At 40.3% G+C, this 119,776-nt stretch overlaps 1 protein-coding gene across 9 annotated transcripts; it reads left to right on the forward strand.

The window, feature by feature from the left end:
* Positions 1-886: 886 nt before the first annotated feature.
* KIF21A (kinesin family member 21A) lies at positions 887-103,411 on the forward strand. Of its 9 annotated transcripts, XM_049813923.1 has the most exons (37): positions 887-1,279; positions 33,411-33,633; positions 35,000-35,182; positions 38,397-38,546; positions 39,247-39,381; positions 42,661-42,828; positions 44,318-44,433; positions 47,923-48,118; positions 48,934-49,123; positions 49,844-49,907; positions 50,706-50,909; positions 54,386-54,424; positions 56,867-56,951; positions 57,123-57,240; positions 66,661-66,849; positions 67,791-67,990; positions 68,952-69,059; positions 69,548-69,616; positions 69,724-69,935; positions 70,595-70,748; positions 71,133-71,333; positions 72,656-72,757; positions 74,628-74,793; positions 75,309-75,329; positions 79,371-79,431; positions 79,652-79,706; positions 81,054-81,271; positions 85,283-85,393; positions 85,957-86,085; positions 87,676-87,714; positions 89,724-89,860; positions 92,373-92,553; positions 92,936-93,100; positions 93,766-93,883; positions 96,687-96,857; positions 99,858-100,057; positions 102,118-103,411. In XM_049813923.1, the coding sequence occupies exons 1-37, from the start codon at positions 1,236-1,238 to the stop codon at positions 102,209-102,211; spliced, it is 5,016 nt and encodes a 1,671-aa protein (XP_049669880.1). In that variant the 5' UTR covers positions 887-1,235; the 3' UTR covers positions 102,212-103,411. The 9 variants fall into 9 exon arrangements, with proteins under 9 accessions (XP_049669880.1, XP_049669883.1, XP_049669887.1 ...); XM_049813926.1 differs by lacking the exon at positions 87,676-87,714; XM_049813930.1 differs by lacking the exon at positions 85,957-86,085.
* Positions 103,412-119,776: the final 16,365 nt, after the last annotated feature.

Raw genomic sequence — 119,776 nt, forward strand, 5'->3', positions numbered from 1 at the left:
GCTAGGGCAAACAAATCTGCTGAGTAGGGCCAGAAAAATGGGAGAACTGTGCTCCTGCAGGCATGAGAGTCGTGACGGCTGCACAGGGCCAGGGGAGGAACGAGGAGGAAGGAGGACATCACGTTCCCGCTCAGGAGAGGGAAACAGGTGGAAGAGCAAAAAAGCAGCCCTGACAGGGGGTTAAGCTCCACTTTCCCAGCAGGGAGGCCTCGAGACCTGCGTGCAGAGCCCTCGCGTGTGGCTGTGCATGTGCGCGTGCAAGAGCCGTGCACGTTGATAGCACGAGTGGAGAACTGGGGTGAGGGGGATGAGCTGTGCTTGTGGAGCACTGCGTGCAGGCGTGCAAGTGCCATACACGGGTACGTGTGGGGGAAGAGGCACGCGTGAGCCGGGCGCCACACGGATGGCATCGTGTGCGCCCACAGCTGCCAGCGGGTGGGCGCGCGTGGGGCTGCACGCGAGTGCACGCGCGAGGAGAGCTGTGCACAGAGTGTCTGCGCTCGCACGCGTGTGTGGAAAAGCGCATGCGAGGAGGCGGGCGTGCAAGAGGTGAGCGTGCGAAGGGCTACGTGTGAGGAGCGTGTGCCCAAACAACAGCGGGGGTGCGTGTGCGGAGGGGCAGGTGTGTGAGGGGCAGGTGTGTGTGTGTGGAGAGGACGGGTGTGTGTGTGCGGAGAGGAGGGGTGCGTGTGTGTGTGTGTGTGTGTGTGGAGAGGAGGGGTGTGTGTGTGCGTGAAGAGCTGTGCCGGCGTGCGCCCGTGCGTGAGGAGAGGCCCGTGAGGCGGCCGCCGTGCCCGCGCCGGCGGCGGTGGCGGTGGCTGCCCGGGGCGGGGCCTGCTGACGCATTGCGGCTGGAGCGGGCGCGGGGCGGCCGCCGGGGCGGAGGAGCCGGACCCCGCAGGGGCGGAGGGGCCGGTGCCCGGGGCCCGTCCCTCCGCCCGCCGGCGGGCTGACTGACAGCGCTCCCCGCCCAGGGACTGGAAGGGCCGGAGCGGGGCGGGGAGGAGGCGGAGGAGGAGCGGCGCTGAACCGCCCCGCGCTGCTGCGGCTCCTACCTATTCATTCAGGCACCTAAAATGGCTGGAGAGAGGAGGTGGCGGAGCAGGAGGAGGCGGTGGTGAGGGGGGAGCCGCAGCGGTGCCCCCACCGCCTCCCCGGCGGGCCCCTCTTCGGCCCGGCAGCGCCCCCCGCTCCCGGCGAGGCTCGCGGCCGCCCCTCGCCTGCTCCCCGGCACCATGTCGGCCGGCCAGGACGAGAGCTCGGTGCGGGTGGCGGTCAGGTAAGCGGCGGCGCCGCCCCTCCCGCGGGGCCCGGGGGGCCGGACGGCGGCGGCGGCGGGGCGGGGGGGGGGGGGAGGGAGCGAGCGAGCGAGCGCTCCCCGCGGGCCCTCACGCCGCGGGTGACGGCGGCCGGCCGTGCCCGCGAGCCCCGTGTCGTGGGCCCGCCGCGCGGAGCGGCCGCGGGAGGTGCGCGGGAGCGGGGCGTGCGAGCTCCCCGCCCGCGGGACGCGGCATCGCTGCGCGGGGACGGCAGCGAGGGACATCTTCCCCGCGGAAAGAGCGGATCACCTCGGCTCCTGCTGAGCCTCTTTTTCCTCGGAGCGGGTGGAAATAGCCGAAGGCACGGTGGGGGGAAACCCCGAACCCAACATTCCGAGGTCTTTCCCGGTCGTTTCTCTCTAATTCTCAGCAGTGACCCTAAAAATATTCCACCCAATTATAGCCCGGTGCTGCAAGCGCTTACTCATGGGAGTAAAGCAGCCCCTAGACTGTAGCGATGCTGTTTGCATCACGGAGATTTGCGAGAGTGGATCCTGACAGACTGATATTTTTAGAAGGATAAAGGCTTTTATCCCACGGAGGCTGTGTCTGACCTTACGTACCGGGAGGGATGGACTTCCATGAGGCTGCTCGCAGTAAATAGGAATAGGTATATGTAGAAGTCGTAATGGGAGTGGAGCTTAAATCGTTTTAAAACATCAGCTAATTCAAATTACTTTTTTATCAGAGATGAAAATCTGTTGTTCATCAGTGAACTCTTGGCTCTTCTTGGTTTTCTACGTGAAGATATTATTTTATTGTTTGAAGAACTTCCAGATTAGCCCACGGATGTCTTTATATAATTCAAACATGAGGAAAAAAAAAAATATATATGCGCGTGTGTATGTATATATATATGCATATATATATCTATATGCATGTCAATATTTGAGTTTTGAATGTGATGCTGAATGACGATTTATTAATTTCCTTTAAAGAAGTTGCTTTATATTATCTGCTGACATACTTGGAGTACTATGCTACAAGAAAGCAGACTTTAGGGGAAGGTCTGTATCTACCAGTGGGTCCTTGGAACCACTACATACATCTCACCTTGGTAGATAATTCAAGAGTTGTGCAGGAAGACAAAGAGGGTGGATCGTTTTTTCTCTGAAGGGCGTAGGAATAAGAGATGTTACTGCATGCTGTTGTTGGTATGTGCGTGTGGGGGGAACGGTTCAATAACATTTTCAGTAAACAGAGAAACACCGCCCCTGCATGATAACATGGGGTGTATGCTGCAGTTGTTCATTAAAGTCTGCTTGCCGATTGCAGTAACGTTTTCTAAGGGGAGAGATGCTTTTGTGAGTGTTGTTATCTGTTGAAGCATTTTTCACTTGAAGTACAGGGAGGTATTATTCCAAAGCATAATTGGCTGTACTTTTAAAAAGAAAAATCTGAGATAGGTGTGATCCTAAAAATAGGGTGTGTTACAGGTTTACAGACTGCTCTGTCATTTGAAGAAAATATTAAATATGTTCTGGGCCAAACAAAACAGTGATGTAGAAGTTCATTTACAAATACAGAGGTTTGTTGCAGCTAGGAATTAAATAAAACCTACTGGTGCAAATATGTTTATAGTTGTAGGTGTGTGATAAATAGATTAGAAACAATATATGGCAAGGAATTTGCAAAAGTGAATTAAAATCACCCAGCAGTAGCTCTTGAAAACAAACCCCTAATGTTACAAGGCATATGTCTGTACTATAATAGTCTAACGTCTTATGTCTGAGTGCAGTTCACTAGTAATGAAGAACTGCGTCTTTCTTCCTTTTGGCAGATTAACTATTCACGTACAAAACTTCTTCCTCTCTGCTTAGCAATCATGAACAAAAGCATGCACATTTTTTTTTTTTTTTCCCACCAGTAGCTCTTTGTAGTTGGTTTTCTATTATTTCTGGTTGTGTGTTTTGCACAGTCCTATAATTCAACTGGTCTTGCAACTCTCTGTCTATCAGCACCATGCTGTACCGTGCATTATGAATATTACATTCTGCTTCCTTGTTCGTTTTGTTCTTCAGTTCTTTTTGGGAACTTGAACTTAGTTCAGTGACGATCTCCACTGTTCTGATGAATTAGTCCTTGTTTTTGTATGTACGTTTCCTGAACAAGGCTTGCTCTACAGTAGTCCCAGCTTTTAGTTTGCAACCCCCGTGGTAGTAATTGAAGTAAGATACTGCAAAGGCACATTGCACTGAACTTGCTGCCAAGCTGAATTTGCTTAAACTTTAAACATACCTTATAGAATAGACATCACTGAAATTGTTTAGCAAATTGTTTTTCCAGACCCTGGTTATCTCACTTAATTGTATACAACAGGATTCAAAAATACTTCATTCTTTCCAATTAGCATCACCTTTAAGCTATCATCTTGTATGCTAATTGCTCCCCATTTTCTTCAGTGTAATAATGGGTTTGTGAATGGTGAGCTAAATACTCTGGTTTGCTGAAGCATGAAAGCTGAAAATATTCTGGCAGGTAAACCAGTAACTAGTGTTAAATTCCCCAATTAAGAAAAAAATTCTTTCTCTCTTGTCATCTACCACTGAAAGACTGGTGGACTTAAGGTTTTGATGATCGTTTGGGACTTCAACAAAGAGCTTTGCTCTCTGTGGGACTGTGTACAGTGTCTGTTTTCAGATAACTATCATGGGGCCTCTCTGATTTTATCTAATCAGTTGGCTGTTTTTTTCTTTTAAATGTGAAAAGCTATCCTTTTTGTATATCTGAAATTGCTGTCTTGCTTTTGTAAATGTCTTTTCAGCATATGAAAACTAACTTTTGACAGGAAGGATATTAAATGGCATAAATGTCATAGGCAACTGTTTCTGGAACCAACTCCACAAAAGGATGTAGACTATAGTTCCTAATTCTTGTGTGTCTTGCCACTTCAGTAGTGTCCACAGCCAAAATACAGTGTGTAGGCTTCCGGCATGTTGAGTAGATGAATTTCTCACCTAAGATTGAGGTCCTCAACAGCCATCAGTCTCTGTCGGTATTGCATTTTAGAGAGTCATTGTATGAGCTATCCAGGGACTGGAGGGGGTCACTGCAATCAGTGCCCATAACCATTAGGTCAGAGTTATGTTTACTTTTACCAACCAGACCTGTGTCATAGGAATTGAAGTTGCTCTAACAGGACAGTTAGGAGTTAGTGCCTATCCTCACTCCATATGGCTTGGAGCTGTAGGGTTAGGATGCCCTAGCAGTGATGATCTAAGAAGACAAGAAAGCTGGGCTTTGGTCCTTTGCGTTTTTGGATACATGCTGAACAAGGGAACTCTTGGAGAGCAATAATGTTTGGATAGAGCTCACCAGAAGATTTGCATGGAGGACTACTATCTGATGAAGTATGGAAGGATGTCTGTTATTTGGATCCAGTTACAGAGAAGACATAACAATGTAGAACATTGAAGTAAACTTCTAATAGTCCTCCAAAGGAGGAAGATGGCCTTGATTCAATCTGAGTTCAGTGGAGGCCCCAGACATATAGATGATAAGCTTCAGTGTTGATTTGTAGTACTGCCTTTTAAGATGCTGTGTGAAAACAGAAGAAATAATGAAGAACAATGTGGAAAGCTGACCAGTAGTCAAGAGAAGTAAGATGGTCACTCAGACATGCTTGGGTGACACGTCAGGTGGAGTAGACAATAATAAGACATGAAGTGCCAGTTGGTGAAGCTAAAGGAAGTTGGGCTTTGGCATTGGGCACGTTGTCATTGTGAAAGATGGAGCCCAGCTGAAACTGTGTTAATGGGCAGAAAACAAAGAATCAGGGGAGAAATGAGTTAGGGGGTGGTGTTTTATAATCATGTATGTTTAACATCAGTGAGCAGTGAAGAGCAGGGCTATGAAAGTTTCCACTTTTCATCATCTTCAGTATGTTTGTATATGTGTGCCTTCTTCCCTACTTTGGCAAAGAGTACCTTATGCTACTGCTTCATCTGCTGTGATTGACATCTGCTCTGTGTTTCATCCCTCAAGCAAAGAAGGGGACTGTTGCTACCTTCCTCCTTGTGTGTGTAGAGAGGCTGTGGGATCTGGCCACCCACCTCTTCCCCGAATCATCTAAAAAGTTTCCTTCTGGTACCCACCCTGGCTGTCTGTAATACATTGTGACACTGCTTCACAAAGGGGAAATGTTGATGTTTGCCAAGTATGGAAATTATGTGTGCAAAATGCAATGGATCTACTGGGAAACTTTTCTAATAACAGTAGGAGTAATAAGTGTAGCTGATGAATTAAAACCACCCAGCTTCTGTTTGTGGTATTCCAAAAGGGAGATGAAGTACTTGAGAAAAATGTATTGGTTACTAATTCAGTTTAGGGACAGAGATTTTTGCAACTTATCAAGCTGCTTGTGGCATGAAATCAGGATACAGTGTTCACTTTTGATATGGCAAATGGAATATGTTCATCCCTTGTAACCCTAGCCTTCCACTGCAAAAGTTTATTATGGGAACACTGGATTTCTTTTCATACCCCCCATTCTTGAACTATGTGACCAGTTGGACTTTGGCTTTTTTTTCCTCCTTTGCTAGTTCCTGTGTGGTTTTTTTCTTTCCATACAGAATCTGCTGTTTGTTGTTGTCATGCCTCCCTCTACATTTTCATCTTTTGCATTCCCCTTTTCCAGCATTTTTTTCTAATAGCTTTTACATGGAAGTTGTTCTCTGTGCTAGATCCAGCTACTGTTAAATACACTAGGAAAGAAGCAGCTGAGTGGAAGGAACCTGTCTTTTTTTGATAGGTGTGTTTTGAAGCACTTTGATGGCTGTTGAAATTGATTTTCTTTCTTGGGCTGCTGTTCTGCAAACACTTACAGCAGTGTTTAAGCTTCCTACAATGAATAGATCCTCAAATGTCAGATGAATGGTCATGTATGCTGTGGTATATATCATAAGTTCTGGAGGGCAGAGGTACTTATTTCACACTTCCCATGCAGTGCTAAGCATTCTCATAAATCATTCTGTAACTAGATAAGCAACAGCAATAGAGTACAGTACTATTCATTGGCTTCTTAAAATGAACCAATGTTTTCCTTTTGTTAGACAATAGTTATTACCCATCTGTAATCATGTGAAGCTGTGAAAGTGTTTTGGGGAAAATGTCTCAAAGTAACTGTATTAATGAAGTTCAGCAGTCTTATCAGTAAGCAAGTATGCCTCACCAAAGGAAAAAAAAAAAAATGTTCAGCAGTATTAAATAGTAATTTTGGGGGGACATGTTAGGTGTTGGGAAACACCTCTTTTCGAAAGAGAGTCTGTTAGTGGAAAGCTACAAAAGTGATCTTGTTTTTTGAAAGCTCATGTTGCATATCTTTTGTTAGTTTTGATGTTTCTCTTTCCTTCCTGACTTAAACAAACGTTCCCTTGTCCTTCACTGAAACTTTACTCTACCTCATCCATATGTTTTGCATTTTAGCTGAAAAAAAAAAGACACACCATCTGCTGCTGAATTAATTCAGGTTTTATCATATCTGACTTGATCATCTGTAACTGATATTGCTTGGGGCAGGCTGAAATCTGTGATCTTGCTTTCTAGGAAATAAACTTCCGTTTCCACCACTCGTGTGATGTAAACACAAAGTCATTCTTTGATGGAGGGGAAAGAAATCCTAGTCTGACATTTCCCTTGATGTCCCTCACTAAAAGATGGATATGTCTTGAACTTAAGAAGAGGAAAAAGCAATGAGTGGTGTGCATAAGTGCTCTGTTCATGCTTGAGCATGAGTTATATTTCTAACTTGGTATTTCCCAAAATTTGTAGAAGACTTGGGAGTTTACTTCACATTGAAAATCCATTTAGTTAGTCAACAATTTCCATTTAACGGTGTTTTCTTTACTACTTATGCTCTATGGAGAGTTAGGAATTATATTGTTGGCCTAGACATTCCTTTATTACTGAACTCAAGGCTTCACATTTTCAGTTTTTCTGTGTGACTTCTGTAAGTTCTTCTATAATAGTTGAATGGCCCTTGTGCTTAGGATCAAGGGAGCCTTTCTCCCTCTGCTTTCCCTTTATTTGCTTTAAGTGTTTTATAGATCACCCTTGCTGCCCACTCAGAGATGGCTTCTGGAATTCTTGCTTTCATGTTCTGTTGCCTGATTACTGCTGGGGAAATAAAGCCATTTTAAGTACATTTTTTTTCTGTTAAACTAAAAGATTCAGTATCCTGCCGTATCTGTGGCTGCTGGAGCAGAGGATTTTTTGTTATGCTAATATTATTCCTACGTAAAATACTTGCAAGAAGTTAAAAGTATCATTTGAATGGGTGAACAAGAAAGTTTAATTAGAAATCAAACCAGATCTGAACAAGTCCAGCAAGAGTAACTACATAAGCTGTGCCTTTTTCTTGTGCTCTCTTTCTCTTCTCTAAAATTGTTTTAAATCTTCGTTCATTTTCTTCCCATGCTTTCTCCTTTTTTCCCATTCTCCATGTTTATTTCCACTTTTCCCTGGTGAAACTTTTCTGGAATAAATGTGTGTCCTCCAGTGTAACTAAAGGGAGAAATGCAGCCCAATATTTCAAACATGTTCTCTCGTTTGATGTGCTTACCATAGCAACAAGATGCAAATGAAGAACAGTGAAAGGATTTTAAGGTCAGCATCACAGTGATGCATAAACAAGGTCTATTCAGTATATATTTAAAAATGTGAAAACCTGCTGATTCAGAGCTAACAATTGATTAGCATAAAACATTTCCTGGATAGACTCTGTATGGGAATAAGGAGTGAGGAGGGGGTACCATCTGGTCCTTTATTTTTGTTAATATCATCAACAGATTTGGTAAAGTCGGCCACTGCTGGAATAATTCATTTTAGTTTAAAGAACTTACCCTTTAAGCATCTTTAGGTCTTTAAGTCCACCTAACAAAAATGAATGATGTATCCCTTGAGTCTGTTTACTGTGGAGTTTCAACACAAAAAGCTGAGGGCAACAAAACCTTAGTAAAAGGTTATGATATTATTGTTGTACTATACACAGCAATTTATATGCATTCAAGTTGAATAGTGCATTTCCATTGTTGGATTTAAAAATGGATTAAAGAATTTGCTGTCTAGGTACTTTTTGGTGTCTTGCTGGTGGTTCTTGCATTCATGCTGTTACAGGAACTCTGCATATTTCAGTTGGTTAGTAAATACCTAACTCTTTGCAGGATGTGTTAGATTTAATGTAGTTTTTCCATACTCGGTCTTAAGTACTCCAGGTTTCTTGAAATGCTTTCTGTTGTATACTGTAGCTTTGAAGGACACTTATTTTCCCTTTCATTTATGTTCAACATAATTGATCCTTTAAAACCATGAGTAAAACATGATTCTCAAGGGGGATAAGAGTTAAAGGACTGTAGCATGCTATAGCATGATGGTTCAACTACCACAGCTGAACACATGGAAGATTATAGCTAATAGGACTGGACAGAGAATGTTTCTCTTTTATGAGACATCTCAGTGGAAGAGTTTGATCAGTCTTGTCTGTTTACCTGGTCTAATCTCATTTGGAGTCTTGAACAAAGGCCTTCCACATCTTGGGTCAATGCTCCAACCACTTGATTATTTTCTTTGTTTAATCCTGTGTATTTTTTCATTATTTTCATTGACTATTTTTTTCTTCCCATTTCTAACCACGTGAGTTGTCTTTTGCTTAATACTGCCAAAACAAAGTTAAGGGGGCATCTAAAGCTGAAAATCTATATAGCTGTGGAGTATTAATGTTCATCAAGGGACTATATTGAAATATGTGACTTGTTAGCAATGTTGATTAAAAGGTTATGGAAGTCATCAGTAGTAGTTTAAAACATAAAAGAAAGAGTATCCTCTAGAGAGATATTGCAAATAATGAGATATACTCTTGCATAATTCTGGGGTTGCTAGCAAGACTGCTAAGAAATGTCCCATGTACAGTATAACCCTTAGTATTATATAGAAAGTAAGAACCCAGATAAGCCACTTTCTTTGAAGCATTTTGTACCATGTTGCCCGTGAGACTGCATCATCTTGGAGTATCATGATAGAAAGGTAGACTGACTTAAAGATGTCTGTTTATATAACTTATTCAAAATATTGAAAATGAAGAAGTTACTTAGCTTTGTTTTTCAAAGCCAATTGTTCTTAGCATTCATGTTGTTGGACATTTCTTCCCTTTAATATGGGCCTAATTTGGAGATGAGTCCTAATACCTTTTGTGTCACTCTAAGTACCTCATTATCTAAAGATCTTGAAGCTGCTAATCTGTCACTCAATAATATTGATTAAATATATTTGCCAACTGCAGCAGTGCCTCTGTCTTAGTCTGAGCTTGGTTGTGTCCTAGGACAGAATCTCTATGTCCCCATCTCCACCCCTATGAGGATATGAGAGGGCTATGAGTGTAGGTAGTGAGTCTTTTGTCTTTTTTAATATTGTTTTCCTGCTTTTTCCCTCCCTGTGCTTGACTGGTACTTTGTGTATTGTCATATCAGGATTATGTCATAAGCTCCTCAGGCCAAAGATGTAGCTTCAAAGTATAGTAAACACTTAGTGTGATATAAATAATAAATGTTGTAGTATCATGAGAAAAGCAACTGCTACTAAAACACCTCAGCTAGTCATTACCTTCTATGAAAAGTGTTACAATTAAAAATTCTGTTTTGTTAAAGCATATATATGGCTTTGTTTCCCCTTCCCCCTATCATTTTTTTTTCCTCTTCACACAGAAACAAAAAATTAAGCCTGTACCAGACACTTTGATCTGTAGGAAATAGCTGACTACTTTTTTTTTTTTTTTTTAACCTGCTAAGCAAACCATACATTGCTTCAGTTTTCACTCTACATAAGTTGTGCAGGTAAGTTTTATTTCACTCCTTGGTCTCAAGTGCATTCCTTTTGAAGTCTGGTCTTTAATTTTATGTACATACTAAATCATTATTTTTAGGCTCTGCCTCTATAATGTGATGCCTTTGATTTTTTTTTTTTTTTTAAGTGTCTTATCTATTCACATTACTTTGCAGACTAGAGGTATTGGTACCATCTAAACATCTCCTGTATTTTCTCTTTCTAGTTACAATTTTATCATGTGTGTGAATAACTGGTATATTTGGGAAAGGTTGGTTTTGTTTTATGAGCAAACTGCTTGAAATGCATTAAAGACCAGAAAAATATTTTCATGTTGGGTTAAGGGGGAGTAAATATATGAATATATATTTTCTAGATATGATAGAAAAGGTAAGGATTCTACTTCTAACAGTGTTTGAAGAGGTAGTAGGTCAGAGAGAAGGCCACCTGCTCAATCTATATCACTTGGAGTGTGGCTTATTCTTCTGTCTAACCTAATCAGCTGCCCCGTCACTCAGGAACAATAAAATTGCAATTTTGATCTTTGCTAGAAGAACTTCAAGTTCAGCAAAAGTGGATTGGTGTTCAGTGAGATCTAAAAATGAGATCTGAACTGGTATTGACAGGTAAATTATTTGACAATGAAACATCAGTATAATTAAATGTGCTTTTTTTGTTTTGTTGTTTTTCTTGTTTTGTTTTGTTTTGTTTGTTTTTTGTTGTTGTACTCCCAAAAGCTTCAGGGTTTTGTTTTGTGGGTGTCATTTGTTTGTTTTCTTTCTTTCTTTTTCTTCCCCACACATTCCCCAAAGTGATCTATGTTGGCTTGTCATCTAGTCAACCCACTGTCTTGGCTCTGCGTTTTTAAAGCATAGCTGTAGATATATTTCATTATCATTGTTAGCAAAGCTTTTGAGGAACAGATGGACTTCTCATTGTTCTCTAAATGTCAACGAGTAAAGCCTCGGTTGGCCCCAGAGAGGAAGAAACATTGTACCAACTGAGAGCTTCAGATGGAAGTGCTTTGTTCTGTGCTTGCAGCCCTGAAAGCAGGGCTGGCCCATGCCAGGCCAATGCTTTGATTTTTAACTCTCATGACTGCTGAATGCCGAGATGTTTCTTTGGGAAGAGAGGACTTGCATAAAACGGTGTTGGCCTACATCTTAGATGATACTTGACTGAACATAAAGGGCCAGTGCGCTCTTTGCTGCTACTGTAGGCAAGAATTCAAGTGATTATGAATAATATGTAAAAATTAAGCATGAAACAGTAGTGTTGTCTTGTAGCAAAAGAAGGAAATTAGTGTACATAGAAATTGGAGTTTTCATGTAAGGTGCAAAGTAATCCATACCCTTTGTTCAGTACTGCTGAAGTCTTAGCTGATATCTACTGTTAGGGTTTGGGTGCTGCATTTCAAGAAAAATGTGGACTAACTGTGGGAAATTGAAAAGAGAAGGGAAATGACTGTCTAGAAAACATGACCTGTTCCATAGTGTAGGTATGAGGAGTGAAGATTGCTAAGAGACATGTGTCACGACCCAGACTGGACAGACCAGGGAGTCGTGTTTAATTCAAAATTCCCTTGGGCTCACTTAAGGTGAAACGACACCAAACGGTCAGTTAAAGATTTTATTCATGACAGAAGCAAACTGAACCAGGGAGGCATGGTAGTACGTGGCAGGGTTTTCTCACAACAGGAATTGGCATAAGACTACCTCTGTAAACTGTGTAACCCAGGGTAAGCATATACATCAATTCAGGGAATAAGGAGATCCCTCCCGTCGAGTCGCGAGGTTCAGAGCAGACCCCCTTGCTTTCCAGACTCCTCCTCAGAGAAGGGCCCAGGGGCGGCTGGATCCACTCTTAATATCAGACTTGGTCAATGGTTTATGTCTTGAAACAGATGAGGTATAGGGATTGTGGAAAAGGAAAGAGAGAAGAAGACGACAAAGAGAGAAGAAGGAAGAGAGAAAGATTTCACCAGTCCTGGGTCCAGTGTTGGTTCAGTCAGCCGAGGGGTCTGGTTCCGGTGGGCTTTTGCACTGTGTCCTTTTATCATCCTTGCCCCTCCTTCGGGTGGGCACCCGAACTCATCAGTTTAATGAGCAGTTTGTGGGCTTTTGGGCTTGGGGGTGGTTTGTGGAGTAACTTCTCCTTCCCTGCAGACATGGCCATTGTTTGAACCTTGTATCAGAACAGGGAGCTGTGCACCCTCCAGCATGCCCTCCCCCTTCTGTTGCTGATGCGTGAGCTGATGGGCTTTTCACCTTGGTTCCTTGCTGTGCAGGGTTTGTCTTTGAGCAGAACTTGCCCCACAACAATGTTTGAGAAGTCTCGCAACATGTCTTGAAATGCATAGAGCCAAATACAAAGTATAAGGGAATAAATTGTTCTTCATGTTCAAGGTGAAGTGGATAAAAAAGTAATAGGCTTAAATTACAGTAAGAAAAGTAAATGGTAGGAAGAAATCATTTTTCTATTGTAAGGATGGATGTCCTGGAACAATTTGTCTGTGAAGATGTGGAATTGCCTGTATAGGAGACTTTTAAAAACAGTTAAGCTCATAACTGCCAGGAACATTTTGGATGTGGTTGGTATTAACCTTGGTCCGGAAAGGTAGAGTGGATGAATAAACTCTGACCTTTCCAGCTCTTTTCCATCCTAATTGTCTAATTCTGTGAAGCTGCATGTTGAGTGCCAGGACCTGAATTCAGCACAGTTGAATGATCCCATTCAGATGTCAGAATATGTTTACAGGCTTGTGACAATGTCCACATGAACAACAAAGCCTTACAGGTTTGGAAGGGTAAGCTTAGACTAATTCAAGTTTGAAGGGACCTCAGGACAGCATCTGATCCAACCTGCCACTCAAAGCAGGGTCAAAACTAAGTTCAGGAGAGGTTGCTCAAGGCTCTGTCAAGCTAGGTCTTGGAAAAACCTCTGAGGATGGACATTCCTCAGTCCCTCCGGGCAACTAATACTTGACTATTCTAATGGGTAAACTTTTCCTCCTTATGGCAAGTTGGGAAGTCTCTTGCTTTATGACCACTGCTTCTTGTCTTCCCAATGTGATCCTCAGTAAGGAGCTTGGGGCTGCTGTCTTGGTAATCTCTTCTGTATTGGAAGGGAGCAGGCAAGGCCTAAAAGTCAGGAAGATATTGAAGAGCTCTGTGCCTATGATCTGTTGGAAAGGGTGAGATATGGGGGACAGCTTCAGCAAAGGGGGTGCAGGCTCTTCTCCAGATGAGTTCTGAATATGATAGAGCAGATTCTTGAAGGGACTGACAGTCATCCAGTGGTGCTGGTGATACAGCTGCTACTAGGAGGTAATGTGTTGTAAGCATACACAGCGTGAAGTACCCGGAGCTCTTGTTTCCATGGTTTCTATATTCTTTCTGTTCTGAAGTCTATTCCTTCCCCCTTATCCAACCCTTCCCTACCTGTCTTGAAGACTATTTCATGGTAGATGCGATATTGCTGCTATGAAGGTATTTGGAGTGATTCAGTTATGGGTAACAATCTGCTTTCCTCTTCTCCCAGCAGGAATACCTGGCAGTCACCTTCTGCTTGCATTTCCTCTGCCACAGTTTGAGCTCACTTATTGTTTTAGCCAAGCTGACTAATCAGAATAATTAACCTCCAGCACTGTTTAATGTTTTTTTTTGCTTTTCAGATGTTCATGCTCTCTTCAGCCATCTCATAGAATAATCGTGTCTGTTTCCTTGTCATCCCCGCCCCATGACAGTTCATGTTTGAGTCTCTCAGTTTTTCTGGCTTGTTCAAACTATTTTCTGTAAGTCAAAGAAATGCAGATGATAGTCAGTGGTTTATCACATGAAGCACATGATAATCTTGTGAGTACAACTCAAAGCATCAGTTGCTTATCTTGGAACAGTTTCTTATGACTTTTCAGAAATGAATTATAATTTGTGTGTTACCAGTTTTTGTCGTCTATTGAAAAATGGATTTTAAAATTTTTATTTCTTTGGGTTTGTGCATATAATGTGTGTGGAGCACTGGGCAAAGTTAACATTCAGCTTGGTTTGTATTGTTGGACGTCTGCCTAGTATTTGTGTAAGAGTTGTCTGGATGAAGTTCAATCTGTTTAAAACAGAGGAGTGAATTGGTGGACTGAAGAAAGTGCTTTGAAGCTCATGATATCTGCATCACTTGAAGATATATGCTTTCTTTTTCTTGGATTGCAGCTAGGAAATGCTACCGACTTTCAAGTTTTATCACATATGTCAAGGAAATTTGACTAATTGTAGTCTAGCTGGACGACTGACTGGTTCTTTTGTGTGTGTATGCTGTAATTTATGCATGCATTTTTCATTTTAAGATTAAACTTCTTTTGGTCAAGGCTATATGTCTAACCAAGGATTATCCAGTGGGGCAGAACGCTTGTAATGGACTGCACTGTTTTAGTGAGAATTGCTCTCCCATTTTGCTGCCTCCTGGGTACAGAGGGGAATTGTGAGAGGTCCTTTCTTTTGCTCAGAAGTTACATGAAATGGCATTGTGTTACTTTTTTCATTCTGATAATGTAAACTAAACTGTAGGATCCTGACTGTTAGCCCATTTTCTATTCCAAATAGCAACAGTGCTACAATTTTAATTTTCTGTATTAATGCATTAAATGTTTAGCGATAGTAACTGTATTTCAAATACTAAATTTGTAAGCTTGTTTTTCTTGAGTCACTTTTGCTGTTTTCTGTAAGGCATAGGGTTTTTGGTTTGGTTCTTCCTTGTCAGCTAATAATGTATTGGCCACTTAGTTGTCTCTCATTTCTGTAAGATCTGTCTCCAGCTTCTGAACATCAGATCATTCAGAATGGCTCTGGGGGTAGCATTCAAATATTCAGAACAGTTTAATGCATGATTTTAAGTTATGTTGTAACCCAGGGTTTCAGGTATTAATGCATTCAACACATTATAAGACCTTTTCCCTCCAAGTCACTTTACAAGTAAAGTGCAATATATAAATTAGATTATTGAGGCTTATTTTCCTTATCTGTTTGTCCTTTGAAGCTGAAAGCTCCATCTCTGGAGATCTTAAAAGTAGATGAGGGAAACACCAGAAGGAAAACTGCTAGGTTAAAACAAAGACATGGATATATTAATATGTGAGTATTAGTGTTCGTTGATGTAAAGTGATACTGGATGCATAACTTACAAGGTACTGCTGGGAGAAATAGCTGAAAGAGATTTTTGTGTTTAAGTGGTCTGTCTCTCTGCTGCAGCCATTACCAGTGCTGGGAGTTCTCTGTTTATACTACTGCCTGTCAAGGTGGGTGATGCCGTATGCCCTATATATATACACCACTGTACCCACTTCTGTATGCCAGCATGAGAAAATGTCCAGCTAGGGCACGCTGGCCATCTTGCTTCCAAAGCTGGAAATACCTAAATAATCTGTGTGACTTGTTTTAGGGTTTTTTTCTTCAGTACAGGGCTAAGCTACAAAGTGTTGGACATCTGCTGCTGTTTATAACATCAGGTCTGGTGTTGGAATATCAATGACTCCATCGCGCTGGGGAGACTTCTATTGCTTATTGATCTAGGTACAGTTGGAGCACAGAGGTAGGGGATTTCTTCAGTTACTTTGGAAATAGCTGAAAAGTTTTGTTCCCACAGGAAATGGACTTTTAAAGCTCTCCCTTTCTTCTCCCACAGCTAGGTAGAAATGACAAGGAGGTGTAGAGACAGGGACTTTCCATTTTTATTGTGAAGTCTGAAAGGTTCAAGGACAGCGAGAGCTGTTTTCCTTCTAATCCACAAATCTCTCTGGATATCCTTATTATGTGCCATTACATATTGGAGTTGTTACAGTTCAGTGTGCCTGTGAATGATGCAAAAATCACAGGAGAGCTACAGATTGTACAAGGACCTCTCTCATGTGGGGTGTAGGGGTTTGTTTTTAAAAAAGGAAAACCAATTTTTTTTGGTCAGGTTTTTCTCACTTGAGTCCTGGTCTAGTTTGTTTACTTTAAATTATTATCTAAGGTAGGTGACAAAGGACTTCAAATACCAGATTTTACTGTTTTTAACCCCCCCCCCCACCATGGTTCCAACAAGAATTGTTAGAGGTACTGAAGCTAGCAGTTCCTGCTGTGACAGCAGGTTTTAGGTGGCGTGTCAATGCTGTACTATTTTCCAGCTGCTGAGTCTTTGTATTTCTCCATTTTTGCTGCCTTTGCAAGACCCCTCTGCCAACACTGCTGCTCTAGATTAGAGGACAACCTAAATGTGCTGCATTGCAATGGCTGCCTGGGAACACAGGGCTGAAGTCTTGTTACTCTAATCTGAAAACTGTTTGTGATATGTCCAGATTAGGATGATGATGGGTAGTATAGAAAAGAAAAGAGATTTTGTACATTTTTGATCCATTCTGACACTGATAAGATTATCTGACATATTGTGTAACACTAGTCAACTGGATTTGATTGAGAATCCAATTATGTGTTTAGTTAAAAACATGATTGTATGTGAAGTACAACCAGTCCTGACCTCAAACTACAAGAGGCAGGGAAATCATCTCCTTTCATTAGTTCCAGGTAATCCTGCTCCCTGTCCTGGATCTGTTGCTCACAGTTTCAATTTGTCTTGTTCCCATTCTTCAGCCACTGGTTCTTAATTCAGTGGTCTAGAAATGGTTAACTCTGGTAAGTATAGCTGGGAAATAAGCTATTTGTAGTTCCTTATGGGCCCTGCTAACTATTCATGTGATGAGGCTTACATAAGGGCTGCACTGCAGTTGCACTTATGATAGAGTTCCTGTCTAAACAAAAGTCAAGTGATAAGACATGGGCAAGCAAAGTCTATAGGTGAAACCAAGGGAGAAAACAAACTTTTCTGTTAAGATTTTAAGGTGGTACTGTCTGCTTAACTGTCATGTTTCTTTTTAAAAAAGAAAAACACCTGACAGTATTTTATTAAAAAAAACTTAAAAAAAATATTTTTTTAAGAACTGAAAGAGCCTTCATTGCTATCATTGTTCCTTGCTTTAGCATTTCTTCAGCTTCAGTGGTGAAATCAGTTAAATTAAAATTTTGTGTAGCATGAGTTAGCAAAATATTAAAATTTAAAACAGTGCAGAGACTTTTCTCTTTAGCTTTGACACTGAAATTGTAAAAGCAGACTGTGGAAGAATAAAAGTACCTGTTTTAGAGAAAACTGGAAATTCTAGAAAAAAAAATAGTATTGATCTACTAACACCCTTTTAAGACCTTGATTAATACTTCTGGGCAATTTCTGTAGAACACAAAAGCTTAGGAAGTTTTGTCTAAATATTCACGTTTTCTTTCTGAATATGTTACTTTAGCATATGCTGGAATAAACAGCCCTGTACCTCTTCTCCCCATCCCCCAAATGTTGTTTGTAGTGCTGGAAGAACTTATTTTAAGTGGAAACAAGGTTGGCTGAAACACTAGAGCTTTATTATTGCCGTATGATTTTTTTTGCCCTTTTTTTTTTTTGAGGTTTACTGTGAAAGCAGTGGTAGTATGTGGTTGAAGCTGAGTGCAGCAATGGAGTGAAAGTCATACGTGTGTATAGGTGTGGGAGGCAGCTGCCAGATTCATAGCAGTTGGTGAAGCAGGGTTTGTAGCTTGCGTTAGCACCTTCTGACTTCTTGGTGCTGTTGAGGAAACAGTCTGAAACAGCTTTAAAGTTATGGATTAATATGTAGATTTAATATGTAGATATATCTGTCTGTAGCTTCTAATAAATGTATGACCCTTTATGAAAGCTTTAAATAAGCCTTAGTGTAAGACCCTCCCTGGCCTTTAGGTGCTACCAGTGTGCTGTTCTGGCATTATTTTGTGTGAACTCATAGTTTTCTATTTCCCAGCAAAGTTTCTTGTTAGCTTAGATATTGATCCTGGAAAACCTTGTGTGCACCTTCCTTCATGCACTGTCCCATTAGGTCTCATTTAAGCCAAAGGAGCTTTTATCTTGTCTGATGTTAAGTGCTCGGAGGAATGAGATCACCAGTTTTGTGGCAGGGACCATAGCCATATCAGTTGGCTTTACTGTAGTCCTGATATGAAAACAGTTACTGTAAGCTTAAATTTCTAAGGCAATTTGAAACAGTTTATTTGATATAAGAATACTTGTTTTGAAAGCTTCTGTGCTGCCTCCAGAACATGAGGGACTATGAACTCTTATGCAGACAAACCATAAGTGATTTGCATTGATGATTTCTGAGAGCAGCTGGGAAATGCCTGATTTAGAAGTCTTATGTGCCAATACGAGCTGATTTAATTCAGTCAAGACAAAGAAATGGGTTTTGACCCTGAAGAAGCTTGTCAGGACAGACTTTTTTTTCTGTCCCCAAGGAGCTGCAGCCAAGTGTTCAGCAGACAGAAAGGATCCCAGGATCAGGTGTTGCTGCTTTGTGTGCACTGGAGCTGAGGGAGACTGGCAGAGCAGTGCCCACGCTAGCAGCTGTGCACAGAAGAGGAGGATTGTTCCTGAAATGGAGGCAGAGCCTCCCATGCCTGTAATCTAGAATTGAGAAAACTGCTTTTAATTTGTGTGAACTACCTTGCTGCATGCTTTATCTCTCTCTCTCTTTTTTTTTTTTTTTTTTTTTTTTAAAGTGACTTTGCATTGCTAGTTTTGGAGTTCTGGTTGGATTTGTAATCTAATCAGGGAACCTAAGCCCTAATGAAAAATTAAGCCTACAGCTAGAACATGAGGCAGAAAGTACTTAGCCTCACTGTTATGCCAGCATAGATATTAGTTGTTTAAAGCAGATACAAGTAGTAAGGAAGTAGCTAGTTCTTTCTAGATTTTATTCACAGTGTATATGTCATGAGTTAACTATGTAGTTGACTTGTGAACCTGTCAGTTTACATTGTGGTGCGTTACCAGGGTGCACTTATTTCATGGATGTGCTCTGTCCTGGAGCTAAAATTCTGCTGAAATGCTATTACCGGTATTACGTTTTTTAGTGGTAATTCCAAACTGTAGGCTTGCTAGTGCAGCAAGGTCTGCATGCTAGTAGCAATTAAACCAGGTGAATGGTTCTATTTCCATAACGATTTCCACACTGAATTTGCTCAGCCTAGCCAACAAGGACTTTCTACCTGCCTTAAGTGGAAGCTCAAATGTTAGAAAATCAGGCAGCCTTTTATATTTTATATTTATCAAAAGTCAAGAATATGAAATTAGCTCATACTTTCCTAATGAAGTAGCAGAGTATATTCTTTCACTGTTAGGTTAAATCTCCAGTGACGTGTTGGATATTATAGTCAATAAGTTATTGGATAGTTTTAACTGTTAATGGACAACTAGTAGAGGTAATAATGAAGCATCACATCTTTAACTTTAGTCAGATGATAAGCAACAGTTGATCAGTTTTTAAATGTTTTCTTCAACTTAAGACATTCTCTAATATGTGTCTCCATCTTTACATAGAGGATGTTCCTCTCTACTGGCAGTGGGGAAATTTAATATCCTAGTCAATATAGAAGAAGCCATAGTAGCTGCAGCTCTTTGCCTGATGTGGTTATCTTTGTCCAAATCAAACAAATAAGAAGTTGAAATATTCCAATTATTCATATATTTAGTAAAATATGACAATATTTAGAAAAAGTTTCTGGTTTATCAGCCAGAAAGTTATTTTCCATGCAGTATCCACATTTAGACACAGATCTTCATTTTAATCAAATTCCCAATTTTCTGCCAGAACTGTTTTGTTAAAAAAGCTTTTGATCATGCTGGTTTCTTGCCTTTCTTCAGGGTAATATATCGGAGTGTGTGCTACAAGTATTTTCTTCTGTGAGAACTGAAGGTGTATAAATGAACTGGATTTGTCTGAGAAGCTACTACCCTGCACTTAGTAGTCCCATGTATATTGTCTTGTAAGTCCTTCTGCACGTCATGTACTTTTCTCAGATTGGAGAAAAGGCTGAGTATGTGAAATGGCGGCTGGTCTGCCCTTGGTGCAGATGTTGCTGCAGTGGGGAGCTCTCTTCCTGCTAGCCTTGGGATGTGAATTTGTGTGTGGAAACTGGCTTTCCTGTGAAGTTCCAGGTTCTAGTGGATTTTTTGCACCGATGATGTTGAGCAAGGCCATGATTGTCTTCATAGCAGTACCAACTGCAAACTTGTTTCATTAGTCAGCTGTGACCAGTCCCTTTCTTTTCACTTCTCTTGTTACTTAAGCTCCAATTATTTCAGGTTTCCGTTGGTATTTACATATAAATGCTAAATATTCTTTCATTAACAGAAATATTTCATTCTCTTTTTCCTGCCCCCTCTCTACCATATCTGAAAATCAGCCTGCAGTTAACAGAACAAAAGATCATGATTATGGCCTGTAGTTAATCCAAGTTTTGCACCTGGTTGAAACTTCATGGGAATGCTGTTAGAATCAGTACTAAGGGGCTTGCAAGCATTTCAACTGTTGAGAGACTGGAGAATGGGAAGGTGGGGCCGGGGGAGTTTGGGGACTGTCAGTTTATATTTGCCTGAAATGCTTGCTTGCAACAAAAGAGCATCCAGCATCCTACTGAGCAATCAATTCAGAGCATGACTCAGTGTGGAAAAATGCTACCTACTGAATTTCTGGCATAGTTTCCTGAATTACCCTGACTTTCAGCTAACTTTTTAGAGGCCTTCTTTTAAAGCATCATCTGAAGCCAACAAAGAGCAGTGAGGTGGTCAAGTCTTCACAGGGCAGCTGAATACAGTGTCTCTGCATAGGAACAGGATGGAAGAATTCATGTCTAATTTTTTGATGCTGTTGCTGCTAATGTGGGTGTTTTTGCAGCCTTGCAAATAGGGTGAATAGACACGAAGGAAAGAATTAAAATTGGGAATTGACATTCAGACATATAAAAATGTGTAGCTGAACCAGAAGGACTGAAAAAGGTGGTTAATATTGCTCCTTTCTGCTTTGCAAGTTTTAAAACAGATAGTACTAAATAAAGCAAGTGGGTTATTTTCCCTTACTGCATAGTTAGGATTTACCAGCTCAGAGATTTCAGTCACTGCTCGAACAGTCTACCTTCTGTTTTGAAACAGAGCAACTTCTGTTCATTAGAAACAGTCAACAATAAATATGAAGAAATTTTCTGCAGTTTGCTTTGGAACTTGGTGGATCGGGTGTTATGGATACGCTTTTTTTACAAGGAGTGGCAGGAAAATCATACAGTGGTTTTTGTTCCAAGAATGTTGCACTGAAAATTAACAGAGTGAAGGCACTATTCAGAGCAGATTATTGAAACACTGGTTTTAGCTGTCTTGTCCCATTGTAAAGTGTTTGGCTGTTGTTATTTTAGTAGCATTAGCTAAGCAGTCATTTCAGTAATGATTAATGACAACTTGTAATTTTCTTTTAACTGACCTGATCCTCCTTTTTTCTTTTATTGTATTATTTAACTGTTACTTGGAAAGTGGCTTTGTAGCTTTAGTTATAACAAGTATGTCAGTAAATTTGTGTTTGTTTTGAGTTAAATGAAGTTGGTAAAATGTAATTCTTGGACCTGTGGCTCATAAGTGTAAAGCAACCAACTGCCCTCGTACTTGAGAATATAATATAGGGAAGATAAATTTTCTGTATAGAGGTAAAAGAAATGAAAACAATTTTCAGAGCTACAGTAGTCTTGGCATGAATGTGTAGTGACTTCTGGACTATAGCTCTAAGGGCTGGGAGAGTAAGTGTATGTGTGTGGGTAGGGGTGTGTGTGTGTATTTGAAAAGGAAAGGGAAATTGGGTAAAGGAGGCAATAATTAAGAGTTCTTTGCTGCAGACATAGGAAACCCTTTTAACTTTGTTTAAAAATAATAGAGTACCTCTTCTTAAAAATTAGGCTATTTTGAAGAAGTAGTGGACTTCTAGAATAGACATACATTTAACTGTTATGAGGAAGAAATTGGGTGAAGCCTGGTGTTTACATGAGGTTTTTTTTGGTCATCTGGATATCTTGCATTACATCAGTTTGTTTTCTCTCGTATTAAAAAAAATTATTTTCCTGTACTGAATAAACATTGTTTTGTTTGCTTATTTCTGAATATACTTGTGACAGTTACTCTTGATTTCCCTTAAAGTGCTGGTAACTTGGAATGTGAGGAAGTTCCTGAATGTATGTACTTATTCTTAAAATAGTGCATGAAATAATTTTCTTTTAAAGTTATTCCTTTAACTTTACAGGTAAAAAAGATTTCTTTGTGGGGGTGTGCAGAAGTAGTGTTAGAGCTGTGCAGGTAGAAGTGTTCAGCTTTTGAACCAGAAAGTCACTGTCAATTTTGTGTCTCTAATTGAAAATACTGTGTGGGTGTCGTTAGTTCATTCATTGGTGTACTGTGATGCTGTGGGCAATGTTTTTTGAAACCAGCTGTCTTGCAAAACTGTGTTTTTAGTGAAGTTTGACTCTGGTAGTTATACAGTAGTTACAAGTGTGCTTTATAAAGACTTGACACCATCCACATTTGTGTTGAGAGTGGTGTACTTTCTATGGGCTTGGTATGTTTGGATGTGTTAGGCTGATTGGGCCCTGGCTTACAAGAGGTATCCGAATTACCCCCAAATAGCTTAACTCTAAATGTGACCGAGTTTAGGTTTGCAGGTACTCAGACTGTGGCTTTGTGTGGGGGTGGTTTTTGTTGTGGGGTGTGTGGTGTGGGTTTTTTTGCTGTTGTTTTTTTTAAATTCCCTCCCCTTTTTCCCCTTATGCCTAAATAAATGTTGTTCTGTAGCTTGGTAAAGAAGCAGCGACTACAGTATTTTGGGGGGTTGGGTAGCCTATATTCACCACACTACTTTTGACAGTACTGTTTTCTTTCAACTGAATTCTTGCACTCTAAAATTTCTGGAAACAAAGTGTCTCTAAAATACTGGCAGCACTTGTTATCATGACTCATTACTAGGCTGCTGGGCTGTGCACTCTTCAACAAGCTTTCCTTAAATTCTCTTTTGATTAAGTTTTTTCATCTTAAGTTACATGTAATGACATTTGTTTAGCAGATTTAATCTCTGTTAAGCATTCAGTCATATAGCAGAAAGACACTACAGAAAGTGTATTCCTTTTCCTGATACTGCCCTAATTACTTAATTAATACTGGGCTCTTGTAAGCTTTACCAGTGGTGTGACTCAGCCACTCCTTATAGCTATGTGCTCCAGAGCAGGAATGATGAGAGCTTCTAACTTCAATGTTAAAGCTAAATTTTGGAGGAGAAAACCCCCTAATTTGCAAAAGAAATATAGGGTGCTGTGCTCTTTCTTTTGTATATAGAATTGCTTTCTTCATGAATCCTTATCCACAGGAAGATGCGCTTGATTGCCCAATTGGCCTCTTTGTATCCATGAGTGCAGCAGTTGCAGACACTGGTCTGGGGACACACCAAAAGACCTTGCTTTCCTCTTTCTTTTTGAATTTGTGACCTCTGTGTTCTTTAAGCAGTGTGACCATTGGGTGCTATTAGGATAAATTTTTCATAATAGTAATCTTTACTAGTCTTCAGTATTGTCAGTGCTAGTGATGTGAAACACCACCAATGAAATAAAGATGGTGTTTCATACTTCTATGCATGAGCTTAGCAGTCATAAAAGCTAAAATTTGTTTTTCAATAGAAACCTTAAACTTACAAGAAGCAAGTGCACTTATGTGAGAGAGACAGATTTAACATGCAGTTTAAGGCAGACCTTCTAACCTTGATTTGGTTTTTGGATATTGGGCTTGGTACATAAATATATCCAGAGCACAGCCATCAAATTGCAGGCTTCTAGCTGGTTGAACGCTCTGGGAAACTATGGTTTTGGTGACATGGAGCAGTCATCCAAACCCAGAGCCACAGATGGCTCAGCTTCCTTGTGGTAAATTCTTGAGTTACATATTTCCCTTGTTCCTTCATTTCCTATGTTGGCTGTGAAGGCCTTTCTTTGATTTCTGAAAGGCCTTTTGGAGGTGTTAGGTTTCCCAGACCACCTGGGAGAAGGACCTGCCCTTCATGCCTGAACCAGGTATTTGGGGTGTGCCTGCTGTTCTACTGACCGTGGGATGATGTCCAGAAGTGCAGTGTAAGCAGACTAACAAGCTGAAAGAGTACGTAGGGTTTTCTAAAAGACTAGAAGCTATTCCTCAAAATAAAAACTGAAATGAGATAGCACCTTCTGGATTTCCTTTTTACTCCTTTTTTTTAAAAGGTGAAAAAGATTCCCAGGGATTATATTTTCAGGGTTAATACTTACAGGAGGAGTAGCCTATGACTCGAGTATTTCAGGGTATGTCCATACGTTTGGTACCATGTGGTATCCAGACCTTGAGCTAATGCTGACCATGCTAGTAGCACAGCTGAGCACTGAGCTCCACTGTGCTGTAACAGCAGAGGTACTTAGGCTTCTTACTCTCTAAAATTACTTGTTCATGCTCCCTGATGAGGAGAGGCAGCCTCTCCAGGCTAGTTAGCTATGTGGGGATCAGGTGTCTGTAGTGCCTTTCAGCACTGGAGTTTGACCTATGACTGCTGGGACCAAGGTCTCTATTCTGCAACTGTATTGCATGATACGGAGGTGCCTGCATTCCTTTGTGGTATGAAATTAATTCTGAACTTTAGTTTTAGGAAGACCTAACTCATTGTTTCATTTATTGGTAATAAACCATAAATACTTCGGGTCTTAATTCACAAATTAAACTTTGCTGCATTTGCTTAGATCTCACTTTCTCTAAGATATTGTTATTATTTCTCTTCTAGCTTTCTGAGAGTCGTGAGACATATAACACTAAATGTTCATGAAAAAAACAAGACAAGTAGCACAGTAGAACAATTTAAAAAAAATCTGTTTGCCTTAGAAATGTCATTTCCAGTATCAGTTTAGTTTAATCAAATTGCACTTGGATTTGGAGGTGTTCCAGTTCTGTGCTTGGCAGGCACGTGGAAGCTTATGGTAGTGCTGCTTTTCCATCACAGCTGACCTTGTCTTGAACTAGAAATAATTAAGGCCTGTACAAATCCTGCAATACAGTCCCCTCTTCTCTCTCTCAAAAGTCAAATTGTTCTCAAAAGCTGTGGATTTCTTCTCTCACTAGAGAGCAAATTAGTCCAGGAGAAATCGCAGCAAGGAGGTTTGGATGAAAGCATTCATTCATGTTATAAGGAAAGATGTTGGAGGTCTACTAGATCTACTGGAGGGTCTTTTAGCCTTCTGTGGGAGGTGGGGATGGGGAAGGGAGCATGTGGGGCAGTAGGAGGTCTGTGAGGGCAGGCTTGGGCCTTTCTCCTTGCTGTGTTTTCTTTTCTTGGCAAAAGCACAGGACTGTGCCTGTCAGTGTGATGATGCCATCTGCATTGTACAGCCTGCTAGGCTGTTACAGAATTGCACAAGAATTAATCTGAAATCATACTGCTAAACTGTTTTCTGGCTAGCCATAGCGGCTGCCCAGAGATGCAGCTATTGTATGGTGCTTCAGGAACCAAATGAAAGCAGCAGCCTGCAAAACCCCCTCAGCCTGGCACTGCAAACGTAATCCCCAGCATGAACAGTTAATGGGTAGATAAGCTGATCAGACGCAAGCTGCTGAAAAGAGTAATTGTTTTATGAAATTAAATTTGTGTTTAAAAAAAAAAAAGAGCTGAAGAGGTAGAGGTTGAGCGTAGAGGAGAACTGGACAAATCTTGTTACTGCAATGGTATATTTCCTCAGTTTAATTTAATTCCAGTTTTCCATTTGCAGCCTTCTCATTACGTGCAAACTGGAAGTGACAGTCTGCAGCACTGAAACAAAGTATTCTGCTTGTATGTTTTTGAATAGGATTTTTTTTGTTTGCAGTAAAATAAGTTAGCTATTGAAAGTGAAATATCTCAGAGCCCATTTGGTAATGTAGTGGCTGATTTTGCTGGATGTTTTAAGCTAAGGGCTTAATGTTCATGTTTAACGGCTACACATGGATTGAAGTGATGCTAATACCTCTTTATCAGTATCTTAATAGGACTTTGGAGTAAAATCTGGACCACACAGATCCTGCTTTAGCTTCTGCCATGGTCCTTAATACATTTTTATGTCCAAGAGCTACCTGGGAAGTTTTATTCTCTGGTGTTGCCCAACTTGCATCGAGATACCTACTTGATGTGCCTGAAAGTTTCCTGGTGTCTAAAGGCAAGCACTGGTACACGTGCAAAACATCTGCCTCACTTGTGCTTGCCCGGGGAGCTGGTGTAAGTTTAGGCCAAGTAATGCCTGGACTCTGCCTAGCTTCTGTGGTCTCTGGGCACACACAACACCTGCTGGCAGCGCTGGGCTCAGTCTAGACCATGGCAGCCACGGCAACTTTAGAGAAACATTGATGGGAGCAGTGCCCAAATCTTGCGTAAGAGCGATTGAGTTACAGTCGCAGCAGGCTGGTGCTTGTTGCCCTGACTGGGTGACTGGCGTGTGCTCGTGCCTCTCGCAGGCGAAGCAGGTTCACGGGGTGGGAGCTGACCTGTGGCAGGGGGAAAGACTTGGCAATGTGCTCGGTGGCCAGTTGCCACAGCTTGGCTGCTGAGCAGCGTCTCGTGTAATTGCTATAACTTGTGTATCTGCAACTGAATGTCCTTTTTACATCTTAATACCAGTATGTATAATACTAGTGATTGGTATCATTAATATGAAATTGTACCGTGAACTAATACCACAGAATGCTAATGCTTAAGGCATCCAGAAACTGAGTTAGTGTTTCTGCAGAATTGGTGCTGTCAAAAAGGTACCCTGAATTTGTCTTTCACTTTGCTTTTTTTTTTTCTCATGAGAATGGCTTTTATTCCATTATTCATTCAGTCCTTGAAGTATTTTATGAAGGCTTGTTTCTTCTGCCATTGTAGGTACCTGAAACAAATGGATTTCACCCTGAAGGCCATCAAGGTCTGCTGATAGTACAGTGTATTTATGGCTTGCTTGGAGACAACTGCCTAGCTGGCACTTAAAGAAAAGCAGGAGACAAATGATCTGGACTTTACTGTAACAGTGTAGGGGGGTGTTTTGATGCTAACCTCGGGGAGAGATTGCTATGTGGTGTTTTTTGTAGGCATTGGGTTTGAATTTAATTTAACTTGGTTAATTCTGAAGTGGAGCTAAAAAAAAAATAAGCCATTGTGATATTTCTTCAGAAAGAGTTGGGCTGCAAGGTGAGGTATTGACTTGTAGTAATCTCACTTTTATTAATGAGAAGTTGGGGTTATGGGCATGTGTGTTTCTGGAGTTAAAAAGCAGGGTAAAAGCATACTAAAACTGTTCTCAGGCTTTTCATACTTGTTTCGCTGGCCACCTAAAACCTCTCTGGAAATGCTGAGAAGGATATTACAGAACTACATCTGTACTAAAGGTTACTGAATGGTAACTCAACAAATATGAGGTTTTTTTTACCTGTAGGTACCACAGACTGTGTTGCCACAGGCAGTGGAGGTGCAGGGGCCATTGTGCTGAGATACGCTGGCAATGGAAACTCTTAATGGGTGGTGGTTGCCGGCATGAGCCAGAAATCTTGTTCCTGTGTCCTTATTGCTGTGTTAATGAAAGGTAGGTGTTTGTCATATGCCAGCCTCTTTCATATTCTTAAACCTCATTGAGAGGTAAAGAGTTAATATACCAATCAGCTATTTCAGATGAATGCATTCAGATGAATGCATTCAGATGAATGCATTCAGATGAATGCATTCAGATGAATGCATTCAGATGCTATAGTTGTGGTCTCATTTGGAGGTGCTTATAATCATAGAAGCAAGCAAGCTTCCAATGTGTGCTAGCAAAAATACTGAAAAGTTTATGCAAGCAAAAGTATTAGGTGTCTGTGGGATGAAATCGTTCAGCTTTCTCTACTCCTTCCTTGTTTTGAAGGAGTATGTTTGATGGGAATGGTTTGATGAGTGTAAATGTAATGGAATAGAAGAGAGGGAATCATGATGCTGAGGTAGTGGCAGGAAGCTATTTTCTTTTTTCTGTTTTTGGAGAGCTTTTGTTTGTTTGTTTCCCAGTTTATATTGCCTCCTATGCTTCATTAAATATTTTATTAGGTGCTCTTGGATTTAGTATTTCATATACCCACGTGTGAAACTTAATTGTGTGAAATTTAATAGGCTTAGTATAGTAAGAGAGGAGTATTGGAGAGTCTTGGGTTTACAGGTTAACTTTGTTTCCTGCTCAGCACTGCACGTGGTTTGAGTGATGTTTGAATTTATGCTTTCCTGAGAAAGGTGAACACAGTCCTTTCCCCACAGCAAAATTTAATGAAAAAGAACTTTACATGGGACTTCATTGTCATGTTTTCTTCTTTCCAGCACTCAACTTCTGGCTAATTATTGCTACCTGAAAGATTAAATCTGTGATTTTTTTTTTTTCTTTCCATAAAACAAGAATAATTTGATGTTTTGCTCTTTATAGGTTACTTTTAGAAGTTCCTGTTTGCTTATTGCTATTCTGTACAGGTGCTGAGCAGGCTATATGGTAATTGTTGTGATAATTGCCCTTTGTTAGAGTAATATTTGCAATACTTTACATGGAGATGCAAAATAAAAAATTCACTAGTCTAATTTTGTTTGGTACATGAAAAGAGATTAAGGGATGGCTTGATCACAGATGTGTGGAGATTCCTGGGGAAAAATTAGGTAAAGGTGAGGCTCTTAAGTGAACAGAGATATAAAATTAAGTAGCTGAAAGGGGTGTGTGTGTGTGTGTGTGTGTGTATCTATCTATACCCTTATATATCCATATATATATATAAAAATAATATATACTTAAATCACTGGGAAAATTTTTCATCCCTAGAAATAAACTAAGGATATTTTTCAAAGGGATGATATTATGGTATCATCTAGTTTAAACAGGAATCAGTTCTGGGAAGTCTGTCTTGCATAACACAGGGTATTGACCCCATGATTGCTGTAGTCCCTGAACTGTATTATCTGAGTCTGTTCCAGCTGATAGTATTTTTAGCAGAGACATTGTGCACCTATTCTACTGAGAGATTAGTTCCACTACAATACGGTGCATTACTGTGCCACCACTGGCTATTTTAGCCCTCCCTAATTAGACAGCTTGTCCCAGTGTGCTGAGGCAGAATAGATTTAGGGGATTAAGTTTCATGTGTGTGGCCTGGAGTCTCTGCAATTTACATGTAAACAAGAGTTGGGTGTGTTCATGCTTTGGAGAGAGGGAAAGGATGCAAGGCAAAATGTTGTTTGGGAAGTTGACATCTAAGAAGATGTGATTGGAAACAGGTAGAAAACAGCTGATTGTGTACAGTTAAGAGAGTAGCCTGAAAAACAGGTGAGATGGGGCCACATAGAAGACAAAATGGGTGAAGTCAAATTGGTCCTGGAGAAAAACCTGAGTGGCAGACTGCCAGGCTGACAACTGGGTAAGGAGGAATGACCAAAATGAACTCTTTCACATTTTAAAGCATGGGTGCTGCCTGCTTTGCTGACAGAAGCGACCACATTAAGACAAGAGAGCAGGAAAGGTTTGGCTGTAAGCAGAAGGAGAAATCACTTTCCTGATTGATGTGTGGGGAGGAGGAGGAAGAAATGTTCCTATAGCCAGTGCTGGAGCAGAATCTGACTTGCATGAGGACTATTACTTGCTGGACCACACATTCAGTGCGAATAGTAAGACTGAGAGCCATGAGGTTCAGGTAATCCACTCTCACTGTTCATAAATGGCCAGAAATCAGGTTAAAAGTGAGGCATTTGTTGCTTACTCATTAAGGTCATCACATTAGTTTGGTGCTAAATGTATCAAGAGAGCTATATAGATTTCAGAGCATGAAGTATCCGTTGAGCAGACCTCAGGTTGGTTGATGAAGATCTCTTGTCTGCACACCCTTTTTGGGGGAGAAGTCTTGCAGCCGTGATCTCTCTCTGGTTGCTACCTCCCAACTCTGTGGCAGAGTGGGACATTGTGTAAGAGCAATTGCAAAATGAGAAGGCAGTCTGTCTTTGGGGTGAAGCTTTCCTGATGTGGCGAGTCTTGCTTTGTTTTTCCTTGGTGCCACATATGTGCTGGTGAAATGCTACTTTTTCTCTTAGCACTGCCTTCAGATTTAGTGGTAAGTTAGGGAGGAAGGACACCATCATTGCTGCTGGGTCTCTGGATGTTGTGTTACAACGTGGGGGAAGGGATTGAGCCAGTAACAAGCTGCTAGCAGTGACACAGGTTACCGTCGGCTCAGCTGGTCTCTGGAATGGTGTCTTGCTGTGCTCTGATTATGGTCACATGTAATGCATTTGCAGCTTGCTGTTGTGCTGGGTTTTGTATCAGCAGAGCGCTCAGAGGTGCTGCCTGGCTGCAAGGCAGGGGAGCTACCTGGGAGGATTCTCATGGGAAGCCTCCGCAGGCCGACATCGAAACTGCTCACTTAGTCCTGCCATCACTGTAATAATTACCATGCAAATAATTGATATTTTAGGCATGCTGTTCCTCTTTGTGGTCACTCTGAGCTTTTACTTAGTAGTAGAAAGGAGAAAATTATTCAGTACCTGTCTAATTGCCTCAGTTCCTCAGCATAGAAAATGAATTTTGAACTAAAAAAAAAAAAGGCATGAAAATATATGAAGAAAAAACTGTGGGTTTTTTTTTTCTTTTTTTAAATGTTGTCAACCTTCATTCTACAAGTTAGTGCTAAAAGCCTTTCAGAACTGGGGAGGAGGGAGTTGGATTTTTGGGATGCACAAAAGGTTACCTGACTTTTGAAAATGTGTTTTCCATCTTGCTTCTTAGAAAAGGTCTTTCTAGGCTTTCTTGTACTAGAAAACAATGCGAGAAGTACCTCTGGAGCTTTAGAAGCCCTCAGAATTCATGCTTGTAAGAACAGTTGATTGCTTTTTGTGCTGTCTGCACTGGATTAGTGAAAGAATAAGAGTGCTTAGTCTGAAAAAGAAGCTTGCTCTCTGAATAACCTACCAAGTTGGCATTTTCTAAATATTGAGTGCTATAGGCAGCATACTACAATGTTTTATTTGCTCAATTTTTCCAGTTGTTGTAGAGTGCTTTTAGGAGAGGCATATGATTAATATATCTTTGAAGACTTTATCTCTCTACCTAGAAATAAAAGCTATTTTATTATAAAATGTTCATTAGTCTAGAACAAAGTAACTTTATTACAAGCTTTGGTACGTGTTCATCAGGTTTTGTGTTTAGTGAACACAGGTGCTAGTGGATGAAATTATTAGTGAAGGAGCTATGCAACTCCTAAATTGTTTTTAGCATTCTTGCTTCATTTAAGGGAAAAAAACCTTATGATAATGATTATGTCATTAGAGAGAAAATCTGTGGCCTGCATTACACACTCCATGTTGTTAAGTGCAAATACTGTTTGTAGAATATTTGTGCCTATTTACACATTGTATAACGGTTCCTTTAAACAAACCTTTGAAAAATATCATCAAATTTCCACTCCACACTAGAGGGTATGCTGACAAGGGACGTACCTCCTGATCATTAACAAATTTTCCATGAAGGAATTGGTGTGCAGAAAACTTTACAAATAAATTATGGTTATTCTCTAGTGTCATACAGTGGGTTATAATGAAACCTTTAGAACAAAAATTCTGAAAAATACTCCTGATAGTGATGTATGTCCCTGGGTGAAAAACTTGTAATCTGCAACAAAAAGATACATCATGCTCTGTATGACTTTTTTTTTTTTTAAACAGGATATTTCTAACTTGAACTAAAGTATATGTGTGCTGATATAATTTGAATTAGTCTGCAGCAGTCCACTCAGAATTGATGGAGATTAGCTCTCTCTGCATCAGCAAGCATTGGCATGGTCGAAGTAGATCAGTAGGTAGTAGCTTTGGGTCCTTATGTTTCCATTAGTTTTTGGAACAAGTTTCATGTGTTTGGAGTGGAGCGTTTTGGCTTAGTTTCCTCTGAAAGGGGTATAATTTGTACACACTGAAACTGGTCTGTAATCCAAAACAACATGTGATAAGTGAAGATGTTGGGGGAATTTGCTTCAAGGCAGCACGGCTACTCCAAACCAAATGCTAATGTAGATATGGCCCTTAAAGCATGGAATATGAAATGAATATGTGCCTTTAAAGTATACTCTGTATATACGGATCTTCAACTTTGACATTGTGTAACTGAAAATAGCCATGCTGAGGTAAATATAGGTACTTGAAATTTGATATAAATGGAGATTCTATATTAAATACTCGATGATTTTGTTTGTAGGTAGCTGTACTGCTGACATTTTATCACCTTTATATAGCCTTATTTGTCCCCTGTCTTTTAAGCAGCACACATTTTTCTTTTTTTAAATTTGGTGCTGCTTTGACATCTTGGAAACACTTCTAAAAAAAAAAAAAAAGTAATTTTGTAAACAAATTATTAATTACAGTTAGAATAATATGTTATGTTGGCCAAAATTTTTCTTCCTGTTAGTTAGCCATTAAACCAACTGAATCACAAACTTCCACAATCTTCTTTAGTCATGGAGATAATACATGAATTCAATTTTGACAAGACTGCAAGAGTATTAAGAATGCAGAGGAATTAATAAAATGATAGCGTATAAGATGTCTGAGATGGCTGTGTTCTACAGAGTAGTTTGTCAGGAACTGGACAAACAGAAATAGAAGCTGGAATTTGTCTCAAGTGAGGAAATAATGAAGAATGAGACACTCTTACCTTTAGAACTTGTTAGAAATTGTTTGGGTTTTTTCCCCTCTGAAGGTATGCTGCTTCACTGAAACCAAATATTTCACAGAAGTGTTCTGGCTGTGACAAAGCTCCTTTCCTGGCAAAGGAAAAGAAGACCTGTGAGCCTTCTCCTTCCTCTCATAGCAAGGAGGCTTTCATTTAGATGATATGTAGGCTTTGGGGGTCTTTGTTCCCAAATTACTAATTAAACTATCCTGCTTTTTTTTTTTCATATTTGTTGTTATTTTTTAAAACAAAACAAAACAAAAAATTTTTTACAATGGAAGCATGAAGGAATCTGATAGAACTGGAAAGCTTGATTTCAAAGTCTGAAATGGATTGTGCAAATTAATCTTTGGTAATGCAAGGTATACATACAGAAACATTCAGATTTCTAGGCAGGTTGTCAGCTTGAATTTGGTAGGTGAACCTTCACAGAAGACAATGTCATTTGCATTAACAGTTGTATGAGTACAGTTCTGATACAGTCAGTAGTGTGGCTCAGGCAGCTGGAAGCTTCCTGGAGTGATGAAAAATTCTCATTTTTCAGTCAGTAAGGAATTATTTTCAGATTTCTTATTTACATTGTTTGTATACTCCTCTTTCTGATGATGAGAATTTCTAATAGTTCTTTTTGTCTCTTCCAAAACAGAATTAGACCACAGCTAGCCAAAGAGAAGATTGAAGGATGCCATATTTGTACATCTGTCACACCTGGTGAACCTCAAGTGTTCTTGGGAAAAGATAAGGCCTTCACTTTTGATTATGTCTTTAACATTGACTCACAGCAAGAAGAAATCTATATACAGTGTATAGAAAAACTAATTGAAGGTTGCTTTGAAGGCTACAATGCCACTGTTTTTGCTTATGGCCAAGTAAGCTTTACAATTTTATTTTAAAGTATTTATTTTGGAACAAACAGTTTTCTGTAACTGATCTTTCTCATAAATTTTGCAATGCATGAACCTGTTTTTTTTAGTGTCTTGGTTTTATTTTACATGAGGTATCCTGTAGGAGGCTGTTTAGGAGTTTGTATAGATTCTGTGCAGAATGGCAATTGAAACACAGGAAAAAAATATTAAATATATAGGCAGTAGGTCTGAAGTAATAGTAATGCTGGAAATAACACGAGTCCATATAATTCCTGAATTCACCCCAATGCAGCAATACAAATTAGTGACTTAATCAGTTGATATATAGATAGAGGTTGTACTGAGGTTCTTTTCTGAGCAATTATCCATCTCTCTGCATTTTCAGATGCTTTTGGGAAGAGGAGCTTTTTTTAAAATAGATCTTGGAGAACTTCAGGCCACGTTGTGGTTTGGTTTTTTTTTTTTTTTTTTTTTTTTTTTTTTTTTGTGGGCAAAATGTAGAGATCAGATTCTAAAGTTGGAGAACTTTTCATAGAGAACACAACCTCTCAGTACACTGGGCACACATTTTACTGCTAAAAGCTGAAATATCATTGACTGCAGTGTAGTGAATGTGTTATTGTCTTCTGAATACTCCTTTAGGAACTGATTGCATAAAATTTGGTCTTGGATGCTGAATTTCACCACTGTTAAATGTCGTATCTCAAGTCGGCTAGGTGAAATCTAGCCCTAGTGAAACAAAGCAGTTTGCAGATCCAGTTTAGTAGATTATGTTCAGCTGTGTGGTACTATCTTTGTCTTAGACTTGACCCACTAATTAAGTAAAACCACAACACTACCTTGTCTTCTATGGGACTTCACATTTAATTAAGCTATTTACCTGGTGAAGGTACAGCTTGTATTCTTCAGTGCTGTCTATAAATTGAAAACAATGGTAATATTCTCCCTGAGATATTCAGATGTCATAATTAAGGGAGTCACTTGATCTACTTCAGCAAAGAATTGCAAATGCTGCTTCTACCTCCAAAATACATGCTTTGATTAACAGTCTCAGTTGAAAACATGAACTGTTCTTTTGACCTCAGAGATGATAGCTCAAGGCTGATGTACGCAGCTTAGAGGAAGCTTGTAGGGGAAAGGTTATGAACTGATCCCTGCCTTCTTGTATGTGATTTGTGGATAAACAGTTTGTCCAACTTCTATTGTTTATCCATTTTTCAAAATGGCCTGTTACTGTGCATGTTAATATTGTAAAGACGAGAAACTGACTTAGTAGTCACTATCTAGCACTAGTGTTCACAAACTGCATTTGCCTGTGATGACTCAGTACTATCAATGAGTTCTAGTGACTACTCCTTTTTCAATTTAGACAGGTGCTGGCAAAACATACACCATGGGCACTGGATTTGATGTCAACATAACAGAAGAGGAACAAGGCATTATATCACGTGCTGTTAAGCATCTTTTCAGATGTATTGAAGAAAAAAAACAAGCTGCTATTAAACAAGGACTTCCACCTCCAGATTTTAAAGTGAATGCACAGTTCTTGGAGGTAAATGTGATTTGTGTTTGTGTGTGTGCTTCATGTATTTTTTTAGAAAGAAAATAAAATATTTTTTTCTGGTTGTTACTTTTACATTCTTTTCCCATGAGATGTTTTGAATTAATCTTCAAGATTTCAAAAGGAAATTTTATGGAATTTGCTTCAGATTTTCAAGTTATGAAAAAGACCCTTTTTATCTTATTCCAATTATTTTAGTAGTTTCCTTTACAGCATTATTTTGAAATGTAGAAATAGTTATATTAGTCATCATTTATCCTTCTCTGCAACACACATTTCTTTGTCAGCCTGTTGCTCTTGCCTGTTTGTAATTCTTTACAAAACCTTAAAGCGAGAAACTGTTAAAAAAAATAATCAATTGTACTTTGTGCCTTTGAATAGTGACCATGCTTTGCCTGCTTTTGTCAGTTTGCCATAGGTTTCTTATCTGTTCAGGAGACTTGTTATATTCCTTTCACCAAAGAAGAAACCTGGCTTAAAAATACTTCTTTTTGTGATACCCATTGGTTTAGGATTAGGCTTCTGTGTCACTGTTCTGTCTTTCGTTAGACCCAGAGAAAACCTGGGTCAGTGCTCTTTCCCTTTGTGTTTTCTTGTAGACACAGCTACTGGTAAGAGAGGCCATAATACCTGTAATCTTTCTGATGTGTAGCAGCTGTTGGTTTAAGTCTTGCAGCTTTTATGCTGGGTCTCCTGCCCATGGAACAATTTTTTAAATTGATTGACTTGGGCATAACATATTTACATCTACTACCAAGCTGCAAAACCTGATACTTTAAGCACACAGAGAGGAAGAATCAATTTAATGAAGAGCAGGTGTAAATGTGCATTACTTAGTTCAGTATTTGCAACTTTATCTACTTCATGGGGAAAAGCCCCCCACTTTTATATTACCCAAGAGAAAAGCTGTTGGTTTTATTACTGCTGAAGTAAACGAGGTCCTTTAGTCATAAGTTCCTATAATTGTTTTAAAGATTAACAAGCTGGTGTTAGTTTTGCACTAGTATAGTTCTTTTACTTTAAGCAGAACTTTTTGTCGCTCTGGCTAATGTTTGCCTAGAGAGAGTCTAGGCTTGAGCATGGGTCATGGGAATGCTGTACTATTCTCTTCTCTCTGAACACTGGGGAGCTGCAGCTTCACTTCTGCGTAGGCAGCTGCGACAGCAGTAGCATAAGGAGTAGTAACCAGTGTAGTTTCTGAATTCCTTGTGTTTTTTGATATAATGTTACAAATGTAACTGTGATTAGTTCCAAAATACAGAGCAGTAGTTGAATGTTACACAGTTACAATGGTATGCAGAATTGCAGCCATTACAACACATTTCAGATGAAATGTACATACTAAAGCCTGTCTTGTTTATCTAATTTAGGAAAAGGTTAAATGATGCATGTAATAGTTTCACCATTAACAAAATGTCACTTTTTTGGTAGATTTTTTTTTTTATTGTACCGAGGCTAAATTGGAGCTTTCCCAGAAAGAGCTTTTTCTTATTAGTTACCTATTATAAAGTACTCTTGTATCAGAAAGTATTCTCTTCCTCCCAGCCTATCTACCGTTAGAGCTGGATTATATAGACAAGAATTTAGTCACTGAACAAGTTGAAGCAAGGTTTTATTTTGGAATAACTTTTTGAATTCCAACAGCTGGATAACTATTTGGAACAGTGACTTTGCTACTTTCTTGCTTTTGTTTAGTTTGCTGCAGTCTGTGTCTCTTAACTCCTTGCTTTCCTGCTAACTTTTCCAAAAGTTAGGCATATGCATTTCCAAGCAATTGTAGGTGCATTATCAGGATCCTCTAAATTGTGGCATTAGTCTGTGCTTAGCAAGGTAAATCATTAGTAAGAAGGCTCCGACTTAGAGCGTTTATGCCTAATAATTACATATAATTCCTTTTAAATGTGTACAGAATTAAAAGCTTCATATTCACAAATGCTGAGCCTTTTCTTCTCAGGGATGGATTTTCTCTTGTGAGAGGAGAAGACCTCTTGCTTTCAATGTATGTGAAAGTACATTGGGTGAATACAGATCTGTTGCAGTGGTTCTTTGGCTTTTACCTAGGGACTTTGATCAAGGATTTAATCAGTCTGGCCTCAACTCTGCTGAAGTGAATTGATATAATGAAATTAAAGACACTGTAGCTATTCCAGTGTACATCAGCAGAGACCTGAGACAGTGGCATGCTGCTTTTTTTGTGGGTTTTTTTCTTCTTTTTTTTTTTTTTTTCCTGATGTTTGCCCTGATGTCTTCAATTGGATCTAAACGGCTTTCCTAAAACTCAGAACATACTTAGGAAATGATAATCCATCTCCTCTAACACTGATAACTGCATAGTAATTTCTGGTGTCTTTCCTGGTTCTGATATAATTTGCTGACCTGAAAGTCTGATGTGCTTAATGGTACTGAGCTGAAAGACCACTAAATGTACATGTACTTATCTTCAGGAGACCCAGTGAAACAGGCAGTGAACATTAAGCAGCCTGAAACATGTAATAAATAGTTGCTGTTGCTCATATGGCAGTGCCTGAAAGTTGTAACTAAATCTGGGGCACCAAAGTGTAGGTATTGTATGGAGGAAAGTACAAAAGCCCTGCTCAAGAAACCATGCCATAGTATTTTTGGCCTGCTGGTTGGTGTCTTTAATAAGCAGCTTGCACAAAAACTATTATGTTAAATTCCTTCCAGTTTATCTAAATTAAAGAGAGACATAGAATTATTAAGGTGCGAGAGAGGAGATGAGAAGAGGTGTGATGGCAGGGAGAGCAAGTGGAGTGAGTTTGAAGTGTTTGGAGGAGGGTGCAGCCAAATGAATCAACAGAACAAAAGAAAAGCCCAAGGTCAAACCTGAAGGCAGCAGGTACCTGCCACAGAAACCACTGCCACTGTTGTTCTGCTGGCATCGAGTGCCTCCCCTTCCCTGGTCCCACCAGAGAATCTTCTCCCAGATCTGACCATGTGGAGGAAGTTACTGCTTCCTTGGGTGGCATAATAGTAAGGTGTGCAGGTGACTTAATTTGCAGCTGCTCTATCTATCACCCTATTGTCCCTGTAAGTTTGGATGTTTCACAGCGTCCTTTTTTGAGTCTTGGCTTTTGGATTTTTAGAACTTTCTGTATGTGCCATGCACAGATTTGTTAGTCTTTGGAGGAATTCCTTCCTAAAGTAATACATGGCTTTTTGCCTTTTTTTTTTTTTCTCTCCTCAGCTTTACAATGAAGAAATTCTTGATCTGTTTGATACCACACGTGATATTGATGCAAAGAATAAAAAATCAAATATTAAAATACATGAAGATTCAGCGGGAGGAATTTATACAGTGGGTGTTACAACCCGAACTGTGAATGGAGAATCGGAGGTGATAAATGAAAATAAATTACTCTGCAGCTTACCAAGTACATTCTAAAAATGTTGTATGTTTTGATAAGCAGTTAAAAATAGAGGCTATGCTTGCTAACATCTGCATCTTGTACAGTTTAGCTGTAAAATTTAGCTGAAATTTCTATTTTCTTTAGTTTCTGTAGCCTTAAATCTGATAAATGTTTGATATTAAATGCATATTACTTTCACTTAATGCTAGGAACAGACTTTTGCTAATAATGTGGTTCTGCTGGGAGAGAAAGCTTTGGTATGTGCGTAAATCTGATCTCCCAAATCTTATATACGTTATTTTTCCTGTGACAGGAGAGTTTTGCCTGACGACTGATGTGAGGTAAACTGCTGTTCATGTGCATTGCAAATCTGAATACAAATGTTATTGTACTGTATGTTTTTGTACAAAAAGTACAAAAATCGTACACTTTGGCCACAGGTGAATGGAAGGAGTATCGCTATGTTACTACAAGGGGACAGTAAAAAGAGGGGTGCAAAGATTTAAGTGTTTTCTTTCAGAAACCACAAAAAATACTTTTCTTATTTAAGAATCTTTGTGCTTCTTGGCATATAGGAACTGAAATTGTAGCAAAGAGAAAAAGCTTATTTATATCCAAAACAGCATTATAGGAACACTTTTTATTTAAACTGCAAGCAATGCAATGTACTTCTTGTCTGTTTTCTAGATGATGCAGTGCTTGAAGCTGGGGGCTTTGTCTCGAACCACTGCCAGCACTCAGATGAATGTTCAGAGCTCACGGTCACATGCTATCTTTACTATACACTTATGTCAAACCAGAGTCTGTCCTGCATTTAACACTGTATGTATCTTTGCTGTTATTAAACTTCACTTTAGTAACCATTTTTCAAAATGTGAATGTGAATGTTTTGGCAGCCACTGCTATTTGAATTGCACTTAGTAAAGATGCTACAATCATCATGCCTGGTGAATTTAAGTATTACAATAATTTGATTTAATCTGTGCATATGTAACCATCCTCTAGCCAGAGGCAACCATAAACTGCAGCCTCTTACATGAACCTGCCCATTCTCCTCTAGCATTTTTTTTCAGTATTTCGTTGCAACATACACAAGTAAGAAAGTTAAAATGTAATTTGTCTTTAATTGGGAAAGTGTTTTTAAGTGTCTTAGTAGTTAGTGGGTTTAAGCTTGCAGTCAACTAAGTGAAAATGCTTGGATATTTCAGATTAAGTGTTGATATCCAACAAGGAGCAAGTAGAAAAGCATTTCATTCTGAGGCTTAGTGGTTTTATTTCGAACAGATATATATTTGGGGTTCAGATGTTTTGTTAAGTCTATGCACTTAACCTGAAATTTGAACTATGAAAACTATGAATGTACACAGAGCTGTTCTGTAGATTCTTATTGTGAATGTCCAGTTGTTAGCTGCTGTTTGTGTATCTTGTAAAGAGGAGAGTTATGAATAAATCCATATTACTGAAAACTACAGTAGCTTCAGGGGGACTTAATTTGATTATTCTAAAGGTATCAAAATTTTAAAATGTTTTAGTGAACTCCTAAGTATCTGGCTAACATTTTACACATAGATATCACGTTTTTAAGCATGTGGAACAGTGGATTGGATTTGTAGTGTGGTTTGGGTTTTTTTTGGTTTGGTGTGTTTTTTTTTTTTTTTTTTTTTTTTTTTAACACTACAAATAATCATTTGCAGGCAAATGAGGGTCAGTCCCTGGTCCTTTGTGGTATGTAGACCTGCTTTATACACCTGTTAAAAACACTTCTTCCTGCTTTTCACGCTGAAACTGTGGATCTGGTGGTGTGGGCAGCTGTCTGTCTTCTCACTTGGGAGGGGCTGGCACCACGCTCGGAGCCCAGACAGGGTACCTCGGTCACTGTGTGGTGACACTGTCTGCTCGGAGGTTTTGTTGAAAACTGTCTGTGTAGCTGGGGAGTGAGAACTCATCTGGGAGCCTCGTTTCCTGCAGTCAATCCACCTGCACTGGTGCACTTGCAGTCTTCCTCACCAGCTGAGCTGCCCACAGGACTCTTGCCTGGCTCTGCCTGGTTTTTAACAGAGGCTTGTGTTAGAAGAATAGGTGGCTGCCTTCTGCCTAATGTGAAACTGTGTTTTGTTTCTTCTTTTTTGGGAGATATGAGCAAGATAATTTGTCCATCTAGAGCAGGGCATTGCTAGATCCTTAATCTGTGGAGATGGCACCCTCTTCTTTCCCTGTGGTGTTTAGGAGAGTAGGGTTTAGACTTGATGTTGGCCTCTGAATGCTCCTGGCATATAAATTAATATGAACTATTATTGGGTGGCCAGGAGAGGTGCAGCTCAAGCTTCTGCAGACAACAGTTTTGGGAGACCTTTGTTACTAGGGCAACGCAGTTTCTTTTCCTTGGATGACAGCGTTGGCTGTGTCCCCTCTCTGCATGCGGTCTCCGGTGCCCAGTGTGGGCAGGCAGCCAGGGCTGCAGTGCACAGATGCGCTGCTCCTCATGCTGTGTTCACACCATCCATGCCCCTCAGAAGTTTCTGGATGTACATTTGACTTACTAAATAAGCGAGAGCAAAAGGATGCATTAATCATTACTGTGAGTGCTGGGAAAGAGCGTGCAGTCCACAGCAGTGTAAATGTCAAAATATCAGAAATAGTGATTTCCAGTCTTGTGGAAGTGGCACAATTCCTGTTCTCTCCTGAAACTGCTACAAAAGGAGATTATTTAAGAAGCATGAAACATTTAACTGCTGTGAGAATGGTTTATTCTACAGACACATGCATTACCCCTTGCAGTAGTGAAGGAAGCTGTGGGCTAGCTGACCAAGGGGCATGAAGATCATTGCCACAGAATACCTGAGGGTTTGTGTGGCTGGGGTTTTTTTATTTATTTATTTTTTTATTATTTAAGAAGAACTATAACAATCTATGCTTTCTGTAATAGAAATTCCTAGTAAAGCCTGTATATTGGGCTGTGTGAATATGTTATAAATCCTGTATACACTTGGTATATGCCTGAAGCTGCCATGACAAGTAGGTAGAAATTGCCCTGCAATGGGTATCTTACCAGGAAGGTCAAGAAGTGAGCAATCTAAAGATTTTTTTCTCATTCAGTGTTGCTTTCCTGACAAGTCTTAACGACACTTAGAATAAAATAAAACTCCACAGTATATGGTACAGCTATACTAATTGACAGCAAAACCTCAGGATTATCTAATGAAAAAGGATAATTTTCCTGCTGTGCTTTGGGACATGAAGTGGAAAGAGGTAGAGGCTATGGTACCTGCCCATAGTGTAGCATGTTCCTGGGCAGACTCCCTGCACTGACGGAGGCATGAGTCAAGTGCCAGTCATTACAGCTTACTTGGGTGATGGGGGTTGGAGAAAGGAACCTCTTCTTTCTCCCTCATTTCCTCTGCTGTCCTTATTTTCTGGTCAAGTCAGAAGTGCTGGTGGAATACTGGCTGCTAGGAAAACTGGCTTAAAAAAATAATTTCTAAAATACAGTTGAAGAATCATGCCACAGGGAAGCTGATGATGGGGATTAGAGAGGTATAAAATCAAAATATCTTTCAGTTATTTGGCAGGTTTATGAGCTAAGGGGGTCTGGTAATTTTAGGGGGTAATAATATAATTAGTTTGTGGGGGGTTTGTGTTGTGTTTTTTGTGTTTTTTTTTGTTTGTTTTGTTTTGGTTTTTTTTTTTTTTTTTTTTTTTTTTTCTTTTTTCTTTTTAAATAAATTTCCTTTGACAATTGATTTAAGACTTGCGTTCCAGGAGAAGTACAGATCTTTTTGCCCACATTGGTGAAGACTTGTGTTTTAATATAAGTATCCCCCCATTCCTCCAACAAAAAACAATTGTAGCTCATGCTTAAAGTAATTGGTATTCATGTGGATCTAGAGGTGGGTCTTCAAGAATGATATGTTAGTACCTGTGATTAAAATGGAGATAGTTTTTTGAGAGATACTGTTGTAGTTGTAAGAGAATGAGTAAATATGGAAGGAATTGGGCATGACAAATAGGTAGTCTTGTAAATAATTGTTGATTAAACTTTGCAGTAGACAAATGTTAATGTGAAGGGTTTTACCAAGCTTTATGGGTTGTTCTTAATTACAGGATAATGCCACTGATAACAGGATAATATCTGAATCTTCTGAGATGAATGAATTTGAAACTCTTACTGCCAAGTTCCATTTTGTTGATCTAGCAGGATCGGAAAGGTTAAAGCGAACAGGAGCTACAGGGGAAAGGGCGAAAGAAGGCATTTCCATCAACTGTGGACTAGTAAGACTATACAACTTGTTTCCATAGGCTGTTGGTACCATCTTTTCTTCCTTTATGGATCACTTGTTTTTAGTAATCCCTTGCTGCTGGCTGGGGTTAAACCACGACATCCCTAAAGTAGAAATGCATTGTGTGCAGAATGAGGACTGTAGCATGAGATGTTAACAATATATATTGATTCTTACTGGGTTCTGGCTTGCTAGTGTTTTCTTGGTTGGTCTGGACCCTAACTGGCAAATTACAGTACTTACAACTGTTGTGAAACATAGTTACTCTAACTTTTAAAATGTATTGTAGAGTTCCTTTCACTTTTTTCATTTTTTTATTCTGTCAAGACCCAAACAATTGGAGACTATTACAAGCAGTTTGCAAGGAGTACAGGCATGTAAAACATGGACAATTATTAAGCTTAATTGATCAATAAATGCTGGTTCTTTGTTATAATTATGACACACAATGTAAACCAACCCTGTAGTTATTGTGGTTATATTATATGGAAGAGAAGGATAATTCAGTTCAATTTCATTATTGATATAAGCACATATAAAGCCAACAGAAATTTGGGGGTTTAGGTGACATAGATGTATCCCTAACAAACAGGATACAGAATGTGTGAAGGTGAAAATCATTGTGATAAAAGTAATATTTTTTATGATCACAAAACTTTCATTTACAGTGAATTCCAGGCCTCAGCTTTGAGAAACAGATTGAAAGTGATTTAAACACTTCAAAGCAGTCACAGAATGTGGTGTATATACAGTTCTTCAACTGCTGGATGCAGTAAGACCATTTTCAAGACTAAGAACTGACTGTACAGGGTGCCATCTAGAGGAATGTTCTTTAATTTGGGATATGATTGAAGTATGTGCAGTTGCACATTAAAAATAATTTTATAGCCAGATGTTAGGTTGTTTATAAACATGAATTAGACCCTTTTAGCAACAAAAGAGGATAGCTATGGACTACATAATTTCAAGCCTTAAATGCTTAAATACTCATCATACATTCTTTATTTCATATCTGTAGAGGTAATAAATTCTGGGTTTTTTTTAATATTAATGCCCCATAATTTATTCTAAATCTAGCATAAAGCACACTGATAAAATTATTTTTAAAAAGAATATAGCTACTGCTAGAAATAGAGATCACCTTTAATAATCATAGAAAGTAAACGTTTGTTGCATGAGGTAGTTCTAACTTTAGTTTGCGACTGCCATGAGATACCAATAGACAATGCACGCAAATTGTGCTAAGCACTTAACACTTGCAGATACCAGACTGCAAGTCATCTGCTTCACTGTTGATAGCACAAAAGTTTATAGATGTCTACTGTAAAATGTAAGAATCCTCAGAAATATTTTTTATCTTAACTTTCATGAGTATATTAATTTTTTTACAATATTCAGACCCCAGTTTATAGCTGTTTTTAAAGTAAAACTACTCAAGAACTGATTTTAACTTGTGCATTATGTGATTTGGTGTTTTATAGCTGGCACTTGGTAATGTAATAAGTGCACTGGGAGATAAAAGTAAGAAGGCAACTCACGTACCATACAGAGATTCAAAGCTTACAAGGCTACTTCAAGACTCTCTTGGGGGAAACAGGTATGAAAACTAGAACACTTTCTGTATTTCATTGTGAATGAGCATGAATGAGTATATAAATCTTCAGAAAGTAAAATAAACATTAAACAATGGATAAAAATAGCCACTCTTTTTGTTGGAGGGAGGTTCTGAAGTTAAATTACTGTCATGATAGAAAACACTGGCAATGAAGGGAAAAGATTTTAAAGAGCATTTTTGCATTGTTGTTTTCAGTGCTAGCGTAGCATTATTAAACATGAGGCTTCAAGTTACTTGGAAGTTACCATTTCTAGGACAAGTCCTTTCCATGAAGACATCTTTAGATTGTAGATAGCATAAACGGTAAACTTTGTTATTGTGTTATAGCCTTATTAACTACAGTATATTTTAAAGCTGTGATGAATTTCACCTTCAGAGGTTTTTTTGTTACTTTTTTTTTTTTTTAAATGGCACTTAATTATTGGCTCTGAATGCCATGCACAGCAGATTGGAGTCAGCTTACCACAGGTGCTGCCATCTTTTTGTAAAGGCTGTATACCTCAGGGTATAGTGCATCTGTCCAGTTATCTGATTATAGCCTAATAAAAACAAACTAGTGTATCACCAGAACTGTTTGCATAAACCTGTTCTGTATACCTACTGCACATACAAGGAAGAGAGGCTTTGGCCCCTGGAAGCTTTGTCTAAGCAAGCATTAACAAATTTATTAAAATAAAACAAATTTTGTATTTGTAACATTAACATGTACAAATACAAAAGGGAGTGTAGTGGGATGTATTTTAGCAGGTAGTAAGTACTCTTATTGCTCTATTTAATCCAGTATGCCTGACTACTATTTTTTAGGAGGGCAGGAAGCTTTCTGGGCATTTCACAAAAGAATAGGGAGAAGTGGAAGACAACACTTAAATTATTCCTCTGCTTTTCTGAGAGATAACTTCAGTAAGACCTTGCAGCACTGCAGTGTAAGGAAAAGCAAAGAAATGGACAAACCAAGTAAAATAAAGGCTAGAATTTTCTGAAGTGCTTAAGGGAGGAAGAAACTCGGGAATTATGAAAAAATCAGCAGAAATTAAGAGCATAGCTCTTCCAAGCTCTTTCTGGAAATAACTACAAATAGCAGTTTTTGACTAAATTTTATATCAAATACAGTAGCTAATGAACATTTTTTCAAACCACTTATAAAATTGCACTGTTGTTGAAATTTTGACTCCAGAATGTTTTCCTATTTTACAGCTTCACTGCTCCCCCTCCTGTTCTTCAGGAAAATTGCATAGTATAGTGTACAATGGACAAATCACAAATGCTGTCCCAGAGCATTTTCAAGGATATTCAGATATATTTTTTTTTGTCTGTTTCTAACTGATGTTAAATTTGTGGACATCCATCACCACCTATTTTTGCTTATGTGATATACCTGCTGAGACATGTCAAATTAGCAGTTTGCTGTTAAGGAAGAGTTATACATATTAACACAATTTGAATAATTTCTTATCTATGATTTGGCAACCAAAAAGTGTGGGAAAGCTGAATTTTAATAAATATGCAGTTTTTCTTCTGGGAAATCAGATTATTAGATTTCTGTTAGCCTGTTCCGTAGCCTTCCAAATTCTACCCTTGGTATTACAGTCCATATTATTGTTTCTTTTTTGCAAATACTTAAAAAAGGTTTACTAGTAGTGATTCAGGTTAGATTGCAGTGACTCTTAAGTTAACAATGATGAAAGCATTGTGTCACTGTACCATTCTTACCATAATCCTGATTTTAAATATAATGCTGTAACAGTTCTGAAGCAGTATTTAAATATTAATATTTCATGAACTATTCAAGTAAGAATATGGAGTATGGGTGTCTTTGGAAAGGACTTTTATAAAATATAATATGAAAAATGAGAATTTTTTTAACTTCTGGGGCAGGGAGAGCAGTTTAAAGAAGTGGTAAAATAAAGGGAGTAGAATAGTGTGTTTTTTAAAAAAATAGTTCATTATACAATTCACATAGGAAAGTAGAGTTCAAGTTGTTCAGTTTTCAAGACGGATGCCTAGCAGAACCAGTCCTCTGAGGTTTAGAAAAGTAATCACATTCTCAACTGAGAGCACAAGTAGTCCTGATGTCAGAATTAAGAATTTGTTCTTAATCTCACATAGCTTCATCTTGAGGACTAAGCTCAAGTGGAGAACTGACACAAAGGCACACAGGAGGTCTGAGAAACTGCTGAAACTGATTCTTTCTTGTATCCTCAGGCTAGTTACCCTTTCCAGTTTAGTTTATTGGTGTGTATGGTGAAGGTAATTGTTTGTTTCACAAAGGGTTGCAGGGATCCAGTCTGCCTAATGCAGATATTGCTCATTGCCCTGGAAGACAGTGCACTCTTCCTAGCGCAACCACCTAAGCTTTAACATAAAACAGAGAGGCAAATTCCTCTAAAGCCTGGAGGGGAGTACTGAGTCCATCAAATGTAAATGTTTTCCTCTGTCTCTTGAGAATTTAGGCAATGTAGGTATCTTCAGAGTATGATCTACAGCTGGAACTCTGGTTCTGACCCCTCTAGGCTGTTCTCATCTAATGTGAAATTAGTGTACTCCAGGGAGCGAGGGAAGAGACCCCCATTCCTCCATCTGCCTGTTGAATGATGAAAGCACTTTGTTGTCGTGAAATTTTTTTTGCCATTTTCTGCTTTTGTCCCACTGGTTCTGTCTGCTCTGTCTGCTCAGTCTTTCAGTTGGAGCGGGGAGTATGTTCTCACCCTGCATGTCCCATGATGGGATGGCTAGAGGGTATTGTAGGAAGATGGTTGTTCATAACCCTCTTGGGCCTAGAGCTCAGGTTCTGCTTTTTGTGGAAGTGCTCTAAGCAGTGGTCTTATGAAACATGGAATAAATACAATTATAGCCAGACGTACTAAGGGTAAGTACTAGCTTTTGTGCTTCTGTCGGAGAGCAGGAGATAATTTGCAGTGGAGAATTCAGGCAGTTTGGATCTTGGTAGAACCCAAGGTAGATAATGGGTACCTTAGGGAGTGGTAGATAATAGGTACCTTAGGGAGTTGTGTGCACACATGGACACCTCAGATAAGCATTCAGGCAACTTTCAGATTAAGTAGGTACACACCTCAGGAATTAGAGTAGGCAGTCCTGACAACTGTGTGATCCAAATCACTGTCTAGGACTTTAGGTTGATCTCAAGTTTTTAAGTCTCAGTTTATGTATGGTTAAGCAAACTGAATTTGGTTGAAAAACATTTATAGGAACACCAATTAAATTGCTTTTAAAATTTTACATGCAGAACAATTAATGATCTGGCATCTCCTGTGCTATGCTAGGGACATACAACATGTAACAGCGCTGAACTTTGTGGTTGATAGTCTTCTACTGTGAGTTAGATCGAGGAATATTTTCACAAATGTTCTGAAGTCACTATTCTTGTTTCATCTTCTATCTGAAGACCTGTTAGCTTCTCTCCGCTCTTTTTGTTCTTGGTATGTAACACTGACCTATGTTTCTAAATTCCAGTCAAACGCTTATGATAGCATGTGTGAGCCCTTCAGATCGAGATTTCATGGAAACTTTGAACACATTAAAGTATGCCAATCGGGCCCGGAACATCAAGAACAAGGTGGTGGTTAATCAGGATAGGGCGAGTCAACAAATAAATGCTTTGCGCAGTGAGATTACACGGCTACAAATGGAACTCATGGAATACAAAACAGTAAGTTTATCCTCTTAGGATTTCTTCTGCTTTAAAATGCTTTTTTTTCTGGTGGCTACTTCCACTTCATACACTAAAAAGATTTGAACAGCAACCTTAACGTAAACAACACTTCTAATTCCAGTGATTACCAGATGTTTTTAGAAAACTTAGATTGCATCCACAGAGAAAAGATACATCAATGAATGCCAGTGATGTCAACAGATGCTGCATTGTGTTTGATATTTGAAAGGCAAAAATTGACCTTGTAATGCGCAGAAATGAGGAATAATCACTTCTAAAGTAAAAATTACCACAGTTTAGATTGGCACATAAATGAATGTGTATGGCTACCGTGTATTGCTTTTAAAAACTTACTAGACAGGTAAAACAATTTGTGTTTAAAAAATATGTTTTAAATTATATAAGGCAGATACTAATACTACACAATGACCGTTTCTTCCTGAAATTTAAAACGGATAATGTTTTCAGCAATAAATGTGGTTACCACTGTTGTCCTCCTTTGTTATCTTTGAGATGGTATCCTGATTTCATAAAGAATTGTCTTCTCATTTCTTAACCTTTTCAAGAACTTGTACTTCAGACTAAGATGGAATTACACAGGACCCAAATGCTAAGGTGTGGACCAGACATCAGTGTTTTGAAAACTATCTGTTTATTGATTGTTTTAAACTTTTCAATAGAAGATTATCTTTTGCTATGAGTGTCTATTTCAAATTTCAAGTAATCTGTGGATTTCCTTTGCCAAGTTAAAAATTTTTCATGTGTAGGTCAGCCTTTACTAGTAATAAAATATATTTACTTTCTTACTTAAGGGTAAAAGGATTATAGATGAAGAAGGTGTTGAAAGCATTAATGACATGTTTCATGAAAATGCGATGCTGCAAACAGAAAACAACAATCTGCGTGTTAGAATTAAAGCAATGCAAGAGACTATTGATGCACTGAGAGCAAGAATAACACAACTTATGAGTGATCAGGCCAACCAAGTGCTAGCCAGAGCAGGTATGCTGTGGGTGTGTTGTGTGTAAACTGGTTCATAAGTTCATAAACTTAAATCAGTTATGTTCTTGCTTCATGGATCCTTTGGAATGAAGTGATGCCTTTGTAACAATAATGTAGGACCTGCTTTGGCAGGGATAGGCCCCCATCTGATTATTTCCTCTGTTTCTGGACACTTCTATTAGAAATAGTTTGGTACCCTGATTTGACCATTCATTTAGGACTACGAGCAACATAAAATGTGAAATAATACCTTTGGATAGGAATTACTTGTATGCTTAGCTATACAAGGACTTAAATATTTTGCTTTGGATGAGGACCTGGACACAGATGGGTGAAATGTTGGCTTGCTTTTCACCTCATAGAATAATCAACCAATTCACTTACCATGACTGCATTGTTCTTTTTGTGCACTGTTTGTCAGGTTACATTTGAGTTATGGTACATGCATTGTTAGAAGGTGCTAATATGGAAAACAAATAAAATAGAAAAAGTCACTTGACATAATTCTGATCATGTGACACAGAGGAACCTAACACTTAATGCAGCTCAAGGAGGAAGTATATTTTACAAACCAGATAAGATCTAAACATGTAGCCCATATGATTTTGTCTCTTTGCTGGTACTTTGTACCTAGTAGCTGTATTCAGATATTTATACTGTTACCGTCCTTTCTCAATCTTTCTCTTCCCCCCACCCCCTCTTTCTCTCTGTCCTTCAAAGGAGAAGGAAATGAAGAAATTAGTAACATGATTCATAATTATATCAAGGAAATTGAAGATCTCAGGTATTTGCATAATATGTTGTTGAACAATTTTTATTTAAAAAAAAAAAGAAAAAAGAAAAAATACTGTAAGTGTTAGCAAGTAAATACTTCGGCTTTCCTATGTGGGGATTACTTCAGGACAGTGGTCCTTCAGCTTCTACGACCATCTGGTGTTGCTCTTGGCCACAAAAAATTAAAATGTTAAAGATGAAGCTGACGATAGAGATGAACGTAAGATGTTGCCTAAATAATGATGATAACTTGATATTGTTGCACAAAAGACAGCAAAACTTAGAACAGTTGTTTTATAATTTCATCACCTTCTGTATAAATGATAGTACTGAGAAATTACTTGTTGTGATTTAGTGTTTAAAAAAAATCTGCTTTCTCTTTAATTTAAAGTATTAAATATTTTAGATATTTTTATTTCTCTATTTCTTGGAGGTGTAGCATGCAAAAAAAAAAAAAAAATTGTCTGGCCTATTCCCAGTTAGTGTTAGAGATCTTGTGTAGCTTTCATGTAATATGTATATACACACAACGTATGCAGATATATATCTGTACATATATCTGTGTGTATATTTATACAGACATTTATATGTTTCTGTCTAGGGTATAAATTATATGCACAACATACATGAAGGTTGTGTAAAATGGTCTCATCAAGGGATTTGCTACATTTGTATTTTGTGAGACTTTACCTTGGTTTGTAGTTTCTTTTTAACTGAAGGTAATGCATTGCAGTTACAGATGCTAAAGAGTATACATCTTGTGCATTAGCAATACTTGTGATTCATACTCTAAAATTTTTTTTTTAAGAGCAAAATTATTAGAAAGTGAAGCAGTGAATGAAAATCTTCGACGCAACTTGTCAAGAGCTTCAGCAAGATCTACATACTTTGGTGGACCATCAGCATTTTCTGCTTCTATGCTTTCTTCAGAGAAAGAGACAATGGAAATTCTAGATATAGCCAAGAAAGATCTAGAAAAGCTGAAAAAAAAAGAAAGGAAAAAGAAAAAGAGGTGGTGTATGAATTATAATGCTATTTGTTTTCTCTTTATTAGTAAAGAAGTGTATTTTTTTAACCACTAAGATTTTAAAATTAATTCATTGTTGCTGTGTGGGTTTGGATCCTGAATTGCTGTTCCTTCGAACCCTTTTACACATTGAAGTTATAGATGTTTTTCTTCTGCATCTTTTCTTCCAGTGAAGTATGCAGTATTTGTACAATGAATGTCTCTGTTGTAATGAATTTTTCTATATAATTATGCACAGTGGTAAAAGCACAGGTGCTTTCCATAAATTTTGATATTTAAAAAAAAATTTTTTTAAGACGTTTTGAAATTCAACAGAAGTTTGCAAAACCAAAAATTATAAACTTTTTTCTACCATACGTCAAAACTGAAACAGCTTTCTGAAGAAAAGATATTCTGAATAGCTGGGAATTCTTTGGTAGCTCTTGGAATGGCTTCTTTTGCTTTATCTTCTGCTTTTATAAATGTTTTTAATTTGAGGTTTCCTAATTCTCTGCAACATCATGCTTTGCTGTTTTTTGCCATCCGACTTCTCATCTACTAAAATGCTCATAGACATTGATAAAAATGCCTGTTCAGACAGCAGTTAGTACAGCAAGGATCTGTTTGTGTACTCCGAAACTCTGATTCCGTTAGAGATTTTTCCCTTTTCCTTGAATTTTTCCACACTTCTAATCTATTACTCTTTCTACTAATGGCCCTTCAGACTACTTCTACAAGTTAAGAGTAAAACCAAAACAGTATAAGCCTTGAAATATAGTTGAAGTATAAAGTAGACTTGAGTTAGTGATATCTGCAATTTGAGGTCCAATATCTAAATCCATTCACCAAGTTAATGTCTGATACTTGTGGAGAACACTCATTTTAACAACTAGATTCTTCCCTTGCATATAATTTTTAAGGAAACTCTTATACATTTATGGAGATTTTGATAGATTTTTGTGTCTCATGTTTATAGGAACTTGAGGGCAGGGTGGAAGTGTTAAATGAAATCAGCAGAATGTTCTGGCCTCTCTTCAGCCAAATGCTTCAATATGTTCTTTACCTGTAAACGCAAGAACAGATAGACTTGATTTCATATGTTTCGACACCTTTTAAAATCAAGCATGTGTTTAGATTCATGTTTAGATAAAGCCCCAATTGTTAGTTTGAAGCCTGAGTACTAGGTAGCAGACAGGATTGTGACCAGAAAACAGATTAAGGTTACTAGATATATTGAGTAATATCTCTTATTGTAAGAGATGATGACTTTAAAAAAACATTTGGAAGTTTTACCCTACATACAGTAGTAAGTAAAAGAGATGGTTGATCTTTTTGGGTTGGTTTTTTTTTTTTTTTTTTTTTTTTTTTCCAAAAGAAGCTTCTGCATCCAGTCACACTTGTTCACACCAGGACAATAATCTTGTGAATGGCCAAGTGGTCTGATCCAGAATTAGGGAATACTTCCTTTAAACTAATTTGAGATCAGTTTTCTGTTCTAGCATTATAGAATTAGAGAACCATAGAAAAATTTAAGTTGGAAAAGACCTCTTGATGGTCCAGCCTCCATGTTAAAGCAGGTCTTCCATTCTATAGAATGGGATCATACTCTTCAAAGTGCTGGTAAGGTTTGAATCTGTTTACTGGCCCATCTGCAAACTGCTTTGCAATAAATATTTATAAATTTCTGAAGTGCATGTGTTAGGAAATTCCTTAGAAGCTAAGAAATGTTAGAATTTGAGGGGTTATGCATATAGCCTGTCATACTTGTTACCTGTGGAGTGCTTCTATCTAATTAATTAATGAAATGCAAAGCCTGTGTTCAGGATAGATCGCTGTGGATTTTTATTCTACTGAAATTTCAGGAATTGGCAATGAGTACACTAATGTATTGCAAAGGGACAATTTACCCTGCAGTTTGGAAGGGATTCTTTGCTCTACTTCTGTGTTCTACAGGCATTTAGCTGCTTTTACTGTACTATTTCTTTTTAGGGTTGCTGTTCTTTTAAAGTTGTCTATCATTTTCCTGCTAAAATGGGATCGATAAGCCTAGTTACTAGTTCTGCCCCATCTGCTACCTTTCTTCACCTGTTTGTTTCCTGATTATGGGTCAGTATGATGAAAGGTGCATAATTTTAAATATATGCCACTTATCTAAATTGTTGTGAGCTAGCCTGAAGATCTAAGAGCCAGTTTCTGAATGAGCAGCAGGTATGTACTGCTATATATCTGTAGCCTTTAATAAGCATCTGTCATAAAGTTTATTGGAAACAGTTTACATGGCAGTAATGTTTTGGCTACTGAAATACTGACATGCTTGATTGGAGTGTCCCACAGTGTGACCTACTCACTGGAAGCCCCAGAGCAAACCTCCTACGTCCCTTTCAATCATTAGTGAGCCTTACATACCTGGTAACCTTTTTTGACTGTTGTCTTTTGCCCTCCCTAACCTTTATTAAACTAAATTAGTGATAAAATTACATGGGATTGAGCATGTTAGCTCCTAGCTGATACTGAAGGAAGATGGCAGGCAGCATGAGGTGAAAAGGCAGCAAAAGCTCTTGCTCAAAACTTGCTCATAATGGGAACGTGAGGAATTTCAGTAGTTGAAATTTAAGCTATCTCTACATATACATAAGTCATGCAGACATTTCTCTACTGATACATATGCATTTGTTCAAGAGGAAAAAGTACAAGTAAAAATACTAACACTTTGTCCATCTCATTGCTTCTGATGCATATTTTTTTGTTAATTTATTAAAAAATAACAAGCAATCATTGGCATGTACTTTTTGAATCCCAGAAAAATAAACTGTGGGTTTCTGCTTTTTATTTTAAAACAAACAACAAAACCGCAAACCAAAAAATAAATGCAATTTGAAGATTTTTAAGAATTATATTCAGAATATATGATTTAGAATATTAGTACTAAAAATTTTTAATCACTATTTTATATTACAATATGTTATCAGCATATATAAAACTAGTGCATTGGGTTCTTTCCTGATATATTCTTGAGGATATATAACTTTGGTTCAATGGCAGTGCTTCTTGCAATTTTTGGTATTTTACCCGCCAATTTTAAGTGGCAAAAGAGGAGAAAGCTTTTTCTAGAACTAAGAGATTTTTTTTGAATCCGTATTAGAAATAATTCTCAAAGTGAAATATATTGTCTATATCTAAAACTTCTTACTTTAACAAAATCACTTCTTCCTTTAAGTGTAACTTAAATTTACAATTGTTGACAGTGACAGATTAGTTAACCTACAAATGCTGCTTCTTTGTTTTCTATTTACTTTCCAACTGTGCAAAATGTATTGCCTTTTTACTACTTGTTGTCTCTTGATGGTATCTTTTAAAATTTCATTTTAAACTCCACAAGCTCATATATCATTTTTTTTACCTTCTTATCACTTTTGCTTTTCACTGTCTGGTTTGTCCTTCATTGGCTTGGCCTTCCAATACTGTACCTCGTGCTTTTGAAGGCTACAGAAACTTGAGGAAAGCAGTCAAGAAGAAAGAAGGTTGGAATATTTCCCAGGTTTTTAATTACCTGTCATTTCAATTAACTGGTTGTCATACATGAAAACAAGTTGTGCAGATTCATAGGTACTTCAAGAGTAGTTCATTTGGCTTTTCAATATTCTTTCCTGTGTTTTGACTTTCAACAAGTGTTTTAACCGGAAGAAACCTCTGTTGTGGAATCGAGGTTGACTCAGGTTGCACAGTGTTGAGCAAGCATTTGTGGGGAGGTGGCGACTATGGGAATTGCTGCAGAATTAAGTAGACTTCTGTCTTGCATGGCCTGTATGGAATGAAAGGCAGGAGGAAGGTGCAATAGCTCGTATGGTATGAAATGTATAGCAGGCAGTATACGACAATAATAATTTTGGCATGTGAGATCAAGAAGGTCTTGGACCTTCACGCCTCAGTTAAGTCTGCTGCATTTATTTTTGAAAGCATGTGACTGAAGCCTTGACCATTCCTTCTGTTCAGTTTCAGCCAAAGCAGTAAATTAAGTAGCTGGTCATGGAGAGCAGTTAAGTTGATGTCTTAAAGAGAGAAATATACTGTCATTAAAAATGAAAGAAAAAGAGCTTTTATTTTTCAGCTGTCTACTTTGATCCAATGCCACCCCCACCCCCCCCCCCCCACCTCCCAAATTCATGCAGGTGATGTGAATCCACAGATCAATAGCACTCAAATTAAGCAGTACAGTTCTGTCTGGCAGAGCTGCTCCCTTTCCTTCCTCCTGTCTCTCCCGTTTATCAGGCAGAACACACATTCTCTCTAGCGGTTGGCTCTCTACTGTGTGCAGGTGGAAGGGAAACTGGGGATTTGCCTCAATCTGCATGAAGATTGCAGCTAAGATCTGTTGCCATTTAGGCTTACTAACCAACATAGAACATGTGAGCTGAGTCAGATGAGAATCTGTGGAAATGAGATTGCGTGGCTCAGTGTTCCCTGTTCTGGCATTTTTTTTATATCTGTACAAATCTGGTTAGGTTTTTTACTTCCAGCCTCCCTGGCTGCTGTGTAGATTCAGACGGTCCAAGCAAAATCTTTCTGCCTTGCGCATGATCAGCTGTAGCTGGATTCAGTTTCACTGGTGATGAGTGGGGCAGAAGGAACCAGTTAGCACTGAACAGGTTAAAAAATAGTACAAGAAAAAATTGTGTGTGCGCAGAAGTACTGTGTTACTTAACTGGCACTCTTAAGGGTGGCTTTTAGGTATCACTTGCCAAATTAGTGTCTCAAATCTACTGAATGTTTCTTGTCACTGCACTGAGTATTGGATTTGTCCAAGAGTTAGATCTTGAATCTCTGCTCCTTTTGGTGTCAGTGGAGGAAGATGTGCATTTCTAGATACCCTGCCTGATCAGTGACAGCACATAACTTGCCAAACTTCTATGCAGCTGAAGTTAGGTGAGGTGGATTCCACATTATGCAATCCTAACCACATCCTTTTGTTATTACCCCCTGTGGTGTCTAGCCCTGTTCTATCACGATTTCCCATCTATTGGGGATGGTTTGGGTTTTGCACATGTAGTGCTAGGACTGACATTTGGTCCATGACAACTTGCAGACTGCCACCGATTTTTGAATTTTACACTTGTATGTGATGCCTCAAATGTGCACTTAAAAATGTTAAAACTTGTCCTAATGGCTAATACACCAAACCTTTAAAACAAAATCAAAAAAACCCTGCTGTAATTTTTGTAAGCCATCATTACAGTTCAGGTTGCCAAAAGAGGAAAGAATATAGAGATACTTGACTTTTAAATAAGTTATGAGCCATAGTCTGAAAAACAATAGCATGGAAATATACTAAAATGTAATCTTAATAGTTAGTTAGGAAAAGTTTCTTTTTGAGACAGACAGTCCTATTGCAAAATTTCAGTATTTCTCGACTCTTCTTGTTGTATCAATGCCTATTTTGAGCATTCCCTTGATGTCAAAGTAGATAACTGATCAAAAGAGTAGTTATAGTATGATAAATTAGGATATTGTTTAAGGCTTATAAATTTTCAGATGATTATATACACAGTAGGCTCCATTATAGTTTGAGAGTGTAGTAAAACCTGTAATGTATGTTGTACCTGCACACAATGTTGGTTTTTTGTTTTATAAAAGCTATTCTGGGTACACTGCAACTTCCATGCAAAATGAGTACTTCTGTAGTATATGAAGATGTGTATTCTGATTGTCCCAATTGTGCAATATGCCCTAAAAATGTGCTAATCATTAATATTATTTTGCAAGCTAAGATTAAAAGCCATTAAGCATTATTTTATTATCTGCAGGATTTTGGAAGTTGTGTTTTACCCATGCCCAACACCTGTACCTTTGTCTAACTACACTTTGGTTTTCTTCTTTATTTGGAATTGCAACTTATTGCTTTGGGGGATGGGAAGCACATGCTATTTCAGTTTGTGAATATTTTGTTTCTGTGCCTCTTCTGCTAGTGTTAAAGAGGATAACACAGATAACGAGCAGGAGAAGAGAGATGAAAAAGGCACTTCGGAGAGAGAGAATAATGAATTGGAAGCAGTAAGTATTTAGAAGTGTTTGATTTGTTCATTGTCTGTTTAAAGATTTACAAGGTTGTAGAAAGGAAATTAGGAATGAGTCAGGTGAATACTATGGCTTCACAGTGATAGTCACAAGTGTCTGGGAGATGGAAAAGTGTGGGTGTGCTTCACCATGTTGTACATTTTGCAGGATGAAATTCAGGAAGCAAGTGATCATGAGGATGAAGAGGAGGAAGATGATGAGGATGAAGATGACATGGAAGTTGTCGAAAGCTCAGATGAATCAGATTCTGATTCTGATGAAAAAGGTGATGTCAGTGCAATGTTCTGTAGAATTTTACAAATCCTATCTGTCATTCCTTGGCTTTTGGTAGGCAAGATAGCATGTTGTCAACACACTGTCCATAATTCTTTGTGGATTGTGCGTCCAGCTGTTGCCTCTTGTGAGGCAAGGTGACCTGGTTCGGAGAAGACACGACGGCAAAACGTACAGGCCGTTCGGGCTAGTCACACACACGGACACCAATGTGGTGGATGGTGAAAAGCGTTTATTCCCCGTGTTGCTTCCTTATATAGCCACAGTGCGCTTGCATCACCACTGAACTGCTATTGGTTAACGTAACTGGAGGGGGTGGGGCCCTACCTTTCCGTACACCGTGAAATCTTCCGATCGGGTTACCTGTCTAACCACATTTCCCCCACCTCCATGAACAAATAAACTTATATAACTGTGTTAGTAACAACAAGCAAAGACAGATCATTGACAGATACACAAAACTGCAACTATAATACGTTAGTTACTCATAATGCATTTCAAGCGAATTGTTGTAACTAAACAAGCTGTCTCTGTTCTAAGTACATAACATCAATTTGATTTAGGCGGGCTTTAACAAATTGAGCTAGCTTGTTTAAAAGGCAAGGACCGATTATAAGCGTGAGAACAATAACGATAACTGGTCCCATCAAAGTAGATATAAGGGTGACGATCCAGGGGGATTGGGCAAAGAGCGAATTAAACCAATTATGCTGAGAATATTCTTTGCGGCGTCGCTCCAGCCTTTCTTGGAGCTCTGCCATAGATTTTTTAATTATTCCTGAATGGTTGGTATAAAAACAGCACTCTTCATTAAGGGCAGCGCATAGACCTCCTTGATGCATAAGTAGGAGATCCAGTCCACGCCTATTCTGTAACGCCACTTCAGATAGGGAGTTAAGGGACGACTCTAGGAAGGAAATGGATTGCTGAATTTCGCGTAAGTCTTCATCAATAGTCATCTGCAGTTGCGTCAGGCTTTGTTCCTGGGATACCAACGCTGCGATGCCTGTCGCTGTACCTGTCGCACCCAAACTTAAAAGCACCGCGAGACTAATAGCGGTTACTACCTCCCGTTTCTGTCGTGGGAGATTTTCCTCAAAGCTGCGAAGTACTTCGTCATCGGAATGGTACAGGATTCTAGGAATAATAACAACCTGAACACAAAAGTCGTTAGCTTCATTAAAGTCTTTGATGGAAATGCATGGGGTGACACCTGTGGAGTTGCAAGCCCATACTCCTGAAGCTGAGGGGACAGCCCAGGAGTAGGTCCCATCCAGGACAACAGAGGCATTGCAGATATGTCTGTTACGCTGCACTATCTGTTGATTGCCTACGCAAACTCCCTCACCCGAAACTCGTTCTAGCGTGATCCCTTTTCGAGGAGTATTCCACAAGCATTGACTGGGGCTACTTTCTTTGGAGTAACTGAACTGGGCGCTAAGGGCTACACCTTCGTAAAAGGGCGGAATGGCGTCATAGCAAAGCCAACAAGAATCGGTAAGGTCTGGCTTTGTTGCGTTCAGTGATAAAAATGCTGCATCTAGCATGCGGTAAAATAAGGTAAAAGGAGTCGTTTGAGGCACTCTATAAGGGGGTGCTAAAACCGTATTAGGTTCTGGCGTAGCGCCCATAGGGTCAGGTGCTGGGGTGTTACTTAAGCTTTTACGTTCTTGAGCCATAATTTGGTTAGGTCCAATGGCAGTATGATGCTGCGGTGGAAGTCTAATAACTTCTACGACCGCACTTGGGTCTTGACCCCATTTATGAATGAATACTGACCACATTTTGCCCAACGTCCAGCCTACATCTTGGGGTTGCAAAACTGTTACATTTAAGTGGGAACAACTTCCCCTTTCACTAACCATCCTGTCTGCAGCAAAGGTGGGTTGTTTGCATTCTTGCAGCCAGTAGCTTACGTACAGGAAGTTATCTCTCTTGGGCGGTTTCCACCGATTACTGGTTACGATAGTTTCACAGCCCCAATATCCGCAGAACCAATAACTGGGATAGGTACAGTAGCTTTTCCCGGGGTTGGAACCGGGACACCAATACCTTTGCCAGTTAACGTAATTCTCTCCTCAAAAGTTAAATATGTCTTTGAGACTAACAATAAAACTAGGGGTGTTAAACACAACTTGTGCTATTACTCTACCGTCTGTAGGGTTGCGGAGTGTCCAGGTGCATGGCTGATAGGGGTGAATGTCTGATCTTGCCTGTACTGTGTAAGTTAAGCTCAGGAACAGGGAGACACAGAGGCATAGATGCTGTCACGGGATCGACGGTGTTCGCTCTGGTGGTGAAATGTGAAATTGACGAGAGGAATCACAGCTGCAGACCTGTTAAAAGAAACTCAGAACTTTCGTTAGTTTCGTTACGCAACGCAGGTTTTATCGACTTTAAAGGACACGTCTTTTTCTACTGCTGCATACCCCCGACCTGTCAGGACTAACTTCCATCCTGACTCCCAATTTCCTAGCTCATTTTTGATACTAACTGGTGGACCTTCTTTTAAGGCTTCGGTGGCCCAGTGCTTTTGGGAAGGGGTCTGTGTTTGATCTCCCCTTGGAAATTGGTTTAACGCTAGCATGGCGGTGGCTAACAAGCGTGGTTGTTCCGGTGGAGGGATATTGTTGGTGAACCCTTCTGCTCTGGCTAGGGTCTCTAGCTTAGATTTTAGAGTTTGATTCACCCTTTCTACGATGGCTTGTCCTGTGCTATTGTAGGGGATGCCTTGTTTTAAGGTGATGTTCCATTTTGTGGCGAACTCTTGAGTCGACTTGGAAATGAAGTTTGTGCCATTATCTGTTTTAATTTGTTTTGGAATACCAAGCCATGCCATAGCGGTTAGCCAATGTTGTATTGTCGCTTTAGAGTTCGTTTTCGCACGCTGGGTCGCAACAATCAAGCCGCTATATGTGTCGACTATTACGGCGAGCCAGACTCTGGGTTTTAACAATTGGCAGAGGGTAAAGTCTGTTTGCCAAATCTCCGAGGCCCTAAGACCTCTGGGGTTAACTCCGCTGGACCACAGGGGTGCTTTTTGGCAATGGGGGCAGGTGGCCACTATGTGCCTGGCGTCTGCCATTGAGATGTCGCACCTTTTGACGAGTGCTTTGGCTCCGACATGCAGTGACTCATGTAGTTGTCGCGCGTCTCGCAGAGTCCAGAGTCCCTTTGCTGTGGCATCGGCTTTGTCATTGCCAATCTGATAAAGTCCTTTGACAGGGTCGTGGCTGTTGACATGTATAACTGACACAGTACCTTGACGCGAGGAAAGTGCTTCTTCGATCATGGCTGCGGCAGGGGATGCTGAGATGCCTGGTCCGGACATTGCTTGGCAAAGTCTGGCAACGAACATGGAGTCTGTTACGATGTTAAGGTGCTCAGATTGAAGCAGCCCACACGCCAAAACTACGGCAGAGGCTTCTAATAGTTGGACTGACAGCAACATATCTGTCATTTTGATACATTGCCACTGTTCTTGTGCTCGCCACACCACGACTGCGGTAGAGGTGGTTGAGGAAGCGTCGGTGAAGACGGTCTGGTCTGTCCTGGTAGTGGTCGGTCTCTGACCTTTTGTGGAAGGTGGATATCTACTATCGCTAGCAGCTGAGTCCATGGGGGTTTTGCGGAATAACAAAGCTCTCCTACGAATCCAAAAAGGGCCAAGGCAAGATGCTCTGAGACTGCCACTGATGATGTTGGGATTTGTTTCCGGAAAGGTAAGTATATTTTTGCAGGTTCGAAGCCCGAGTGACTTAGGGCAAGTTTTCTGCCCTTCATAATGAGGTTTCCGAGATACTCCACTCCCGGGGTAAATGCACGTGAGGCTTTTCCGAGGGCTATCCATTGTACTGGTTTAGCTGTATCAGGGGGTCCTTGTACTAGTGCTCCCACTCCTCCCTCTTTGGTGAAATGGACGTAAAGGTCCAATGGTAGGCTTGGATTCCATCTGGAGAGGACCGCTGTAGACAACTGTCGTTCGATGAAATCGAGTGAGCGCGTGGCCTTGTCTGAGAGGGTCTTTTGTTCCCATGGATGCTTGCCGCTAAGAAGCTCGTACAGTGGGGACATAACTTCTGGTGGGATGAGGATGACGTTGCGCAGCCACTGCAAAGATCCTACTAGCTGCTGTGCGTCGTGAAGCCTTTTGATACTACGGCGAATTTTAATTGCCGGGGGTGTTACATGAGAGCTGGCGATTTTTACACCTAAAAACGTAACTGAAGGACCTATTTTTATTTTTGCTTCAGCTATTTCAAAGCCGTTGGCCTTTAGAACCTTGGAGATTGCTGACACGAGGCTGTCTACGAGGTCTGACGTTGGAGCTGCAATGAGAATATCATCCATATATTGGATAATGGTAGCTTCTGGGTTCGCTGATCGAACGGGCACTAGGGCTCGGCCTACAATAATTTGGCATATGGTAGGAGAGTTAAACCATTCCTTGGGGAAGAACCTTCCAGTGGAATCGCAAACTGGGTTGCTGACCATTAGGGAACACAACAGAAAAGGCAAATCGTTCTCTGTCTTGCTCGTGTAGGGGTATGGAGAAGAAGCAGTCCTTGATATCGAGTACCACACAAGGTTGGTTTGTTGGAACGAAGGAGTTAACGGGTAGTCGTGTTTGTACTGGGCCCATGGCCTGGATTTTTTTGTTGACAGCACGCAGATCGTGGAGCAGATGAAAGCCTTCACCGCTGCGTTTCGGTATAACAAACACTGGTGTGTTCCACGGGGAAGTAGATGGCTCGATATGCCCTTTTTCTAATTCTCGCAGGAGCAATTGAAGGAGGATTGTCAATCGAGGCTCGGGGATGGGCCACTGCTCGACCCACACCGGGTCTGACGATTTCCAGGTTAGCTTGATTGGAGGTGGAGGGTATGCTGCAGTGGCCCTTAAGGTAAATTCGTCACTCTGACGTTCAGCCGGGATAGAGCGTCTCGTCAGAGCAAAGGTGGGACGTTCGAAAGAACGTAAACATGTATTTGGACTTCTGTTTCGGGCCTTCTTTTATCGTGGAGGGTTACTGATATTAATTCAACGCTTTTCTTTGCGATGGAAACTCCTCCTACTCCGCCTACGGTGGGGACATCTTCTAACTTCCAGCCTGGGGGCCAAAGCGTCCGTGGAATGACTGTTACATCCGCGCCGGTGTTGATCAGGAAGGGAACACTGATTGCGGTATCACTGAGCCGAAAGTGGCTTGAAGGGCTGTTACCGGGGATTATGTCGGAGTTGTAAAAGTACTGCCGGCAAATTCCCCATATTATTGGCGGGGTATCGCATTGTACTGCCAGGGCCACTCGAAGGTTTTGGTCTCCAATTTGTCCTTCGACGTTGCGAAGGTAGTTAGGTCTGGCTGGGTCATCGACTGGTGGAACGACTGCTGTGGAGGCATTGGCTGGGCCATAAAGTTGGTGGCTTCTCGAAGGTAGTGGATTTGGAAGCTGCTCGCCCCATGCGGGGTTCGCATAACTGGGCCACCGAATATCCCAGCTGGGAGGGGGCCTCGTGCGGCCCGCAGGTCCCCTCCCCTGCCCGTTTCCCTGCTTTTTTTAGCCTGCATTCTCTGGCGATATGACCTTTTTTGCCACAAGCCCAGCATGGTCCTCTCGGCTTGCCTTGGGGTGGGGGATCAGGCGGTACCGGTTGGCTGTGGCCATGGCGACTTTGGATGGCCATTACTCCGGCTACAGCAGCGCTCACTGCAGCGTGAATTGGGGTCAGATGCTCTTCCCTTGCCACATGCTTGATCATTGCCGCAACACTAGAGCCTGGTGGCACCGATCGCAAAATTTCTTTGGTAGTTTGGTTGCATTGTTGTCGCAGGCAGTCGGTGACGACTGGGCCTTTGGCTTCTGCTGGTGAGTTGGAAGAGTCTACGGCAGCTTGGAGACGGTCTACAAACTGGGTGAAGCTTTCGCTTTCACTTTGTTTTATGGTAGACCACGGGGCTGGCTTAGCGACTATCCCGCAAGTGGTACGGATGGCTTCCCTAGCTGCGCGATTTGTAGCCACAATTTCTGGGGCTCTCATGTTTTGGGCTTGTGCCTGAGGAGTGACCATTGTTGGGTCTCTGCCCATTAACCGCTGTAGGCTAGAGTTTTGCAATGGGTGGTCGTCCCCTGCAACCTTGGCCAGCATATTTGAGCAATTATCCTCCCATTCTTGCTTAAATACTATCATCCCTGCGCCATCGAAAATCATTCTGCACGTTTTTTTAATGTCAAAAGGGAGCCTATCATCGTTGCCAAAAACACTGTCAATTAGGGTGGAAACCATCGCGGAGTTTATTCCTTTTTCCGCAATTGCTTTAATGATTGCTTGTATGTCTTTAGGGTTAACCGGAGAGTAAGTCTTTTGGCCGTTTATTTCCCTGACCGGGAAAGCTAGCGCTGTGGGTGGGGCCCACTCGGCACACGCCCTTTGAAATTTTTTCCAATCTGTGAGCGGTGTAGATTTTTGCAAGCTTTTCTTGACCATATATGACGAGGCCAAGCCTTTAAGTTTGTTAGAGCTTGCTTGCATTTCCTCGTTATCCGAGTCGGAACTTGGGCTGGATGTATAACACTTTGCATCCCGCACGCGCCGCCAGCCACCCCCGTCGTCCTCCGAGTCAGAGGTGGAAGTCGAGTGGTCCGAGACTTCCGGGCTACGGTATCGTTTGTTTGAGCTCCGCCCTCTCCCCTTTCCGCGGGCAGGCTTCTTCCCACCCCTCTCCACCTCCCTTCTGGGGAGTTTCTTTCCTAATAAGGAAATGCATTGGGACACGCCCCCCGACTGGGCCCCGGGCTCCCCTCCCTTTTTCCGTCCGCGATCTCCTCCCACTTTTCCCTGGATTCCCGACTGCGCATGTTTGTGGTGGGAAACGGCTCGCCGCCCCGCCCCTCTCCCTCTTCGCCGGCGCCATTTTGTGGCGCATACGGTGGCGGTCTTTCGCAAACCTCCTCGGGACCCTCGTTGTTAAACGCGTTCTCGCGCACATCGACATTATCACATTTTTGCCGCTGAACCTGTTTTACGGCCAAATTGGGGGTAGGACTGGGGGACCGAGACAACGATTGCGGGCAATCCTTGTCTTCGGATGGTGGGTCAGGATCAGCAGGACATCGTTTGAGTAGTTGCTCCAACCCCCACTTTAGGAGTAACTTTCAAACAACTTTGGGCCGCTTTCCAGGTCTCTTGTTCTTGCAATGCTTCTCGCAATGCTTGCGTGACCCTCCCCCAACTCTTAAGACACTTGCTGGACCCTGAACACATTACGTCCTCTGCAAGCGTTTTCGTACATTTGTCCCAACACTCCGGGTGAAGAATGTCTACAGGACGCTCAATGGTGCTTAATTTAAGCAATCTTGTAACCGCGCATTCGAAGTCTTTAGCCTTACAGTCAATCCCCCACTGCTTATGCAGTTGCGAAACTACCTTGCCGAGAGCTTCCATCCCGGCGGTACGGGAGCGTCCTCCCCGCCGAAGTTGGTCCCGCCGCTCCGGCCGTCTTTTCGCGTCTGTTGAGATTCCCGATGTCCCGGCCGCGCCTTCCCGTGTACTGGGGGCGCGGTTATTTTTCGTCCTCCCGGGTTTCGGCACCACTATGTTGCCTCTTGTGAGGCAAGGCGACCCGGTTCGGAGAAGACACGATGGCAAAACGTACAGGCCGTTCGGGCTAGTCACACACGGACACCAACGTGGTGGATGGCAAAAAGCGTTTATTTCCCCCGTGTCGCTTCCTTATATAGCCACGGTGCGCTTGCATCACCACTGAACTGCTGTTGGTTAACGTAACTGGAGGGGGTGGGGCCCTACCTTTCCGTACACCGTGAAATCTTCCGATCGGGTTACCTGTCTAACCACATCCAGCGAATTCTTTTTTTTGGTTATGGTGCTAAAACATGTAAAAGACATCTGATCAAGTGTCCCCATACTGGCTTTAAAATTGACGGGAGGCCATCAGGTGTTTGGTAACACATTTCTTTCTTGGTTAGAATATCCAAAGTGTAAGGTTTAAGTACTGGGTTATTTTCATGTCTCAGGACTAATGACCAAAGTGATAGCTCCCATTCAGCTAATTTGGAAATAGTGTCATGGTTTAACCCCAGCCAGCAACTACGCACCATGCAGCTGCTCACCCTGCCGTGCCCGCCCCCCCCCCCCCCCCGCCCCGCCCAGTGGGATGGGGGAGAAAATCAGGAAAAGAATTAGAACTCATGGGTTGAGTTAAGAATGGTTTAATAGAATAGAACAGAAAAGAAGAAACTAATAATGATGATGATAACACTAATAAAATGACAACTGGAATAATAAAAGGATTAGAATATACAAATGATGCACAATACAAGTGCTCACCACTTGCCAATCAATGCCCAGTTTAGTCCCCCAGCGGCAATCCCCCCCCCCCTCCCCCCCCGTTTATATACTGGGCATGATGTCCCATGGTATGGAATACCCCGTTGGCCAGTTTGGGTCAGCTGCCGTAGCTCTGTCCTGTGCCAACTTCTTGTGCCCCTCCAGCTTTCTTGCTGGGCTTGAGAAGCTGAAAAATCCTTGACTTCAGACTAAACATTACTTAGCAACAACTGAAAACATCAGTGTTATCACAGTCTTCTCATACTGAACCCAAAACATAGCACTGTACCAGCTACTAGGAAGACAATTAACTCTATCCCAGCTGAAACCAGGATAAATAGGTAGAATTTAATTTTGAAACACTGAAAGTCTATCAGCCTTCCTTATTTTTATGTAGCATGCAAGTTAGGACTGCTAGAGTCAGAGACAGCATCACCAGCAATTCTCTCACGTGAGTTGGGCCAAATGGGCAAACCAAATCTGATGGTTCCATCTTGTTTGATAGTCACACAAACCATTAGCAGGAGTTGCAGAACCTGGAAAAAAAAAAAGGGGGGGGGGAGGGTTAGTCCTTTTTCCTTACTTTCCTTACTTTTTTTTCTCCTACTGTTCTCATTCCCTTCACCATTTCAGTTCTGTGATTGAGGTAGCTCCTCTCTTCTCAGAATTTTGGCTTTATCTTTCTAAGAGCCAGTGAAGAGAAAGTCTCCTCTTGGAGTCTGCCAGCAGGCAAATTTTCCTTTTATAATGTGCCGGGTTTATGATTGAAAGTTATTCTCCAGCCCTGAGCTGTGACTGAAGCCTCACAGCCTTTTGTATGGGGAAGGACAGATTGCTGATGTTGAGATTTAAATGTGAGTAATTACAATATATGGGCAACTGTGATCCGATGAGAGATATTTTTTCCCTATCTCTTTCCTAGTTCTAGAATGGAGAGTGTTTAAGGAGGAGACTTTATTGTGAATTGCAGATAATAGTTTTGATTGCTGCATTGTGCTTGGCTACTTTACTTTGTTACTTTAACAGAAGTCTTAATTTTTAATTACTCAAATCTTTTTATTTTAGAAAATTATCAAGCTGACTTGGCAAATATCACCTGTGAAATAGCCATTAAGCAGAAACTGATAGATGAACTAGAGAACAGCCAGCGAAGGTTGCAAACACTGAAAAAACAATATGAAGAGAAACTAATGATGCTACAACATAAAATTCGAGATACTCAGCTTGAAAGAGATCAGGTTCTTCAAAACTTAGGTAAGAAGTATGAAATAATTTAAATCTAGATGTTGTGTAAGATATTCAAGTTGAATTGTTTGCTACTTCCCTACCTTCCTTTTTCAAACATGATAAGAAATTGCAGAAAACAGAAATAGGTTTGTAGCCATAATGCCAGTGAATCATACTTTACTCCTCATTTCTACCAGAACTGAGAGAGATTTTTTTTTAAAAGATACTGCTACTGACAGGTATTTAATTTGATTGAATAAGCATTTTCAGTTTTCTAGGTGCTCTCATTTTAACATAGTCCTTGAGATAGTTCCTGAATAAAAAGTTCTTTCCTGCTCCTCCGTCCCCCATTTCTTTTGATTTGCTTAAAATAATAACTAGGATCAGTGGCCTTTCAGAGGTGTTTTACTGACTAAACTTTTTTTGAATATGTAATAGTATTGAGATGAAAAACTCAGGACTCTGACTCAGGAAGTTCTAAACCACAAATAGTTGAACTTTGGGAGAGTACTGGAGGAAGTGTTTTGTTTGTTTCTTTTTTAAAATATACTGTATATGCTTTATAGCTATATACTTATATGCTTTTGCTGTTCCCTTATTCTTTCTTAGACCTTCCCTCTCGATCAGTGACAGAAAAGTCATACTAGGCTTGATAGCTCTTTAGACTGTTATGACCTTGTGCACATATGTGTGAACAAGCATGTCTGTATCTGTCTTCAGGTGCTCAGATATTTGTTGTCTAGTACAAAGAAATTGGAAGGAAAGTGTTAATACTTGATCTCTTATCCAAGAACACATACTAGGTGGAAAGTTTGAAGCAGTGCAGATGACAGTAGCTAGAGGCAAATTAATTTTTTCAAAGATATTGCAGATAATGCTATCAAAGCAGAGGAAGCGGTCATTTGCTGTGGCTGGCAAAGTGAAAACATCCTGAACAAAAGCAGATTAAGAATTCCCTTTTGCTCTAGGTTCTGTAGAGACCTATTCAGAAGAAAAGGCAAAAAAAATCAAGTTGGAATATGAAAAGAAACTCCAAGCCATGAATAAAGAATTGCAGAGACTTCAAACAGCACAAAAGGAACATGCACGATTGCTTAAAAATCAGTCTCAATATGAAAAGCAACTGAAGAAACTGCAGCAGGAGGTGACAGAGATGAAGAAAACCAAGGTATATTTCAGTATATTGAAGTGTTGTTCAATGAATGTTTAGTGAAAAATGGATTGAAATCTCCTGTGCATTTATCTACCAGATAACTCTGTTCTTGCTGTCAGCTGCTCAAAAGCCTGAAAACACAAAATATATGAAGACTAGGCTTGTTGTGGTTTAACCCCAGCCAGCAGCTAAGCACCATGCAGCTGCTCACTCACTCCCCCCATCCAGTGGGATGGGGGAGAAAATTGGGAAAAAAAAAGTAAAACTCCTGGCTTGAGATAAGAACGGTTTAATAGAACAGAAAAGAAGAAACTAATAATGATAATGATAACACTAATAAAATGACAACAGTAGTAATAAAAGGATTGGAATGTACAAATGATGCGCAGGGCAATTGCTCACCACCCGCCGACCGACACCCCGCCAGTCCCCGAGCGGCGATTCCCCGCCTCCACCCCCAGTTCCTATACTAGATGGGACGTCCCATGGTATGGAATACACCGTTGGCCAGTTTGGGTCAGGTGCCCTGGCTGTGTCCTGTGCCAACTTCTTGGGCCCTGGCTGGGCATGAGAAGCTGAAAAATCCTTAACTATAGTCTAAACACTACTGAGCAACAACTGAAAACATCCGTGTGTTATCAACATTCTTCACATACTGAACTCAAAACATAGCACTGTACCAGCTACTAGGAAGACAGTTAACTCTATCCCAGCTGAAACCAGGACAAGGCTATTCCTGGGGAAGAGGAGTGGCTTTTAGTTTTAATGAACAGAAATTTTGGTATCACACATGGAGAAGCTTGCACTGCTTATTAGCTGTTATTCAGCGCTGAGTGAAGATACATTAGATGGAGGAGGTAAACTGATAAAAGCATGTAATATACTGGAAGATGGCAATTTGAAGAAACTCTGTGAGTGGGAGCAGGCAGCAGTAGTTCAGTGTAAACAGCTTTTCTAAGTGATGACCTCTTTACAGGTTCGCTTGATGAAACAAATGAAAGAAGAGCAGGAGAAAGCTAGAATGACTGAATCTAGAAGAAATAGAGAGATTGCACAGCTTAAAAAGGAGCAACGCAAACGAGAGGTGATTTGACAGATAAAGAACTTTCATTTGGAATAAGCATCTATCCTGATGTGCATCTGCTTGTAGGCACACACCATGTGTGTATGCATTAACTGAGGCAGGCATGTACCTGTGTATTTCTGCCAGTCAAAATGCTTGTAAATTGGTTTAACTTCTATGATAACTTGGTTCCTAGCTTCAGGTGATATGTGCAACAGAAAATAGAAGGCTTATTGAATATTTATATCAGTATTGTTTTATTAGTGAATCTCACAAAACTGTTGCTACTATCTTGCTTGCATGCAAGTATTCTTTTTGATAGAGAATTGATATAGTGAAACACTTATTTTCATTCTGCACTAGAAAGAGCAAGAAACAATTATGACTTGCCCACTTCATGTCACAAGTTTTACAAACTTGTATTAGTGTGTAAAGGTCTTTTTTTATACAATACAGTCCTTGTGGCAGATAATGGAAAAAACCTATTTGCTGCTTGTATTTTTTCACAGCATCAGCTCAAGCTTCTTGAAGCTCAGAAAAGAAATCAAGAAGTTATCTTACGTCGCAAAACTGAAGAGGTATTGTGGTAAAACAGTAATACAACTTTGAAAACAGAATATTGTATCACTGTAACTTGGAACGTGGTTTTGGGGAGAGGTAATCGTGTCTCTGCACTGTGTTTCAGGTTACAGCCCTTCGTCGGCAAGTAAGGCCTCTGTCTGATAAAGTGGCAGGAAAAGTAAGTCGAAAGCTGAGTCTGCCTGAGCATCCTATACAGGAAGCAAGTTCTAGCTCATCAGTTGAGCACGATGGTTCAAGAACAGCAGTGCAGCAGAAGATGAGAATTCCTGTTGCAAGGGTTCAAGCATTATCTGTAACTGCAACAAATGGAACAGGGTAAGGTTTAAAACTCTTTAGTCCTCTCAAGAGAACTGAAAATTGCATGGACTTTCTAGCAGATAATCTTGTGATGCATATTGCACTGGTTATTTTTCAAATTGCTGTCATGTAATGCTCATGAAATGGGTGTTTTACCATTATCAAATGGAATTTGAGTTTTGTGGGTTTAAGACAGTGTGGAATAATATAAAATGGCATTAAAGAACAAGTTGCATTAAGAAACCCCAAAATTTCAAAATGCAGTTAATCTGCTCTTAGACAAATGCCCTTGGTGGTCCAATGCCTGCAGTGTTCTTAAGTACGAAGAAAAACTTGTTGGAAAACACAATTTAATGTATTGGGTTTATTGGTGATCTTCCACTGGGGTTTGAAGCAGATCCCCTTGTTAAATAAGGAACAAGTCTTAGGTGGCATTCTGTTTCAATGGTGCATCATACAAGATACCACAGTGTTTGATACCTGTTTTTCAAATGCAATATATTAAAGGATGGTAGAGTTCAGGGCTGGGTGCAGGTAACTGTCTGGTGCAATGAAAAACTGAAAGAAATTCTGCAAGAAATTTTAAGTTGTCTTTCAAAAATATTCTGGCCTGATCATTTCCACATTCAAATATGTACTTTAGACTTAGATGTATGTTTCTCTTGAATTTATCACAGAAAGAAATATCAGCGGAAAGCAGTGACAAGCAGAGTTTACTCCTCAAAGGCAGCCAGGATGAAATGGCAGTTACTTGAACGTAGAGTGACTGATATCATTATGCAGAGGATGACCATTTCCAATATGGAGGCAGATATGAACAGGTTACTTACGGTGGGTGATCTACTATGCACTGTTGCCTGTATCATCTTATTAAATAAAGTGAGAGCAGTGCATTTATGTTTGTTGTAAATGAATTGCTGTGAAGGTGGCATAGGCAGTGACTTGGAATCCATTGCCATCAATGAAGATGTTCTTAACTACTCCAGTAAGCACTTGTACCATGGGATTGCTGTGCTTAGTAAGAAATAAAAAGCATATTAATAGGATCATGTGCAAATATGTTAATATATTCACCTGTATAACTACTTCCTGTAGAAATCACGATATGTTAGTTAAAGTATAACAAGGAAAACAAAACAAAACAAAAAGATGTTTAAATGCCCTAAGTATTTACTAATTCCTTTTTATGTAATATTATGTCTTTGGGGAAAATAGCAACGTGAAGAACTTACAAAAAGAAGAGAAAAGCTTTCAAAGAAAAGGGAGAAGCTCATCAAGGATGGGGGTGGCAGTGAAGCAGATAGAAACGTCCAAAACATAAATGAAGAGATGGAATCACTAACTGCGAATATAGACTACATTAATGACAGCATTACTGACTGCCAAGCAAACATTATGCAAATGGAGGAAGCAAAGGTAGGTCAAATATTAATGCAAAAATGGTAAAACGGAGAAAAGAAAAAAACCCTGTGGTAACCTTGAAAATGTTCTCACTTAGAAATTAATTTTGTTTTGGCTATATAATTATTGAATCAGAAAGTGAAAATTGGTGAAAACTTGGGTGAAGTTTGAAATGAGGAGTGTTTATACAGCTGAACTTTTAGATCTGAGTTTTAATGTCAGTGTAATGCAAGTTAAGATTGCAAAGCATTTAAATGTCAAAGCTGATGCTTTCTATTCTGCTGGCATTAAATTAATATAATTCTTGGGACTGAAGGCTAGCAGCTTGTATCTTCCTGCATCTGTTGGTATGCTTCCACTCCCTTGAATTGTTTTTGTATACTTTAAATATATTTAAATATTTTTGTATGTAAGAATTTATGTAAATTCTTTATATTGCTTTTTAGTATATTTTCAATTATGGAACAGTGACTTTCTATAACTAAAGAGCCTTTTCAGGCCAAGTTGCTTGTTTAGGGTTGTCATTTTCAAATAGTAATTTAGTGAAAAGAAATCGTCTATTACAATTGATGTAGAAATTTGAATAATACCAAAAGCAGTGAAATCCAAATCTGAAAACTCTTATAATGTGCATAATACCTTACATGATCTAGCAGGAAGAATCCGCCACATAGTCTCCTAGGTGTCTTGGCATATGGGAGCATGAAGTCTGAACTGTAATACTTACCAGTATTTTTATATGGCAGTTCTTGAGTTCTCCCTCTCCCACCTTGGGCTAATCTGTGCTTTAATGCATATTATATTGCCAGCAGTTTCTACTATTTTACTCACACCAGAGCTTCAATCTTGGACATCATGGTGCATGGTTACAGGACTTTACCAGTAAAGAAATAAAGAACACAAAAGGCTTAATAACTCTTAAGGGTACCAGAGCGCTTAATACTGACTGAGAATAATTGGAAGAAAAATGAGGAAGAGATCTAAGGGGAGAAGCCTTCAAATTCATGAAGGCTGCAGAAGAAATGCATTTATTTCTGCATCCACTGTGAATAGCTTAGCTTGTGGAAAGAAGGGGTCTGAATTTGGAGTTTGATAAGAGCTTTCTAATAGGAAAGAAACTGAAGCACTGGAAGAGACTGGGAAAACTGCAGTGTCTGTACCGTGGGGTGTTTTAGGTATAGTTGGGAAAAGAGATCTTTCAGGCATGGTTTAGAGGTACCAAAGAGATGAACTGGGTGATACTGCAGCATCTTCACTGTTTCTGTGTTCTATGATTAGTGTAATGATTTGTGAAAAATGCTTTTTTTTAAAATCTGTTTTTATTGTTGCACACATAGGAAGAAGGAGAGACCTTGGATGTAACAGCAGTGATTAATGCTTGCACTTTGACAGAAGCTCGATATTTGCTTGATCACTTCCTCACAATGGGTATCAATAAGGTAATGCATTAAGTGAAATATATGTGTGCCAGGACTATGCCATGTACCAGGAGCAGAGCTGTGCTGACATAAAGACTGACTAATGTGCATTAGATAAAGCAAAGCTGGTCAACATTACTGAGTCACTCTGGTTCTTGGGGTGAAGGCCCTTGATATTCATTGTCCCCTTCAACCTGTTGCCTGTTTTTCTACTCCCAATAGAGCCTACTTCACTTTACTAATTACCTCATGTTGTTCCTATAAGAGCACTAGCTTTTCATAATCAAATAAATACCTTTCTGTGTTTTTCAACAAGCTCCTACAGAATGGTCAGGATCTTTATTTAAAGACTGGTCAGCCACTTCCTTAAAAATATGAGCCTTTAAAAAATTTATTGATGCATGGCATACTTTACTCAGGCTTCTACTTTTGAGTAGAGCAATAGGGGCTTTTTCTGAAAGCCTTGGAGCAATATTTTCAAAATGAGTATTTAGCAGTTTATAACCCTGTGCACACATGTATCATATGCCCTTGCTGCTGCTTTTCTTTCTTTGGCCTTTCTTTGGAGGCCATACTCAGTATCATTGAATCAAATGAAAGATTTCAAGGCTATTGAAATGGGCTCTCAGTCAGTCCCATTGACCAATTCTCTGTTCTTTTTTGCATTTTTGATTCATCACTATGCATGTAGTAAACTTTTTTTTTTTAAATAAAAAACATACAAAAGAAAAAAGAAAAGAAAATTTCCACTATTACATTGGCTTCTGCAAATTTCAGTCTTTTGATTTTTTTTTTTTTTTTTTTTTTTGTTTTGTTTTGTTTCAGCCCTTGGGTGGGTTGAATGGATACCTGATTCCTTACAACAGTTAATATGAGAAAAGTGCCTCTGACTTACCCAGTTAACAATTTCTCCTTATCATAAAAAGCTCCGTTACATGAAGGTTTTTCTCCTCTTTCTGATAAGTAATAATTTTCTGTAGAAAACCAGAAGGTTTCTAAAGGTGTATTTTCCTGCAGAATTGGTCATTCCTGCTGTCTATTGTTTGTTTCCACATACAAAATATGTTTGTTGATATGTTGTTTTAGTTCATGATAAAATCAGAATCTAATGTGTAAGTCCATAGTACTACACTTTCTCAAGTCCTAGCACTCCAAGTCCTCTGATATCCTACAAGTCTTTGAGAAGATGTGTTGCATCTTCATTTTCCCCTACTGTTTCTTCTGTTTGGAAACAATTCTTTCTAAATTTCTTGCTACATTTTCTACAACTAAAAAATTCCCACTAATCCATGGGTCTAGGGAAGTTCCCTTAGAGTGGATTCTCTCTTAAGTTGGAATATGAGATCTTTCAGCAGAAGCTGAAAGTTCACTGAGTGATACTGTAGGAAAGATTACAGTTCTAGGGCTTGGTTTTGGTTGGGTTGGGTTGTTTGGTTTTTGTTTGTTGTTGTTGTTTGTTATAGTATCATAGATAAAAAAGTACTTGTGAAAAATGGAGGTGTTGATTTTTCAGATGCTTGCTACTCTTAAAGAAATGCGAAGAATCTGTGAATTGTACTTGGGAGTCACATCCAGCTTAGCCACTATATGCATATTTGCAAGGCAGAGTGAGGAACACAAGTTAAATGAATGCTTAATGAATCTCTTAACAAAAACCTAAACAAAAACCAAACAAACACCACCACCCACCCACCCACCCCCCCATAAACCAACCCTCCCCCCAAAACCAAAAAAATCCCTTTAGCTGACACTTGATCCTTAGGATGTGAGGGGAAGGTTACAATGTACACATTGTTTGTGTTTGTAGTTTTTAAAAAGTTTTGGCAATTCTCATTTTGTAACAAAAGAGAAGTGCTTTATCACAACTCATCTTTTTCTTTGTCTCTCCTAGGGTCTCCAAGCAGCCCAGAAAGAAGCTCAGATCAAAGTTCTTGAGGGACGCCTTAAGCAGACAGAAATTACTAGTGCTACTCAAAACCAGCTGCTGTTTCATATGCTAAAAGAAAAAGCCGAGTTAAATCCTGAACTTGATGCTTTGCTGGGTCATGCTTTGCAAGGTAATTTTGTCATCTTGTATTCTGAATAGTCAGCTGCATGTCATGTTTGCCTTTCATGCATGCTGTACTGGGCATTCTAGGCTATTTCTTTTCTGAATAGATGCTGTATTTTAACGTCTTAAGCTATTTCACAATTGATGTGCATGTATGTAATTTTTAAGTATATCCCCTCGGCAGTGATATTTAGGAAATAGAGAAGTTTTTTTTATTATTGAGACTTTTAAAATTTAAATAATCTGCTTGTTATTTTTACAAAAGTCTATGCATTTACAATTTGGTATCTTTTTAACTTCTGAATGTGAAATTCTAAATAAGCATTCCTGTTCAATCTTCATATGTTAGTGATTTTGAAAGTGGCATTTTATGTCTGTTACGGCATCTATTCTACTTCTCATGAGATGATATTAAGAAAAATTTAGAATACAATTGGGTACTTTTGTTTTATTTCTTTTTATAAATGGATATGTTTTGATTGGAGTGTTGCTTTTGTTTCCTTGTTGCTGTTATTTATACAGACCTAGATAGCATATCGCTGGGTAAGTATGTTTAGCTTTCTGTGTACTGTACAGCTGCATGAGTTACTAATTCACTCCTGTTCACTAACTGGTGCATCTTAGAATTTGTGAGTGTGTGAAGTTTGCATGAACTATTCTGTAAATGTACTCATTATCATGAGCTTACAGAGCATTTCTTCCTATCCGAATCTACCTATAGCCCTCATGTTAGATTTGTCAGATGAGAAGTGAATACAGTAAGCAGAGCTGTATTTCAAATTTATGACTTGCTGCTTACGAACCTGTAGTATGTTCGGACTACATAAAGCTATTTTGTGATGTATCACTGCTATAGTTGTGACAAATTCTGCTCTTCAGGCCTGGGGGGGGGAAAAATTAATTCTTAAGATGCAGGTCATTTTTAACCTTTTACAGGTAGCTCATTTTATAATGTAAATATTGTACAGAATGCAGATTTTACCTCACTTTTTCACCTGGGTTTAGAACTGACTTCACTGATTTTGAGGAGTCTGTTGTTGTTGTTGCTTTTAAATGATTCCCAAATAAATTACACTTATTTTCTCCCCTCCCTTGTTCCCAGCCACAAAATTGGGTATGTTTGAAACTTGGAAAAAAATATTCCTGATGTCAGTAACAATTCTTCTTGTATTATCTCGTGTTGCTTCTAATCCCATTATGCTGTCCTATGCTAGTCTGCATAGGCATCTGAAACATTTCAAAAGCAAAAAACTGCCTGAAGGTGTATAGATCCTCCTCTAGTGTAAGCTGGTGAGAACTTTGCCAGTTTCCTGATAGGTGACACCTGAAGACCTGTGTCAGGGCATCTTGCTGCATACAGCCAGTATTTATTCAGGAACCTCAGTTGTTATTAATATCATAGTGTATCTAAAATAGACACTTAATGTGCGCACATGTGTGTGTGCTCACCCCTGTTGGAGTGAGAGCAATGTTTCTCCAGCCAGGAAGTTAGCATTGCATTTTCTTTAGCTCTGGACAGGCTTTTACTTATTAACAGCATCTGAGCAGTGAAAAGACACTTATTAAATGCATTGAAACAGTAGCTCTATCGTCAATGTTTTTGTAGAGTATGTGTCATCAAAGAAGCTTTTTTTTAACACTTTGCAAGCATGAACTGAGGCTTTTAAAACACCTAAGCTACTCAGGACTATGGTAACATTTTACAGGAAGGAAACTTCACTGCGGTTATATCTTGGCTGAATATGCTATACTAACCTCAGTCCACACCAAAATCCAAACTTGATAGTGTGTGTTTTGTAGATCACTAGCGGCTAAAACTTTTGAGCTGCAGGGAGAGCTGTAGTACAGTACTACTACTGTTGTACAGTTGTAGTTGAACAGTACTACTACTGCTGTAATGAGGCTTTGAGGCTGGGACTGCCAGCTGGTTAGCAAGAACTGTTGGTACAGGGGCTCTCTGGTAACCTGACATGATTCCCAGGGGTGGAAGTGTGGGTGGCAGCAGATCCTGAGACCAATTTCATCAGGCTGCTTGATAGCTCAGTGGCAGTACCCAGCCAGCCCCATCTCAAGCAGAGGGGTTGCACTTCCAGGGTGCTTGTGAACTGTTCCCTTGATGCCTACTTTCAGCTCTGATATCTTCAATAGTTCTTAGCCATTTGAATACACTTAGCTTGACTAAGTTTGGACATTCCCCACTGTCGTTGTGCACCTACATTCAAGCGTAGACTTAAGAAAAGGGTTCAGCCTACAGCAAAGCACATCACAGGCTCAGGTTTTGACCCTCAGAATGGGTTTTTGAATGCACACCTGCCTTGCTTGTATGAGCCATCTGCCATTTGCTATCCCATCTGCTTTTGTGGAGAGTTAACATGACCATGTTGAGTCCTGAAGCATTGCTGGAGTGATTACTTTCTAAAGAATTGTAGGAGCTGCTTTTCCTTCCTACCTCTGACATCTGGACATTCATAGATGTGACTCACAGCCATGTATATGCAGATGTTGAGAGGGCTGGTCAAATGTCACTTCCTTTGGATGAACTGTGCTGGTGTACTGCATTGTACTGGTACTGTCCAGTTGCCTCTGCATGAGGATGAAGACAAGTCATCAGAAAAGCCCTCCACTGTTCTTCAATCATTGGTTTATTAGCAGTCATCTCAGCCGCTCCTTGCAAGCTGTACTGCCTTTACTAACTTTATTGTTCCTTTCAACTCTTCTTGCTCAGGACATCTTGCAGAATCTTGCTCTTCTGCCTCTTCTCATTTCTTTTCATTGATTCTGTGTGCTGCTTTCTATCTGGGGACTTTGTGGAGTCTTCTTGTACTGAATTGTAGACAAACTGAAGAAAAATATCGATACATGTCAGGTCACATGAATGTGAGTTTACAAATAAAATCCCGTCCTTTGTGGCTATCCTCCACTTTCTACTTTGTTACCTGTAAAAGCTGTTCACAGGTTATTTGAGAAGGGGATGAAGTAACATCACCCTAATATGAATCCTCTATTTAACAAAAAAAAAAAAAAAAGGCATTTATTTTATTGATGCTGCTTTTGTGCCTTGCTAGAAGGAGCAGTACTCTAGATTATCTCTTCTGCAGAAGACATAAAATAATAATATGTATAGAAAAGGTTTAATGTGGGTTCAAATCTGGGATGGAACAAAGAAGAAAGTTCAGAGTGCTATTCCTGTGACCCTGCTTTCTTAATTATCAGAGATACAACAATATTATAAAGATTACATTGTTAAAACTAATACAGCAGTTGAGTACCTCTGAAGTGCATTGTTGGTGTTGGTGCTAGATTGATATATGGCTTTGACTTGTTCAGGAAACACTTTTAGATGCAGCATACAAATGAAGGCAGCATTTTCCTTTTCTTCATTCCTTCTCAGAATTAAACTGGAGACTATATATCTTTCCATTCATTCTCCAAAGCATGAACTTGCGCTTAAAACATACACATGGACAAATCTATTTTAATACGGGTACCAGATATATTGGTTCTTTGCATTACAAATGGTATCTGGTTTCTGGCAGAAATTAAATAAACAAACTTAAAGAATCTCTAATAGTAAAGAAGAGATGTAATGGAATGTCATTAGAAGATTATTTAACCCTTAAAATTTCATGATTACGTTAAAAAATAAGGGACTTCACTTGCAGGAATGTATTAACTATGTCCTTAAACTATGCTTAAAATGTATTATTAGAATAATGTGCAAGTTAGGGGATTTGGTTTCCCAAGAATTTGGAATTGATTGTACGTATGCCCTCAACTGGTTGTCTCAGCTTAATGTTTTGCACTGTTTGCATGCAGACATGTTAATCTGATGTTTGACAGTGTTAGTGCGTGACATGCATGCTGGTTTTGTCTTTTGTGGACAGGTTTGTGTACCCATTTTACTTCAGGAACATTTCTACTGAACAGCTTCATTTTACAGTTAGCTTCAATACAATTAATCTCTTTTTAGGAAGCAGTTCTATAGTATTAAATTGTGGCATCATCCTGTTTTGAAACCTAAATGCTTATATACTAATAAAGTGCTTGCTTCTTGTCAGCCCAAATGGTGCCATTCTGTACAAGCTGAGGCTGAGTCTCAGCTTGCTAGCTACTTAAAAATAATTTTTATTTTTCATTATAACCAGGCTGATTCTGTCTTAGAGCAAGAAGATTACATAAAAAGAGGAGGAAGAGACATCCTTACTGTCCATTGATTTACATCCTGTCTTTTCCATGTCTTGCAGTTAATTTCCTTTGCTTTATCTTCTTTCTTCCAGATTTCCTTCTAGAATTTATTTCTGGTTTTCCGTCATCCCTGTTGCTCTGCTACAGTAGAAGACCGCATTTGGCACAATAGGCCTAGGTGTATGATTTATTTAGATTGTATGAAAAAATTTAGTTTAGATACCAGGAAAATTCAATGGGGACTGGCTAGGAAATAGTTAAGGTATTTTGAAAACCCCTGCCTTTCGTATGTTGTTCATCTACGTTCAACATTGTCTGAGCTGTTTTGTATAGCACTTAAAACCTGCACATCCTGTTGTAGACAGACAGACTAACATTATTCTTTTGGAAATTTTCTAGAAAATGTGGAAGATAGTACTGATGAGGATGCCCCATTGCATAGTCCTGGGACAGAAGGAAGGTGAGCAATCTTTGTTAACAGGTAACTGGATTTGGCTCTAGAAAAATTACTGTCACTTCCTCTTTCTGTAACACATCATGTATCCATTAGAAGATACCTCTGACGTTGTTTTGTTCTACTTTGTCCACTATTTCAGTAGGAAGAAGAATCAAATAAGAATACACATTCTGCAAAAGTATGGCTATTTTCTTTCTAACTGTGGTGCAATTTTTTCTTTTAGTTCATTATCTTCAGATCTTTTGAAGCTTTGTGGTGAAGTCAAACCCAAAAGCAAGGTAGGCTGTACAATGATGATGATAATAATTCACACTTCAACAGCACCTTCTGGGGAATGCTCTTGCTTTGCACTAGAGATATTAATGAATGAACACATGCAAAAGGTGAACTGACGTACATTCATGTGATTTGTATGTAATATGCTTTTGTGTGATACTCCTCTCTGAGAAGCAATGATAAAAATGTACTTTTCCAATATTTTGTGGTTGAATTTTTACTGTTTCAGAATGAGATATGTTCTTTCAATTACTAGCACTCCAAACTGGAGTAGATTTGTGGTTTAGTATTAGTTAGGCTGCAGTTTAATGCTAATGCCAGCAGGAACTGAGAATTTGCTTATTGTTTGTGATTTTTCTTCTGTGGTCATAGAAATGTAAGGGAAGTTTGTAAAAGAAACAGAGGTTTGACCTCCAGGCTCTTAATTGCAGTTGGCATTGGAGGAATATATCTAGGCTGGCTGCAGTTTAATACTAATGGCAGTGGGAACTGGAAACACGCACACTGATTGTGATTTTGCTTCTGTGCTCACAGGAGCATAAACCAAGTTTGCATAGTAAATAGAAGCCTAGCCTTCACTCTTCTAACTGCAGTTGGCTTTGGAGGAATATACCTAGGTTGGCTGTTGCATTATTGGTTGCATTCATTGGTGTGCAGCTCTTTGGACAGGTAAACTGAGTGAGTTTGGCCTGAAAATGTTGGCATAAAATAAGTGTCATTTTTGTAATGGCTGTATTGAGACTGGACCTTTGTCTTCCTCAGTGGCCTTTCTTTCCCTGAGGAATATATCTTAATTTCACAGCATCGTTACACCTAACGTGTATGATCACTTTTTTAAGAATGACTATGTTGCACAAAGCTCGGCTCCTTTGTGAGGTTTTGTGTTGTTTTCAAACAGTTGAAATGCTGAACAAATCTTAATTCATGTTGGCCTAAACTACTTTAAGTGACATAAACTAAGAAAGAAGCAGAGCTTTTGTATCAGAAGGAGCAACAGTGTAAGAATTCACACTTTGCTTTATTCCTCTCTGCTTTATAACACTTCATCTGGATAAACCTTAGGAGAGTAATATTGTACTCCTGTAGTACTGACAGGGCCTTGTAGTTGGTTGAAAGGATATCATTGGAAACCAGTTGCCAAATCAGTGTCTCATGCTGTTGAATTTGACTTGCCTCCTCTGAAACATTGCCAAAGAGTAGAGAAGAGCTCCCTGAATTAGTTTCCAGAGGTAGTTGCTAAGTGAATTGAGGTGGATGCTAATTATGAGCTAATGATAAGCTTAAATGTAGCACTATTGACACATACCATGAAATGTTTAAGTCGCAACTTGGTTTTTATTTGTCTCCAGGCCCGCCGGAGGACCACTACTCAGATGGAATTGCTATATGCAGACAGCAGTGATTTAGTCTCTGACATTAGTGCTGCAGACTCTACTTTGGCTGGTCCTCTTGCATCAGTTGCAGAAACCCAAGAAAGTGGGATGGCTGCTGACACAAATGATACTTCTGCTAGGGACAGAGAGTTTATTCCCCCACCATCTGGCTTACCTTCTAAGATAGGCAGCATGTAAGTTTGGCCATGCTGTACTAATTATCCTTTGCTTTTAAAAAATGCATGTTGCCAATTTCTTGTAATCTATTATTTTAACTTTACAAAGGAGGTTGATATACTTGAAGCTTACTAAATAATACTGACAAAGCTCCTCCTCCTTTTCTACCATCACCAGTCTAGAAAGTATAAATGCAAAACGTGTTTCTTACGGAAGATACAAGTTCTGTTAAGTTGCTTTGTCATAGTAAAATTATTGTAGCCTTGTTTCTAAGTAGTGGGAAAAATCCATCTAGTAGCTTGGATACTTTGCTGTCTTAGTGCTATGGGAAATGCACATTCCAGGGAGGTAGTGAGAATCTACTTAGAACAGCAGAGAGATTAAAAAACCCCAAACAAAACCCCAAACCCAAGACTTTATATAATGTAGCAATAGTATCTGTTAATGGTCCTCACGATTAGGTAAAATCTTTCTATGAGTCATCTTGTGTGGATCATACTTAAAATGAAGCCTATACAATAATAGAGCATGCAAGTCTAAAGTTGAAAGAAACATGTTGGATATTATGAATCCTCAAAAATTCTTTCTATTTGCAGGTTGCACTTACCTGCAGAACAGTTTTACTAATTGAAAATATTACTTGATGCCAAATAGAACAAAAATATTATTTTTGTCTTTTTACTTTGGGGCCAGCAGGTGTCTCTCACATGCACTCCATTTTTCACTTGCTTTTGCTGTTCTTTTTATATTTACCAGTATCAGTGTTGGCTATTAGCCATTCACTACTAAAGACCCTTTTCTTGGCTTTTAGGTAGTAGCTCCTATGTTGCACAAACTCATGCGTAAACTGAATGCGCTTGCTGCATTCAGTGATATGGAAAAACTGTGTCCCATAGCTATCTTCCTGTTACAGATTCTGGAATTAAGCATCTTTCACTATCCATCTGTCCTATTTGCATAATATTTTTACAGCAGTCTCCATCTAATGTACATTTGCAATTTGTATTATTTTCACTATGTATTTCTAGCATGTGCTTGAGGTGGCAATCATGAACAGTAAAACACTGCTGTGACAGCAATTATTAACCCATGCTGATGGCTTCAGTGCATTTTACAAGTAGAATCTGCTTGGAAAGAATGCTCTTGAGGGTGAGGATAGGTGAAGAAACCCACTTGTTTCAGCAGTTAGTGTGAGATCACTAGAGACTTTTGAAGCTTCAAGATTTAAAACGTCAAGTGTTATGACCTGGCATCCAAGACTCAGGTAATACTAACTTTTGCCTCACTCCATCTTCTAGAATGTATCCGTTTGTGAAAGTGAGCCAGCAATGAGGCAAAACAGGATTTTCCAAAAACTGCATTCTGTGAACATATGTGTTGTCAGTAAAACAATTCAATCAGCCGTAGGCCTCACATATATTTTGGGTTGTTACTGATCATGTTTTAGCAGATAAGTGATCAAAAATTCCCACAATCAGTGTGCAGTGACGACTTCGCTGTAATTGAGATGCTTTTTCAAAACTAGAACTCAGTATACTTTATACAGTATTGCTGTTTTTGCTGGTCACTGGTCATTGTTGAAGAAAGGTTGTCTGTGTGAGCCATCTGGCCTTCCTATGTGAGCCTGTGGTGCCATCATGTCTCTTGTAATAAAATACTTTCTTCTGGAGCAGGCTGTGGTCTTGCCTGCAATAAACGTTATCTCCTTTGTGCCACTTACTTAAGTGACAGTTAGGGCTGTAGAAGCAGTTAACAGTGATCCAAAATACGCATTCTCAAAGTGACAGAAATATATGCTTAGGTGCAAATCTAGGCGTCTGCTTATGTACAAACTGCACCACTCTGGAAACCCCTCAATTTTCTCAGATCTGTGGTGACTCAGAGAGGCACCTAAATGCACATGGGCAAGAGTTAGTTTGGTTGGAATTCTGTTTACAAAGATGGCTAGTGCTGTTGTCCTTTGATATGCTCAGCTCATCTACAGCAGCCTCTTTGGAGTAGAGTGGTCTCCTGTAAGTCTTGTGCCAGCTCTGTTCAGATGTCTGATATCCTGGGAAATCTAAAAGTGTGCTGGAAACCTGTAATTAGGTGTGTGTCTTGCTCCTTTTCATTCAAGTCATTGACATCATGCACCTGTCTTTTACATCTATGCTTAGGAATTTCATTCCAGCAAGACTGCTGCATTCTTATAATACCTGCATTTCCAGGCTTTCAAAAAGAATTCATAATATGATCACGCTCTTGCACATCTTCAGAAGAAGGTGTACACTGGAGTCAAAGATAGAAGAATCACGATGCAGGTAGAGAGTGAGCAAGAGGGAGCTGGCTCCATGTCTGCATATGTAGAACACTGGTGTGAGGCAGAGGAGCTTGGGTTCCAGTTTCTGGTGTGTTTTATTTAATCTAGTAGCTGCACAGTAGACACATAGACAACCATGGCAGTGGAGGCTAAGCTGTTCATCATCCTTGCTGAAAGATCTAGCTGTCAGGCTGATCATAGGATGTGCCTTGTGACCCCAGGACTTTTGCATTCCTAAATGCATACTGGTCCAGCATAGAGAGGGAGGGAGTGTGTCCTATTCCACCTCTTTTTATGTGCTTTGTAGAGTTAAGGGAGCCTTGCAGAGAAATGTGTGCTCTGGCCTTGAGGAGGGAATTGAACACACCTTTTCCCCTTCTTTTTGATGTACTTTAACTGGTAGACTTTTGTGCAAAACCAGACAAGTTATCACTTGTCCTCCTTTTTGTGTCTCTTGAAGACCCTAGGGGGAGCTCTAGGGTCTGCAAGCAACTCTTGGCACTAGGTCCTACAGGCAGGACCTTCACCTTCCAATTAGGGCTTGTGTTCATTGTGCAGATGATCACTTGAGACAGTCAGTCTGAGCTACTTGAGTCAAGTAGCTGTTCTTGGTTGTGCTGTCCTTGTTAAATCATGTTATTCTGCATGCCAATCCCAAGGTGGATTTTATATAGCACAGACTTCTTCTCAAGGGAAACTGGTACAGCTTTCTTCAAGTAGAGAAGTTGCAGTTATGCAGATCCAAATCCTGTAGAGCTCTGAGACCAGATGCTAGTAACTGTGTCAGGCAGGTGGCCTGGCAACTGAACATTACTTAATAAAGTTGTGTGGAACAAAAGCACTTTCAGAATCTGCTTTCTCTCTTTTAGTGAGCGTTTCTGGTCCTTATATTCATAGAAACAACTTTTAAAAAAGGATAAACCAAAGCAAATATTGCTTTTCTGATTGCCCAGCTAATGAGAAACAGGAGTTCAGAAGAGTGGACACCATCCAGATTACTTTCTTTTTTCATCTGACTGTGGTGAAATGATGACATTCGGGTGTCAGCATTAATATTGCACTCTTGATCTTATTGCTGTTTTTAATGGGGAGTAAAAGGTTGGGAGAAAGACCACAGTGACTGTGAACTGTAATTATTTCAGAGGAAGAACTAGAGAGACAAAGGAGGGAAGGAAAGCAAGGCAGAAGGGAAAGGGGGACAAAAAGAAGTGATGTTATAATAGCCAGGCTGTCCGTGGGAAATACTTTTTCTCACTTCCTAATTTTGAATTTGATATTGAAACATGAATATGTTAATGCAAAGTTTAATTCATATGTAAGAGTCATCATGGTTTCTCTGTTCTTCATGTCTGTAAGTGGTCTATTGTAGATGAAAGTTGTAGAATCTGAAATTTTAGATCTCAGACCTTCCATCTTCTCTGTGGTCTTAATTTGAGATGTATACTACACTGTGTTTCTTTTAGTCAGTCTCTTTTATTATTGAATTAGTAGATCTCCTTTGCATATTCAGTATCTGGCTCTTTATATGATGAACTGTGAAAGTTAATAAACTTGGTATATTTTAATATAAAAATGTCTGAACAAATTTCGAGTCCATAGATTCAAGAAAGACAATACTAGATTAAGCATATTCTGAAATTTGAAATCTGAGTGGGAGAATGACAGCTAATGTAAGAAAAACAAGTTTGTAAAGCACCTTGAAGTAAGGTAATGATTGCTCTTGCTTTAGTTCTAGACAGCCATCTCTGTCAGAGAAGAAGATACCTGAGCCTTCACCTTTAGCGAAGAGAAAAGCCTATGAGAAAACAATGGAAAAGACAAAGGCAAAAGAACAAAAACTGTAAGATTCTTTTAAATTTATTTTCTCTGACATAATTTAAACCTTGGGTATATTTTCTTGAAAAAGAAATCTGTATTTTTCTGTTTCTTTAATTCTAGGACATTTTTTACTGTTGGTAGTGAAATTATTCACTGCTCAACTTCTGTGTATTTTTTTTTTTCCAGAGTATTTTTCTGTACAAAACTCAGGAGCAGAGCCCTGAGAACATGTCCTTTGGAGCATTTTCAAATGACTTTTTTTTTTTTTTTTTTTTTTTTTTTTTTATGGAAGTCATCAATTTCTCTAAGAAACTGCAGTTTTACAAGAATTTCTTCGTTTTATTTATGTGTGTTTTCTGCCTGGAGCTTTCACTGTTAGCACATAAACTTTGAACATTGTGCTACCTTGCACTCTGCAGCAGTTTGTAGTCTTAAATTTATTGCCTTCTCTGGAAAATACCTGTAGCTAGCATTATAATTTGTTTATTCGCTTAAGAAGAGAGCATCTAACATTTGAGGCATGTTGCATTTAACTTCTCTAACCATTCATAACCTGTTAAAGAAGATATTCTTTTTTTCTTGTAGCTCAGATTCTGGAGCCCCAGAGGCTAGTCTGTCACCTCCTACTTCCCCACCAAGCCGGCCCCGTAATGAAATGAATGTTTTTAGTCGTCTTACTGTTTCTCAGGGAAACACATCAGTTCAGCAGGATAAGTAAGTCACAGAGGGAAGCCTCAGCCCCCAACCAGGGAATTGCAAAGTGCACTGAAGTTATCAGTGTAGTACTATCTGTTAGATATTTTGCCCTTCTCCTGCAAGACAAGAGGATACATTTCTTGTGGTTTTTGTGTAGTTTTCAAACAAATTATTTTAAACTTCCATGGGACCATTGTAAAAATTCAAGAAAAAGCAATTTCCTGCTGAACCTTGTTTCCTGTTTTCTAGGTTATGTCTGGTATTTGTAGTTTTAAACCCAAAGTAGAAAAGAACAGTAGAATTCTTAGATGTATGTGTATTTGTGTGTGTGTTTACACTTGAAAGTAGGATTTAGCTGACAATTTAGGAAATAGTGCTTTTGACAGTTATTCGGTTACTCTTCTCAGAGTGCTGTCACAACAGCACCCTGGAGGATGGGATATTGAAATGGCTAGAACAGTGTTGTTTAGACATTATCCAAATTATTGAACAGACTGACTTTAGGAGGTGATCTGGAGAAGCAGACGATACTCATACCTTGTTTAGGGAGAAGAAGAGCTCAGTTTCCTCGCATGTTAGGCATCTGTTAGGAGCCTTACACCAAATCACAGTGGAGTTGTCTTGAGCAAAATCTTTGCGGGTTTCAGTACCGGTACTAGGGCCATGCAGTGCTTATGAACTGCAATTCAAACTTAGAATAAAGTTTAGTTCTGACTGTAGCAAGGCAAGAAATTGCTGTTGTCTGTTTACACTAATGTTTTTTCTAAAACTTTGGGGTTTTTTCAGTGGTCTAGAGTCACCACATACCAAGCAGTAGCTTGCAAGGCTTTCAGTAGTCTAACTGTGCTTGTAACTTCTTTATCTTAGCTATCTTATCTTTATCTTATTGCTAACTCCCACCTAATCCTTTTCATTTTCTCTGGACTGACTTTGAAGTCAAATTGAAACTGCTGAATCTGTTTGGTTTGAATTAAAAATGAGGGACATCTTAAGACTTACTGCAAATGTTCATATCTGGGGGGGATTTTTCTTGTGTGTGTTCTTGTTTTTTATTTTTAAACACTTGTGAAAGTGAGAGGTGAAGGATTTTGAACTTAGGATTGTTTGCAAATTGCTGTTCTTATTTCAGTGGGGTATCTAAGGTTAATATTTATACTTTTATGCTTAACATTTTACATGTTTCTTCTACACTTAACAGGCATTGATGGTCAGAAACTTTTTTCCTTTTGATATTTTCAACAAGCACTATGTTATGGAGGTTAAATTATACATCCATCGTCTCCTTTTACTTTGTTGCCTTTACTTCTATAAGAAAATGTTGGGGAAATAAATGGCTCACCTGGTGTTACTCAGCTTCTTGGGCTGAGACAGTCTAGCAGTGTAACTTTACTGCTGAGAGTGCTGTTTTAAGATTATAATTCTGCTTCCTCTCCTAGCGCCATGTTATCACGGGTTTAAGGTATACCCTGAGCAATGCTGTATACTGTATGTGGATTTGCATTGCTTTTCTGAATTGGCCATGCTGTTGTTTGTTCTTCTCATATGGAGGCTTTACTTTGCTGATACCTATATTCTTTCTCCTCACAATTCCACCACTGTTGATTGTAGGTCTGATGAAAGTGATTCCTCTCTGTCGGAGGTACACAGGTACTCTCTCTTTCTCTTTTCTGTTTTCTTGGCATCTCTCACTGAAGTTATTCCAGTTCTTCGGAAATTTCATTTTGCTGCATGAATTTTCCTGATACTTGTGCACTGTATCTCTTTTGCCTTTGCCAGAAGCATAAAAATCTGAAATTTTGGTCAAGCATGTCTCCCCTTCCCCTTTTTTAGGGTGTTCTTTATCGTTGTCAAGCATGTCAGGTTTTTTCTTTTTAAATGAAATATGGTAAAACTTTTCTTTAGACATATTCTTTCTCTCTTTGTTCTCTTTAAAAAAAGAGGAGCAGACATTTTCTTAGGTTTTATATGCTTATCTCTTTGTTTTTCTTGTTCAGTTGTATGCTTTGGTCACTAAAAATTAAATCCCACTGTAAATAAAAATGAGTAGGTTTTTTATTATATCTTTCTCACAGAACGCACGAATGGCTTAAGGGATGAAAGAAATGTCCCCACTCATGCTCCTGAGCTGTGGCTTAGGATTTTGGTACTCAGTGAAAAATTAGTTTATCAAGAGAAGGGCAGACAAAGGGCTAATAATACTATGATGGTGGCTTTGTTTGGTCATTGTAGCAGTTGTAGCATTTTTTTTGCCTGTAGATTTCAGAGCACTGCACATAGGTAGATAAATAGCTCCGGGACAAGTATTTTACATGGCTTGTCAGGGGAATGAGTGGGTGAGAACAACAGTAGGAATAACTCAGTTTAGAGGCAGCATGATCCACTGGGGAGTACTACAGAGAAAACTATGTTAGTTTTGTGTGGTGTTAGAAAACAAAAGCATGGAGAACTAAATTAAAAATAATAAAGTAAATTGTTCCTGTATTCTTGAAAACATAGGAAGGTGCAAACAGAAAGGTGAATGCCTTTCCAAAATGACGAAGTTAATGTCAAACAATTTAAGGCAATATCAATCATACTAGTAAAATCTATAAAAGGGTTGTGAAGGGGTACTGAATTATATGAATTAAGATGTCCTGAGCAGTAAAAGTGTATAAAATAGTAATTTCTAGGACTGTACTAAGTAAACAAGCTAATTGTAGCAAAGTTAGATAATATCAGGAAGGACTTTTTCCTTCCTGTAGCAAGCTTCTGAGTCATATTATAGAATTTTTACATTTGGCTTAGTTCCTTTTTCTCATAGTTATGTGTGTAATACCAGGAAGACCATGACAGTGAGTCTTATCTCCAAGCTGGTCAGGTCACAGCATTGTGTTTCATGTTTGTGGGCATTACCTTGAGGCTTTTCTACACCACAGAAATCAATGGGGTCCATGTGTGTGTGCAGTTGTATGCATGGGCTTTTAGACTGCTAAATAATTTTTATTTGGTGATGAACTGTGATTTTCTTTTTTTTTTTTTTTTTTTTTCCCCCCTCCTTTTTTCCCCAGGGTGAGTTAGTCTTTTAGTACCACTACAGAACTAGCTACAAATCCCCAGGAAGATTGCTCTGGCATATCTGTACTCCAACCATACTCCCTTTTAGCTATTGAGTACAAGTGTGGCATTGGGTACGGGGTGCAGTAGGAACCTTCCTCAGGCACACAAATTAGCAGCCTGTAGAAGGCAGTTGATGTGAAATGCCTGCTGAGTTTGGAATTGGCAGTGTACATCACATCTACTCCATTTTTCAGATGTGATACTTAGATTAAGATGTCTTTTATGCAATTTGCAGTCTTAAGGTTGATCCTAGGCATTCAGGAGCTTTAAGCATCCTGGTTCTTTCAGCATTACACAGACTTTCTCATATGCATAACATTCAGCATCTTGTCCTTTTTTCATTTGCTTGGTTTTATATGTGATTTCCTTTAACTGATAGTCCAGAGTTGGCACTTGTTGAAGCTAAATAGTAAAAATCCTCACATAGTTTATGAAAGGCATTCAGCTGTTCTGCCCTCACATGTAAGAAAATTAGATTAACCTTTTTCCTTACATTTAAGTAAATTAATTTTATCTGTGTCTATTACTATGTCCATCTCACATTCTCTTCTTTCCTTTAGGGGGATAATTAACCCATTCCCTGCTTCAAAATGTATCCGATCATCCCCGCTTCAGTGTATCTATACAGCTGAAGGACATACCAAGGCTGTGCTTTGTGTTGATGCAACTGATGACCTTCTCTTCACTGGATCTAAAGGTTGGGCAAGCTCCATGCATCTGTGCTGCCTACAGAGGCTGCTTTGACAACTTGTGGTATTGTGAAATTCTCAGTTTGTGCTTAGTGCTGTAAACACAGTGGAAAATTGTGAGGATCCATTTTGCAACATAAGCTGAATAAGGATTTACAGTAATTATCTACACATTTTTAATTCCAATGTGTACTATTTGGCTGCTTATTTGTAGTGGAAAAAGTAACTATCAAGAATAACACTAATATTTGTTGAGTGATATGATGGAACCGATCATGGTAACGTGCATACATGGTGTGCAATGCAAACTAATAGCCTCAGGGTAGGTGTAGAGGTGGGAATTAGTACATGTTTGGCTGTGCTATCTACAGAGGTTGAATAGAGTCTCCGTGCCATAGTTGATTCTTTGAGTAGAGCTAAGGACATTTTCTGCTTCCTCTGTGGGTCTTGTTGCTTGTGCCTTATGGGCATAAGAATTGTATGGCTGTTGTGGAAGAGGCTAGATTTGTAGTAGTCACTAAATTCCTTACTGGATGGTGCAGTCAGTCTATGAACTCTTCAAGCTTGTAGAAGCAGTGTTTTGGAAGAAAACATTTTCATCCTGTCTTCGGTGTGACTTTCCATTGTAATCACTTAGTTTGGCTTGAAGATAACATAACCAGATCTCAGTGGTTATTTTTCATGAACGCCCTTTTTAATATTGCTCAAAAGTGATTTTTGTGTGTTTTTTCTCTGGGCCTTTTCCTATACGGCACTTATGGTAAAGGACTTGCTATATTTTTAGTTCTGCAGCTGAAACTGTGGCAGACTCTATTTTTTTTTTTCTCTCCAAAATAAAACTTGTGTGATAATCTGGTTTGGGTTTTTTTTTTTTTGTTTTGTTTTGGTTTGTTTTGTTTTTTTCCTTCAAGTATCAAATCTAAGGTGAACTAGAGTGGTGGCTGGAAAGACGTTAACCCCTACTGACAGGGAGACTCTCCTTCCCACTAGTTCACATAACAAATAGACTCTGAAATTTCAGGGCATCTTTTTTTTCCTCTATATTAACATAGAGATAACCCCATCAGATGCAGGTCTTCTACTGCTAATATTCAGGTATGGTTTCTGTGTTATTCTACTAGCTGACTGTTAAAAATACAGAGACACACTTTTACAGTGAATTGGCAAACTTTCATCTTATAAGTTTAAGCCAATGTTTCAGCATTTGTGCAAGTGTATACAAATGCAAAAAAGGACATATATATAGTTTTTGTAAACATTGCTTAGTTGATTTGTATTGAGATTTTTTAATTTAGTGGCTATGTGGGGAAAAAAGACTTTTTGGATTTTTTTTATTTTACATCTAGATTTGTGTTCTAAAGGTGGGGTTTTGGTGTGGGTTTTCTGGTTTTGTTTTTTTTTTTTTTTTTAACATATGAATGCTTGTAGATGTAAATATTTGGTCTTTCTCATCATATGCTACATTCCCATGCTTGTGGAAGAATTTTTCCTCTATATTTGGAGGGGAAAAGTTTACAAAGTACACGTGTACTCAAGAGTGTAGACAGCTGTTTAATTAAATAAGGTTAAATCTTTTGGAAATTGTTGCTGAAGCAGAAAGTCTCAGCTCACTGACATCGCATAACACTAGTAGCGAGTGCCAGTTTAGGAATGCCAGTAAGCTTTCAGGTGTATTGTGGATATTGTGCTTTGGTCTTGATAGTTGGTATTATTAAAGTGGCTGACAGTTCTTGGTATACTTACCTTCTTCATGCTTTTATAACTGTCTACACATGAAGCTTTCTCTTCATCCTCCCAGTGCTTATTCCATTAAAAATGCACTTCTAAAATATATGGAGTTATAGAGACATGGTACAAGGAAAGTTTCCTGTGCTCTCTATTTGTGTTGCAAAAATTCTTGAAAGCTTCTATGCTTTGGGATTTTAGTACACAAAAGGTCACGGTATTTAAATTTCTCTGCTACTGAATGAAAACAGTGACTAAAGCACTTACACTGGGATTTTCAGAGGATCCTACAGCACTCAATAGTTTGGATCACTTCTTACCTTTGTAGGGTTTTTTTGTGGCAGTCAGCACTGTCATGCTGAGCCTCAAAGCCCCTCCTGAACTATGTTCTTGATGAAGAATTCTTGAATTAAAAACTGGATTCTTCTCTTGATCTGTCATCATCCAAACTTTACAGCCTCTAAACTGTCTGTATCTTCATTTTCCTTGAGATGGAATTTTATCCTTTTAAAATGCTGTGGGAGCTAATATGCATGTCTTGAACACACAACGTTTAATGATTAACCTTGCTTAGTTTTGATGATGGTAGATGATGCCCATGTGTATTATTTAAGACCCGTTTAATTTAGCTGTTTTTCTGCAGTGGCTACCTAAATGGAGGGATATGTATGAGTGCAAATGAATGCGTGTACTTTTTTTAAAATTAACTGAGTTTTGGAAAAACATGATTTTTTTTTTTTCCTGTTTGTTTTTTTTTTAACTATTCTTTTCCCCTTTTAATTTGTCTTTATTTAGATCGTACCTGTAAAGTCTGGAATCTGGTAACTGGACAAGAGATCATGTCTCTAGGGGGTCATCCGAATAATGTTGTTTCCATAAAATATTGCAACTACACTAGCCTGGTGTTCACAGTCTCAACCTCCTATATCAAGGTGTGGGACATCAGAGATTCGGCTAAGTGTATTCGAACATTGACGTAAGTATACTAAACCTCAAATGCCAAGAGTTTAAATGAGTTTTAATTTTAGATAAATTTTATTATATTTAATTCAATAGTGCAGCACAGTGTAATTCAAGTACACTGTTTTCTGGGGCTGGAAGCTTTCTTTATGTGTTCAGACTAAGTCAGTATGGGGTACTGGTAATATGTGGAAACACAAACCGATTTGCATTCATGCCTATAGTGTTTTATCAAATGTTCAGTATTCATAACTGGCTTATAGTCTTTTTGCTCAGGTAAACAGGTTCGTTTTTAAACGGTATGCAAAGTAGGGAGAACATAATGTAGAGTTTGTTTTTTGTTGTTGATTTGTTTGTTTATTTGTTTCCTTTTCCTGCTCCTTCCTCCTTGTACTCAGGTCTTCAGGCCAAGCGATGCCTGGTGATGTCTGTTCAGGAAGTACTAACAGAACAGTCACTATCCCAGCTGGAGAGAACCAGATCAATCAGATTGCACTAAATCCAACTGGCACATTCCTCTATGCAGCTGCTGGAAACTCAGTGAGGATGTGGGACCTGAAAAGGTACTGAACGCCAGCAGAAGAGAATGTTGTTTAGGTGCTTACATGTGCATATGAAACAAAGTTAATGAAGTGTTTCCTGTTTATGGTAATGTCCATAACCTGGGCAAAATATGGGGAAGATATGTATCAAATAATCCATACTGTGGTGGTTACTGAGATAATGGAGGTGCTCATGATGTGTTAAGGTTATGGTGAATTTTTTCAGTAAAAATGATTGGAAAACCCCAAGGTTTTAAGACAGGCATTATAAAACAGACTCTTGTAAGGTGACAGATGCATGAATCCTGACTAGTAAGTGTTGACGAAATGATGAAAGCCAATTGATGTAAAGTAATATAATGTGGGACTGTAATAGTCACACTATAATAGCACTTTTCCAAACAGAACCTGCACCCAAAGAGTGTGTTCAAAATACAGATGTACTTTGAGGGTCAGATTTGTCTTTACTTTTAATTTTTTTAATTCTCATTTTACATAAATAGAAACTTTTGTTTACTTTTAACATTTGCACTCTATTGCTCATATCCATGGATATGTAAACCAGAGGATGAATAGTAAAGACACAGGGGAAAATAAAAAGATCCATTCTGGCAGAAACTGTGCTACAAACTGTATTGGATATATGGAAAAATAACAAACCTTCATTTCTTCTCTTACTCTTGAAGATTTCAGTCTACAGGAAAGCTAACTGGTCACCAGGGTCCTGTAATGTGCCTTACTGTAGATCGAATTTCCAATGGACAAGATCTTATTGTCACTGGTTCAAAGGATCATTATATAAAGGTAAACCATTAGTATTTGCTTATTTATTTTAACTCTTTACATCAGCATGGGATGCAGGCTTCAGCAGAAGCGACTTACATCTCCATATCTGAAATGTGATACCCAAGATGGAAATTCTTTCATCAGTTATAGATTATGAATAATGTTCAGTCTTAATAAACGCTTATCACTTCAGTGCTATTTTTATTTCATGATGGAACATGGATGGATGGTTGCCCAGCCTATTTGGTGTATTCATTAGCACACAGGTTGCTCTGAGTTGTGTTCAAAGCACAGCCAGTGGTGTGACAATACTATCCTGCTTCTTGGCATTGTGATTAATTCACTCAAGGATAGGGAATTTTTTTCTTTGGGGGGAGTGGTGGTGGTGGTGATGGTTCTGTTTTGAGGGTTCTCCCCTCTCTTTCTCCCCTCCTCCTCTCTTCTTTCCCCCCTCCCCTCCTCCTCCTCCTCCTCTCTTCTTTCTCCCCTCCCCTCCTCCTCCTCCTCCTCTCTTCTTTCTCCCCTCCCCTCCTCCTCCTCCTCCTCCTCCTCCTCTCTTTCTCCCCTCCCCTCCTCCTCCTCCTCCTCTCTTCTTTCTCCCCTCCCCTCCTCCTCCTCCTCCTCCTCTCTTCTTTCTCCCCTCCCCTCCTCCTCCTCCTCCTCCTCTCTTCTTTCCCCCCTCCCCTCCTCCTCCTCCTCCTCCTCTCTTCTTTCCCCCCTCCCCTCCTCCTCCTCCTCCTCCTCCTCTCTTCTTTCCCCCCTCCCCTCCCTCCTCCTCCTCCTCCTCTCTTCTTTCCCCCCTCCCCTCCCTCCTCCTCCTCCTCCTCTCTTCTTTCCCCCCTCCCCTCCCTCCTCCTCCTCCTCCTCTCTTCTTTCCCCCCTCCCCTCCCTCCTCCTCTTCTTTCTCCCCATTCAGCCAGGGGGCATTTAAACCCACAAGCTGCCATTTCTCAGAGCTATGCCCAAACCACCGGACTATGGGAACTATACATCATCTTCCCCATAAAGCTGACCCTCACACTGCAAAGAACATGTGATTCATGAGGCCAAAGACAGAATGAGCAAGATATGTTAGCTTGTTATGAGGGGATACCCTTTGTCCTGGTCCTATACCTCTCACACACTGGAAAAAGTATATAAACACATCTGGGAGTGGAGCAGGAGCCAGAACTTGAGTGAGCTCTTTCACTGAGCTAGGCTTTCTCTCTTATATCCTGCAATTCTTGATGCTTGGCTGCGCACTGGGCCAGCCTCAGAAGACAGCCTGGGAGGTGAGTGCATAGCTTGATGGTTTGGGTTGTGGGTTTGAATCCTATCAGCAACCCCTATGGTTAGAGGCCAGAGGATTCTTAGGCAGTAAAGGCACTCTACTTCTCTGCACAGTTCAGAATATTGAGTTAGTTAGGAGCTACCATCCTGGCACAGTAATGAGTGCAGAACCTCAGTGGGTACAACAGGATGTGATCACGTAATGCAAGTTTGTCATCCTACCAACTCATGTGACAAGCAAAGACGTGAAAGGGCATTTGGAAGAACATAGCTGTCAACAGTCAGAGAAGTTTATCTGCCAGTGTTGTGGGCTCCCTTGCTGTGAGCAGGCTACATAAATTCTTATGAGGCTGCCTGTTTCTTGACTTGCACAACTAGAATATCCAGGGATATTTTGGCCATGTCTATATGCTGCAGAGTATTGTGTGTTCTGCAAGGTAAATATGTCCATAATTGTCAAGCCACTTTGATTAGTACAAAGGGTCTGTATGTGTACGGTCAATGCAGCAGTTTGGGAATTCTCAGTTCTGCACTGTAGGTGCCCTGGGGGTAGTAGGTCTGGTCACAGATACTGGTTTCCCCTGCCATTGGAAACTACTGTCTTGTCTACTGAGCCAGCAATATTAGTCACCTCAGTCCAAGTGCTTAATTTTTCTGGTGTATCATTGAACTTTTTTGTTACAACTGGAACTGATGCATGTTAATTGAACATGGTAACTTTTAAAATCCCTTAAGCTCATGTAAGGTATTCTTTTATACTGCCAAGCTCTCCCTTTTTTACTGCTAAGCTTATTCATTTTAAAAGGTCAATGAAGAGCAAATAATAGAGGATGAAGCCTGATATTTGCTTGTGAAACAGAGGTAGTAGTTTAAAAAGTTACGGCTCATCTGTTCCTCTTCAGCTCGGTCTAACTGGATGGGTTCTGGCTCACTACAATGCAAAATGAAACAGGGTTGCTTACACTGCTGCTCTAGGGACAAAGACCCGATGGGACTGATTATGCCTTAAATTGTTAAAATGGCCTCACTTAAAGAATCTGTTTTAAGACCCCATTCTTGGAGCACAGGCAAGGAAAGCGGTGCATAGTCCATGGAAAGCATCAGCATGTAATGGTATGTAACACCTGACAAAACACCTTGTCCAGAAAAATTTATTGATGCCTCTTCCTGCAGCTGCCTGTGCAATTCGCCCAGCCTGAGTCACGTTTCCCATACTCGCTCATGAACTTTTTTTCTCTAGCCCACCACATGGTGTATATACAGGCTCTTCCTTGTGAAGATACTGTGTATTTCAAAACCAAGCAGTAGCACTTCTGCCCAGAGCAGTCTTCTCTGTAGTCAGTGAAGCATTCCTGCTTCAGGCAAGAGGTAGAAGAGAAAGGAGTGGTTGTGGTAGAATAATTCTGTCAAATATACATCGTTATACAGTGGTCTGTGATAAGACTTTCCAAGTTTTTCCCCTGAAGTTATTTGCTGCATATCTTCCAAGCTGGTTAGATGGCAGATAATTTTGCTTAACATATTTGATTATTTATTTATGTATTTATTTTAGATGTTCGATGTGACTGAAGGGGCTCTTGGAAGTGTAAGCCCTACACACAATTTTGAACCTCCTCATTATGATGGCATTGAAGCACTTGCTATTATGGGAGACAACCTTTTTAGTGGATCCAGAGATAATGGAATTAAGAAATGGGATTTGGCTCAAAAAGAACTTCTTCAGGTAATGGAAAAAATCATGCAGCTAATGTGACAGTCATGCTGTAGAACTGTTTCTAGGCTGTGTAAATGTTCAGGCTCATACAATGACAATTCACTTTGATACTGATGTTTTTACTAGGGAAGGCACAGAGCACTGACTAAGAAAGAAATTGATAATGTACTTGATCTTTACACTAGGAATGCAGTTGCTGTTCTTTTCAGTGTATGTAGCATCAAGAAATTCTGATGAAGTGGTTAGCCCTCTATTTGAGCTCTGAGTATGTGGGGTTTGTTTTTTTGCTTTGGAATAAAGGCAGCACTTGCCCTCTCTGTGATTGGAACAATAGGATATCATCCTTGTCATTGACAAGTTGGTAAATTTTGGACTGGGAACTTGTTAATGACAAACAATGCTTTGGATCAGGCTACAGAATATTTTCTTGTGAAGGGAGTTTACAACCTACCTCACTCCACCCAGTCTTTTTTCTAAAAAGCTTGCTCCTTAGATCCCCATTCATCTTGTTATACAATGCATATGTTATGTAGTGTATACAGCACACACCTAATAATCTGTTTGCTGTTAGAACATATTTGCTGTAAATTTTCATTGTTTTTTTTTTTTTTTAAAAAAAAAAAAAGGCAGGGGGACAGCAAAAATGACCTCAAATCCAGGCAAACTTTAAAGTTTCATTGTAATTTGTTTGACATGGAGAACTTTGATTTTTGGCTACTTTCTATAAGCTAGGTCTTAAAAGAGGTTGTTGAGGTAGAGATACAGTTATCTGAGACTGTGTGAGAAATGGAAGGCAGTAAAAAAATGCCAGAAGTTACTGCTGGTTTTGCACAGATCTGGTTAGATACCAATCATTTAATAATTTTTGGAGGGAGGAGGAGCATGTCTTTTATGTGCATTTAATGTGCAGACTGATAGCAAGGAAACAAATAGAATATTAAAGTTTAGGGACATGAGAGAATAATGGACTGGTCACCTTGAGAAGAAAATTTCCATATGGACATACTTAGTATTCCATAAATATACAGACTTTCTTGACCTTCTTTCAAAATTGTCTGGTTGGGTGCCAGTTCCTTTTCAGAATGCTGCTAAGACTTCACAGTTAAAATAAGGATTTAGAAATTCAGCTTCTTACAGAAAATCTTCACTTGGCCATATTGGGACATCAAGCTTCTTATCTGTCTTTCTAGGGAAATGTACTAAGCAGCTTGTTAGCAAAAACAGGAGGACCACAGGAACAGGAAAAATTTTGTATTCTCAGAATGACTTTATTAAAGTTGTAAGAAGCATCTTCACTCTTGCATTTTAGGCTCATTAAAATATTATGCAATATGCATTTTTGGCGTTGCAGTGAATTTAACATCAGAAAGAATATGGTGGCAGGGTTGAAGTAGTATGTAACAATGCACTAGTTGTATTCCATATTTTTCTTTTGGCATATATGCATTTCATAATTTCTATACTTCGTGTTCCCCTGTTTGTTTGTTGGTATTAAAAGTAGAACTTAATAAAAATTATCTCATGCTTCCTTCTTTCTTTTTATTTCTATAAAATGTTGTGTATTATTCAAGGAGGTGAGACTAAAGCATTTGAGAAAACAATATAGATAATTTTTTTCACTGTCTTTTTAGGGAATGAAGAAAAGTTCTGTTACTTTTGCTAATCAGGGGGTAAATCAGGGTGAAAGGGCCCACTGGAGGTCACATAGTGCAAAGTTGGCCCGCTGGTCCAAGCGAGACCAACTTTGTAGTTAGGTCTGGTTACTCAAGTGTTTTCAAAAATCTCCAAGGTCACAGGTTGCACAGCTGCTCTGGGTGACCCACTGCACTCCTTGAACTACTCTTGTATGAATTTCCCCCCCACTCATCCAGTCAGAATTTCTGTTGTTGTAACTTTCCTTTGGTGTGTACACTTGACTATTCTAGATGAAGGAAAAAAAAATAAGCCTGAAACATAGCTGAGCTGCTTTAAAGTATAAATGTTACATTTCAACAGAGCTCCTAGTTTGGCATATATTTGTTAAACAAGTCTGATCCTCTATAACTGATGAAAATCACTTAACAAACATGCTATTCAAAAGAATTTGGATATCATCTACTTTACTTGGTGCGATACATCCCAAGCCACAAAACATGCTGTTACAAAGTTAAGATTTATAAGAACCACTCTCCCTCTTGGTTTCATGAAGTGCTGCAGGACCAGGCCACCACTGTTGTGATAACAGTGTATATTATAGATAAAATGACAAGATGATCCTAGAAAGCTGAATGTATTCTGTAATATGAGAAAGGCAGCAAAGCAAAGCCGTTACTACTGAACTGAAATGGAGAAGAGCCCGTCTTGGTCCCCTTAAAAGACAGCAAACTTGGGCTATTATTTCCCCAGTGTTAGTACCAAATGGATGTTCTCAGCTGGTCTGCGCAGCATCTTGCTTTCTGAATTAGCAGTAAAATGCTAGTATCCTTCCTCAATAAAGAATTAATGTATTTTTGTTAAGTGCTACATCACAAAATCAATTTATAATGTGTACTGGGAAAAGAAGAAAGGAGGAAGGCAAACAGAGAAACAGTTTCTGTCTCCCTGGTGTATATTTTGAGCAGTATTTTGGATTTTCTTTTTATGTATTTTGTAACTTGAAACATATACAGAAACCATATGTTCAAATATGCATTCAAATATGCCTTTGAACATACACAGATTTAGCATTATCCTAAAATAATTTCTGTTCCATGCCCGGTCAGTTGTGCATATTGGATTTTCTTCTTGTTTTGCAGTACTATTTCACAAAGAGAAACAAACTCGTGGTATAGAAGTAGCCGCAGTGAAGATAGCACCCTCCTTGCTCTGAAGAAGGAGAGAAGCCACAGTGCTGGGATATACCCAGAGTTGAGTAGCGAATCTACTGTAGGACAGGAATGAGACTTAGAACTTGGGATTTTTCCCTTTCTGTGCTTGTTCCCCTAGAATTTTTTGCAGCCCCGTGAGACTTGCCTGCCTTCTCTTTTTCAGCAAGTTCCTAATGCTCATAAAGACTGGGTGTGTGCTCTTGGCCTGGTACCTGGCGCTCCGGTTCTGCTCAGTGGCTGCAGAGGAGGCACCCTCAAGCTCTGGAATGTGGATACCTTTGCACCCACTGGGGAGATGAAGGGACATGACAGTCCTATAAATGCAATCTGCACCAACTCCAGCCAGATTTTCACAGCAGCAGAGTGAGTTTTTCTTCTCCATGAATCTTCCTTTTTCCATAGGTCCTGGTAGAATTCTGTCCATGCAAAATACATTTAAGAGATCTTCAGTTGTGTAAGTCACTTCATAGCAAGCATGGGGAGACGTGGTCCATGCTCCTAAATGCTAATAATCCACTGCAGTGATTTCCAAAGTGGGAGGCATGCACCCTATGGGATGCACAACATGATCCATTGGGGCATGGGAAGAAAATATTAGAACTTCAGTAGTACATGTATATAACTTGTAAATGAATGAATACACATGGGAGTGTGTGCTCAAAAATATCTTAGTGGTAGGGGTGCATGATCAGAGAATTTTGGAGACCACTGATCTACAGGATGGCGGGGAGAATTTGGCAATAGTTGAGAACTTCACCAGCTTGTTTCTACAGTCAGGCTGTTTACTGCTAGGACTGATTCCTGACCTGTGGGAATTTTTCTAAAGCCATGGTATGTGATTGTTTTTCGGTTTTGGGGTTTGGTTTTTTGTTGTTGGTGGTTTTGTTTGTTTTTAAGCAGTGGTGTATAGCAAAAGCTTTACAAGCTGTCCTACTGTCCTTTAAACACCTTGATCTGGATATTTGCTTCCTCAGTAAAAGTGAGAAAATTGCGTACCTGAAATCTCAGGGGACTTGACCGAGAGAAATACCTCATTCTGGAGACAGTGTAGGAGATCCTCTAAGCAGAGCCCACTAGTGACATCATCTGAGCACAGGAGCTGTGAAAGCTGTCATGTTACCTTCTAGTGCCAATCATGGAAGCTTCTGACCTTCTGCATTGAAAGCAGGTCTTTCTGAATCAAAGCAGGATTTCAACGTTACCAAGTTTCCACGTTTGGTGGCCAATTTTTCTTTTTAAGCATTAATAGACAGGGATAGAGATGTCAAAGCTTTTGTCTCTGCCTACCGATTACTAATGTTTAGAACATACATGCGCCTGAAACTTATTCTTTATTACTAGTAAAAGAAAATCCCAGTCTTTTGGCCCTTGTAATATTGTGGTGAAGGTCTACAGAATTTAGGGTATTCCTGACAATTTACAGTGAAGTGCAGGCTCAAGTCAGAAAACCTCTATACTGTGATAGTCTGTCCTGACTGCTGCTTGCTGGCTGTATTGAGGGTGTTATAAGGAATACATGAGTCAATGTTTGCTAGTCATATAACTCAATGTTTATGAGAAATTCATGACTTCTCTTGCACAGGATAAATTGCTATTGAACAAGACTAATTCTTTATTTTACTTTTTAATTATGATAATAGTTTTGTAACACATACCATGTGATACTTTACTTACACATACTTTAAAATTGTGTAAATAGCAATTGTTGTCAAAAGTACAGAATTATAGCTTGCCTATCCTGGGCTTCTGAACACTAGCTCACTGGTATATGCTTTCCGGCACCTGGTAAAGGGTTTTGGTTTTTTTTTTTGGGGTGGGGGGGGGATTAGGACTCTGTATCGTTGTGGTTCTGTGCTTTTTTTACCTTTTCTTATTATAGACTGGCATCTCTCAGGCAAATGGAGCAAATTTCAGGTCCTGTTTGATTTTAATCTGTTATAACTTTTCATGCTGTTTTAATGGCAGGAAGTAGTCTTGTCCTATTGAGTCTGTCTCTAATTCTGTAGCACACTGCCTCTTTGCCTGTGGTCTGCTGAGTTGCAAATAGCTACATGATGGAAGCTCTTCCCTGATGTCAGTCTACTTAAGCCTATTACCATTAGCTTTTTAAAAATTAAGTAATAGCAGAGTAGGATTTTACTTTCCTTAGACATATAATCTTTATATTTGCATACATGGTCAAAGGTAGTAGCCAGTGCTGTGATAAGGTTAGGGAATCTTAAATGTTGTACATCTTAGATTACAAAGTCTCCTGGAGGTGGAATGACCCTTGCATATCCATTAAGGAAATCTTATTTTGCCAACAATACCTTTCTGAATAAGACATCTGAGCTTTTAAGAAAGCTTCCCTGCCCTCCCCCACCATCTGTCTCCCTCCTCAATTTAATTACCTAGCTCTAATAGTGCTTTGTTTTGTTTTTCAGTGACCGGACTGTGAGGATCTGGAAAGCTCGAAATTTAATAGACGGACAGATCTCAGATACAGGAGATACAAGTGAAGATCTTGCCAGTAATTGAAATGATGGAGATAAATGAATATATTGTTGAAATTGAGGTGCACTCTATGCAGTTTGCTGCATGCTTATTAGGTAAACACTGATGACTGGAATGAACTGACAAATAAGAGTGAACTCTTCTACTAGACCTGCTGTCCTTAAAATATGTACTGTATTTAAGAAAAAAAAATAACCTCTTGGTAACATGCTTGTGTCTCAATGGTCACATATCTACGTCTGTATATTATGCCTGAATTTGTGTGCATATGTAACACTTGCAGTTTAAATTAACTGGCAATCAGTCTTCTCTAATGACCATCTCAAAATTATAGCCTGAAATATATAACAAGTGCTCTGCTGTATTTCACTCACAAGTATGATCAGCTGTTTTGCATTTTAGGGTAGCAGGGGAATGATGATGTCCCAGTAATAAGCCTTTGATTACGACAGGCAGTTTCAAGATTCTAAAGGTCACTTACACTGTTGTTAGGAAAGTAGAGTGAATAAAAGATGGGAAGAAGCTGTTAAGGACACATCTATCTGACATGGCTGTATCCCGCTAACAGCGAATGCCGTATGGTTTGTGTTAATGTTAGCGTATAATCCTTGTTGACCAAAGTTGTGCAGCTAATGTATACTCTGTGCTCAGGACTAGAACTCAAATGCTCATAAATTGCTATGTTTTATTAGTGTTTTGCCTATATTCTGTAATGACTAGGTGTTCTTAATGTCATGACAGAAATATATCTTAATCTATTTTTCTTATGGATTTGTTTCTATCATCTCACATTTTCTTTTTTAAAGCAAAATGTCTTTCCTTTTTATCTAATTTTATATGCTGCTAAATGTATTTTAAATACACTGTTTTGCAACCCTTGGCAGTTACTTTGAGAACTGAACCACCTGTATTGGAAAAGCTGTGTAAATAGATGGTTGTACAAAGAAAATATCTTATCTTGTGCCTGTATGACTTTTAAAGCTCTTAGAGTGTGGATATTGAGGGAGGATGTATAATTTACCCAACTGCTCTGAATATCAATTTGTAAATTCTGGAAATTTTAAAAATTTATGTAGATTCAGATACAGTGTTTGGATATTGAGGGTTTTTTGTTTTTTTTTTTTTTTTGTCTCCCCCTCGTGCCCCCCCCCGCCCCGAAAATATCAATCTGTAAATTATAGCTTATGTAGGTAACACTTAAATAAAGATGTGAATGTGAGCTACTTCTCTTTGCCTTTTTCATCATACTTCCTTATAAAAATTCACTTCCCTTGCAAAGGCCCAAATATAGAATGCGCGGTTTTACACAATGCAGTAGAATAGCTTCCTGAGTAATATAGCCCATAAATTGTTCTGGTATCCCATGTCTGTGTTCTTGTTGGCCATTATGTGTATTTTGATAGTATTTAGGAACCCAAGTAGGATTCCCTCATACTAAGTACAGTACAGACTTAAAATGAAGCACATGGCTCCTGTTCCTAGGAGATGACACTTCTTAACCTTATTACACATGGTCTGTCAAACAAAGAAAAGTTCTGATGCTTCTTACTGATCTTAGAGGAATTACTTCCTTCTCAGCACAGCTTGAAATGAGATGAAAATGCATAATGGTTGCGATTTGAGGTTACTGATTTATTCCAAATTTTGGCAGAAATGAGTAATGATACATATTGTTAACAAATAATGTATAGGTTAAACAGCAGCAATACCAATTAGTGTTTATTTATCATGCTTTTTGACTACTCAAGGGCTGTACACACAAAAGATTGGGGACCATATCACAACTTTGAGCAGAACTCCCAGTGGAGAGTGGATTTATGTGCAAGAGTCATGTGAGAAGCTTTGTGTGTGGGGTGGTGGGTCCCTCTTCTGCCTGGCCCAGTGGTTAAAGACACCCACTGTGCCAAGCTACACGAATGATGCCAACAGCTTGGTGACCCCTGGTTTTGGAGCGGAACATTTATGGCTGTCTGTCATCTGGGAACCCTGGGTAGGTTTTGTGGGTTTTTTTTGTTTGTTTGGGCTTTTTAAAGTGTGTGTGTGTGTGTAAGATTCATATGAATTTTCATGTTTTTCAACTGCTGGACAAAAGTCCTTACAAAGCGAAGAAACTGCTATCTACTGTCAGGCTGCTCTGCTTTAACAGACCATATGGTGAGGGGCTGTGGTGGCAGCAGTCTGAATTGCAGATGCTTCTCTCTGGTGATGCTTGACAGCACAGACATTTTGCTTTAAGAAGCTATCTCCTGATAGGCACCAATAGAACTTAGATAATGTGTGTATAGAAAGATTTTTATTTTTTTCCCCCCTCCAGGAAGATACTCTACCTAAACCAGATCTTGCCATTGAGCATAGGTTTACTCCGAAAGATCTTGCCATCAAGTAATGGGAAGAAAATTGTCATTTAGTAAACATCACAGTATCAGTGTCTTGTTTTAATGGAGAATTCTGCAACTGTTTGTTTTTCTCCAAACTTTTCATTTGCACTATAAAACTATGTATGTGACAAAAGATAATATGAAATCAGAAAAAGGTAAGCACTGGACTCCTATTGTCTGAAGATGTTTATTTAAGAAAAAATGAAGGTGATCTCTGAGAAATTAATTTTCTAGGAATTCTAAGTAGTCATGGGAAAATAACATTCTCTCTTGAAGTTGGAATGCAGAAGTTCAGCAAAGTTTGTGGACAAGTTACTGACTACATCCCATCTTACCTGCCTAGATAATTTCTTAAATACAGGCAAGGTCATGTGTTATAATTAATTTCACGTAAGATACGAATGCTGAGAAATATTTGCAATGTTTCTTATTACGTATCAGAACAAGTGCTTATCATGCCCCTGCCTTGTATAAAAGGCTCCGTGCTGCCTGCAGAAATCGGCCTTCAACCATGGAAAGGATCAGGAGCCTGTGTTTCTTGGCTGTTGTGCTAGCAGGTAAATGTATGGCGCTTGCATTTTGTCATGGGCTTCAAAAGCAAGACATAAATGTGATGAGAACACAAGAGCTATTAGGGGAGGCGATCATTTTACTTGGAGAAGGAGAGAACGGGCATGGCTTTAACTCCACCTGAGGTATCTGTGGGAAGACAAGAAGAATGGCTTGTTTGGAAACATATCTGAGTCCAATAGTGTCTTCATTCTTGGGCACCAGCACAGACACACTGGAGTCAATGGGACCATTCAGCTGCTGAAAGCTACCCTGTGTTTTGCTAGTTTGCTTACTGTGATTTTTACCCCAATACGCTAGAGGTTAATTTAGTCCAGATTCTAATAAAGGCAGAATACATCTTATGTTGGTAGATAAAAGAAGAGGGAACCTTTGCAGCAAACGCCTTTGAAACATGCGGATGAACCCAAAATATGAAGACTAATACTATTAAAAGGTGTGCTAATCCTTTAATTCCTTGCTTATGCCTTATCACAGCATTTTCTAGCCAAACTTCATAAAATTGAAGTCAAAGTTCTTGAAAATCAGTGGGGATAATTTTTCACGTATATCTTTCAAACTATCTTGCTTTAGCTTCTGTTCCCATGGAAATTATCATGGAAAAGCAGCAAGTAGCCATAGCTATTGCTAATATTCAACTGTTCATTTGCATTTCATTTTCTATGTATGTTCACAGACATAGGCCATAAATGCAGTGAAAATGATGTGGGGATTTTTAAATTAAAATGTTTTTAAAAAGTAGGGAAGGAAAATTGTGTCTTCCCACTTGCTGCAATACCATTGCAATACTGTAATAGAAGTAAATCCAGGAACGAGGGATGAATGAAGTTGCAGCCTTGTTCAGCTGCTCATATCTGCAAGTGTTTGTTTTCAAAATTTGCTGGAAAATTTAAGCTTCACATTGATGGGGGAGGAGGGAATTAAAAAAATTTCTTGGCTCCTGCTGGGGCGTCTTTTTTCCTTTGAACTAGCTTTTTCATTCACAATATCCTTCTTATGAAGTATTTTGAAAGTATTTTATTATACAAATACATCGATAAAAATCTCCCATGAACCTATGCTGTGTAAAATGGTGCCAAGTTAAAAATACGCTGTAGTACGTTCAGTCATATTCTTTGATTTCAGCAACAAAACCACCAATGCTGCATTTGACTCTTTTTAGGAGAAGAAAAACCAAACACGAAACCTAAACGAAATGTGACGGGTTTACTCTATTTTGTGCTTTGTCTGCCAAGGTGTTAACTCAAACGTGCAAGGCACAGCACTGCAAAGCTGCTGGACGCAGAAGCCATGGACTGACTGCAGAGGTGGTGTGTGTATGGCATTTTTTTTGGCCTATGTGGTTGCAGATATTTAAGGACATCAGGATCCAGAGGGCTGCAGGAAGCCTTTGGAATCCTTCCACCTCCCTCACTTAGAAGGAGTATTCAGTGCGTAGAGGTAAAAAGGCAGGACCGTTCTTTCCATGGGACTTGCGATCTGTCTGTCTTTCCCACATCTTCATCAGGGCCAGAGTATGAAAAGGCAAGGCCCAGACACTTCAGTGTTTCATTAGACCACTGGTGAATCCTCCCTGATTCTGCTCCAAGAAGATATAATTTAGGGATTGCAGAGGGATGCTTGTATTCCTATTATGCTTTGGATGAAAAAGGGGATCAGAATTTCGGCCTTTCCTATGTGACAGATCACGGGGGGTGAATGCTGGACAGAAAGCAGCCAGCCTGTGGGGCGTGACTGTCCACCCCAGAAAGCAAAGGTGGAAGCCAAGCCTGCCTGTCTGGCAGCTGGTGAAGGTTAACAGGAATTCACCTGTTAATTCCTGCCTCTAGAAGGTGATACGAGGCATGGCAGTGAGGAGCGGGTGGGACCTGAGCGTCAGATGCTCCAGTGTCAAAGGATTCAGCTCCTGCTTTTCTGCATTCCCATCCCCTACTTGGAAATCAACTCTGGCATCGCAGCATGATGGCATTTTCTAGTGAATCTACAGTTTTATTCTGTAAATTTTCCCACTATACATAATTATTGCTTGTGCATATCTGCTTGTAATGTTCTTTATTTGGAGAAGCCCAGACTGCATCAGCAATCACGTTTTAAGCTTTCGAGCACACAACAGTCCACATAAAAAAAAATATAAAGCAGAGGTATTAGTCATTTTATGGAAAAGAGCAATTATCGTTCAAGTAGGTTTAATCTTTGAACATTGCTGTAATGACTAAAATGACATAAGTTAACTTCAAAATAAGTATGCTGCCTGTGGTACGCCTGCTCTCTTTAAGAATATTTGATTACAGAACATTTTGTCAGCACGGCAGGGAGGCGGTCTCATGGTCCCCCGGCTCTCCAGAGGCTCGCTCTGTGTAGGGAAACCACAGGGCTTGACCTGCAGCTGCAAATAGGGAAAGATTTTGCACCTCACTAAGAGTCTTTTGTCAGGATGATTCTGCAAATGGCTGATCTGTGCTTTTTCTTTTACTGCTGGCATCTTCCCTTTACTCATAACCATACCTGTATTAACACAAACTAATACTACTTATATGTAGTAGTCATACAATACAGAAATGAAACCCGATACGAACATATTAAAGCAGTATTTTTATATGTATCGCACAGGTGCATGCTGTTTTCCCATATTTGTACCTATCTATATATAGATAACCTCTGTGTATAACGTGAGACAGAGTAAGTACACAGAAAATGTAGCATTTTAGTGTCAATAACAGTCTTAGTCAATAAGTTTATTGAAGTATACCTTCTGTTCAGCTAGCCTGACACGTTGCTCTCACACCTCGCCAGCAGTTTCATTAGCCTGCTCTTTAACTTTCCATGAGTATCTCAAGCAGGCCGTGATTCAGCTGAGCACCAGCAGCTCTGAGCACTGAACAATACAGACGCGCTGCCTCGGCTTGTAAAAGAAACCGCTTGCTCTCGTCTCAGTCACGAGCCAGCGCGCTGCTCTGGCATCATCTTAGTCAAAAGAATCACGCCTATTAGCCCCAAAATGGGGGAAAACCCACAACAGAGAAAGAATAACTAAAGAAGTTTGCATTGCGGGTTTTTTTTAACGTGGTTCCTTGCTGCTCTGACCACTTTTTCCCCGTGCCCAGCCCTAGGCGGGTGCCTCGGCTCAGGCCAGGACGGGCAGCGTGCCGGGGCTGTGCCAGTGCAGAAGCGTGTCGACTGCCACCCGCAGCCGGCCACGTCCCCCGAGGCCTGCGAGGTGCGGGGCTGCACCTGGTGCGCCACCGACGTGGCCAACGCTCCCTGGTGCTTCTTCCCCGAGGACAGTCCCTACGGCTACTCCCTGGGCGGCAACACCCAGCAGATGGCCAAAGGCTGGAGGTAAGCACGCGGGGCTCCTTCCCCGCTGCGGTCCGGCGCTGCTGGCGCAGCCACCCCGGGGGCGGCTCGCCGGAGACCTTCCCTGAGCCGCTTCGCTACCGCCTCGCGACGAGGAGGACAATGGACGTGCTTCCCTGCACGTAAGCCGCACAGAGCTGGGGTCCTGTGTTCGCACCACGGCGCCGGTGAGGAAACCAGGTGCTGGCATGGGGTGGGCCTCCATCTCGGGAGCTGTGTCCCGGGAGACCGTGAGGTCTCCTTGCTTCAGTAGCACCCGTTTTATCTATTGACGGCAAGGAGAGCCTGCGCTAACCTCAGAGACTGTTTCTCTCAATAAGTCAACGCCTTACTTTTAAAGAGCTGACGTGGAACAGGTGAGTTGCTCCCCCCGGCCCGTGCCAGGGTGGTCGCAGGCAGCGAGCAGTCGCGGTGGGCGCCAGCATGTTTCTGCTGCAGGGTGACACTGAACAAGCGCCAGGCCTTGTCCCTCTTTGGAAATGACATTTCCCCAGTCATCTTGGAAGTGGAGTTCCAGACAAGGGACGGGCTCCAGTTCAGGGTGAGTATTTTTGGGGGCAATCGTGCAACTGAAGCAACGCGTGCTGACAAATGAGCTAACCTGTCTCCTCCTTGCCTTGCTTTAGCTCTACAACCCCAACAGGCAGCGGTTTGAAGTCCCGCTCAAGATTGACTCCCCCGGGGTTACTGCTGATGAGGCCAGCTACGACGTGGAGTTTGCGGATGACTCCTCGCGCTTCAGGATCAAGAGGAAAAGCACCGGCACTGTGCTGTGAGTACCAGGTGTCATTCGCGTCGCTTTTCACAGAAATGAAGTGTGACGGGGCAAGGACTGTTTCCTCACACCCTATTGCTTGGGTCTGCGTGACACAGGCTCAAGCACAAACTCGATGTGGCATAAATACAGATTTATGTCTTGTCCCTGGAAAACACTCATTTTTAATAGAGTATGTGCCTGTATAACAGACAATTATCTGTGTGCACGTATGAAAAGCTATTCAGTGTGTCAAATAACTTTTGAGGCTACAATTTCACGGATTGGGATGCTGGTTGACTCAACTTGTGAAAGCACTGAGCTAAGATTTCTGAAATTTGGGGTGTTTAATATGTCAGAAATTGAGCACTAAATCTCCTGACAGTCTCTAAGAGGTAGGTCTAGGAAACTACAGCTCAAAGCCACAGAGGCCATAAGCCTCTAACTTCCACCTATTTCAGTGAATGGCTTTTGTGGGTCTAGTTTGTCACTCTGCAAAAATACCAGTTGTATTCTCAAGCTGGTACCATAAGTTTAAGTTCAGCAAAAGCTTCCCTCGCTAGCAAATGTCACCAGGTGTCAATTTTTCCATTTTCTTGACTTCTGCTAACGTACCTCTAGCACGTAATGCTACTTAGCAAGAGTGTCCCAGTCAAGGTGCGCTCCTGCTAGTTGCATTCGGAGATGCTACAGCGTGGCATTAGCAGCAGTCCCTGGCTGTCTGCGGTGACAAATGACAGTGTTACAGACCGCTCTGTGTTATTGCTGCTTGACTCAGGCGGGTGCAGGAGATGCACAGAACATAGAAATACATGTACCGTTCGCATCAGGCTGTGGTTGTGTCTATATTAGCATTTTAATTCAGATCAGCAGCACCTTTTGACATGAATCTCCTGATTATACCCACCTCTTGTGCATGGGCTGACCTTGAAATGATCCTGAGGAGCAAGAATTAGGTCCCTTCCATGTGACCTTACCGGGAGGTGTTCTCTGGGAGCACACGCAAAGTGATCTGGTTGCTAACAGGCTGCTTCAGAGCAAGCCCCTGATGTGTGTGGCCGCTGGGTCTGCAGCACTGGCTATGCCTGTCTTGCACCCCACCACTAGTGCAAGCACACTCCCAGAAGGTCATTGGGATCTGAGTGGTTCATTTTATGCATTAGAAAATCTAACCCCAAATCAAGAAATAAAAAAATCAGCTCAGATTTCCCCCCTCCCAAGAAACCTTTTGTTGAACAGACTCAAAATACAAGCATTATCTCTGTGAGCAGTGTCAGGGTGGCTTAACACATGTGATGCAAGTCAGACAATACAGCCTCTAGAATGGTTTAAGTCTGCAGATGGAACCAACACTCTAGGTTTTTAATTAGCTGCCCATCCTTTTAAATTAAAATCTTGTGTCATCTCTTTTTATACATGTCACAGTCAATTCTGTAAAGTTTTCTTTTTGTGGGCTATTGTAAATGAATGTATTATGCATTACCCCAATAACAAAAATAATTTAATTCTTAGTTAGACTTAACAGCTTTTTGAAAACAGTTAAAGGCCCAGTTTTCTTCTCTTTCTAATAAGAGATTTTTGTAAAGGCTTATTAATTGGAATGGTGATGTAAGCAGTGAATGCATGATGAGACACGGCGAGCGGCTAGCTCATGGCCCGTTGTGCTGGTTTTGGCTGGGGTAGAGTTAATTTCTTCATATTTTTATGATGTCTGTTCCTATTCAGCCCTCCTCATCTTCACCCAAACCCCAAGGGTTTAGCCTCGGTTAGTCAGGGCATCCTCAAACCTGGGACATCCCAGTTAAGGGAAGGGGCCTGCCGTGAAGCAGACGCAGGGTTTGACCCACTGGGCTGCCAAAGGTGCAACTCCAGCAAGAGGCAAGGGAGCACAAGCTGGTCCCTGCTGAGCAGATTTCCCGGAGGCACATTCGCTGGCCTGCCAGCAGCCTGGGGAAGCCTCCTCCGTACCCCCGGCAGTGGGGCACCCATTGTCCCCCCAAAATCTGCGCTCAGCAGCAGTGCAGGCGTGGGGTGCAGCAGCAATGTGCTGCAGAGCCCGGGGAGGTAGAGGGCAGTCTTGGTTAGTAGCATTGGCGCAGCACTCAGCAGCGATGCTCTGCTATCGAGCATCGCCGCTGGAAAAGCATATGCTGCCTCCGGGCAGGTAAAGGAGTTCTCTTGAAACCAAACTGACCCCCAAAAGAGGAAATTGCAGCTGAATATAATGTACAATTAATGGATTTTTATCCTGCAAACAGCGGCAGGGCTGCTACTAAAAGATTCTCAGCAGCAGAGACACAGGATTTTGCATATAGAAAGGGAAATTATATGTTCCCAGGAATTTTTGTTTCATGTGAAATGGCACAGCCGGTACTTATAGACTGAAGGATTCCATCCCGGCAGGGAGCTGTTCCTCTCACAGCTGAATCATATTTGGATTTAAATTCCCTGTGTGAGGAGCAAATATGGTCCCCTTTCATTTGCTTGCCTGTCCGTCCCTTCAGAGTGAGTGAATGCAGATGCTCAGAGATACCTCTGTGGATTGACTTAGAGGGATTTGCAACCTCCTTAGCCACCCGAAGAGCTGTGCAGATGGAAATCTTCTTTGAAAACAGGAAAGCAGGTTATATATCCTAGCCTAAAAGCCATGGGTGGCTGCATTTTCTTGACTGGGGAGGATGAACCCTCAGCAAGCAGTGTTACAGGAGCAGACCCACCAGTGGCATCTGGCACGTTAAGTAGATTTTCATGTTAGTTCAATCTGCCCAAAGGCAGGTTTGGAGGCGTGGGAGGTAGGTGTGAGCGTGCTCTGTGGCTGCAGCAAGGGCTCAGCAGGAACTGCTGCAGAGCATCTTCATCATTGCCTTGTCCCCTGTCCCTTTCCCAGGCGCAGTCTGCAGAGAAGGTGGTAAAACCCAAATCTTTTCTTTTGGGCTCCTTCCAGAGGTGGAAGCTGCTGCTCCAGGGCACCCAGCACACCTGGGGCCAGGCACCGAGCCGCACAGCTGGTGGCCTTTTTGGCTGTGCCAGGTTGGGGCAGGCTGTGGAGGCAAGCGTCCCTGAGAAACAGCCAAGCACGTAACACCTGGAGGGACTTCAGTCTCCTGTTTTAAGCCATGAATGGCTATGGCCTTGCTGTCTCAACAAACAGCTGAATCAATGATTAGTCTTCCTATGCACACAAATTTTGCACAGAACAGTTGATGTGGGCAAATAAAGCCTCTTCAACAGGTGCTGCAGTTGCACTGCCCAGGTGTGGGTGGATAATAGCTCATGTCTAAACCAAACCAGGTCTGGGTGCTCTCCTGGACCTTTCTAATGTGTCCAAGGAAGGCTTTCCCATTGTAAAGCAATCCCAAATCCTCAGAAATCTGTTGTACATGGTGCTCCCTATCCCTGACCAGCAGCTTCGCACTGCTGGATGATCCACGCCCCCAAAAAAGCCTAAATCCCTCACGATCCCCAGTGTACTCTGGCACAGCTGACAGTCCGGGGGCGGCGGGGGGGGGGAGCCGCCTGTCCCGAGCAGAAACATGGTAAGGGTTTGGATTGTTCTCTCAAAGTTCGCGCTTGTATTTCTTTCCCCTCCTTTCCGTGGTGCAGTCAATCCTGCTGTCAGTGTCTTTGTGTCACAGACTTTGTGGTGACGGGGTAGCTGACAGCAGGCTCCCATCCGCCTTCTTGATATAAAACCCCATCCTAGCTCTGCCACTTGTGTGCATGAAGTCTCTTCCTTGTGAGGAATGATTTAATACCAAGTTGGAGACGTCACAGGGGAGAGGCAGCAGAGACTTTGAGGTATTCCTGAACGTGCTTTACTGGTGTTTCTCCTGCTTGCTGCATGCAAGGAGCCTTTGCCGTAGCCAAGCTACCCAAGTGCTGGCTCAAGGAGGGCAGGACAAACTCAGGGCTCCATGTAATCTCAATAACAGGGGAGAGGAATGAATTATGTGAGGGGAGAGACATTAACAGCTGACTGCCAACCTCATGCAGAGCCAGGAGCAAGAATAAAAGGCCAACTTCTGCTACATTTTCAGCTTGCTCTGAGGTAATTAGGCGAAGGCTGCAGTTTTGCCTGCATGGGGTGAAAATGAGATGGGGTCATGCAGGGAAATGATCCAGGTGCTGCTGGGTGGTTCTGGGACCAGGAGCTCTTGGGCTGCCTCCTCTTCTCCTCGCAGTAATGCCTCTTGGCTTACTCCCTTTTACCTTTCTCCTTCTCTTCCACTCCTGTCCTTTTCTGTCCCATCCAGTCCTGCCTGCTCCTGCTCCTCTTCTTCACCCTCTCCCACACATCTGCTGTTTCAGTGGTGGCCAGGGAAGGTCCTTCCCCATGCCAGAAGCTCTCCAAAGCCGTGGGGGTGAAGAGGTGCCACCTCCACGTGTTCGCTGGTGAGGTGCCAAGGAGGTCAGATGAGACCCAGGGGCAGGCAGAGTCCCTGCTCCCATACAGATGGGGAAAACCAGAAACCAGCAGCTGATTTAAGTCTGTAAGTCTTAGATCTGAACCACCACAGGGACTGGGGCCTGGGTCTCCCACCTGGGACGTGAAGCTCCCAAACTACCAGCCTTGTGGGGCAATGGAGGCTGTGGGGAACCTCTCCCTGCTCCCATGATGCTTGGAACATACCTGTTTTGGCAAATCGGTGTGATCAGTGGCAAAATGTTTTGTCAAGAAATTTGTAATTGGCTTTAGTTTAATAAATCCTCACTCGATGCTATCCCAGCTGATCTTGCAGCTCTATGAGGGACCTGGCCCACTGTTGGCCAGGGTCCTACAGTAATACAAACAGGAGACAAAATATTGTGTTGTAATAAGGCAGGCGAGGGAGCAAAATGGAGCTTCTGAGTTTAGTGGCATACGCTCTCAGGTTGAGTACTGTTCTCCTTTCTGCTCCTGCCACTAACAGCAGCAACCACTGGAGGAGGTAGTGTCAAGTGTGAGCATGAAGGCTTCAAGAAAGCATAGATTTCCTCAGGAACAGAGAGTAAAAGGCCAGGAACTGTTTGCTTTAAGGCAGCGATAAATAACAAAGACATCCTCATTTTGCAGTTTGTGATTACTCTGTGGGACTCGTTGCCCCAGGGCAGTACTGACATGGGAGGCTTAGCAGGATACACATTCATGCATAATAAAAAAATCATCTGTAGGAAAAAACCCAACCAACCCAACTATTTTTGTCTCCATGTTTCACAACATAAGCTAATTCTATGAAAACAGCCAGAAACTTCCTCCATAAGCTAATTATTGCAAGACTGGCTCTGAGTGAGATCTTATGCCTTCTTCTGCTATATCTGGCTTGGGCCATTGCTGGAGACAGGCTGCAGAGGGATGGACTATTGATTTGATTCTCCACTTTAACAACTGTTCTCCAACTGACTTTTCCTTCATGATGTCATATGAATAATGGAAGGCAGAACATTTTTCCCAAGCCAGATAAGTGCTCCTTTCTCTCTAGTAAGAGTTTGGAATAACTTATTTGCTATCACACTTGGGAAGATACAGCACAAATAACTGAAATCTAATCAAGATTTTCCCTAATTTCCAAAAAGGCTGCTGCAGAGTTCAGCTGCCTTTTTTATTGGTTGTGGTAGTAAGCACAGATGCAACTTACTATGAAGACATTTTTACATAGGCAAGGCTATTAGAATGATTTATAACACTATTGTCTTGAACTGCAATTTTGCTGAAAGCAACAGGAGCAAATTGTGTGCATCATGGGTAGCTTGGGTTTGCTCCTACTTTGTAAGAGCCATTATTTTAGTCTTCTAATCATTAAGATTTATGTTATGTAGGCGAGAAGTGTTGTAGGTATATCACTTATCCAAGTGTTTTTCAGAACAAAATGAAGCATTATATATCCAGCCACTTATAGGAGATGCCCTGATACCATGACGATGAATGCAGTAGTAGTAGAGCAGAACTGTGTCAATAACTGTAAATATACCCTGCAATTCTTTCTTTTAAAATGTCACATTTGTGGAAAATCTGTCGGTTACTCATGCTGGCTTTCTCCACCTATTTGATAAATCACATTAAAAGTAAGATAAGCATAAAAAATTCCATTCTTGGTGTGCCTTCTGCAGTCCAGTGGTGCCCCAAGACTTACAGCTAATAACGAATACATCTGTTGTGACACAGTGTGTCGTGGTTTAACCCCAGCTGGCAACTAAGCACCACACAGCTGCTCGCTCACTCTCCACCCCCCCACACCCCTCAGCAGGATGGGGGGAAGAGAATTGGAAGGGTAAAAGTGAGAAAACTTGTGGGTTGAGATAAGAATAGTCTAATAATTGAAATAAAAATAATAATAATATTATTATTAATCATAAGATAATGTAATGAAAAGGAAAATAACAGAGACAGAAATAAACCCCAAGAAAGGCAAGCGATGCAAATGAAAACAATTGCTCACCACCAACCGACTGATGCCCAGCCAGTCCCCGAGCAGTAGCCCCCCAGCCAAACTTCCTCCAGCTTTACTGCTGAGCATGACTTCCTATGGTCTGGAATACCCCTCTGGTCAGTTGGGGTCAGCTGTCCCGGCTGTGTCCCCTCCCAACTCCTTGTGCCCCCCCAGCCTCCTCGCTGGTGGGGTGGGGTGAGGCGCAGAAAAGCCCTTGGCTCTGGGTAAGCGCTGCTCAGCAGTAACCAAAACATCCCTGTGTTATCAACGCTGTTCCCAGCACAAATCCAAAACACAGCACCATACTAGCTACTGAGAAGAAAATTAACTCTCTCCCAGCCAAAATCAGCACACAGTGGAAACAATTTTCAGCAATCTGAGAGCAGTGGAAAATCATGGAGACCTGGGCTCTTAAGATGATGCACCCCAGCAGCTCAAGTGGGGTGAGTCAGGGGCCAAGTATATTTGGGGTTCATCTGAAAATAGGGCCTATACTCCTCAGTCCCTAAGGTGCTTTACTGCTTTATAGGCAGCCTGCATATACAGCGATAGCCCGTGCTCTCTGAAAAAGTATGCCTGAGCTCTGCCAGGAGGCTTAGACCCACTTTCCTGATAGACGTGTGAAGTTTCCACCTGAATTTGCACACAGATAATACATATGGTGTGCTCCCTTTCACAAGGCTGTGGTTTCCAAAGGGTCTGGAGGCCAAGAAAAGCAGATGTTAGGACATTTTCTGCAAGCAACTGCGTGGGACAGGTGTTCACACCTTAAAGTAATGAGCTCATTTCTCCTGGATTCATTGCAACAAGAAGAAAAAAAAAAACCTCTCCCACCCTAAAATGATTTTTAAATGTCTGGATAATGTATGATATAAGTCCTAATGATGTATCATATATGTGTCCCAAGCCTTGGAATTCTGGAAGTTTTATAAGACCACCTTTATAAGTGCTGCCAGCTGCTTGCTCACAGCAGGTGAGTCAGTGCCCTGAGCCATTGCACACACTGCAGTTATTGGTCTCCAATAAATTTCAACAGAGCAAAGTCATTCAACCGGGTAAATCGTCATGTCCGGTTCGTTTTACAAAGGACTGATGATTGCACTTCTGAAAACCATTTTGTACTGCCTTTTAGTCATCCCCCTCAAATGTTGTGACGATGTTAGCCATAAACTACACCTGCAACATGAACAGGATGTTTTACTTACCTGCCTACCCACCTTCCTTTAATGCTGTTTCCCTGGTCTGCTGCAGTTATGTTTTGTCCTGGTGGCCTGAGGGTTGACTGCTGGATGTGGGACTAGTTCACTTGCTGGCCAGAAATGTTAATTTTCACACAGACCTTTTCAATCCTGAATCATTCTTTTTTTCCTGATATGATGTTAAAAAATAGAGAGGTTTACTCTTGAGTATAGCACACGGTGTTTGAAAGAACACGCTAGCTTTTATCAGTCAGAATTCCCAGACAGGCACCAGGCAACTGTTAGCAGGTGATGGGCCAGGCAGACGTGTGGGGAGGCCAGTTTGTACTTCCACAGGCAGGAGTGTTCCCACCACAGAGGCACTAAAGCGTTGGGACTTTCAGCAGTGAACCTGAGTGCAGCTATTACCTCTTGTGCAGAGAAAAGGGTTCTCGTCTTCACAGGCTTTGCCATGTCTAACTGCTGGTAGGGATTGAATTTTTGACAGTGAACAACTGCTTATCTGTATTTTTAGATTTTTTTAGATGCCTTCTGGCATTCATCACAGCACTGTTATGGTTTGTAGGACTGTCGGAGGAGAACCACGCAAATTCCTGCGCACATGATGTCATTTTATGCTCCCTCCTGTTTTATTCCTTCTATCTGCTTTAAACCAGCAGGAGGGGAGGTGGGAGAAATACAACATTTTCTTTTATTGTCTCCAAGCATTTAAGGAATGACAGACATCATTTTTCCATTTAAATGATTGCCCTTTGCCAACACAACACAAGCAAACGCATAAAGTAACACAACAGCTTACCACAGCGTGCTGCAGAGCACGAGGGCAGCAGCTTGGGAGTGGAGGCAGAGAGAGGTGCCAGGGGAAAACCTGTCTGTGCTTGCCTTCAGATGGAGAAGACATAATGGTCTCCAGAAAAAAAAGAGAGAGTCATTACCAGTCGTCTTATGTCATAGTTAATGCTATATTTAGTGCATGGCCACACTGGCAAGTGGAGGTCTAACGAAAGGTGAGGCTGATGGAGAGCAATGGCTGGCAGCACGGCACAGGGAGCTGCGCCGTTAGGAGCGGCAGCCCCTGGGGAGGTGAGCGATGGAGGAGTGCAGAGCGGGGCACTGTTTTGGCAATGCCGTGCAGAAGTTGAGTGCGGGACAGTGGCCCGAGGGAATGCACGAGGTATAAAACAGTTTCTCCATGCTGTTTAAAGGCATGGTGGGGCAGAGGGGTGGTTCCTAGGGTTGTGGTTTGCACCACCCCAGTGATCCTCCTGGGCAGGGAGAGGACTTGCTGAGCAGAAGGAGCACTTTTAATGCCATGGTAACGCTAATTGCTCTCACGATGGGAAATGTCAGTGCCGTAATGTGCGTACCATGGACGTACAAAACATCATGTCCTCTGAACAGACATCATGGAGAGTGCTCAATGAGTTAGGACAGATATTTAAGCTCTTCCCAAAGCATTTCCCCTCTGGCGCCCGTTGCTTTTTGCATAACCCTGTGGTCTGCTCAGAGCAGTGACCATGCCTGCCTTGGCACAGAGCAGAGCTACGTGATGGCACTCCTTTGGACAGGAATATAGCTCCAGAGCCCATCACCGTTCCTACACAGCAGCAGCCTCTTGCAGAAAGGCCTCCGTTTGCCAAGGGCTGGATCTGATTCTCAGGGATATTTTGCGTGCATTAACCTTCCTATAAGAAAAGAACCTTATTCAGTACTGCATGTAGGTGGAGGAGATGATGGAAGGGAGGGAGGGAGGGTTGCTGCTGGCAAACAACCAAATCAAGATTTAAGTACAAATTCTTATTTTTCCTGCTTGTAAGAAAGGCCAAATAGACTTTTTAAAAAATACGTAGATGCTTCAGTCCGCGTGCTTGACTTAGGATTTGTCTAGGACACTTTAGGGATAGATTGTGTCTGCTTTGTGCATGGAGAGGCAGGAGGCTGCCTTGCATCCACCGCTGGCATCCCTGTGAGTGGCTGCCTTTGCTTCCTCGTGGGGAGAGCAGAGCTTGTCCCCACGCAGGGGTGCTGGTGGCATGGGTGGAAGCCAGGGCTCACCAGGCAGTGGTGCCCCCCTGGGAGGTAGCGCGGCTCCCTGCTGACACAGCCCGTCTTCCACTTCTCTGATTTACCGGTCAATTTGATCAACCATTTAATTTTGTCAAAATCATTGATAAAAGACCATTAAAAGGAGAGTTATGCCTCTTCTATGCTCTATGGCTTTGGCTCATTTATTTTAATTAGCTGTAACAAATTCATGGTTAAACAAGGCTCGAGAGGGTGCTATCTAAATGTGGTACTCATGGCATACACAGTACCATTAACAAAACACTTCTCCACAGCTTGACTATGTTCTCCCCCATCTAGCTTGCGGCTCATTATAGCACTAGAGATAGGAAACAGAATGTAACACCTAATTAAAATGTGAGCCTGTGTCCACAGATGAATCAATAGGAATAAAGACATTAAGCTGGCGAAAGAAGTGGGAGAGTCATCACAATAAAAACATCTCATTCAAGCAGAGTTTGGAGGAAGCTAGCCCTCTGCTTTAGGCGCCTGCATAAAGTCAGGGGTAACAAGAGTACTCGGGTCCTGATCCAGCAAAACATTAAAAAGTAGAAACTGATAACAACTAACTGTCTGTTGGTCTCATTAAGGATTCCGAACCCCACTGTGTAATAACAATTTTTAGCCTGCCCTGTTGGTTGTCATAGAAATAGCACAAGCAACCACTTATTTTGGTAATAGGATTATAGATAGTGTCTTCTATTATTTTAGTTGTTCTTTTCAAATTGTACTGATGCATTTTATTGTATAAGTAGATGAGATAGATAGCTGCAGCCGTTGCAAGATGAATTTAATGTGTGTTAGGTTAAGCATGTTAGAGGCATGCATAGAATTTAATGGTTTTTTAATATTGTTTCTCT

This window comes from Accipiter gentilis, chromosome 11, assembly GCF_929443795.1.
Source record: "Accipiter gentilis chromosome 11, bAccGen1.1, whole genome shotgun sequence".
NCBI classification, from domain to species: domain Eukaryota; kingdom Metazoa; phylum Chordata; class Aves; order Accipitriformes; family Accipitridae; genus Astur; species Astur gentilis.

What these genes read in the sequence shown, in the direction of transcription:
- KIF21A (XM_049813923.1), top strand. Translation starts at nt 1,236, where the DNA reads ATGTCGGCCGGCCAGGACGAGAGCTCGGTGCGGGTGGCGGTCAG. An exon ending in CTGTGAATGGAGAATCGGAG is followed by an intron (nt 38,547 to 39,246) that starts GTGATAAATGAA and finishes TCTGTTTTCTAG; the next exon opens with ATGATGCAGTGCTTGAAGCT. An exon ending in AGGAGCAACGCAAACGAGAG is followed by an intron (nt 69,060 to 69,547) that starts GTGATTTGACAG and finishes ATTTTTTCACAG; the next exon opens with CATCAGCTCAAGCTTCTTGA.